Source organism: Cheilinus undulatus, linkage group 16 (genome assembly GCF_018320785.1).
Source record: "Cheilinus undulatus linkage group 16, ASM1832078v1, whole genome shotgun sequence".
In the NCBI taxonomy this organism is placed as follows: Eukaryota; Metazoa; Chordata; class Actinopteri; order Labriformes; family Labridae; genus Cheilinus; species Cheilinus undulatus.
In genome coordinates this window covers 13,883,662-14,027,840 of record NC_054880.1, presented here as the reverse complement: position 1 = coordinate 14,027,840, position 144,179 = coordinate 13,883,662, and the positions used below count along the sequence as shown (strand labels likewise).

The 144,179-nt window shown below is 40.5% G+C and overlaps 3 protein-coding genes across 5 annotated transcripts in view; all 3 read left to right on the top strand.

Moving 5' to 3' along the window:
* tmem170b (transmembrane protein 170B) overlaps positions 1 to 4,838 on the top strand; it is a 24,205-nt gene extending 19,367 nt beyond the window's left edge. The window contains exon 4 of one of the 2 annotated variants that reach the window (XR_005993078.1): positions 4,376 to 4,838. The gene's annotated coding sequence lies outside the window, so the exon portion shown is untranslated. Of the gene's footprint in view, positions 1,802 to 4,375 lie in introns of those variants that run through there. The other variant, XM_041809041.1, reaches the window with a different exon arrangement.
* Positions 4,839 to 39,817: 34,979 nt separating this feature from the next.
* hivep1 (HIVEP zinc finger 1) lies at positions 39,818 to 121,970 on the top strand. Of its 2 annotated transcripts, none has more exons than XM_041809982.1 (9): positions 39,818 to 40,202; positions 42,046 to 42,165; positions 108,921 to 108,974; positions 111,853 to 117,635; positions 117,745 to 117,878; positions 118,007 to 118,182; positions 118,924 to 119,025; positions 119,748 to 120,280; positions 120,555 to 121,970. In XM_041809982.1, the coding sequence occupies exons 2-9, from the start codon at positions 42,126 to 42,128 to the stop codon at positions 121,674 to 121,676; spliced, it is 7,944 nt and encodes a 2,647-aa protein (XP_041665916.1). In that variant the 5' UTR covers positions 39,818 to 40,202; positions 42,046 to 42,125; the 3' UTR covers positions 121,677 to 121,970. The 2 variants fall into 2 exon arrangements, with proteins under 2 accessions (XP_041665916.1, XP_041665917.1); XM_041809983.1 differs by lacking the exon at positions 39,818 to 40,202 and adding an exon at positions 40,753 to 40,971.
* A 3,955-nt stretch (positions 121,971 to 125,925) lies between these two features.
* On the top strand, positions 125,926 to 128,922 carry edn1 (endothelin 1). The gene is made up of 5 exons (XM_041809507.1): positions 125,926 to 126,094; positions 126,349 to 126,499; positions 126,896 to 127,024; positions 127,264 to 127,368; positions 128,002 to 128,922. The coding sequence occupies exons 1-5, from the start codon at positions 126,034 to 126,036 to the stop codon at positions 128,132 to 128,134; spliced, it is 579 nt and encodes a 192-aa protein (XP_041665441.1). The 5' UTR covers positions 125,926 to 126,033; the 3' UTR covers positions 128,135 to 128,922.
* The last annotated feature ends 15,257 nt before the right edge of the window (positions 128,923 to 144,179 follow it).

Genomic DNA, 144,179 nt, shown 5'->3' with positions numbered 1-144,179 from the left:
AGAAAACACAGGCAGGCACCCATATACAGAGGCTACAGTCCTGAACTCAGTGGCCACAGGATTGATTCCTGATTTGGCGCTGTTTGGTGTATGTCTTCCCCCAACTCTCTCCCCCCATATTACCTGTCTCTCTTCAGCTGTCCTATTTAAGTAAAGGTAAAAAAGCCCCAAAATAATCTTAAGAAAATAAATGAAAGAACTTCTGTGAAAATGAGTGCTTCCTAGAGTCCGTGGAATGGGATACAAGCAGTTTTAGAAGAGACCAGAAAAAAACTCCAAGGCACTCTTTTTAGATAATTAAAATTCCTTTATTTTCATTGCATGGTAATGTAGACCTTACAAACAGACTCTGACACATCTCGGCATTAAGCCTTCTTCAGGAAGTCCAAAAAAAAAACATGAAGGAGTGTCACAAACATGTCCTGTTGAAGGCTTGATGTTGTGTGTTTTTGTGTCAATGTCTCAGTAAATGTGTCGATGTGTTTGCATTTATCATGCACATATCAGCTTGTGGTTGTACGTGATAACAACCAGTCCACCTTTGGAGCCCGTAAAGTGTAGGCATGATCAACCATGGGAACAGCAAAGGACCTCTGGGGCTTGAACAGAAAGGCCTGTTCTCCTTTGGGGCCCTGATAGTGACACCTTTAATCACAAGGTTAGATTCTGGCCAGAGGACCTCAAACCATGCTTGTGTGCATAAAAAGGTGCAATGACCTTTAAAAGTCTATTCTCAAAGTAACTGGTAACCAGTAAAGATCAGCAAGAAAAGGGGTGACGTGCTCAAAACTGATAAAACAACTTGAAAGCCTTGAAGCTGCATTTTGAAGCTACATCTCATTTTTCTATGAGATGTAGTTTGTGAATTTTTCCCATACTGTTTCCAGAGTACAGAATGTCAGAATAATGGAGTCTGGGCTGAACAAAACAATATTTCTCCTGTTTTTAAAACATTATTTCAATGCAATCCAATGCAATTATTTTGATTTTGCTACCTTTAGGCAGAACCACCCTCTGTCAACCCATCCTCCTTTCCTTTGTGTTTCACCAAGCTAACGTCCTCCTGGTTGATTTTTTTTTTTTTTTTACTGTACAGACACAAAAGTAGCATTAGTCTTCTCAGCTAACCCTCCACCTTAAAGCAAACAAGCTAATTTACTAGAGTATTTAAATGAGACAGAAAAAGGCCTTGTTGAGCTCTGAGTTGTAGGTTTGAATCAGGTCTGTTAGCATGAGATCAAGATCAGGGTCTTCAGGGTTTAAGAAAGATATTTCGGTATTGACAAGGGTTGTTTTGCTGCTTGAGAGTCAGCTCTGACGTTTTTTTCTGCAAGTCTTGGTGCAGATTATCAGTGTCAATGTTGGAATCCAGCCTTCCTGTGCCCATTCTTGTATTACTAACATTGTCAGCACTGACAAACCCCCCACATGGAAAGCCACCGAGACGGACAGTGTTGCTGCTCATATAGCCATTTTTACGATGGCTCCCTCTTTTTTTTTTTTTTTCTTTTATTAACCCATGTTCCTTAAGTTGCATATTGCACTGAGATTTCTCTGCCTTGTTTTAGCATAGCGTGCGATCAAAATACTCTGACTCAATCCAGGATACAGAAGCCTGTGATAAAGATAAAGTAAAGAATGTGCTTGAAGCTACTGTATTAACTCAAAATGATAAAGAATACAGTGCCTATAAAAAGTACTCACCCCCCCAGATGTTTTACCCTTTTATTGATTTTATAACTCAACCATGGTCAATATGATTTGGCTTTTTGAAAGAACAAATACAAAAATCTCTTTCATGTAAAAGCAAAAATAGATTTCTACAAAGTAGTGGTAATTAAATAAAAATGTGTAATGTAAAGGTGACTGCATAAATATTCACCCTTTTCAGGTCAATGTTAAGTAGATGCACCTTTGGCTGCAATCACAGAGCTGTCTGTGTGGATTGCTTTCAATCAAGCTTACACATCTGGACACAAATTGCTCAAGGTCTGGCACGTTGCATGAACATGAACAGCTCTTTTCATGGCAGCTACAAATTCTCTATTGGATTTAGGTCTGGGCTTTGACTCGGCCACTCCAGAACATTCACCTTTTCTTTAAACCATTTCTGTGTAGCTTTCGCTGTATGCTTCAGGTCGTTGTCCTGCTGGAAGTCTTCTCCCAAGCCATAGTTCCCTTGCAGACTGAATAAGTTAGTCCTCCAAAATTGTCCTACATTTTGATGCATTCATTTTACCCTCGACCTTTACAAACCTTCCAGGGCTGGCTGCTGAGAAGCATCCCCACAGCATGATGCTGCCACCACTGTGCTTCACAGTGGGGATGCTGTGTTTGTGGTGATGTGCGGTGTTTGGTGTCCGGCAAACATAGCGTCTTGTCTGATGGCCAAAAAGCACCGTTTTGGCCACATCAGAGAAAAGAACTTTCTTCCACTTGACCATGGAGTCTCCAACATGCCTTTTGGAAAACTCTAGTTAAGATTTAATGAGTTTTCTTCAACAGTAACCTTGTCTTTGTCACTCTCCCATAAAGCTTTGACTGGTGAAGAACACGGGCCAAAGTATGCAGAGTCTCTCCCATCTCAGCTGCTGAAGCTTGTGACTCCAGAGTAGTCATAGGTGTCTTGTGGGCCTCTCTCACTCGTCTCCTTCTTCCACGGTCACTCAATTTGTGAGGACGGACTGATCGAGGCAGATTAACACACGTGCCATATTCCTTCCTTTTCTTGATGATAGATTTAACTGAACTCCAGGGGATGTTCAGTGCCTTGGAAATTTTTTTTGTATCCATCCCCTGACTTATACTTTTCAGTAGCCATTTCTCTGAGTTGCTTGGAGTGTTCTTTTGTCTTCATAGTGTAATGGTAGCCAGGAAAACTGATTAGCCAATGACTGAGCCTTCCAGACACTTGTGTCTTTATACTGCTTGTGCCACATAGCTGGACCTCTATTGAATTAGGTCAGTCACTTTAAAGGGGGCTAATGTTTATGCAGTCACTTATTTTACATCACATATTGAATTTAATTGGCATTACTTTGTAGAAATCTTTTTTTGCTTTAATGTTAGAGATTTTGTGTGTGTGTGTGTGTGGGTGTGTGTGTGTGTGTGGGGAGGCAAAATTATATTGACCATGGTTGATTTATGAAATCAATTAAAGGGTAAAACATCCAAGGGGTGAATTCTTTTTATAGGCACTGCAGATAGATATACTGTTTTTTATTTAAGTTTATGCTCTTTACCAGGCTCATAAATCCTCCTAAAATTCTAATTCACTTTCATGTGCACAGCTCTAACGCAGGGTGAGAAGAGTATGCCAAAGTAATGCTCAATTCCTAGCTTTATTTAATCATCTCTGTCTTGTTTTATTGATATCACAGCCGCGGTTTATTAGTTTGATTCAGAAACACTTGCACTTTTTTGCTCGGGTATCAAAAAGCCCCCAAACTTCCCTGACATGAATCAGACAACAAAAAAGAAACAGGTGTTTGTTTTTAATTCTGTGTGCTGTGTGGATTTAGTGGGTCTAAAGGTAAACGCTGTGTATTTGTGAGAGTTACGTAACTGACACAACTCACCTTCTATACCAGCTTAGCACACAAGAGGGCGATATTGCACAGAGAAGAAGTTGCAGCCTGTTTGGAAGATGATTGTGGATTTTAAAAATAGTGAAACAGAGTGTGTATTGAGTGTTTTGATACTGAAATTGAGGAAAAGAAAGGTTTTCTAGACTAGATTACCCCTCTGATTTAAGTGTAAAATTCGAGATAATTGATGTAAAATCCAGTTTTATGTCAACTGAACGCTGAATCGTCCATTCTGCCCGTTTGAATGTTTTAGCTCAGTTTCAGGGACCAAATGTGAGCTGCTACTGATGACTCACCTGCTGTCATAGCAATGAAATTTTTGTGAAGCTGTTTGTGGGGCAGTTTCTGCATGTTCGTACGTGTGCGTGTTGTTGTAACCATGTGTGTAGAGATTAATTTATTTTGTCATTAAATAGGGGGTTGTTAACATTCTTTATCGGACCCCTGAAGCGTCTGAAAGGTCGAGGACTTAACTGAAAGTAGTCCACTGAACGATGTCTTACATAATGTGATGAAAACCTTTAATTTGAGGTGTTCGAAATGACTTTTCTGCCAGAACAGGACTGAAGATGTTAGCTGAGTGCACTTATTGTACATCCAGAGCTGTAAATAGCCATAGTGTACAAATTCTCTGCCAGAAAAAGAGCGTGTATCATGATAAAAGTGTCACAAACAGCTGATACGGACAAACAAACCACCAGAGAGTGTTTCTGTTTTCACACAGTCGGAGTATTCACACCCAGTGCCATGACCGCTCATGATGAATATTGTTTTTTTTTCCGCTCCAGGCATCTGTGATTCAACCGCCGTCTTAAGTGGCTGATGACCGTGGCTGTTTGTACTGAAGGAGACACCCAGCAACTAATAATCCCCTCTAGACTTTAAAAACACCATCATTCTGCAGCTCAGTAATCCCCTCTCTTTCATACGCTCATGCGTAAAACTGCCCCCTCAGTCCTCTGTCGTCCAAAATGCCACATACCCCACCACCACCACCCCACGGACACATACTGTGTACCCGCTGTGACTGCGTGAGCGGTGCAGCTCAGAAAACATGTGAATGGACAATATGGACAATCCAACAGGAAACAATGTTATACAAAAACCCAAAGTGGCACTTGTAGATAATGTACAATATGTTCTTTTTTAATTTTGTACCAGCCAAACTGCTGATATTTATAACTATTGCCTATTTATGTACAAAACATTCTCCTGTACATACTCAACAGTCGGTTGAAATAAAAATCTTTTGCAGTATAAACACTCAGGATTTGTGCTTCCTTCTTTGTGGCTTTATAGGTTTTAGATGTCCTGATGTCCTGAAGATCCCTGTTTTATTAACAGCCAACTCTTCTTTGTCTCCTCCGTCTAGGTAAACATTACTCCAGGACATACTCCACTCCACTTCAGCCTCTTCTGTTGCAGTGAGATGCTTTCTGATTTTTAAAAGCAAGGGTTACAACGTGGCTCATGACCTTGACCTTTGACCTCCAAAATCGTATCATTCCATCCTCGAGTCAAAGTGGGTGTCTGTGCAAAGGTTGAAGAAAACCCCTCAGTGTGATCTTGAGATCCTGGGTTCACAAGCATGGGAGGAGTGTAAAGCCCAATCACTGTGACCTTTGACCTCTAAAATCTAATCAGTTCAAAGTTTTCTTAAGATGAATTATTCACAAGTTTGGTCTGGACAGATGGACAGACAACCCAAAAACATCACCTAAGCTATCGCCACATCGAAGCAGAAGCAGCAAACATCAGGCACAAATTGCTTAAATTAAAGGCGCAGTATTTAGCTTAGTAGCATTTAGCAGAACTAACTTGATAAAAATGAAGCATAATGTTGATAAGTAGCCCCGTCTAAATTAGTGTTTAACCAACTGCCTATATAAAACCTTTGAATGAACTAAAAATAAGCCTTTTATTCATGCACTGCCCACTAATTCTGCCATCTTTGATTTTTGCATCTTACAGGTGTCAGTTTTAAATTCCACTGGTGAGCATTGCAGTCTACAGTCTGACTGATCAATTCTGCACATGGAACCTTTATGTGAAACTGCAACTATTGCTTGGTGGTTACGTGCCTCAGCTAAGCTTCCAAATGCCAGGCAGTAAAAGTACTGTGGTGGGTCAGAAAGAAGGACCGGTAGTTTCTGTGGTACAAGTGTTATGAGCAAGGACTGACCATGAGCCCTATGACCTTCACTCAATAGCATCAGGCCTCTGCTACCGTTGGCGTACACACAAAAATCAACCAACAGATAAAGCAATTATTACTTTCATAATGAAATATATAAAGCTGTGGTTTAACCAAGCGGTTTGGTTTAGTTCAGTTGGATTTGTTTAACTTTCAGACCGTGGTAATTTTTCTCTTCAGAGGATCGCCCTCTTGGCTTTGTTCTTCTAAACTTTTTAATGAGTCAAAATCAACGGCTGGATTTTAGTTGTAAATAGAAATCTAATTAGTATCAGTGACTTTGTTTTGCCCTCTGTGAATGCAGTCACACACAGCCTCAAGCTGGCACCACAAAGCCAACTTTTCTGAATGCATCGTTATTCACCGTGGCTCTGCGTCTATTGTCCTCGGGGTCGGAGTCGTCATCTCCAGTCAAGGCTCGTCTCCTGGTGGCACTGGGTCGGATCATCAGAGAGGAGGCCTCGTCGTTTGTACAGACCTGCTGGCACAAATATCAGACAGTCAGGCACTCTGCTATTGCTGTACGTGCTCTCTGCAGGAACTTTTTTTAAAGAAGCTAAAGTTCTGTTTTGTCTGCCCAAGGGCGAGAGGAAGTTGGTTGTTTTCATTTGGTGGTATGATACCCAAAAAAAACTTCCAGTACGTGATGCCTCATGGCTATAATGATGGGGCAGGACCTTTTTAAACATTTAGAGAATGTGACTGAACAAAACACAATTCAGTCTGACACAATTGTTTATTCTCATATCTGATTTGACATTTTATGATGTGCTTTCCTCCCTGGCCTAAAAAGATCTGACTGCTGGCATTTTTTTCAAGGTTTTCTTTCCAGACCTCAGCAGAGGTCGTTGTCTTTGCTGTCTGTGTTTGTAATGCTGAGACTCAGGAGGTAAGGGGGTTATGAATAACTGAGAAAGAATTTAATCAACCTTGTGAATTTTAAAGGACAAAGGTCCTGAGCTGTTATCACCTTGTTTTTTGTTATTTTATTCTGTAATGGTCTCCTCTGGTTTCCACTCATCAGCAGCTCTGTGGATGCTGGTTTCATAACCTAGAAGAGGCTGAACAGAGCTGATAAGAGGTCAGTTGCTGCTAAGAGGGCAGGAAGTGTTTCATAAGAGGCTAGGGAATGTGGCTTTTGGTATTTACAAGTGTTTGGTAAACTGGAATAATGAATTACTCTGCTGACAGCTGAGACAATAATGTTTATGCTCTTTAATGACCTAAAATCACTCTGAATCACTGCAGTCTGCCAACGATTGGACCATAAAGCTAATTTTAAATTTTGCAACTCTTGTAGAGATTTGGGAAGCACAGCCAGAATGGCAGGCTTTGAAGCCATGTAATTTGCCATTTAATTTGACAAAAATCATTTCAATGCTTGTCTGAGTCCAAAATAAACTCAAATGCACTCTCTGTTAACAACACATTAATCTACACTACAGTAAAGAAATAAGCTTGCTAAGTTAGCTTGGCTAATTTACCTGTAGCAAAATCCTCACCTGTTTGTTTACATATGATGTTCCTCCCTGGCTTAGCTACTTAGCTAATAGCATTGAAGGTGTGTAACACACAGAACAAACTTGGTATTAAAAAAAAAAAAAAAAATAGAGGACATTATGTAGTTGAATTAGTTAGCATGTCCAAAATCACATAATTGGGTACTGAATACTAAATATTTTGAAAACATAAGTGGAAAGTATGTTTACACTGAGAGGTACACTCAAAACCAGCCAAGAACTGAGTGTAGAACAAACACTTCACACCCTTAATGAATGCCGCGATGTAGTGGATATTGTACTATTAGCATGCTAGCGCAAGCTAACGCTAGCATACACTAGCTAGCCAACATGTGTTTAGCAATGGCAGAACATATCAATCACGAAAAAGGCATATAAGGCCAAATAAGTTGATTTTATTAGATCAAATAATGCTAACATAAAATACAAGTAACACAGTAAGTTAAAATAGTTGTTAAATTCTGATTTGAATTTCCTAATGTCTTTTTACAACTTGTTTAAAAAGAAATAGCAGAAGAAAACAGACACAGTTAAACAAAAGTAACTTCCTGTCAGTGCAAAATGGCAGTGCATTGCCAGAGTGTTTTAGCATAGACGTTATATACGTAGATGCCTCATCGACTGTGTTTGCCTGCTGCCACTATATGTCAACGTGTCCGCCATATTGCCAGGGGCAAGATCGTTCCATAAACAAATGCAAGTATATCAGGGATGAAGGGTTTTGTTATTGTTTGAAATGTTAGTCCACACGATCTTGTCAGCCCCACGCAGCACAGGAGTGAGGCTTCTTGCCCCATAGACATAATATACGTAGACCCAGCATTGGCCATTGGGCCGCATGTCAACGCTGCTGCCATTTTGCCAGAGGCATTCCTGGGCAAGATGCCCCACTCCTGTGCTGCGAGCTGTTCCCAGTTAGCAGCATTCAAAGAGCCCAGAACCATGGCCAGAGGAACTACAGAGCTTAATGGGTAACACCTGCATACATCTGTTGAAGTTAGAGCTTACACTGATTTAAAACAATAGTATATAGATGAACACTAGCCTTGTAAAGGTTGTAGTCTGCTAGTTGGATTGCCAGACAGTTAACTAGCTTGAATGACCAGGTGACTGGTTGAGGCATGTAGGAGCCCCCATGATCTCCCCAGTGGCAACTCTTATTTAAAAACAAAGAAACAGTGATGCTAGACCTACAGTTGTTAAAGCTACAAATAATAATCCCACATGTAAAACCATTTGAAATTGATGTTAAATTGGAGATGTCATTTTACTAATTGGCTAGCCAAATCGCAAACTAGCTTGCTGTGAAACTTTACATTGTAAAAATGCTATTGAATTCCTAAAAATCTCAGCATGTTAGTCTTCATTGGAAGAATGTGATGCCATTTGTCTGTTAGGGCAATGTCTCCCCCTCTTCTCTCCCTCGCTGGTCCACCCTCACAGTAGTAACGTTGTTCCATGGCCAAGTCCATTTGTGGAAGTACACAGACAGATACGATAGATGGCAGTATGCATGTAGATGGTTTTGAAAATCTGCCAAGAAGAAGACAGAAGAAGAGGCAACCTACTCCTGGATCTACCATGCAGCTCAGAGGAGGAAATGGGCCCATGCTGTGTTACTCTGATGACATTTAGAATTGGCTTTACAGATCTGGTGAGTACCCTGCACTTGAGCACAGTTGTGTTCCCATCTCATATGGATCGTGCTTGAGTACACGAGTCATGTCTGAGACCACCTCTCTTTGTGGACTTGGGTTTTGCTTGTGTTCACACTGATTGAACTAACTGGTCTTTGAGATCAAGTGTACTCAGATCCAGGTCCAAGTCTCTGATATAAATCCTTCTCTTGTGTGTATACTATCTAAGCTAAGTTGTGCAAAACTTCCTCAGTTCTTTGAAATTTGTACAGTTTGACTGTTTACATCTTGTCTCAGCGACTTTGCATATCTAAACATTCAGTCATAAAGCAAAGCCTCCTGACCTCTCAAAGCTGTCCCTCTACGCTATCACCAAGCCGCTCGCTGCTATTGTCTCATTGATTCCTCCTCAGGAAATACTCAGGAGTTGAGCCGGAATGTAGACTACGCGACCGCATGCTTGCTTTGAAAAAAACACCCCTTCAACAATGACTGGAAGCAGGCCGAGTCTTTTGACCTGGCAGATCACTTCACACTATTGACCTTGCCTTTGTATGGGCTGACAGGACTCCAGTGGCTCATAATGTACAGTATATAAAGCTCAGACAACACACAAACACTTCATGAAGACAGACTCCATAGGAGCAGTGTCTGTTGTCTGAGCAAAGCTCTGATGTCTGTCTGCATTTCCTCCTTGACCGTAACATCCTAAACGTGGGACATTTTCTCCAACAGCGACCACACAATGAAATCTGACTGAGGATGGAGCGTGTTTATGGTGAAAGAATGCTGAAAATGTCCTTAAAGCCTTGGAGTTGACGTCTTTTATTTGTAGATCAGATATGATGTCAGAGGCAATGTTTTCCCTAAATACCTCAAAGAATCAAGATAACAAGAGAGCTTTACTCCACATTTTTATGCTCAGTTTGAACTTCAGCAGATCATTTTTTGGTCACACTTAAGTATTTCAGATCATCAAAAAAATTTTAACATTAAACAAAGATAACTCAAGTTAATACAAAATCCAGTTTTTTAAATGATTTCATTGATAAAGGGAAAAAGCTAAAGCCATTATCCACAAATGGGGAAAACTTGGAAAAGTAGTGAACCTTCCCAGGAGTGGACAGCCAAAATAACTACAAGAGCAGATCAACAACTCATCCAGGAGGTCATCAAAGAGCCCAGTACGACATCTAAAGACCTGCAGGCCTCACTTAACTCAGTTAAAATCAGAGTTCATGACTCAACCATGAGAAAGAGACTGGGGAGAAAATGGTATCCATGGGAGAGTTCCAAGGCCAGAACCACTGCTGACCAAACATTTACTTGGGTTATTTTTGTCTAATATGATTTTTTTTTTTTTTTTTGATGATTTGAAACATTTAAGTGTGACAAATATGCAAAAAAAGAGAGAGAGAGAGAAATTGGCACTGTAGTTGTGATAATGAGCAGTTGAACAGGTGTACCTAATAAAGTGGCCAGTGTATTTGGCTTTGGTATTCCCCTACTTTTCAGCCTCTTGTTCAAGTTTTCACTCTTCTTCCTTCCCCCTCTCTTCTTTGTCCTTTGATATGAATAATCATGATGAAAAATAGCTCGTCCCTTTACCTCTATTGTTCTGCAGATTTTTGCTCGACACTCCCCTGCTTCTCCTCTCTGCTGAGAACAATGTGAGACTCCTGCTGGGTGTGTTGGTGATTACGTTCTGGCGAGGGACTATTGTCTCAACGAACAGTGGTCGCGTGTGAGGGACAAGGTGACAAACAGCGGCACACAATCCTGACTCTGTGGCTCTGTCTCCAGCAGTAGACAAGAATGACTTACAACTCTCAGAGGTACCAGGAATCCCTGAAAGTGAAATGTTTGACCTTCTAAAGTTTGAAATTATTCTTCAGTAAATTTATGATCTTTAAGTCTCTTATATCCAACCAATTAATATATATTTGGCCATTTTTAGTTGTGTGTTTCCATCGATCAGTCTGGTTTGGTTCAGTATACCTATCCTCTGTCTCGTACGGATCATCTTGTTTGTATTTTCACAGTTGATTTCTATCCAAAAACAATCTAAAACCGTGCATGTAAACTACTTTTCTGATCTTTTGACAGTGGAAATGCTAATATTTGAACCTAGCAGTGAGACAAACTAAACGAGATTATTTTGAAACACAGCTGTAGTGAATAACAACCCATCATGTTCTGACATGTTTCAGATGAAAACATCTTAATTATTCATAGCTGCATGTTTCTTGGGATGTTTATGTCTTTCTGTTGATGTACAGCTTTGGTTAATCCTGAAATATGGAGAAATATACTAAAAGCATTTCAGTTTAATGAAGACATTTATCATTTCTCTGTAGTTCCTGTTTGAGAACAATTTCTGATATCTTTTTTATGACAAATCTTTCCAAAAAAGACTTCAAACACATTTCCTGAAGCCCCAAACGTTCTACTCTGTATGATCAGTTATATTAGAAATACAACATGCTTAATTACACTGTGCATGACTTTGAGGCATGTAAGGCTGAAGTAAGGTGTAAATGTGGTGAGTAAGCCAGCTGAGGGCAGCATTGGGTAGAAAGAGGATAGACACAACACAGGTCATGTTCTGGATGTCCCTGCATTTAACCAGGAGCATGGGCTGTTTTCTTTTGATTTTTTTTATTGTTTAACCTTTCTGAAATTGTTATATTGCTTCCATGTAGAGTAAGAATTAGATTCTACAAATCAAATAAATGGGGATAAGAAAGGTTATAAATCCATTTAGATTCAGCAATAGTAGACGCCCACTACCCAAACCTTCTCTATCAATATCTCAGAAGGCCATGATGAATATATCACATTAATCCTGATTAATTTAGGTCCACAATAAATGCATGATTTTTTAAATTGATTAATTGCAGTCTTAGGTTAAGCCACTGCAGCATTGCTCTACTAAGACTGTTGCATTAATAGCAATGCAATTAAGGTCCACAATTAATCATTTTTATTTGCATTAATAAGATGCAGCGTTTCCTTGCAGCTACAGTGGTGTATAAAAACTCCACCACTGCTCCTCTTTGTCTCATTTCTCTCAAAAAAACCTCACAGACAACACAGAGACACAATAATAGTTTAAATGTAAAACAGTATAATTTAAAAATGTGCCCTAAAGGATGTGATAAATTGCCTTTAAAAAGCCACTAGATTGCCCCACAGGATAAAACAGGACTGGTTTTGGGGGATCGGCGTTCTTTAAAACCTGCACACAGGTTGTTGTTCTCCTTTAAAGCCACAAGGGTGCAGCATCAGCCACTTTACTGTGTGTCTGCAGGTCGTGCAGCTCTGCCTGCATCCTGCTGGGATCCCCACAGTGATTCATCCTACGAGCCATTGGGACTGACGACAGTCACAAAGCCCATCACTCATTCAGCTGGTCAATATCCTATCCAGGCTGAGATGATCCTTTTAAATCGAGGCATTAGCCTTTTATTCACCTGTGGCACAGAGGGAGTGACGGCCTGTGGCTCTCAGTGCCAAGGCTCGAAACAGAGGAGTAATTGGAAAAATAAATGATAATCCTTGTAGGATGCTAGGGTTTATTCTACGTTATTCATCCAGAGTGACAGTTACACACATCACACATTCAAGGCTACATCAGCACTGAAACAGCTCAAAGTAACATGTTTAAAACCAGACAGAACAGATGACTGACAGGTAATTATTCATCCATCTGTCCATCTCTTATCATTTTCATACCTGCTGCTTTTCCTGTGCAGGGCCTCAGGGGGTCTGCAGTACTTCAGAGCTCCCATTCAGCGAGCTGTTGGGTCTGTTTTTGACAGGAAACCATTCCATGTGTGAGACTTAGAATCAGAAAATCTCCTGGCATGCATAGGTTTGGATTATAGGTGTTCAAAATAGAAGTTACTCCTGCAGTTTCACTGATAAGAGTCTTGGAGTTTTTTGTTTTTTTTTACAGTTATTAATCGTATGAAATTTCAGGCTTCAAGTGTCTGGCATTTTTCGGTTGGTCCTCCAAGTAAGTCAGAGATCAAAATTATCAGTATGAGATAAAAAAAAAAAGTCAGAGGAAAAAATTGTCTGCTTTAAAGGATCCACATTAGTTGCTACTAGGGCAGCAACCACTCTTCCAGGGCTCTTCCCATAAAATGATAATGCATGAGTTGTGATTGAAAAGACAACCAAGTTAACCATCATACTTTCATACCTAATGCCATGTAGATCAAGGCTAGTAGCCATCTGCTGTTAGATCCATTTGAGGTTCAATGAAGGAATGACTTATTGTCTTTTTAATCTCACACTTTAGAACCACTATAACGACATGTAGCATAAGTTAGAAGCCCTATTGTAAGTCGTAGCTATTCAGTTGCTGTAAAAGCACCTAAACGAGACATCCGTGCTATGGATTTCCTTGTGCTATGTTTATCATATAACATGATTTAGAAGGGATGTGTGATATTATCGGCCTGGTATTGGTATCGGCAGATATAAAATTTTCTGCTGATATTTACATCCCATGTTTTGCCTGTGTATTTCAGCATATATCGACTGTAAATTTTGTCCGTATATACTAATAAATAAGTGGAGTTTTAGGCTGAACCGATAGACCTATGTCAGTTAAGGGATTTTTCTTTATTTACCCTTATTCTTTAAACTTTAAAGTGTTTTTAAGGACTAAAGTTTGGTTCCTTGGTCACCCTAAAACCTTAAAGTGTGTCCAAAAGGACTGAAATTTCTTGTCAAAAAGCATATTTAAATATCAGTATCAATATTGGCTAAAATGAATCTGTAAATATTGGCAAAAATCCGATATTGTGCATCCCTATAATGTAGTAAACTATCATCTACCTACTAGCGAGCTAGCTAGCTAGCTTCTATGCTAACCCGTTGTGTTTTGTAATGCTCAGACAGGTCTGTGTGTTCGTTGCTGAGGTGCTTGGTGATCTTGTGTGCTGTTATGACTGTTTGTTAGCACCTTTAGCATGCAGGTTCAGTAAGTCCATTGGTTTAGTGTAGGATCTGTGGGTAAAGTAGCTGTATGAGAGACATATTGTATTGCATCTTATTGTATCATGTAGTTTATAATCTATCATATTGTCTTGATCGTGTCGTATCTTTTTGTATCGTATCGTATTTGTAATAGTCAATCAATGAAACAACCTTAGTACCACCACATATTTTTGACTCCGAATACTGAGCATAGCGTTAGTTCAATTAAGCGCTGCCATATTATTAAAATCAGCTGATCTCACGCAGGCCTTTATCAGATGGCAGCCAGCTGATTCGCTATAAGCTGATATTTTCAAATCGCTCTCATGCTGTCATATTTAAACTGTTTTGGCCTGGCCATGCTTTGCTGCTCTCTGCAAGCCACTTTTTGCAACCCTCCTCCTCCCCAGCTCCTCCTTTATTTTGCTTCTGATTTATCAATGCCTCTCTGTTGTCGTCGATGCCTGATCTGCTCTGGTGTTTTTTACTGATTCTCTCCTTGCCTCAGGCTTTCCTTGTCACAGGAAAGGCCAGAATGTGCACCGTTCCTGCTAACGCCAGGGGAGGGGGATCCCAGAACAGCCACACCGACAAATACAAATCGCGGTAATAAGTGCAAATCAATAACTGGTCCTGACTGAAATCTGTTATCAGTCTCATGGACGACAAATAATCTGTATTGTATGTCGACCCTATCAGTTATCCCCTAGCCTGTATGAGCTCAATCCCCACTACTGGGCAGTATTTAAGGTTATCCAACAACAACAAATTATTATATTGAATTGAATTTGATTCTAAATATGACATTTTTGAAAAAGTAGTAAGTGAGTGTGAAGCAAAGTTCTTTTGGGAGCTGGTTTTTTGTTCAGATTGATGTGAAACATCCTGGAAAACAAGCTGCAGACTTTATCTTTCGTCCCTTCCTGTTGGTATTTTTTCTCTTCCCTTTCAGAAGGACAAAGTGATGCGCCGTAGTGATATGAATCTCCATCAGATGTGATGTGTCTGAGTGTGATGATAAGAGCGAGCATGTCTCTCAGCTCAGATAGCATCACGCTGCACACTCTGAGTGTGTCGGATGGTTTTCAAACACAACACTAAAGGATTTCCACCTTCTTCCACTCCAGCGCTCCGTTATGTAACGTCCTCTCCTCAGTCTCTGCTGCACCGTGTCGGCTGCTTTCTTGATCCAAATGAGTTGTGCTATAAACAAGCCTCGTCCTCATCAATAATGGATCCCCCACCGTAAAAACGTTTGTCGCCCCTGCTCTTCAGGAGCGCTCGTCTAACCTGACATCCTTACAGAACAGTTATGTAACAACAGGAGGGGCAGGTTCACTAACTTTTCAAGGGGAGGAGGAGGTCAAGGCTTTTACACAGGAGTGGCACAAATGAAGAGTCACAATCTGCCCTGTTTCTCTGCATTAATAGAATATACATCATATCCTATATTGATGATTTTGCGTGTTGAATGAATGCTAAATGAAGACTTTTAATGCTTCCTCAAATGAAACCAACTGACAGCTGCTCGTTAAGTCAACAAACAGAAACAACAGCCTGCAGCTCTCAAATAATGGAGAGGATTAGAAAAAAAGGATGCAAACAGCTATAACTAATCTGAAATAGTTGTAATTTGCTTCTGTAATAGTGTGTTTGCATTTCTTTGAGTTTATTTCAGACGTCTTTGTGGTTGCTTTGCATCCATCGTTAGCAAAGTCTTAATTCACGAGCTGTCACTTCTGCTGTAAAGTGAATGATCAGGTGTGATGTTACCCCGAGGTAGCTATGGTTGCTGACTGATATCCAGTGGTTTCTCGTCAGTGTAATAAATGTAGCTCAGGCCAGCTGCTCCACTTTCATTGCCTTTTTGCTCCATACAGTTCATGTATTTTTGTGATAATAGTTCTCCTTGTATGTGTTCTGTGGAACAGGTCATCTGGATGATGTCTCCTTGTCATCAACGATGTTAATGGTCTGCAGTCTCTGGCGACCCGTTACTGATTGTATAAATTAGCTTAAATGTTGTCGTTGTGTGGACAAATCCAGGTCTGCTAGACTCTGCTGGTGTAGCTTGACAAGCATGGCTTAATCCCGGGTTGTTGTTAGCGTCTTTGCTAACATTAGCAAAGAGGTGCTTTGCCCAAAGGTAGTACTTAAGACTTGTTGTGCTTTGGTGTAAAGACAGTCCATCACTGCAGTATGTGCCCACAATTTTGGTTTTAACTCGTCTTCTTTGGGGCTTAACTGCATGGGGAGCCCATGGAGGTCAGCAGAAACATGGTCCATAGTTAAACTCTCTTTTCATTAAATGGTAGGAGATGTAGTTTTTGAAAGTGTAAGCAATGTGGGCTTGCCAATTGATATAAAAGACTAAAAGTCAGCACTCAGATAAGTCCTTAAGAGTTGTTTTACTGCTGGGATTGGCAGTGTAGGCCACACTGCATGTGTCTCTGGTTATGATTCCTTAGTTTGAGCCTGGTTGTTCATTATAAATCCATTATGTTAACATGCCAACTGTAGTGTATATCCTTCCCTAGTTTTGGGCCTGTGCCACCTCTTCCCCCTCTTTGTTTGCCTTTGGGCAGCACATTTCTGAGCTTTAAATCCTCTAACAGGAAGGAGGTGTTCTTAGGATGGAGGGGACAATGGTGGACCCCTATCAGCCGTCCTCCAGACCGGCCTGTCCAGCCCCGAGTCTTCCTGTGGAGCCCGGGTCTCTGACATTTTGATGGAGCACACAGGGGTCTGTGATGGAAACAAGCCCTCGCTGAGGCGCCCCTGCTGATTTGGGCTTCGTCTGCCGTCCTGTGACTTTGATTAAACGATGGAAGGAGACAGGAGGACTTTTACCCCACCAGTACACCCAGTCTGCTGGCTGTGACGCTGACCTTTAAACCAGTGTTGGTTTGTGGGTAAATGCTGATTAGTGCGATTGTACTGGGCTGGAATGTGACAGTGATGAGTTGGCAGGTGTTAGCGGAGCCTGCAGGTGTCTGAGCACCGGATGAGAGAGATTGAGCAGGTGTAGAATTATGTAATAAACATAATACCGGCTTTGTGATGACCGCAGTCTCTTAAAATAGTCAATGCACCAAACCTGATCAGGTATCAGCACAGAAAGAGCGAAAGTAGAAGGAGTGCTTTTTACTATTTGGAAAATGCCATCAAGGGAAATTACAACCACAGTTACAAAAAGTTGGGACTGTTGTGTAAAATGTCAATTAAAACAGAATGCAATGATTTGCAAATCTCATAAACCCATATTTTATTCACAATAGAATAAAAACAACATATCAAGTGATAAAATTGAGACATTTTACCATTTCATGAAACATAAAAGCTCATGTTGAATTTCATGGCAGGACCAAATCTCAGAAAGTCAGGACAGGGCCATGTTTACCATTGTGTAAATGTCTTAAAAGTGAAGAGACCAGCTGCTTCAATTGTGAAGCCATGCTGTTGTGATGGATGGGGTATGTGGTTGGGCATTGTCTTGCTGAAATATGCAGCACATTCCCTGAATTAAATGTCTGGATGGGAGCATATGATGTTCTAAAACTACATCTTCATGGTATGGGGTTGCATTAGTGCCTATTGCATACACCACATAGTAATACAACCCCATCTGAGATGCAGGCTTTTGAACTGTGTGCTGATAACAGGCTGGTTGGTCCCTCTCCTCTTTAGCTGGCAGGACAAGGCATCCATGGTTTCTTGGGAAAAAAAAAACAAATTTGAGCCACCTGACCACAGAACAGTTTTCCATTTGCCTCGGCCCATTTTAAATGAGCTTAAGCCCCAAAAAGACTGTAGCATTTCTGCATCGTGTTCACACATGGCTTCTTCTTTGCACGATACAGCTTTCACTTGCATTTGTGGATGGCATGGAGTTGACAGATGGACAATAATTTCTGGAAGTGTCTCTGTGTCCATGCAGTGATTTCCAGTACAGAATTATGCCTGTTTTTCATGCAGTGCCGCTTAAGGGCCCAAAGTTCATTAGCATTGATCAATCTTGTCCCTTGAGTGCAGAGATTTCTCCAGATTCTCTTAATCTTTTGATGATATTATGGACTGTAGATGGTGGGATATTCAAAGTCAACTTTATGCAATGAACATTTTTATGAAATGGTTCCACAATTTTTTAGACACAGATTGATGAATATCTGCCAATCTTTACATCTGAGAGACTCTGCCTCTCTAAAATGCTCCTTTAATACCCAGTCATGTTACTGATCTGTTGCCAGTTAAACCTCATTTGTTGTGAAATGCTGCTCCAGCTGTTTTAATCAGTACTATTTTCTAGCCTTTTGCTGCCCTGTCCCAACTTTATTGAGATGCATTGCTGCCATCAAATTCAAAGTTTGTAATTTTAATGAAATGTCAAAATGTCTGTTTCAGCATCTGATATGTTATTTATGTTCTATTGAGAATAAAATATGGGTTAGACAGTCATTACAATGTTGCAGAGTGTCCCAACATTTTGGGAATTTTGATTATATCTTCATATATCCTTAAATTTGGATGTTAACAATACAATTAATTGGCAAAATGGGACTTTAAAGAGGAAAATAACTATAATATACATACATTTGTGTAAAAGGTGCGTTTATAAATTATCTGGTCTAGCCTCCGGACCCACCACTGTTAATTTTATCAGCTAAAAATGTATTTTGACCTTTTTCAAGGAAAATGACAAGCTAAAAAAAGAACTTTGATTGTTAAATTCTGATTTAAAGAGACAAATTGTAAAAAAAAAAAAAAAAAAAAAAAAATCCCTTACAGTAAACCCACCTGTTGTACAGTAAATTCAGCATTTTAACATTGGGTGTCTATGTGACTTCTACTTCTTCAGCCATCTTCAAGTGGACTCTCAAGGAACTGCAGGTGTAAGTCAGAAAAGCTGCAGTCTTACTACAAAATTTTTGAGTGCATGTGGGAAAAAGGCTTCTGCGTCTGCCATCAATTAAATTTTAATTTGATTAAGAGAGTTAGAGGCTCAACAGAAAACTGAAAACCTTTCTCATAATTTATTTAGGGACTTAAAATCAATGGCCTGGGGTTTTCTAATCATTAAATCAAGAGGATTTTTTGCATAGATCGAATGCAAATTGTTTCCTTTTGCATAAAGTTGCATGCATTTTACCTGGTTCTACTTTGTTTTATCAACCAGCCTTAAATATAAAAAGATCTGCTCAAACTGAACAACAGTCAAGACAAGCAGACATATTTGAACAATGACAGCTGAAATATAGAACCGTGCATTCAGTGGACTCTTTAGGAGGTCTAAAATGTGCATCTTTGAGTGGATCTTCTGAAACTAAAATCACTTGGCTCTGTAGATGCTCAGTGACTCAAACTGCCAAAAGTGGTTTATTTAACCTCTATGCTGGCCCAGGACAGCCTGCTTTTAATGCTCGGAGCATCAAAGTGCATAAAGAAAAATACTAAGCTTTGTGATTTTCAGATTTTTTTATTTGCAATCCCAAACATGCATTAAAGGAAATTTTGATGGATTTTAAGGACACAATAATCCAGCAGGAGGCTGATGAACCATGTCTTATTGTTTTCAGCATCATTCTTGGGAAAAATACCATTAGCCTGGGTGAAAAAGATGCACTCATGCATTCTCTGTACAGTTGGGAAAAGTCTAAACTAATAACATTTCTTTTCCTCTTCTTCTTCTTGGAAACAGGCGATGGGTGGGTGGGCAGATTGTGGGGTAAAAATAAAGAGTAAAGCGAATGAGTCATCGTTCCCTCAATCCCAGTCTAGATATAAATACTTCCACATAGACACTCATACGTGCGCTCCATTCTCCACGCGTGGCTGACATTACATAAGCGGGAGCGTGGGAGGTGTGATGCGAGCCATGTATAATTCATCAATGTGGGACTCAGCTGAGGGGTAGCTCTTATACCCATGTGAGACCCCGGATGTTTTTGGGTTGAATTTGATGCACGACTCTGCGTGGACGAACCTGGGAGTCAGACTCTAGTGGTCGGTTGGCGAGTTGTTGACAGACGGCCTAAAGGCTTCGCAGAGCCGTTATAAAATATGACAGAGAGCGAGGAGAAAGATCAGACTGTGAAGGGGGCAGAGGAGGAAACACGAGAACCAAAAAGAAACAAGAGTCAGAGAAAAACTCACCTCAAACAGTTCAACTTTAGAAAATGTGACCTTAAAAAGGTCATTTTTTATTTATAGCTACCCCAAGAAGAAAACTAGGAATGGATTATTATTTACATCACTGGTGAACCTATATGAGTGAGATGTTTCAGGACATTGAAATACACCAAATGGACAAAAGTATGTGGCGACACCTGTTGATTATTGAATTCAGATGTCTGAATTAGACCTGTAGAAATGAAACCAAGCACATAGCCATGCAGTCTCATTTGTAAACATTTGTGGTACAACATGGGTTGTTCTGATGAGCTCAGTGATGCATGGCACCTTTGCAATAAGACGGTTCATGCTGGATATTAAACAGTCAACTGTAAGCAATACTATTAGAAAGTTGAAGCATTTAGGAACAACAGCAACTCAGCCATACCTAAGCTAATGGTGTTTATTGAGCTGATTTTTGTCATCAGGTTCATGTCAGACTAATTTTTTACTGTAAAAATATTTCTATAATTCCATGTAATCTATCAGTCATGCAGCAAATAATGAGAGTAATCAATTATATATTTAACTATATATAAGAAAATCCATCCCTCATGAAAACCACTTACGTTGATCTGTCCAATTCTTCGTTAAAAGGGCAACTGGACTTGCTAGAGGTTCTTAAGTTGATTTGATTACCTAATTCAGTGATACTCAACGCGTGGCTGTTGAGCCACATGTGCTCTTTTATGTCTCAATTTGAAATATTATTCCCACAGAAAACCTTAGAAAAGGGAAACTTTGACCTCAAGTCAAACTAATCAGTTTGCCTAAGCTGGCTTTAACTGTCAACCTTTATTTTTTGTCTGTATCTTTCCATTGCCCTTATTTGTAATTTTTTGACAATTTTAATCCATTTTCACTGCTCTAAGCCTGCTTTTGACACTAGTTTTGCCACTTTAATCCCATATTTACCACTTTTTACCAGTTGTTTGCCTCTTTTTGCTATTTGCATTACTTGCCACTTTCTGCCCATTTAAATTGCCTAAATGCCAGTCTTTTCCCCAGTTTTGCCACTCTTTGCTGCTTTTTGCCCTTTCTTCCTACCTTTTGCCCATTAAGTCACTTTTACTTTTTTTTTTTTCTTTGCCATGTTTTTGCTGTTTTTGACCATTTTTTGCCACCTGTAACTCATTTTTGGTAACTTTTGCTACTTGCTGCCCTTTACTTGCCACTCTTCCTTCCAATTTTTCACTTTTTAGGGCCAGTTTTTGCCATTTTATGCCTACTTTACCTCTTTTCACTCATTTTTGATGCTTTTTAACTTTTTTTTTGCCAACTTGAATTTATTTTTAATGCCACTTGAACCCATTTTTGCCACTTTTCCTCACTTACAGTATGGCTCTCACAAAGGCATTTTTCAACAGTTTGGCTCTTTGGTTGAGCAGGGTTGAGTAATGCTGACCTAATTGATGCACTGAATGAGCTGGTCAGGCTTGAAGACCAACCACCTCCTCCTTTATAGAAATCACAGCCAAATTTATGAAAATGTTCAAACACTCAAATGTATTTTGATGGAAATGTTGCAGTTTGGACCCTAAACACACAAAGATACCTCTTATTCTACTCCATTTTTCCTAAGACAGCATAGAATTTCTCAGGGAATTTTCTCATTATCTTGGGGAAACAAGCCATACAAAGAAAATAGGATAAATAAGAAGAAATCTCTTATTATGTATTAGAATTATGTTTAGATAAAGATTTAAACATGAAAACATTTTCAAGCATTCCAATTTATTTTTTGCAGGATTTTCTTTTAATTGTCACAAAAAGTCCACAGTAAACTCCTACCATCATCTTGTAATTAATCGTTTTTAATTGATCAAACATTTAAATACATTGTCATACTGTGCATGCAGTGAGGAGTGTGCTCTTGTTTTGTCCACAGGGGGCAGCAGAGAGCTGAAAACAGCACCAGCAGGGATTCTCCACTGCAGTTTGCTGTTTTTTCTATCTTTACTCGTCTGTCTATCACAGAGGAAAGAAAACACATGGAAGCTGGAGTGTCTGCCAAGAGTCGTATCAAGAGAGCAGTAAAGATTTGGGAAAGCCCTGCATGTGATTCTGATTACAGTTTATGGAGTTAATCCACCTTAAAACCAGTGTTTCTGCTCACACTGCTACAGCGGACTGATTTATCCCCACAAAGGACTATAGAAGGAGTCAGATACATTCAAACAGCGGTGTCCAAACTACTGCCTGAGGCAAAATTGGCCAGTGGTTCATCTTTAATCGGTCCGCAGTAAATTCTAAAAAAAAAAAAAAAAAGAAAAAAATACGGTCTGCATTAGGAGATGAAGCTTGTAGTTGATAGAGGTAGGGGGGGACCCTTGCATCAATCGAGGGTACTTTTGATTGTATTCCTTAGTTTTGGTTTAGTTTCTACTTAGGGTGCACTTAAGAGGGCATTTTGTCCAATTTTCTCTATTAAGAGGGTATTTAGTCATTTTTTCTTTGTGTAGGGGCACTCAGGATGGCACTTTGTCAAAATTTCTCCATTTAGGGGGCACTTCAGATGACATATTGTTAAATTTTGTCTATTTAGAGGGCACTTTGTCAAACTTTTCCTTTACAGGACACTTCAGAGGGCACTTTGTTAAATGTTCTCTATTTAAAAGCCACTTGGTCAAATTATGTTAATTTAGAGGGCATTTTGATTGGCACTTTGTCAAATTCTCTCTATTTGAGGTGCACATAAACAGCACTTTTATCAAATGTTGTCTCGGCAGAGAGCACCAAAGAGGCAATTTTTAATTTGTCCACTGAGAGGGCGCTGAAGTGCACACATTATCATGTTTATCTACCATAAAGGTAGGAGGGCACTTTTGCATCAGTCTTCCAAACATCAGAGCACCAAGGGGGCGACCGTGCACCCCATCTAAGTCCACCAGTGATCTGTTCTGATGTGGACTGTACCAACCTGTCAGATCTTTGGTGTTTTAGGGGTTAAGTTTAATTTTTTCCTTGGTTAGCTAAAGGCACACTGCCTCAAAGCTGCATTTTTACCGGCCAGCATCTTTCTGTGAACGTCTTGACTCACAGGTATATTTTGGCTTCACTTTTGTGCAGCTAAAGAAAATGATGACATGTTGTCCATACTAACATACAGCCAATACTTGAAACCAATAATTCTATTGAACTTTACTAGAACAATCCTTACATTTGGGTCTGGGTGGATCAGTAGCTGTTTAAAATAATCCAAGGAAAAAATGTTCCTAAAAGGAGAAAAATTACACCAACATTAGAGAAGGATTAAAGGGCAAATCTCTATTGTTTAAATGACTACCAAGCCAGTGAGACTAAATGTATTTCAAAGCTCTTACTCTGGGGTAAAAATGCAAACGGGTTCTTTAATAGGTCAATATATTGAATACTGGAGGTTTCCCTAGCACACTGACCTCTGGGTCTCTGCTTCAGGCACTGCACCACAATGACCGTCCCCGGGGCCACAGAGGGTTATTAAGTGCAGTGTGTAACCCATAAATCAGCTGATGTATGAGTTAGCAGGGGACTTACATCCTGCTCTCCTCTCCTCTTCGACTAAAGCAGCATTTTTCCAAAGTAGCCCTGAGAGTTTCTTTGTTTCCTGCCCTCCTTATTTTCCATGAAGGACCTAAAAGTAGAAACAGTAAAGCTGACATGACTCTTTCCCAAAGTTTTTTTTTTTTCCAAACTTCTTCCTGCGAATGTTTTCCAGCCACTCAGAGTGCAAACAAGTGGAAAGAGCAGATCTACCATGAAGAGCTTGACTTGAAGGCGGAAACAGCCAGTGTGTGAAACATGTGAATGCACAGTCGCACTAGTTATCATAGACGCTTTAACAACAGTGTCCAACTCTAGCGGTTTTTAAAAAGCCAATCACTTTTAAAAAAGATGACCACAGGCTGGTTTGCTAAAGGTTTTTCACTTACACTTCTGTATTCCTAGAAGTAATGTGCAATTTCTAAGAAAGGGAAAGAAATAGCGTTCTGATGAGTCTCCAGTGTTACAGGGTTACACCTCTGAGCCTGAGGAAATCCATGACTCATGAATGATTAGAGTTGTCAGGTAATTCTCTCACTCTTTATTTTAATTGTTTTGTGCCTTTAACCACTAAAAAAACACTGAGACATAATAAGAAAAGGCAACATCAACATAAATCCTTCAGGATTAAACCTCACAAAAGAATCTGGCAGTCAGTAAAAGTTGTACATATCAGCTACAACCTGCAGTGCCAGCTTAGCAGATTCAGATTGCAAAAATCCCTTTCACAGTTGCAGGTTTGTTTATATAGGTCATAAATATCTCAAAAATAAACTAACTTAGATGACAAATTTTCATTCGGCTCTTCTGGTCGTACTTTGTTTCTCCAATTCATCTTCAGAAAATTAAGGAAAGGTGGTAAAACACCAGCGTTTAGTAAGGTTGGGAACTCTGGTTGGGGAGTGATGCAGGCTGCAGGCATCCATCAGCAGCTATCCTTGATCATAAATGACCTGAATTTCCATTCAGCTCTTCTGGTCAGAGTTGGTTTCTCTAATTTATCTTCAGAAAGTTGAAGAAGGTTGGTAAAACTCTGTTCATTAAGGAAGGGAATCCGAAATCAGCAGGATAGATGCTAATTAGCATACTTAACAAGCTAATGTACGGTTGTATGATGATGCATTCAAGTTGACTGGGAAATTTTAGTGTTTAAAGAATGGGTATAAATATGTCAATATATCAATTTAAAAAACCTAGTAATTCAAAAATATATTTATTTATTAATATTTTAATCATTGAGGAACTTTTGGAAGGAGGTTGCAGCATTATTATTAATTTAAATGTAATTTATTCAGCCTATTTATTTTATTATAATTTAATTTTAAAAAAAAATTTATTTGCTTCAATAACGTACGAAAATGTCCCGAACCATGACTTCAAAACCGAGGTACGTACCTAACCAAAATTTTTCTGTACCATTACACCCCTAGCTGTAAGTCCTACTCATGACAACAGAAGCTCTTGTGGACATGGGCTCACAGTTTCCCCACCAACACCACCAGGTAACTCAGGATCTCCCCTGCTAACCAGTCTCCACTGACGTTTCTCCCTCCTCTCTTTCTCTCTGCTGAGGCTCCATCTGTAGAAGTTGTTCCTTTTTGAAGCTTACTCTTAAATCCACAGCAAACAGGACATCATTGTGAGTCAAAAGCCCTTGTTTTAGTGTTGTTTGAGCTCAGTAACTTGCTGTTTCCTCAACAAAGTTTGCATTGTAAAATAGTCAAACACAGTGACTTTTTTGCCTTTTTTGTTTTTTCCCCATTTTTATCGGAAAATTGCCAAATTTCACAGAGAAAGTGTAGCCGTCTACTATGCTGTGTAGCCTAGCTTCTAAAGGCACAATACACACTGAAATCACTGGAGGCGAATGTCACTGCTCTTGCCAAGTATCTTAAACTACTCAGCTTCAAAAATACCGAAATATCCCTTTTAATGCTTGCTGCTTTGCTGTTTCCTTACCCCATATAGAAGCACTGTTTGCCAACTGAAAGATCAGCCCTTACTACTGAGCTGAGCCAAATAAATCAGTTCTCAAAAAAGCAGAAATGCCCATCATTAAGCGAGGCTGAAAAGACAAATAAAGCCATGCTTTTGGATTACGAGTGGAATGCTGCAGATCACATGAGGGGATGGGATGGTCTTTCCAGCACTCTAGACAACCAATCCAATCTGGATGAAGTCATCTCAGACCACAGCCATCTGCAGCTGAGCTATTGGATATCAAATTGTTTTTAGTGCATCAACAGGAAGTATCAGGTATTACCACAGTGCCCAAATGCCTAAAGGTTTAAATCCTTGTTAACGCACTGTCTGAACAGTGTCACCATCCCCTCCCATCTATTCATGGTGGATTCACCTGAATATTTTCTGCTGCATGCTCCTCATATCTAAATCATTTACTTGGGTTTTTGTTTTTTAGAGCCAGCCTTAAGTGGAACTTAAGAACCTCAGGTTTTTAACCCCTGCCTTCATCTTGGATTTTAAGCTCTGCCACACTAAACAAAACTGATTACAGCTCCTCTCTGTAATATGTCCCCTCTGCTCCACCCTGAAATGGAATTATTTTATTTCTGCTCCTTCCTTTTCTCTAAAAGTGATGAACTTAGTGTTATATAAGTAGACACTCCAAGCGTTTTCCCTCATTAGCACAGCCTGGCCTTCTCAACTGCAGGGATTTTTCCCTCTGTGGCAGCATCGCTGGAAATATTGACACAACAGCCGGCTTTTCCCAAAAACACTCAGCTTCTTCAGGCTCCTGGATCTCGGTCTGGACTCTCTCAGCCCACATCCTAGTCATCGATGCTGTAGAGATGTCGTCACAGCTCCAGCAGCGGTGTCACAGCCCGGTCTGCAGGTTTGTTCCTGCAGCTGGATGGAAACTCTGCAGGACTGGACTGTATTAAAGGCACTGGCACAACGTCTTTGGCAATGACTCAAAGAAGGGCAACTAAATCCTAGAAGAAGAAGAAGAAGAAGGATGTTGGCCGCACTTTAGAGAGTGGCTTAAAAACTTTTTTTCCTCTGGACATTATGCAGGTCACATGGGAGCAGTGAACGAAGTGGAATTTATTTTTCCTAAAAGCTCATTTTGCAGGGCATGGAGAGCTGGATGGAACCACTGGGACAGAAAGGGGGCACAGAAACGAGGTTTACCTCAACTGTACTTTTCCGAGAAGCACTGTGTTTAAAGCTGGCATCCTGCAAAGTGATTTTTCCACCATGGGATTACAGTAGGGCGTAAAATCTTTTCACTTAATGACATCTTTCCACTTCTGCTCCACTGATTAAACATCAAATCCACATGCTCTCCCGTGCTCAAAGTCAGCTCTAAAAGAAGCTTTAGCTTGAATCCAACTTAATAAAACAAGATTAACATGAACTAATATCTCAAAATGAAATAGGTCCACACTTCATCATTCTGCAGGGTTGGTGTAATCTTGCTCAGCGCTGCTGTTTGTCTCGAGGTGAATCAAAGTCAGATGATTGTCTTGCCATCATGTATTCAGTGCACAGCGCTGCAAAGATATGATGGATGACATGGGAACGCTGTCAAATGTTCATCCTCTAAGGGGCAACACACAAACTACACACAGCCCGCCCTTCACTGCCTTTATTGATTATGAAGTATCTCTGGATCTGTGCCCGGCTGTATAATAAAAGACAGTTTAAGATCCTGGGGACGTCCATAAAACCTTTAAGGTTTAATTTCTAAGTGCTGGTGCATCGGATCACTAATTTTTCATTTAACCCTGCAAAAAGCAATCCTTCTAACTCCTAGTAGCTCTCTAGCCTAAGATGAGTCTTGACAGTCACTTTCTGAGACAGTCCGACAACATGCCATGCAAGAAAAACTTCTTTCCCATTGCTTCAGACGAGCACAGTCAGCAGACGAGCGAGGCTAACGCAGTACGGAAGCTAACATGGGAGCAGATGCTAGCTTACTGGCACTTCATGCCCGCTAACATCTCCAAAGTTACGGACAAAAAGCTGAGCCCACAATAAGAACTTTCAAAAATGCATCGTGAAGAACTCAACAGCTATGAAAAACAGATATCTGAAGCCGAGGCGAGAATCGGCGGATACTGCAGATCATGTGAGTGGCAAGCTAGCAGCACTGGAGAAGAGGGTGTGCGATCTGAGCGAGCGCTCTGACCTGGAAAATAGAGGCTGATGAAAAATATCTGTTATCGGACTCCGGAGGGTGCTGTGGGACATGGCCCCACGCAGTTCTTTGAGACCTGGCTCCTTAAAATCCTCAACACTGAAACAAAGTCTGGCTGAATCAAGTTGGAGAGAGCAAACCACTCACTGGTTCCTGAATCCCCATCCACTCAGACACCACAGTCAGTGCTGGTGAGGTTTTATAGCTACCAAGATAAACAGCATTCAGTGAACGCCTTGCAGGAGATGGGAAGAAAAAACAAGCACTCAAGCATGGAAACACCACTGAGATGATCTGTCAGGACTTTACTGCTTCTGTTCTTCACAAGAGAAAGGAATTCAATAGAGTGAAAACAGCTCCATACCTTTACCCCTCCTCCCACGAACGTCACAGTTGGCACAATGCAGTCAGACAGGTAACGTTCTCCTGGCATCTGCCAAATCCAGACTGGTCCATCTGAGAAGTGTGATTCATCACTAAATTGAACACTGGTTACTTTTACGCTCCATGCACCTTAGCGGTCTGTGATTTGACGTGGTCTTTTGCTTCGTGGCTGAATTGCTGTTGTTCCTAAACACTTCCACTTTTTAATACTATAACTTAAGACAGCCTTACACCTAACGACTTTTCCTCCGATTTCAAAGTCGCAGACAAAATTCCAAAGTTGGAGTAAAATCATGGGAGTTTTGCTAAAGTCGCAGCTCGCTCCTGTTGTCTCAGTTGTTAGGTGTAAGGTGGTCATAAGACTCGATTTTAGCAGTTTTAAGGTGGTCTTTTTCAGTCTTGGCACTAAGATAATATCAAACGTGTTTGATTTTGTTGTAAGTCTTAAATCTGGTCATATGCAATTTGTGTTTCTCAGTGACGTGACCGTCGTCCACGACCAATTGGAGCTGGTGTTGTGTGTAAGCACATTAATTCACCTCATTCTTCGAAATATGGACATGAGGATAGATCAATCTAAAGCTTCTAAATGTCCGCTCAGAACTCAAGAGATTGAAAAACTTTTCAATTTCTTCCAGGCTGACATGCTTTTATGGTATATCACCACTGGGATTTTCAAAATAAAAGCCTGATCAGTTTGTTTCTCTGGTGAGACGACTCTCGGTTTCATACGGTACTTTTATTCTGAAGTGTTTCCGGGATAGTTCCCCGGTTGTTGCAGTAACATGCAAAGTTGCTTCCATGCTTAGCTTTCCTTTCATGTCTACTTGATGTGAATGATTTAAAAACATTGGGTTATTAGAGATATTAACTAAAATGCTATCTCCATGTCCTTCTACATCTTGTCCTCTGCTCAAAAATTGTTGTTGTGCATTTCCACCAGATGCATGATGGGAAAAAATCTCAAAAAAAATTGCATTCCAGTTAGTGACCACCAGTCTTTGCAAAATCTCAGTCTGGGACTAAAAACTCAACAGTTTACCAACAAATTGTCTTTAGATGTCAGAAAGTCTCAGATGTCAGTCTTTTTAGAGTCTTTTAAGAGTTTCAGCAAAGTCCTCTGGTGTAAGGCCGGTGTTAGTTGACTGGAATATCCAGCAGGGATGGAATTTAACACAAAGTCTTATTGCAAAGGTAGCATCCATCACATTACCACGTTTGATGTCACTGAGCACATTTTGTACCCCAAATGTTTGCAAATGAAGACTGCATGGTTAGGTGCTAAATTTTTTGCACCTGTGGACACAGATCTGATTGAACACCTGAATGCAATAATTGATAGGTGTGGCCATGTAGTGTTGCAGTCCAGGATCGAGGCCCAGAAGGAAAACTCTGCAAAAAGAGCTCAACCTATTTCTGTGACTATTCAGAGTGCTGCTTTTACTCTTGGTAAAATTGTGATTTTGCACCTTTTTCTCTCCAGTTAAAAACTGTTTATCACACTGCATCGTATGATTCAACCCCTTAAGGGTTTGCTTGATATGAAGTGACTTTCATCACATTATAGAAAAGCATGGAAAGACTTACAGACCTTCTTTGCTTTCTCTAGAGATGGGTAAAAGGGAAATAACCCTCGTGGCCATAAAATAAAGCAGCTAAATTGATCGTCCTCCTGACAGATATAGCAGCAGGGAAGGCCTGGAGCTCCTATTTCTGCCTCGTGGACCTGCGGCTGGTTCGATGGACTTTCAGATGGCGTGTGAATGGTGCTTTGAGATGGCGTGGAGAGCTGAGAGAGCACTCATCGCTGCGCCCTTCAACACAAAGAGACAGCTCTCATGCGGGGATGCCGGTTGTTGTTATTGTACTGCTCAGAGGCAGGAGAGCCTCCCTGACCTTGAAATCGACGAGCGAAGCTGATTGCTCACACAAAGTAATGAAACCTGACTCACAGTACACTGTACCTGTGTAACACCATTTCTGATGAATAATGCTTTGATAGACAGCCATAAATCCTGGATTGATGAGTGAAATATGGTGAATATTTCATCTGTTTATCAAATAACACCACTGTGGACCATCACTGCAGTTATATTTCTCTCCTGATGGATGTAAATATAAACAACATCTCTGAGGAGCAACAAAGAAAACCACCAGCCAGTGAGGTCAGGATGCTGCAGAGGGCCCTGCTGCTTAAAAAGGGTGCATGTTCATGTGTTATATGTGCCTTTATGTGTAGGGGTAGGAGGGAGGAGTCTTCTTGTTGCCATGGAAACAGCCTCAGTTATGTAATATGATATATCATATGGTGCCTGTAAACAAAGCATCCAGTGATGTGTACATGCTACCTTTAATCACTACATTGCAGAACATAAGGATGCAGACATTTTTAAATAAAGCATCCTGCAGCTTTTCTTCATAAACACTTGTTGCATTATTGATAAAAATGCTCCTCATTCACTGAGACAAACAATCCTGACATTACAGCCTCTTAACTCCCCTCTTAGAGCCGTACAGTAGCTCAGATTGAGATGCTGAGTTATGGTTTGTTAGGGAAGCGTGCAGCTGTTTGCTTCCTGATCCTGTAAAAGTGTTTAAATAGAAATCTGCTCCCTGTGATATGTGTATAAGGTAGAGCTTATCTCCACAGGACACCTTGGGTGCCAGAAGCATTGTGTTGTATTTATATAGGGTGTTTATGGTCAGTTCCTCACATATCTGCAGAAATAGGAAGTGTGCAGAGAGAAAGAAAGCAAAGGGATGAAAGGACGCCACCCTATAAACACTTCAGCAGCATCAATCTTTATCCAAACCCTCCGCTGTGTGCCAACAGAAATAGGACACTCCGACATTCCCTCATGAATACTGTCTTTCTTTGCAAGGTCGCATTGAGTAAATATCTATTTTTGATACAAAGGGAAACAAAGTTAGAAAAACAGCACAAGAACCCCCGTGAAGATCGGTTAGAGAAGGACACGGAGCAGAGGCTTCATGAGAGAGGCCATTGTTCAGGAGGACAGTTCTGCAGGGCAGCTGTGCTTATTTTCTGTAACTGCTCTGTGTTATTAATAGAGACGCTTACCATTCATAACACCACTGTGGGGGCAGTTTAGGAAGTCCCCTTCTTTAATATGAGTGTGATCATAACAGGGCGCTGACTAAGAGCTAACTGACACTGCAAAGTCTGGGAATGTCAAGAAATCCAGACAGAATGGCCTCAATGCCCGAGGAAAATCCACCGTTTGAGCTCTTCCCAGAAAGAACTGACCGTATGTTAAAATGTGGTTCTAGTGAGGGATTTATATGGGGGTCTGTCCAAGACCTCTTTCTCAAAACACAATAGTCATATGAACATATTAGAAAAGAAGTATTTGATGATTTTTGTTAGTTTCCTCACTTTAGCAGTGAAAGGATGATGATTCTAATGGTATTAATCCAAAATCCTTTTGCAGAAAGATTTTAACAAGGCGACTGTGGCTCAACAGGTGAAGTTGGTCGTCACATGTCGATGTGTCCTGTGGTAAGACACTTAACCCCACTTTGCTCCCACCGTGGTGGCGTGGTGTGTGAATGGGATCAGCTAATCCTCAATTCTTCATAGCAACCTCTGCCATTAGTGAGTGAAAGCGTGTGAATGGGTTGGTGTGATCTGCGCTTTGCGTAGTCAGATGACTAGAAAATCACTATACAAGCTCAAGTCCACTTACTATTTTCATTTCATACAAAAAACAAGTAATTAGTAAGACTGTACGCATTACAGCATTGATCGCCATGTGATGAAGGTCTATAATTGGGGTCTGGCAGCAGACCATAGACCTCAGGCGCCTCCGCCACAGTAAGACGCTGCCTCTGACATAATTTTACAATGTTTCAGAATTTTTTTCTTTTTAAATGCAACTTTATGCATAAACAAAGTCTGGCAGTTACATCCATGAAGTAACCACATTGCAATCATTTCAGACTAAATATCATTTCATAAATAAAACAGAGAGAAAAGGTCAGAGGCCTAATCCAGGTTTAGATAATATGTAGCTTTACCTACATTAGCAACGTAGTGGAACAATCGAACTTCCTAAGGTGCAAAAAATGACATTACATTCTTGAGATACTGCGTTGACAAGGAAGGTCTAGACGGACAGACAGACAGAGGTGTGGACAAAAGGACAATCCAAAACCCTTGTGCCTTCAGTCCTGGCTTAGGGGCACAAAAATGTACTTTTGATTACCCATCAGCAACCGTAAATTTGGGTTTATTAAAATGCTCCAAAATACCCTCAAACAGGGTAGTAAAAGTCAAACCTCAAGAGAGGCAACAGAGGAGACATAACTCTTCATCCAAACAAGACCTGAGCAGAACTAATTTTATAAATCAGGTGTACTCAAACCTAACTACCCAGCTGTAGCCAGAGGAAAGCTCTGATGCCCCCAAAATGCTGGGAAATGTTCAGGATCTGTTCAAATATAAAACCATGGTTTAAGTTTTAAGTTTGAATACTAGCAGCACTTTTGTGAAAGGTCTCAGGACTTTTAGTACAAGCGTGCGACAAGACTGAGAACAAAATATTACAACTGTCAATTCTTCATGAAACAAAGGTGAGGATTAAACTTCACATCAGGGGTTTAAGAAAATGTGGTGGTTGATGTGCAGGTTTTAAAGAGAGCTGGTGTAAGACAGAAACTTTGAGACTCCTACCCGTCGCACTGGGAGATTCAGGAGAAAACCCTCACCTGATCAAACACAGTTTCCCTGAACTCACAACAAGACAAGGTAGACCTGTCAGACACTGGCTTTATCTATAGTAGAGATTGTGTGTACTGGGATCCAGCTCTGCATGCTGGTGGATTAGTAATGGCCTTAGTGGTTGAATTTTTCTGCTTTAAAGGGGCATTTCAGTTATTTCTCAAAAAGTAAACTAATAAATAAAAATCCTGGTAAAATTTATGTGTTAGAAATGATTCAAGTCCATTACCTTTGTATTATTTCTCAATAAGCTCAATGATTCCTGAGTTAGACCGGATCAGTTCATGTTCTCACTACAAATGAACAACACCAGAGTGTGAATGGAAGCGGACCGAGACCCACCTCATATTCATGTCATTTAGTACACTTAAATATCCACTTTTCTCTTCCTCTTTTCTCCTTTTCTTCCTCGTCATTTGGATCATATGACCAAGTGAATGTGAAAGCGAACCAAGCAACAAGAAAGTGCAACAATGCTGCAATTTCAGATCCAGTTAAACTGAACCCAGTCCCCTGGACTATCTTAATTATTTCCTCCACTATTAGACATTTGTATAGAGCCCACTTATTATGTGCCAAGTATAGTATCACATTGTGACCATATAGAGGGCACTAAACATGGTAAATTGTCAAATGTTCTTTATTGGCATTCATAAGGGTACCTTTGCTGCATTCTTTCCATCTTCTCTCAATCAGGACGAGCAAATGACCTCCTTGCCCCCCCACCAGTCCACCAGTGGTTGAATAGCTCTTAAACTGCATCATGGTAGGTCACATTCAGTTCATTTTGCTGTAACTCAGACCACCTCCACATACAGCTGTTTCAGCACAATACTGCTCACTCTATACAATAAAATCAGAACACTTTAGATCACACATCCTGTCCTGTTCCTACACGTTCTACAGCATTTTTGTGCAGACATCTCTTCAAACCCTCCAAATCTACTGGCTCTACTCTGCATTTCTTTTGGCCCATAAATAAAAACATGGATGCTGTCCAGCTCTATCCAGGAAAAACTCAGATTTAATTGGCCTGCATTTACTTTGGCTGAGAATGACAGCAGAAGGTTTATTAATTAATAAACAATTGTTATACTCTTGGCATTGCATTAGCCCAATCCAAACAAGCTGTCTTCTCAGGAAAAATGTGGTTATGTAAAAAAGGTTTTCACGACACAAACAGGCTTCCTCCCTCCTTCTCGCCTGTTTCATCGAGCACTGAAAACCAAAAACATCTGAATTTTCATGTGGGAGGACAGACAGCCATGAAAATACAAGAGAAATGTGTCATTCTCACAGAAATAAGAAGACTGTCACAACATTTGAACATTTTCAGTGATGCTAATTGTCAGAAAGCCTAAAGAATCAAACTCTTCACTGGCATGCAGTCATCAACACCCATTCATTCAAAATAAATCCTCAGCTAAAACATCAGTAATCTCATCGCCGGCTGTAAAAAAACAACCCTTCTCTCCTGTTCTCCCAGAGAAAAATGTTCCCACTATTCAAATGTGCCATTTTTAAGTTGTTGCAGTTGAAACAGGTGAGTCATAAAGCTGGGCTGAGCCAGGAGTCCCACTCTGCTGTCTGCAGGAAGCCTGTGATATGAAGGTGGGTGGCTGTCACACAATCACTTATTAATGGCGAGATTCGCCTCACTGCAGCAAACTTTCTCTGGGTGACAGTTTGTGCAGCAGCTGCAGCTACTTTGCGTGACAAACTGAGAAAGTGTTCATGCTGCAGTTTAGTTCACTTATCTAGGTCACATCTTACTCTGTATGTCAATCTAAATGATCTTTCTCAATTAAAAACAAAATCAGTCTGTGAGCAGATTTCACCACTAAGCTTCACACATGAACACACTCTGATCACGCAGTCCTTCGGTCAATATGTGACTTTACAAGGAAGCTGTTGCCGGGTGAAAACATTTGATTTTTTCACGCATTTCTCTCAGAGCTATTCTTGGCTTGGAGGCAAAAATAGCATGACCTTTTTCAAACAGTGATGTGTCATAGCTGGACCACCCAAAACTTTAAGGATGACAGACACAGGATAAAAATAACAACAGCAGGTCTCGATGTTACACACAGCAGTGCACCCAGATAATCTAAAGAGATAGAGGTAAGATAATATAGCGCTATGATCTGTTGAAGTTAATAATCCTGTTACATAAACATGTCTGAGCGGGCTGTAAAAACAGAAAAGGCAAAAGTTTTCTCTGTTTCTGCCATGTTTAGTGGAAGAAAGGTAGAGAGAAGTTTCCCTTAATGCCGCTGTGTTTTCTTCATCACTGTGAAATCTTATTGATACTGTGGAAAATGTGAGTAAAGCTGCCTGGGGAAACACATGTGTAATAGTGAGAGTGAGTTTAAAGGTCATCTGAAATGTGTCTAAAACCACCTAGTGTGATATTTACACTCCTGAGATACATCTGTGAGTTAAAAACAGTGTCCTCCTTTATGAAGTTTACAGATTTATATGCATCTGAGTGGACTGCCCACAGACAGGACTGGGCCCCTGAAAGACTCAGAGAATGAGTCACACCTAAACCTGATTAATGTTTATCAATGCATTGCCTAATCTGTCCATATGCGCTCTCCTATATTCACTAATACATGTCTGCCTATTGAGGCAAATGTACAGAAGAGGATTAGGGCTACTGAAAAAAATTTGAGATGCAACTTTTTTTTTTTTTACTTGTGAGAAAAAGTCAGAATTCTGACTCTAATCTGAGAATTCAGACTTTTTCTCACATGTAAAAAGAAATTGCTTCTCAAAATATTTTTTTTCAGTGGCCCTAATCCTCTTCTGAAAACATGCATATTGCTTGGCAGGGTTTTTCTGTGTTTTAATGCCTCTTTGCTGGAGATAGGCATATGTACACATGTATGGACAACCCTGAATCCAATGAAGTTGGAGCACTATGTAAGTTCAGGTCAAGTATGGGAGCATATGCCGGTTCAGTGCTTCGTCAGCCTTGGTCCTGTACTGCCCTGGCCTCCTGATGGCCATCATCCAGGCCCAGGCCCAGTCTCTCATGTATCCTTTTAGCTGCCCCCACCATGACGTATGCAGTTGCCCCCGGTGACCAGACCAGCCCAACGGGACCTTGGCGCCCAGTAGTCGGTGAGCAGGATCAGGCCCAGAAAAGCGTGCCAGGTGCCTGTAAAAGTGTAGCTGGCGTTTCCGTATCGGGCATCTTCACTCTCCACAAGACACACAGTCTTGCCAATGGTATGCAAAGATGTGCCAAAGAGAAGTTTTCACAAAGGAGGCCATAAAAACAGAATGCAATGATTTTCAAATCTCATAAACTCATATTTTATTCACAATAGAAAACAAACAACACATCAGATGTTGAAAAGTAGGCATTTTACCATTTGATGAAAATATTAGGTCATTTTGAATTTGATGACAGCATCACATCTCAAAATAGCAATGAGTGTTACTAATGAGAAACAGCTGGACAAGCATTTTGCAACCAAATAAGTTATGTGGCAGCCGGTCAGTAACATGATTGGGTATAAAAGGAGCATTATAAAAAGGCAGAGCCTCTCGGAGTGAAGATGGTTGGAGGTTCACCAATCTGTGAAGGTTTAGTTAAGGTCATCTTAGTCTGCAGTGCTGTTCTGGCATTTTGACATCAGATTCGAAACACTTGTTTTTTTATATTTCAAAAGGGGGGAATTTCCATTCTGAAACATTTTATTTGCTCAACATTCCTGGAATATGCAGCTATTATGTAAGTCAGTGAGTGCTGGACTCCACCCTATCCCCCCTTACGGACTGCCCTGATTCTAAAAGAAAGCAGAAATACCACCATCCAGAAATACTGCGCAGCAGCTTCTAAGAAGTACCTATGATTCAGGATAGCACATCTCATAACTGGGTTATAACTGATGCATATTTGTGGAATTCTCTCCATATTTATGATCCCTCTTGCAAAGCTCCAATCGGAAAGATCATGCCTGGTCTAGGCGATCACTAAGGGCGGGGCTTAGTTGTTCCAGAAGCTGGTAGCAATGGCTGCCACTGGTGTAACGTCTTGCTTGGACGTAGCTATAGTGTAGTGTCAGTTTTATTAGAACTGGACTTTTTTATGAAAAAAAGAGTAAAAAAGATCACTGAAAGCGTCATCCAATGAAGAGAGTTCATCCAGTCAGCTGCCAAGATTTTTTAAAAGTCCTGCCCTTCCCAAACACGTTGTATGGGAGGTTTCCCAGATGAATGTGGAATACAGTACATCTCATGCCATGTTTACTCTGTGAAAAATTCTATCTGGTGCGTCATTATCTGTTTGTTTATTGTCTGAACATTAACTTAAAGTTAATCTACATTGATTCCAGCTCACCCTATGGACAAATCAGCACATATTTTTTTCCTTTTTCTGTTTTTGTTTGTAGTTAAATGTGTAGGGAAAAGAAAAAAACTCATCCTACATTCCAGTTAATGTATCACTCATCGTGATACTGAATGTAAACAAAGTTTGTTTCTGCAGGGTGTTCGTCACCTCATCTGACATCTACCAAAAAGCATTTTTACTGTCATTATAAATCAACTATAGGAGTAATCAATCTCCTCTCTGATAGTTTCTCTTATGACTTTGTGTCCTAAAGAGGCATTAGTCTGATTTCAGTCTGTTTCATAACCAGCTAGACACTCCTCACAGCAGCTTTAAGCAAGCACACATCTTAAGTAGTAAAGTGCCTAAAACTGAACTACTATTTAATCGGTCTAAAGATGCTAAAGTACTTTGCTTTGAAGAAATATACTCAGCCTCTCACTCTTTCTGTTGAACAGACAGGGAGGTGAAATGTAAACAAACCTGCTCTGCGAACTGAAGCTGACTGGGTCAAGGACAGATCATGTAATCTCAGCAGTGATACTACAGAGCAATGTAACACTTTTTAGCTTTAGACATGGGTTATCTAAGTTTAAAAAATGCACAAAAAATCATTACGCTTTTCCAACCGTGCTGGTTAGTTAGCTTTGCCAACTGGCCTGCTACCATTAGCTCATAGGCTACACTTCACATTTGTTACAGTGCCAGCCTCCAGTGTAGAAAAAACAAGTTGATGTGAAAGTGCAAAAGTACTGCGACTTTGCATGGGCTAATGCTTTCTACAGTCTATGGTTTGCTTGTTGCTAGCATGCTAGTTTGGGAAGTTATAAACTGATATTTACTTGATTTAAAGTCACTTCCTAATGGCATGTGTCAGCTAGTAATTTCTAGACCAGTTCAGTCAGGACCACTTAGGCAAGAAACGCATGATTTGCAGTTACATTTGCAGTTATTGATTTGCACTTTTTGTCATTATTTATGTTTGGCAGTGTGGTTGTTCTGGGATCCTCCTTCTACAAGCAGGGACAGCACACGCCCCTGCTCTTCCTATGCCACTAAGGAAACCCTGAGGCAGAGAGAGGAGCAGCAAAACCCAAATGGCATTGATTAAGTCAATGGCAGAATGACGGAGGAGCTGGGGCGGAGGAAGGTTGCAAGAGCAGCTTGCGAGGGAGCAGCAGAGCGGAGCCAGGCTAGAGCAGTTTAAATGTGGCAGTGTGAGAGGGATTAGCCAATAACGTGCTTAGAGCGAATCAGCCGATGAGGGCTTGCATGAGATCAGGTGATCTCAATAAACTAATGTTATATGGTTGATTCATGTGGAGAGATAAGCAATGACAGGCTGGTATCATCAAGTTTTTTTGCTCTCTGTCTTCTTGTTGAATATATTTTTTTGCTAAATAACTACTTCTCTTAATGTTCTAAAAGAGGGCTTCTCAATACTTTCCCTTAAGTACTTTCGTCCTATTTTAAGGGTGCTACTTCAGCTCAACTGCATTCATTAAAATTATACTTTCTACTATGTGATGTCCTAAGCAGACAGACTGTACATCCTTATGCTTTATTTCTGTTTTAAAACCTTAAAACCAATCAATTTATATTTTTCCCTTGATTTAGACTATTATGAGTGATATGACTGATGAGAAAAAAAAAAGATTGTAGAATCAGGCTACAACACAACAGAACTGAAAAGCGAAGGGGGTCTGAATACTTGAATGCACCGAATGTCCACTGAAGGCTTCCGTAGATATGTCCGGGTAAGGAAATCTGGATCATCTCTGTGAAATTCATAAACCATCCACTCTATTTCAGCAATGTTAATGTGTTGTATACTGAAAAATAATGTTCTAAAAATATATGAGCTACAGTAGGCTATTGCCTTGTAAACAATCACTTTATATAATGAGCATTTCTACCGTACTAATTTGAATGCAGCAGTGGTGAAGTCAGTTTTTGAACGCTAACTTTAACTTGTAGGCTACAGTCTCCACTCTACTCTGAATCTCTACTCTAGTATTATTCCCTCTGGTAGGCCTACGTCCTCCACCATTGGTTATTTGGGTGGTTGTTAGGCGCCAGAGGAGGCCACGGTTCATCCACTGTTTTCATCCTAAGATGACGGCGGTCCTGGTGCAGAGAGACCCACTGTTGAGTCCCTGCTGCGGGTTTGTGCAGGGAAAGCCCGGTCGGTAGTGGTGGAGGGGCACAACGTGACCTGACAACAAGGAACCTCCGGGAAAACCGTCAGTCCTAAACTATGTGCACAAGAGAGGGAGGGAGGGGCCCGTTTGAGGGGGGTGTACGACAAACGACACTCTCCACTGCTTGTCATCTATCGTCAAAACAAAGCCATAGGAAAATATATAAGGGCAAGGGTGTAGTTTAATGAAGGCAAAGGGAGACTAAATGATAAAAATTAGAGGATGGGTCAGGAATGGAGCGTGCTTAAGCTCGCTGTGGTCCGTCGGGAGCCCCCCTGTGCCCAGAGAGGACACCCAATGGCTGGGAGGCGGAGACGGGACCCCCGTTGACGTCAGTGGGCCTGTCTGTTTCCTGCAATAGAAAGTGAGAGAGAAGGTGAAGGGAGAAAACACAGAGCTGTACCCCCCTCCTCTGTACACTAAAAGGTGCGTTACAACCCCGCACCTGAAAGTATTAATAAATCCAAATTGGGTGCGTTTGATTTGTTTTTCTGCGTATTTTTCAAGCTAAAAACGGAGCCGGAGCGTGCTTCTGTCACTGTGATATAGGTCGCTGTCGGTAGCTGCTGCCTGAGAGGGTCGGACATGCTTCTCCCACTGCCCGCCTTGTGTGTTAGCCTGCTGTAAACTTTTACAGCCCCTTTTTTTCTCCACGTTTTGAGCATTTGGACCCCAACAGGAACCCTTCTCTTCCTCTGGAAAGGCAACTTGACGTCCTCTGCGTCGCTCTTTGTTGCTTTTTTTGTGCCTCGCAGGTAAGCATTAGCCTCGTCCACCTCACTGTGTTCATGTGTTCACTTGCATCGCTTATGTTGGGATTAATTTGCATGTGTGTGACGGTCGTATTGGATAAGAAGGGGAAGTGTCCCAGTCGAGCTGTGTTGCAGAGACAGTGAGGGGTTTTCCCTGGCTCCTCCCTCTCTTACAGGGCGTTCACGTGTTGCAACAGGCTCAAAAAAATGCGCTATTCCCACGCATTGTTTTGCTGACTTCACTGCATGCCGTTAATCCCAATTATTCCCTGAATGTGGTATTTAATTCAAGATTGCGCCTGTTAAATTTGGCGCCCTTGCAACGTGGATAGGAAAACAACCCCTGCAGCATCACTCCCTATGCTAAATTTCTCATGTTTAACTTATTAATTAGCTGTCTCACGCACTCTCAGGCGCTTTGAATGCGTGATTTGCGTGAACAATGCGCAGCTGCTGCCTTCCTTTTACATAATGCCTGTGGTGGATCCTCAGGTGTGACTTGAATCATCTCTCATTAGTCACCTGCAAGTGCACACCAGCCTGTCAGGGTTAGCGCAGCGCGTTACGGCGCACATTTTGGCTCCATTATAAAGCATGTATGTTTTTTTTCCTCCTCGGGTCAGTATCAGGGTGTTTCCTCAGACACGCACATATCAGGCAGACAGGCTGGCAGACGGACATACAAAACACGCCAGAGGAAATGTGCACGTCTTCCTCCTCTGCGCCGTCGAACCTGCAGCGAAACAAGCCTGTGCATCACTGAAGGAGCTAGGTGAGGTTTTATTCTCGCATCAAACCCAACCTGGATGTGCTTTTCTATTATTATTATCATCATGCAATGCGAGCATACCGAAATGCACCGTGAGATGATGTCATTGCTCTAGCGCCACATGTACCAACTGTATGGAGGGGAGAGAATATCATCATCCAGTTGTAGTAAGTGTTATGTAATATTGGTGAGGGGGGAAACAAAGGCTGATTCCTCAAGGACTGCTGCTGCTCTCTGCACCGTGCACAGAGGTAGAGGTGTTGTAGGGGCAAGGTGGAGATGATGCAAGGGCAAGAAAGCTTTATAAATAAGACTTAATGACATTTTTAGTCATGATTTTGTGCTTTTTTCCACCATGCAGGGGTGAGTTTCTGTTTTGTGTTTGCTTGTGCTGCTCTGTGGGTTTGACATCTCACTAACATTTAACTTCAACACCCACATTTTCTTCTCACAAAGCAACATTTGCATGTCAAGGTTGTGCTCTTTTGTTTTATACAAAGGGCATCAGGGCGCAAATGTTTCCCCTTGTGGAGGTGTGTTTTACGACTTTCTGCAGTGACTTAAGTTCAGCAGGGAGATTTCTCTGATAGTAACCTTTATGTGGCCGCCCAGCTGCCCTGAGCGTTCATCACCGGCTCACACAGGACCTTATTGTTTGCATCGTTCGTCATCTGTGCTGACATTCGTCAAAGTGCTCCCTGTATCAGCCTCTGACATGTCAATCAGGCGTCTCCCATAATCAGACGGATCCTCCACCTCTCTGTCCTTTGTTCCAGATCAGAGTGGCAGATAGCAGCTGCTGCAGAGGTTATATTGATACAAGAGGGAACATATTCACACCTTCTCTCCTCCCTCTGACAGCAGGCAGCACCCCGAGCTGAGACCAAGCCGCACTGCACATTATTACAGAGGAGATAGGAGCCGGCTGAGGCACCTGTTTGAGGAATAAACTCAATCAGTGACTCGGTGCTCGACTCTCACACAGCTGCAGAGTGAGAGTCCATGCTCTGCAAGGCTGGTGTATTGATCCGTTTGACTCCATGTTCACACTCACAACATGAATGTGTTTTTTTGTAGATGCACCGAGACTGTGGCTCAGGAGGCGACTCTAGATCCCAATTTCCCCAAGATGCACCTGTGAACTGAGGGCGGAAAAGATGCCGCGTACGAAGCAGAACAACCCGAAGAATCTCAAAGGTGAGTCCACCCTCTAAATTTATGTCCTGCATCTCTTGGATCTGTGAGCTCAAGCTCCAAAGGAGCTGCTCAGTTGTTTCTTCCAGCCACAAGGTAATAGGATCACTTCATAGTGTTGATCTCAGGTGTGTTTGTTAGGCTAAACAGCAACATTGTTTCCTTCCTGTGTCTCTTTTTAAAGAGAGGGTTTCTTCTGTCTCAGCCACACTGCACTGATTTTACCCTCTACCTTTACAAGCCTTCCAGGGCTGGCAGCTGAAAAGCATCCTCACAGCATGATGCTGCCACCACTTCTGGTGATGTTCAGTGTTTGGTGTCTGATGGCCAAAAAGCAACATTTTTGTCTCATCAGACAAAAGAGCTTTCTTCAGCTTGACGATGGAGTCTCTCACATGCCTTCTGGTAAGCCCTAGTGGAGATTGATGGAGTTTTCTTCAACATTGGCTTTCTCTTTGCCACTCTCCAATAAAGTTTTGACTGGTGAAGAACCTGGGGAACAGTTGTATGTAGACTGAATGTGTCCTGCATTGCTTGGATTTGTTGAGGCAAGCTCAAGAGGAGCTGCTCAGTTGTTTTTTCCAACCACAAGGTAATTAGATCCCTTCATATTGTTGATATAAGGTGTGTTTGTTAGGCTTAACCAGCAACATTGTTTCCTTCCTGTGCCCCTTTCTTGAGAGAGGATTTCTTCTGTCTCAATCACACTGATAGATCTGGCCTTGATTTTATATCCTTTGTGATGGCATTGTGCTCAGAAACTATAAAATACTTTATTGAATTTTGTTGAAACAAGAAGCAAATGGTGCGGTACACCTAAGAGTGAGCCTTGTTTTTACAGCACACATCCTTCTGCCGCTCAGTGGAAACACATGTTTATTTTTATTAAGAAACATTTACTTTTATTATTTCAGGATAGTTGCAGAGAGACAAAAATATTGAAAGGAAAAAGATGAGTTGACAGCAAGAAATTGTCTAAGGCCGAGTCAGACTCAGGGCCACTGTTGCCTCTGTACACATAGATGTGTGCTTTAGCAATTTAGCCAAATTTGCACCCAAAATCTTATAAAGTAACTAAACCCCAGAGATTTAGCTGAGGTGCATCTTCCCTGGAGTTAAAAATGCCTATAAAAGATCATGGACACAACTGATCAGTGTAATTTGGCTTTTTTTTGGCACTTTGGCACAAAAACCCTCTTTAATGTCAAAGTCAAAACAGGTTTAAAGTAATGTCAATTAAACAAAAATGTAGTGTAAAATAAGTGACTGCATAACCCCCCCCCCCCCAAAGTTAGTATTTAGATTTAGTAGATGCACCTTTGCCTGCAATCATAGCACTTAGTCTGTGTGGATCGGTCTCGATCAGGCTTGCACATCTGAACACTGCAGTTGTACTCCATTCTTCTTTGAAAAACTGCTCAAGCCCTGTCAGGTTGTGCAGGCATTGGGTGTGAACAATCCTTGTCAAGTCCAGCCTCAGATTCTCTATTGAATGAAAGTAGGGGCTTTGACTCTTTACACTATTTCTGTGTAGCTTTTGCTGTATGCTGTGGGTTATTGTGTTGCTTAAAAATATGTCTTCTTCCAAGCTGTAGTTCTCTTGCAGACTGAATAAGATTGTCCTCAATTGTTTTCCTCTATTTTTCCACATTAATTTTACCCTCTACCTTTACAAGCCTTCCAGGGCCAGCTGCTGAGAGGCATCCCCACAGCATGATGCTTTGCAGTGGGGATGGTGTGTTTGCTGTGATGTGCAGTGTTTGGTGTCCATCAAACATTGCATTTTGTCTAATGGCCATAAAGCACCATTTTTGTCTCATCAGACCAAAAAAACTGTCTTCCATTTGACCATGAAGTCTCCCACATGCCTTTTGGTGAACTCTAGTCGAGTTTTCTTCAACAGTGGCTTTCTCTTTGCCACTCTCCCATAACTCTTTGACTAGTGAAGCACCTGGGCAACAGTTGTTGTATTCAGATTCTCTTCCATTTCAGCTGCTGAAGCTTGTAACTCCTTCAGAGTAGTCATAGGTGTCTCAGTGGTATCTCTTACTAGTCTCCTTTTTGCATGGTCACCCAGTTTGTAGGTTTCTAGGCAGATTCACACATGTGCCATATTCCTTCCCTTTCTTTTCTTTTTTTTTTTTTTAAAGATTTATTTTTGGCCTTTTTGCCTTTATTTGATAGGACAGTGGATAGAGTCGGAAACAGGGGAGAAAGCAGGGAGAGACATGTAGTGCCACGGGCCGGACACGAACCCGGGCCGCCTGCGCACATGGCATGCGCCTTAACCACTCGACTACCGGCGCGCCATTCCTTCCCTTTCTTGATGATGGATTTAACTGAACTCTAGGGGATGTTCATTGCCTTGAAATGTGTTTTTATCTATCCCCTGACTCATCCTTTTTTAATATGCTTTTCTCTGAGTTGCTCGGGGTGTTCTTTTGTCTTCATGGTGTAATGGTAGCCCCGATACTGATTAACCAGTGACTGAACCTTCCAGGTACAGATGTCTTTATGCTACAGTAATTTGAGACACATTCACTGCACTCAGGTGATCCCATTTCACTACTATTGAGACTACTAGCACCAATTGGCTGGACCTCTGTTGGATTAGGTCTGTCACTTTAAATATTTGTAATTGAGTAATTGAGTGTCTGCCTGGATTGTCATGCAGGTGTATCTATGATGGCATAAGCTTCACCTGTAGCCTGCATGTACTTGACATATAGACTCTGTATGAGTGCTCAGCTCTGCTGGTGGTGATATCAGGGAGGTTTTTGGATGTAGATTTGTCATGGAAATGACAAAACTTGCAGTTCTGGTTTTTATCCAACAGCAAAGAACTGGCAGCATTATGTGCTTTAGATCATGTGACCACCAATGTCACTATTGCACATGTGCACATCTCCATCACGGTGAATACAGTCCTCAATTCAAGACAAGAAGTGAATAACAGGTGGGTAAAGCTGAGTTGCATGTCTCTACTTGTCATCTTTTGCTGTTGTTTTGATTGAGAGTCCCTGAATTAGGTTTAATGTAGTAAATGATAATATTACAAAAGATTATTATCAAAATTATTTCTATTATATGATTAAAACAACTTCAAAATATGTACAGGATGACAGCTGAGCTTGTGGCAGTGTTGCTGGTAACTGTGTTTGCATTACATACATTTTCCTAATGCTTCTTTCAGCAAATTTTGTAGCATATCTGTAGACCTCATGTGTCTGTTTCATGGTCTTTGTTGTAATGAAATGAATTCTGGCTCCTCTTTGTCTCTGTATGTGTTAACATACAACACGTCTGTGGATGCATTGTTTGTTTTTGATCTTTAATCAGCTCCAAGCCTGTTGTTTCCATCACATCTGATTGAATGAGTATGGTACATAATATTTATGCAAATAGTGATTTGTGTATATGAATGTGTCGGCATGATTGAGAAAAGTGGGACTTTTAAGGAAAACATGAATTTTACATAAACATGACAGTGCGTTAAATAACATTTAATAAAATGAGGCTGAGGCAGCATATTGAGGCTGCAGCATCTCCCCACAAAGCACCAATTGGCTTGTAGGATTTCGTGTTATGTCGAGAATTGACAGATTTACGTGTCAACAGACGTTTGCAGTTCACAGATCTCTGATTCTGCAGCGTTACATGCTGGGTGTGAAACTGTGCATCACTGCAGTCCATTCTTCATGTGTGTAAGCAGCTAGTCCCTCTGTTTATTTATCATAGAAACACTTCCTGTGCTCTTTTTTTCCCTCATTGAGCTTACTTGGCCAAACAACATAAATAATTAAGTTTGAGAACAGTACATTTCATTGCCCAACAGAGGACCATAGAAGCGGCAGCCAAATGATACTTGGTTCTATTTTTAATGGTGACTGTTCCCTTGTTTCTCACCATGCAGACAACAGGCCACAGCTGCTGCATTGTGGGAGATTTTTATTTGCTTGTGGGTAAAATTTCTCAACCCGGAACAATTTAATGGACAGTCTTTGATTATTATAAAAGTTCCTTTTTCAGGGCTGGATGTAGAGAGATGTGGAATTTGTTCATAAATGTTTAAAAATGTTGACAAATTTAAAGGCCAGATTCTCTGCAGTCATATGCTTCACATCGATAATAGGTAAAGTGTTTACTTTGTTTACTGCCAAGTCAACACCTTGAAATATACTTACATGAAAAATCGATATTTTGCTGTTATACAACACTCAGTCTGACAGATTATCTTTATTGGTGTTCTTTGTCTTTTTGTTTGTGATTTGCATCTCTTTTGTGACTGATTTATGCCTTATGTCTTGGTTTGTTAGTTAACATGCTTTTAAAAAATAACTTGTCACATTATGAGATTTTGTGCCATTTAAAACGTATTTCAGTACTGTGTGACATACTGAGAGAAATAAAGCGTTACATGCTGATGTAGTAATAAAATGAATTATCTGCAGTCCATACATGGTGTTTTATTTATGATGGGATGCTCAGTGCGCTCCCCATTCCTTGTGTTTAGGAGTGGAGTGGTGCTTCCAGCATGTACTAGAGACAGACCATGGTGCATGCTGTAGAAACACAAGCATTATTAGCTCTGAGTGTGTGTGTGTGTGTGTGTGTGTGTGTGTGTAGTTGTCTCAGTAGTTTTAATTTTGTGCACTCACATACATTTTTGCACTTAAATAGTTATTGTTTCATTTTTTTGTATCTCTTTGTGGTTTTGTATTCTTCTTAGTGTTTTGTTACTTTTTGTTGGTTGATTCCATGCTGTATTTGATCTTTATCACTTTGATGATTGCTCTTAGAGGTCATATTGTTTCTCTTTGTTGTCATTTTGTTTCTTTATTGTGATTTTGTTTCTTTGTTGTCATTTTGTTATATTATTTGTCTTTTATTTCTCTTTGTTGTTGCCATCTTGTTTCTCTTTGCTGTCATCTTGTTTCTCTTTGATGTCATTTTGTTTCTCTTTGTTGTCATCTTGTTTCTCGTTATTGTCATCTTGTTTCTCTGATGTCATCTTGTTTCTCTTTGTAGTCCTCTTGTTCCTCTTTAAAGTCATTTTGTTTCTCTTTGTTGTCATATTGTTTCTTTGTTGTCATTTGTTTCTTTGTTATTGTTTTTTTTCTCTTTGTCATCTTGTTTCTCTTTGCATCATCTTGTTTCTCTTTGATGTCATTTTGTTTTTCTCTGTTGTCATTTTGTTTCTTTGTTGTCATCTTGTTTCTCTGTGATGTCATCTTGTTTCTCTTTGATGTCATTTTGTTTTTCTTTGTTGTCATCTTGTTTCTCTTTGTTGTCATCTTGTTTCTCTTTGATGATATTTTGTTTCTCTTTGTTGTCATTTTGTTTCTCTTTGTTGTCATTGGTTTCTTTGTTGTCATTTTTTCTCTTTGTTGTCATCATTTTTTCTCTTTGGTGTCATCTTGTTTCTCTTTGTCATTTTGTTTCTCTTTGTTGTCATTTTGTTTCTCTTTGATGTCATCTTGTTTCTATTTGTCATTTTTTTCTCTTTGGCGTCATTTTGTTTCTCTTTGTGGTCAATTTTTTCTCTTTGTTGTTTTGTCATTTTGTTGTTATTTTTTTTACCTATCTAGGCTTACTTTGTGTCTTTTTTAGGTCATTTCCATGTCCTGGTTCATGTGTTGAACCTCAGTGTGGTTGTTTGTTCCTCTCTGGTTGTGTTTGATGTAAAACACTGACTATCTTTGATATTATTTGATTGTGTCTCTTTATAGTCATTTTATTTCTCTGTGAAGTTTTAATGTTTAATTTTCTTCTAGTAGTTGTGTGTGTCTTTGCTGTTTTGGTTATTCAAGTTGTTCATCTCTTGCTTGTGAATGCACTATCTGAAGAATACTTTAAATGTAGTGATCTGACTTTGGAGGTCAAAGGTCACTGTCATTGGGTCACAACTGTACCTTAAGTCATGAGTCTCTTTGTTGTTGTTCTTGTCTATGTGTTTTTCCATCACATTTTCTGAAGTCTAAATGTTCACCTTTAATTAATTATGATTTCTTTCTTCAGAAACTCTCGTATCATAAACAGAAATGGTTTCACTTCTTCTCTAATGGCAGCTCAGTGTCTTCAAGGTTTGAACTTGATGTAACTAGCTGTATCCGGTTCTGGTGAAATTTCTCAGCATGTTTGGTGGGAAGTACCCGGCTCACTTCCTCATCATCTGATGACTTGTTGAGACATTGAGTTAGGCTTCTTGTTTTCTGTCTGACCCAGTTCATCACCTCTCCTCCCAGGCTGGCTCTCAAGGCTTTCCCTTCATGACACAGGAAAGGATAATTGCATGGCAAGCTATCACATGCTTAAAAAAAAAACTCTGCTGTGGAGGACGTGTCTATTCCAGGGAAGTAGAGAAAGAAAAAAGTGCCTGAAACTGCCCTGAAGCAATCACATTATGATGCTTAAAAAGAGACTGTGCTTGAAGCTAAATGAGCCTTTAACACATTATTCCTTTGCTTAATAACACTGCTGTAATTTATCTCTGCATGGATTCAGAGCTGATGTTTTATTCACTATTGAGAGATTTAAAGATCTGCTCTTCATACTGAAAACTTGACATGCTGGCCGTCAGAAATCTTAAGGTGTTTATCAGATGAATTTGAGGTGTTTCTGCTGGTAAATCTGGGCTATGGAGGAGGGTACAAGTCCAAGCCTGCTGCCATTAAATCAACAATCTGAGCTGAAGACAAAACTTTATAAGTGCCAAGAAAAGATTTTTATCATCAGTTGTTCTTGGAGTGAGTTTTTATGACCTCTCAAGGACAAGCTTGCATTTATTATAGCCTTGTTCCGCCCAAAAAAGCTGTGTGACTGTTATTGAACTTAACCATGTAACAGCAGTTATAATCGAATAATGTCCTATAAAACAACCCAGCAATAAATCTTCACTTTAAGAGGCTTGTAATGATCGGTTTCTGTCTGCATAGTGAAATAAATCTTTATTGATTGAATAAAAGTAAAACAAAGTAGAACCAGTTTTTATGACTTAACCAAGTCCAGAGTTATAGTTCAGGCCATGGGCTGGGCTTCTTTTTGTATTTGATAGCAGTTCTGCATCTTCAATCACAGGATATTAGAAACATCTCTAGTTGTGTTTTCATGGCTCGGTTATATTTTATGTGTCATATTTAACAGCATCTCTAAATTTAAGTTTGACTGCAGGAATAATGAAAGCCGTTATTTATAAAGTAATATTCAAAATTCTAGTTAAAACATGCTTTACAAGGGCAGCAAAATAAAAAAGGCAGCGCATAAAATCATAAGCAAGGGCAATGATTTTAAAGGAGCAAACATGTTTTGCAAGTTTGACAGGATGCAGACACTGTCATAGTACATACTGAGATGAAAATGAAGTACCTGCTACCAAAACTGAGTAGTGTAGCCAGGTAAAGCTGGTACCAGATATGTATGACTCTGTAGTGATGAAGGTCAGGGCTGCTAGAGTCTTTCTCAGATTATGTGCACATGTAAAATATTTTTTTAAAAATGGATACAACTTAAGATAGAAATAATATATAAACACATGTAAGCTAAAATATTTATACTAATGGGAACTTTAAGAGTGCGTTCTTGCTCAAAGTCCTGCTCTCTACACTCTAAGGATGTTGATGAATGGCTTAAATAGGGCCATTTAAAAAGAAAGCCCCTTTTCTTGCACCTTCACCATACACACTCAACGGCTATCTCTTATCTATAATGTAAATGCTTCTCTTTATTAATGCTGGGACCTCTACTTGAAATTTTAGCCTGCCACAGCCAGCTTCTACCCTGCATTTAGCAGGTGGCAGGTGCTCATTTCATCCCATGACTGGAAACATTAATTTTGCTATGAGAAATTGTAATAATTAGAAGTTATGCCTCGCAGAAACACCTGAGACCAGAAAACTGAGTGTAAATCTGCAGAAATGACCAAAATAGAACAGATTAAAGGAGGATGTGTGATCATGAACCTGTACTTATTTGTCAGTTTATGGATAAATGTCGTTATGTCAGTCACTCTACAAACATACTGGAACTGTGAATGGGCAGCTAAACAAGCTGCTTCTATAGTAAGACAATCAACGCGACACCAGACAGCTAACATCAGGTAGCCCTGGGCCACACACCTCTATCGCTGACTTCTTCTATTATAACCTACATCATAACATGGACAATAATGAACCTCAGGATGAACCCCCCACTGTAAACACTGATGTAGTCTAGGTGATGTCACTCACTGTTTTTTGTTGAGGTGTTATGAAGCCAGATGAAGGGCAGTCTCCATATTGGCCAACATCCAGTCAGTGGACCAGCAGGCAAAGACGTGGAACAGGGGCAGACAGATTTTTTTTGTGCAACACATCATCTAGTTTGTTAATGAGCTAGCATTAGGAATGGGCAGTAACACCGTAAAACTTTGTCCCTGGGAATTAACAACTAGCCACAGTATTGTTTTAATTACCGTCATGAAGACTGTGCTGTGTATTAAGTGCATGTTTATAAAAAAGCCTTAAGAATATCTGTCTGTATCCACCAGCATCAACACTGCCTGTGTGTTAAGATGCTTTAAAAGTGATGAATGAAATCCTGGTAATGATTTTAATGCCAATTTGGCAAACCACGAATGTACACATGTAGTTAAACCTGCGCGAATGTTCTCATGCATGGCGTGCCAAAGCAGGGCGCTTGCATCACCTGAGGGGCTTCTCTAAAATCAAACTGTTAAACATTCACCGCTGGCTTTATTGTGATCCACAGCAATGTGATCTTAAAACAAGTTAATTCTTCTTTCTGTGTGTAGATCAGTGATGAGAGATGATGTAGTTTAGGTTTTTAATAACCACAGCTGCTGCCGTGGCAAAGTCAAGCACAATGAAACCATTCTAAGTTTTTAAAAACACTTAAACTTATCTTACCATTTTTTATGTGAAATGTAGATGAAGTTAATGGGTGCTATTTGGTTATTTTAGGCTCTAAAGATTCTGTAACTTGTTATAAGCTTCCCACAAAGTGAACTTGCAGAAGGATGGGGCTTAAATAATTATTAAGGCCAGCCACACACTGCACAATTTTTAAATCTGAAATGATTTTAAAACTGTGTGAGACCACAGATATGAGGACAATTTCAAAGAATTTTCATCTTTGATCCTCTGAACGCACACACTAGATGACTCAGCCAGACTGTCAGATCACTGAAGACCACACACCTGCCGACCTGCCACTCACCTCGGTGATCACGTGACTTCAGAAAAAAGAACACGGATGTCTGTCAATACTGTCTTGCTGTCCCTCCACAACAGGCTGTGGTGGCATGCGTTACAGGTGCAGCAAAAATCATAAAACATGGGAAAGACTCCGGATGAAATCCTGGCTGGAATTAAGTTAAAGTTGTGTTTATGGCTGTGAGCGGTTAAAGTACGTATGATCCGGCTGTCCTAGCTAGCATATTCCCTTTAACTAAAATATCACAAAACAAACAGCCAAACTCCTTATAAAGCCTTAAAACTTAAAAACAGATGAAATGTAAAAAATACAACCCACATACAGTTGTTACCAATGAAAATCATCTTTACTGAGACAAAGAAAAATCTGTTTATGGCACCAGACAGTAAAGTAACTAGAATCACTGCCTTGCAGTCTTCTGCTTCTGTTAGGTAGACAGTTGGCAGACAGATTAAAGTTGTGGTAAAGAAGAAGTGCTGGTTAGTTTCTGATTATTAAAGAATATTCCTGAAAAAGTTCTTGATGACCCAGACGGATGGATGGATGGACAGACCAGTTGAAAACCAAAAAACATAATTCCTCCGGCCTCGGCTGTTGCTGGAGTGGAGGCATAAAAATTGACATTTTTATATGGGACCAAATGGGAATTCCTTGGATTTTGGAGCCTGCCTCGAGTGGACAGTGGAAGAACTGCAGCTTTTCTCACTTCCTCACTTGCTATATTTTTTTAACTTTGGATGTTGCCCTGTGATTTTACCACAGGATGTGTGATAAGACAATTGTGAGAGCCGTTTCCCTGAAAATACACGCCCACTAAATCTGTAGATAAAGCTTGTGAACAAGCACAAAAGTATGGCATATTTTGATTAGCATTTAGGTTAGAATGCAAACAAATTTTTTTTTTTTTTTTTTTGACAAATCTTTTGAGCTACTTTGGCAAAATAGTCTTGAATCTATTTCAGAAGTGATATGATACGATAGCTATCTGTATGTGTATTGTCCCTGCAGGGAAATTCTCCTCGTCTCTAGAGCTGCACACATGTAACTGCCTCTGCAGTAGTACTAGCACATCAAAACAATAAAAACAAACAGACGATCTCTGATTCACCATAAGCCACGAATAGTAAACACAGTTGTGGTGTGATTTATACTATTTTATGCAGCATAGTGCATGATTTATTTACTGATCCTTTTTTCCCTTTGAGACTTACAGAAAGAAAAAAAGCTGCTCACAGGTGCTCAATGAATCATATACCCTGAAGGGACAGCTGAGAGATTCATTCATGAAACTCGGCAGATGAACAAAATCAAGGTTACCTCAGTGCAATGTAGGAGCTATCAAAGGTTTCCCTCTGTTAAACCCCGTTATTTCACAAGTCCTTTTGTTTAAGCAGCAAATACTCTGATTTGTAACCCCGCCTGGGGCTTGTGAATGTAAATGTACTTGTGTGTGTGTTTTCGTCAGGAATGATCCTATGACGCAGTTTGTGGGCAACAATGCAGGAAGTTAGGAGCTCGTGTCCCCCGTCCGTGCAGTCTTTGTTTACTTTAGTCAAACAGCTGGTCTCTTAGCAGCTCAGGAGGGAGACGCAGTGGTTTCCCCTTCAGACAGACACAAACTCTCTCTGAGGACAAATACACAACAAACTCACTGCAGCCAGGCAATCTGAATCATCACGTTAGCGTTCTTTAATGTGTTCAAATGGAAAAATCTAAATTAATCGAGTTACAGAGATGTGATTTGTTTCAGAGTAAACCTGGGGATGAAAATCATCGACCACCCACCTGGATAAATTTGGGATACTACTAAGTTGTGCACTCTTTTTCCACTTCACTCTAGCCTGGAGAAATGACTATTCACAGCTTCAAGTTTCTGACAGCACCACTTAATACTGTATCATATCTTTTTGGAAAGTTTTATTTTAAAAAAATCAATTGATTTGGGCAGGATTTAAGCAACTTAATTAACAATCCTGGAAAAATTCATTCAACTCATCATATTTTCAGGCCTGCGAAGAGTGAATAACACTTTCTAATACTTTAATATTTTATCTATGAAGGTATAAAAGTAAATTTAGGTAAAGTGCCAAGACGCTCTGGCTGCAGACTGAGCTCTGCGGTCTGTGAGACGACAGCGAAAGTTAGAGTTTAACTGACCAGCAAACTGAATTACAAAACTTATAGTAAAGCTCTGAAAACAGTCTGTTTATGGGAAAAAACACTGCAAAGCAGCTAATGTAGCTAAGGCTAAAGCTAACTAAACTATGTTAGCTACATAGGTAATGTAGCTGAAGACTGTACACCTTTACAATTTTGCAGATCTCCTTATTCCATATTTGATTCATTAAATATGTATGTAGCTAAAAGAGGTGCTGTAAAAATATTCACATCTGGATTGCAGACGCTAATTTCTGTGATTCTGACTTAAATCAAAATAAAAAAAGATATTTTAAAATGTACTTTGTCACAGCCTAAGTGCATTTTCAACACAAAGCACACTGCTGCTGCTCCTACGCTGCACTATTAGCATTAGCAGCGCTAGCTCTCAGTGTAAGCAATGTTTAAATGATTGTGTCTGATTCTGCCTGCTTCATCTTTGGACCTGTGAGTTACTCCGCCTCTCATGTTTTGCCAGAAAAAAAGTTTTAAGACTCATGGTGGATTCTACAATCCCAGGAAGGAGAAAACCTGACCCAACGTGTTTGCTTAGTATTCTAAACTAATGTAGCTTTTTCAGCAACAATTCATGTCTTAGTTTACATCATACAGACACGTTCACTCGGAGTAAAACTAATCAGAACAACAGCGAACAACTGCTTACCAGTACAGACGATAAAAACAACAGGACCTATCATCTTTTTCATGTCAAAGACCGGTGTTATGGTTTAATGGGTGACCACATTAACTGGTTACACAATAAAATGCATCTGGGTTAATAATAGATATCGAAAACGCCCACTTTGTTTATTCTTTTTTCTATTAAACTCATATCTTCTGAACATAAAGTAGACATAACAGAATACGTTCAGTGTTTTAACAGTGTTGTAACTATGACAACGCCACATTCAGCTGAACAGTCACCAGTTAACATGGTCACTAGTTAAACCATAACACCTGTGTCCCTACAGAATTCTGAACAGTGAAGGCTTTAGGTTTATGATCCTTTTTTTTCTTGCTGCTGAGTTTCTGATAAATATGTTTCCTGCTTAAGCCCACGCATTATATTTCTAATTATTTTGCAGTCTAAGCAAAAATCAGTTTTCTTTCTTATTTTAATTAGCTAGAAAAAAAGTCTACAAATATGCTTAAAAAAAGCATTATTTTGAGCACATTTTGTTTAGCTTTTTAATAAAAAATAAGTTCTGAATCAAATCGTGACCCCCAGAATCCTGAGATACAAATTGTGAGGTACTGAAAGTTTGACATCTCTAGTGGCTAATGTAGCTAAAGCTAACAAAGCTACATTAGCAATGCTAGTTTATGCTACTTCTGTTAAAGCTAACTTCGCTACATTACCTACATAGCTATGTAGGACATAAACGACATGATGCGAGTGAGCTTGACAGGTAGCCGTTGTTGTCCTCTGTAAGTGGAGCCAGTGAGTATGTCAAACTCTTGCCGAAGTCAGTCAGGGGAAGAGCAAAAAGCTTTTGCGCATTTTTGTGCCGTTTAAATAAAAAAATGATCAAACTGCAGCTGTAGCCACATCTGTGATAATCTCTTCACTTTACTGTTTACAGGCTTTCAGGTAAACTAAACCACGCCTTTAGCTACCACCTGGTTCCTCTCCAAAGATGCTGATTGGTTCTTACTTAAAGCTTTGCTAGATGGATCTGCTTTATGACAGACATGGAAATTGGCTAGTCCATTGGTTTGCATGGTTGGGAGGTTTGTTAATGTAAGACTAAATTGAAATGTGATCCTCAGCATAAACACCAATTTAATAAACACTCTAACCTTTAAAATGTGTGCACTCATCTGCATGCACTGTTTTCCTCTTCATTCAGTGTTACTCTCTCCCTTCAGTTTACCTGTGTTTATAGATCTGACTCTGCATTCCTCGTGTCTTATAAAAAAGCACCAGAGCCCGACAGGTCTGGATCCCCGCGAAAAACACACTGCGTGATAAATCGAGAACAACAGCAGTGAAACAGAGGCTTCATTTAACAAGGTGGAAAATGTTTACCCTATAAAACCGGAGCAGGGAGATGGAGATGGAGTTTCCCATCCCTCCAACATGCCTCACGGTGCTGACAATGATGTTTAAACACAGAAATAGTTTGTGTATTTTATTACATTAGCCTGAAGCCTTATTAATGTTTATAAGAGTAATTTAAAAGGGTTTTACTGTGCTTATTAAAGCAGGTGCTGAACTGTCTACACGAGCCAGAATGATCAGACTTCTGTTTGAAAGTGTGTTTTTTTTTCTCCCTCTGCCTCGGCCATTTGCATCAAATAGTTTTCTGTTAATGATCCACAAGCCTCTGACCTCAGCGATCACTGTGGTTAAATGTCCACGGTCAGAATAAGCTGCAGCACTGACAGAGCTTGTGTGTGTTTCTTTAGAGCTTTTAAAAATATTTTCGTGGCTCTTGTTCTGCAGAGATCTGAGCTCATTTTAGCCACAGAGTGAAGGTCAGGGAGGTTTGTGATGCCTCTTCTGTCCCTGGCCTTGTCTTTAACCTGCACCGACGATCATTCCTGAATCCTTTTAATCCCACTGTCAGACCAGGGTCAGGGTCTTCTGTGTACCACTACATTTTTTTTTTTTTTTTTTGTGTGTAGTAGAAAACAGGATGTGAATAATGAGCACTATTTTATCCATTTTCTTCAAGTCAGAGGGACATTTAAACTGTTTTTTGGATGTTTGGGTCAGTGTCTGTAATCTGCATACTATTACATATCCAGATAGTCTGCAATGCATATGGGGCAGCTAAGAACAACCAGTAAGCTCATGTTTACGCTTCAGATTTCTAGCCATATGGTACAAGGTTGAGAGTCTGTCGTCTCTCAGCTGGAAGGTTGGGGTAAATTACGTGTCGGTAGTCCTGGAAAAAAATCAGTTTAAGTAAAGCCTCACAGAGAATCTGGCATGGCTGTAGATTTTTGATCATCCTACATTTTTTTCTGCGAACGTATCTTTTTATGGATGTTTTTTTTTTTTTTTAAATTGAGAACATCTGAATATTTTTGAATAGAGTAATCCGTTGTGCCTTTACTACTTTACCTATTAGTGTGCATGGTGTGCTGAAATTTCCCTTGATTTTTTGGTACTTTTTATTTAAAATGGCATGGTACCAAAATTCCCTGGCGTTTTGTACCACTTGTTGCACTGGTGAAAGTGACTGGTAGCGTTAAGCAGGCTGGGAGAATTAAAACGTTTTTACGTGGATCTCCAGAAGATGGCAGTGTGAGCACGGTAGGAAGACAGTGTCAGTGGTGAAGTAGACAGATGTCAGATTAATACAGCGTGAGCCTCAGCCATGAGAGGAAGCATGTCCACTACTAACGATTCAATCATCACAGCACACACTTAAACATCAACACACACACCTATCCTAGGAGTACAAAACACAGCTAGTAAGAAGATGATGAGTTAAATTAAATTATTGAGCTAAATTATGCTACACAGTAAATGTAGCATTAGCAAATCTGTAGCATGCCGCTGTTATGCCCAACGTAGCTACTTTAGCTCTAGCTGCGTTAGCTAATGTTAGAAAGCATGACCAGTGGCTCACTTTACTTTCGTTTGCTTTAGCTAAACATACATAAAGCAGACATAACAAAACAAACATAGCTACATTGACATCGTAGTGTTAACTACGTAGCTATAATAGCTAATGTGAGCCACTGTTTGCTTATCTACTTTTAAAACAGAACATAAGTTACCCCAGAGTTAGCCCTCTGACCTCTTTCTCTGTTTTATTTATGAAATGTAGCTTAGTCTGTGATGTTTGCAATGTTGTTGTTTAATGAATGTAACTGACAGACTTTGTTTATGGATAAATTGAATTGAAAAAAATTCTAAAATGGGAACTACGTTGTACTGGGAAATTACATCACTTCCATTCTGACAGAGGTGGCGTTGCACAGTACTGGTCTGCAAGATCTGCGGTCTGCCAGACCCCTCTCCAAATTAACATAATACTACCAATTCCTTCAGCAGAATATTTTCCACTTTTGAGAAATTTACCAGCAACAGTGGTTGTTTAATAATAATAAGAACAGTAACTTTATTTGTGTAGCACCTTTAAAAATGGAGATTTATGAAGTGCTTTGACAATAAGCAGAATCACAATTAAGACAAAGCATCATAACACAAGCAAAGAACACAACAGGAAATCCCCAACAATAGAAGAACCCATGAAAACATCATAATCATCCTGGTTGACACATTATAAAGCCCAAAAACATGTCAAGTTAAAAAGACAGAAAACCTAGGTATGCAAAATTCCAGAGTAAAAGTAAAGACCAAGAATAACAACCCAGAATAACCTAGACCAATCCAGGCAACACAGGAACCCAGCTACAAAAAAAAGACCTAAGGACCAGAAATATAATAGTATCCAAATTATAAAGAAGAGAAAAAAAAGGTATATAAATTTAAAAAAAGTGTCAAAAATGATTAAAATCATAATAATGATAATAATGAGGTAGACTAGAAACAACAGCAAAAAGAGGTAAAAACGATGAAAGTGGAGAGAGTGGGTAAAGTGAAGATAAACAGTAGCAATCAGAATCAAACCAGGAATAAAATACAAGCAGAGAAGAGCAGACATAGAAGCTTTGAGGTAAAATTTGAGGAAGAAGAAGAGGATTTAAGAGAGAAGAGTGACAAAAAGAAGAAAGACGACATCACATAAGAGCAAGTCTATAAAAATGAGTTTAATGCAGCTGATTAAAAAGATGTCCCTGATTCTGCATGCCTTATCTCCTCGGGCAGGTCCTTCCAAAGTCAAGGCACCCTGATGGAGAAGTCCCTGCCTCAACTTTGGAGTGACCAGGAGGCCCCCGCCTGAGGATCCAAGGCTGCAGCCTGGCTCGTAGGGAGTTAAAATTTCTGTAAAGTAGCTTGGAGCCAGGCCCTTAAGTGCTTTAAAAGTGATTATTAAAATCTTAAATCAATTCTAAAACTTACAGGGAACTAGTGTAAGGACGCTATAATGGGGGTGATGTGATGCCGTCTGTTAAAACTAGTAAGAAGCCTAGCCTACTGCTGTGTTCTGAACTGTAGGCGAGAGAGGGATTTTCTAGTGATACCGGAGGGAAGAGAGTTACAGTAATCAAAGGTAAGTGCATGGATGACTTTTTGAGGTCTGACTGGGTGAGCATTTTTTTATTTAGTTTAATAATGAAGGATGATCCCATGCTATTTCATCAAATAGCTACAACAACAGACTTTGTAATAAACTAAATGAGTGACTGTTGACTGCCAAATTACCGTGACATATTAAATGTAAAAAACCCGAAGATTCCCCATATTTCCTCAGCCGAAACTTCAATCTTAATTATTTTCCACCACTGTCTAATTGGCTTCATTTCCGGCCATAAGATTATCAGCTTTGCTTGTTAGCATCAGTGTCTTCCATGGAAACACTCGCTGGCGAAAACAGCCACACAGGGAGTAGAAACTTACACCCTTGTTTACATAAAGATGTCCAAAATTAATTTTAACCCTTGTAGAAAAAATGTAAATATTCTAACAGCTGCATGACAGCTCAGATATCTGATATAATGTTTGAGGAATTTAACTTAGAGCTGGATGTGCTAAGTTTTTATGATTTCTGCTTATATAAAAGCGATGGAGGTGCACAGAAAGAGTTAATGTCCTGGCTCTGCTGAATGGATTTTTACATGTTGTGTCATGCTCAGGCAGCCAAACCAGTGTTTCCGTACAGTCCCTTCAAATTACAGTGTGCGAACGCTGCGAGATTCACACAAAGGGAACTTCTCTCCCAGAGGCGGGAATAAAAGTGGTTTTAGCAACAGTAACTACAACAAGGCAGGCTGAAACTAGTTCAGGGATGTCTGTTTAACTTGGTAACCTCAGAGCAGCTTTCACTTTGACACAGAGGCCGGGCTGGGACAGGGAGGGAGGAATTTTAATGGCCTTACAGTGTTTTTGTGTGAATGAAATTGAATATGTGCTCATTTTGCCATCCTGCTATGTGGGTTAATGTCTATTCCTGGTTTCATATGAAGGAAAAAGAGCCTCTGCTTTGGTCCTTTAAAGCCGAGCGCTGCTTCTAATGGAAGAAACATGAACCCAGTGTGTAAAATATATTTAGAAAGATGGAAAATGTGATGAGAGCGGTCTCGTGCCCTTCTCCATTTTGTGTGAACTCTTAATTGCGAGGTGTATCTCACAAATTGAGTGTTTTTCATCACCTCGGGCCGTCTGCTAAGTGGAGGGCGGTCACTCGATGACGAATCTGCCCTCGGGGGCAACTTCACCGTGGAGGAGCCGCCCCAACACCTGCCAACATCTGGTTCTGAGGAGACACACTCATTTGTGAGGATTTCAGCTGGCAGACTGTTAGTGTAATTATTATTTCATCTTTTTTACAAATTGGTTATTAATCACACAGCAGGCCAAACACTGACACCTCTACTGTCACTGAAAAAGAAAATATGATTAAGTAGCTATACTGAGCACTTCTTTATTTTACTTGGCCTAAAATCCCTTGCTAAAGAGAAAACCTCAACTTCTTACTCTACTAAACCCTGTCAGTTTAACAGCTGGTGATGAAAAATCACTCAAATACCAGAAACTTTTTAAGTTTTATTCACAGTATTGAAACTTTGGATGTGTGGCTTCCAACATTTGCAGCTTCTCTTGCTTTACTTTGTTGGTGTCCTTGTACTTCATCAGTAAGTAGAGAAACAATGAGCAAATTAACTGATAACTACTAGTGTACTATCAAAAACATAAATTAATCTCCACTCAGTACCCCATAATGAAAAACTGAAAACAGAATTTTAGAAATTTTTTCAGATGAACTGAAAAGAAAAAACTGAATTGTCACATTGACACAGGTTTTCAGGCCCATTACTCTGTTTTTATTTGAAGCACATTTGACAGCGAATAGCGCCTTGACTCTCTGAATATGACACAACAAGCTTTGCACACCTGGATTGGGGGATTTTCTGCCATTGATTTTGGAAATCTTCTTGAGCTCAGTCAGGTTGAATGGGTACCGCTGATGAACATTGGACTGAGGTGAGGCTTCCATCTAGCCACTCTACCATAAAGCCCAGATCAGTGGAGGGCTGCAGTGATAGTTGTCCTCCTGGAACTTTGTCCCATCTCCACAAAGGAGTACTCTTGGGGACCTTCAGTGCAGACTTTTTATGTAGCCTTCCCCAGATCAATCAACAATCCTGTCTCTGAGCTCTGCAGGTACTTCCTTTTACCTCATGGCTTGGTTTTTGCTCTGATATTCATTGTCAGCTGTGAGGCCTGTCTTTCCAGATCATTTCCAATCAATGTAGTTTACCACAGATGGACTCCAGTTAAGGTGTAGCAACATCTCAACAACGATTTGCAAAAGTTTCTAAAAGTCTGTTTTCATTTTGTCATTATGGGGGTACTGAGTGTAGATTAATGAGAGTGATTTTTTTTCAACTGTAGCATCAGGATAAAACATAAGAAAATTGTAAAGGAGAAGGTAGTCTGAATTCACTTTGTCCAGAGCAAAAGTTGTGGCTCTTGAGTTCACTCTGACTCTAGATAGTGACATTACTTTAATTAATTCTTCCTCCTCTGAAGTCTTACTGCAGCTTCTCTTCCTCCCACCTCCCCTCTCTGTGTTTACCGCTGCAGACTCTCAGTTTGAATGTCAGTCAAACTGCCTGTTTATCAGTTGCTGGTGACTAATTCAGGAGCTAACAGCAGCCGCATACGTGTGCAGGAAAGGTTGTTGTGTTCTGTACTGTGTGTAACCCATACATGAAGTCGTTCATCTTCTCATCTTGTGCTGCAGCGTCTCTTTGTGGAGGCAGAGACGTATTTTTTTGTGTGATCAAGGAGTCTTTCATTAACAGTTGGATCCCTTTTTTTTTTTCTTTTTCCTCACCACCCACTCGTCCATTTACGTCTGACCCCCTGCAGTCCTGTGACCTGGCTGTTTTCAGCCTCATGTGTCGTCCTGGCCCTCATCTTGTGCCTGCTGCCCAATCAGTCAAATTATTGGGCTTAAACTTTTCAAAGTAAAGTGTTGGTGAAGGCCTCAGGCCTGCTGAGCTAAATTGGAGCTAACGAACAGTGACCTCTGTGTGCATACACAAACACTTTTCCTCCCCTCCACAGGTGTGTTTGGCCGTCCAGAGAGCCACTTCCTGGAAACTTTGTTGAGATGCATTGATGTTGGCAACTCGGAAAGGTGAGCAGGACTTGATGAGGGGAAAAAGCAGGGCGGGGGCCGGCAGGATTTGCCTCTGCTGGCGTCAGCACAGAGACCCAGAATAGTGGAAGAAATTCTCTCTGCGGTGGTGCAACAGGACCAACGTTAAGACTGGATGTCACATTATTCGTAGGTGTGCTCATGACACATTTAGGGGGGCGGAGAGCTGCTCCTATACTCACTGAGGATGTATGTCATCTGCAGAGAAATACCCCCAACAAAACCTGCCTCTGTTAGACGGAGGCTGCTCATTCCCAGCGGGTCGTTTTTATGATTGCAGGGAAAATGTGACTTGAGTTTAGCTGCCAGAGTTACACGTTAAGAAATCAACGGCTTTGGAAAATCGTCCCCAATCAAAAAAGAAAGGAGACAGACGGAAACCCTTAAAAGGGTTGTTTTGTGGGGGCGCCTTTCGTGTATGTGTGCAGCTGCCTGTGTGTGCGTATGCAGAGCTGGCATTGCTTAATGGTTTGCACACGCAAAGCCCGATGTAGGGGTTGCCAGGGAAACAGAGCAGCATGAGTCTCGGTCTGCAGGTGCTGTTGGTTGTGTCCGACTACTGGAAGCTCCTATGAGGGCGGAGGGAGGGGAGGAGAAGGGGGAGAGAGGGGTAAATAAGAAGAAGGGTGGAAAAGCCTCCTGAGGGGAAAAAAGCTCTCTGGTTAAAGAAGAGGGGGAACAGATTCACAGGAGAAAGTACAAACAAGGCAAGTTTGCTCTTATGATGCAGTTTTTGTTTATCGTATGGTAGTTTAACATGTGGCACATGAATATGTTTAATTCATGAATATGTTGTTAAAAAATCTGAATGTTAACCCATTTAAACCCAAGGTTGCCAAAAAAGAAAAAAAAGTCCCCCAAAACTGGAGTATTGTTAGAAAACAACCTCCCAAAACCTGAGGGTTTTTGAGAAACTGCACAGAATTTTAATGTTTATTGTTTTTTAATTTCTTTGCCTCTGTAGCAGAAAGAAACATGATAGAAAGTCTTGAAAGCTTAAGTTTAGCTTGGACAGTAAGTCAGTGCATTTCTTCTAAAGTTCATCTACATTTTAAAATCATCAACAAACAGCACACAAGGAAACAAATAAAAACAATTGAATTTCTCTTCCTATGTAGCAGACAGAAATATGAAATTGAAATGATTAAAAAACTTAAAAGTTGGAGCTAAGAAGTTAAAGTTGTTATCCAGTCTGTTATATTTAGCTTAGATTTTTGTAAAAATATGTTTAAGTTTTTGGTCAGACACTGAATTTGAGTTGTCTAGATGTTGCCCTTAAACAAACTGTGATGCCACTCACATTTGCACTCTTATGAACATAAACCATAATCTCTAAAATATTGGGCCCTCTGAATCACTTCTTACCTTAAAAGAAAAAAAAAAACATCCATCAACCTTCAGTGTGAAGGCTAAAGGGAATAAAACCATTTTTTATATCCTATCTGCTTACCACAATTTTATTTTAGTCAAAATGTTGCAGCAAGTTTACCCTAACTGCAAAGACATTGCATCAGGTCTTAAAAGTAAAAGCACGCCAGCGCCTCATCCTGTCCTAAAGGTATCGACATGCTAATGTTACATCTGGTCTAAATTGGTTTTAATTGAATGCCATCAGATCGACGCAAAGAGGCAGCAGCTCAACTCAGACACTGAACAGCAAAGTTAGTCTTATAATACATCATACATCTGTATTTGCATATTTTCCTCTTATTTTCAAGACAGTCTGGCTGCAGACCACAGATCTCAGATGCCATCCCCTTGCAGACAACTATGCTGAGATGCCGTGTCTCTCAGAGCATAAAATACACGCTAAAACTTTCAAAATAAAATTTTATTAGACTTCCAGTTAGGGTTAAAGCTAGGGGAAGAGTTATGGAAGGGGTTTGGGAACAAAAAGTTTAAAGTCAAAAAACCCAACCTGCAAAACCTGATAAATAAATATTTAATAGAGCTGAGTAAACAGTCTGCTTACAGGAAAAAAGCTTATCCTCTCTGAAAATATGCTAACATAGCTGAGGATAAAGCTAACAAAGGTTTAGATGTTAGATGTGTAGATGTTAGACCTTTAGGTGTATAGCTAATGAAGCTACATAGATAACGTAATAAATTTGAGGCTAACAAAGCAACATGAGGTATTTAGATAATGTAGCTACATAGCTAATGTAGTCAAATCTATAGCTAAAATAGCTAATTTCAAAGCTAACAAAACCCCTTTAGGTGTGTACATAATGTAGCTAAATAGCTAATGTAGTCAAATCTATAGCTAAAATAGCTAATTTCAAAGCTAACAAAACCCCTTTAGGTGTGTACATAATGTAGCTACATAGCTATTGTAGCTAAAATTAAAGGTAACAAAGCTGTCCTAGGTGTGTAGATAATGTAGCAACATAGCTAACATAGTTAAATTTAGAGCAAACAAAACCACATGAGGTATGTAGATAATGTAGCTACAAAGCTATGGGGCTAATTTAAAAGCTAACAAAGCCCCATTAGGTATGAAGATAATATAGCTAAATAGCTAATGTAGCTAAATTTAGTGATAACAAAAGTACCTTAGGTATGTAGATAATCTAGCAACAAAGCTAAAGTAGCTACTTTAGGTATGTAGATAATGTATCTACTCAGCTAGCAAAGCTAAATTTAAAGCTAACAAAGCTATTTTAAAGGTACAGTGTGTAAAATTGGGAATGTCAACATCTAACAGTCATTTCTGTAGTGTGATGCTCATTTCTTTGGTGATAACTGTGGGAACCAGTGAAGTTTAAAAATCAATACATGCTTAACTGTTATTTGGTTCCTTCTATGGTGCCATAGAAACAGGCAAAATGCAAAAATCCAAGATGGCAGCGTTCTTGGAGGGGACCCTATGTATGAATAAAAGGCTTATTCTGAGTTAATTTAAAACATAAATTTAAAAAATGTGTTATCAGATGTCAACACTAATTTAGATCAATCTACTTATAAATGTTATGTTTCATTTTAACCAAGCTTGTTTTGCTAAATGCTAATAGGCTAAATATTACACACTGCACCTTTAAGTATATAGATAATGTAGATACATAGCTAATGTAGCTAAATCTAAAACTAACAAAACTATATTATTTGTGTAGGTAACGTAGCTTCACAGCTAAAATAACAACATTTAAGCTAACAAAGCTACATTAAGTATGTTGATTATGTAGCTACATAGCTAAATTTAAAGCTAACAAATCTATGTTAGGTATGTAGATAATGTAGCTTCATAGCTAATGTAGCTAAATGTAAATTTTAAAAAGCTACGCTAGGTATGTAGATAATGTAGCTTCTATGATGAATGAGCAACAGTCCAGACTAAAAAAACCTAAGTCACCCTCACACATAGGGCCGACCTAACCACAAGGCGCTAAGTTCCTCAGCTGGTGGGAACAAGACCTGTGCTGTAAAACAATGCTGTGAGTTGTCAGACATCAAGAAAAGTATTATTGAAGCTCAAGTTCATTAGCCACAGTTTCGGTTTCATGGAGGAATTTCACATAATGAGGGAGAAGGCAGCTAAAAGTGCGCTTCCTGATTTTGCACTGGGAGCAGGTCTCAAAGAACTTTTGACCAGGAAGACCACCTCTAATGGATTTCCTCCCTCATTATGTGAAATTCATCTATGAAACAAAAACAGTGGTTCCCTGTTTATTGAATACACCTTATGGAGTTTTAAACAGTCATCAATTTAAAACGACGAGTAAGTAACAGAGATTGGCAGAGCTAAGCAGTGCGTCTCTCCTCCTCATGTTTTGTTATTGCTTTGATTGAGAGCCCCCTGGTGGTGAAACCATGTTTAATCCTGATTTCTTTGTTGATTTCCTTTTATTTACCATCATATTTTTCATAGTAGTTGTTGCTAAGTGAACCTCAACATGTACCAACCAATCTCTAAGAGTGCTGTTCTCATCCTCGCTGTTCCATCATGACCTCTCCACCCAACCAGCCCGTCATCCTTCATCCATCCTGCCTCCTCTTGGTCCGGTCAAATCATGCATTGATTCATAAGGCTGTTTAAAGAGCTGCTGACTTCTCCTGTGTATATTTATAAATACAGTTACTGCACTGACAAAATAGATTTTAATTAATTCAATATAAGCATTTTAATTCTCCTCTATGCATCTGGGACTTGCTAAAAATGTATAAATTAATATTAAGCCTCATTTCTTCAGCCTTCAGAAGACCTTGACCTGAAGTCTTCCGGTACTGCCGCAGCGACCAGATGTTTAGGATGAGGAGGAGGGCAGGTGGGCAGGTGGATGAGGAGGAAGAGGTTAGCTGTGCAGTTTCCTTAAGGTCAGGCGTGGGCTGTATTTATCAACACTGACACTTTCTGCGTGGGACGCCTGCCATCATCACAGCAGCCAATCAGAGCACAGATGTGAGTCACATGCACCAGGCAGGGGGATGACTAACAAACTATGAACCTCATGGGAATGGAAGTTGTTTGATTCACTTGCAGGCTACAAAACTGAAGCAACAACACTTTTAAACCCCTGTCAGAGGACGTGTCACTTTGCTGTCTTTAAAACTCCACTCGACAATTCTCTTCTCCATTAGACATTAACTCATCATTTCAACACATTATTTTTGTTGTTGTTGTTGATATCCTCCTTCCTAAACACTCTAAGATCTGTGAGAGCAATTTGAAGTGATTAGAGAAAATTGCAGTAAGTGTTATTTTGTGTTCAGCGAAGCATTTTCTCCTCTGTTTGTTGATGTAGCTCTGCTGAGACAATAGTTTCACATGGTGCTGATGCTGAAACATCTTGTTTTCTTTGCTGAAACTGAGTTCTCTTGTGTCTTGTGGACATTTTTTTTGTTTTGACCAAAATTTCCAAATGTTTTCCTCTGTCTTTCCTGCATAATGTTCAACTTCAGGTTTAAAGAATCACAACAAAGCACAAGACCCCACAACTGCATTTTAAGTTTAGTCTTTGTTACAGAGATGAGGCGAGACTAAAATGTTGGTGCAGGACTATTCATTCAATATTTATGACATTTCAGCCCTGTGTGCATAATCTGTTTTTCTAAACTGAAGCAGAGGTGTGAGAGAAGGAGGGATGTGTGTCTTTGTGTGTTTTGTTCAGAGCAGCGAGACAGACAGTGCGAATTGTAAATAGGCTGAATATGTAGCTGTATTCCAGGGGTAGTATTTGCATCAGATTAAACCAAAATATGGTAGGCCTACCTTCTGCTGGAAAAACTCCATTCACTCAGTGGCTGCTGCTGGTAGTAGCATGCAGATGAGCATGCATATAAAGTGGCCCACACTTTGTAAACGCCCAGTATGTAAACAGTAATTCAGTCAGGACCACTTTGTCAAGAAACACACGATTTGCAGCTATAAATATTTCTTTATGAGCAGTTATTAATCTGCACTTATTGCTATTATTTATGTTTAGTGGTGTGACTGTTCTGGAATTCCCCTGCCCTTCCACGTGCCTATATGGAAAGCATTTAGCAGGAACAACACACATTCCTGCTTTTCCTATGCCAATAAGGAAAGCCTGAGGCAGGGAGTAAAGCAGCAACGCCCAGAGCAGAGCAGGCATCAGTGACAACAGAATGACACTGACAGAGTCAGAAGCAGAATGAAGGAGGAGCTGGGGTGGAGGAGGGTTGTAAGCACAGCTTGCAGAGAGAGCTGCAGAGAGCAGTTTAAATGAGGTAGCATGAGAGTGATTAGCCAATATGTGTTTAGAACGAATCAGCTGGTCGTCAGCTAATGAGTGCTTGCAGCTGATCACAATTATATGGCGGACTCCGTGGCCTGCCTGAGCTAAAGCTGTATCAGTGAGGGCATGCTTATTATATATTATTTTCAATGACTTTTGAATTTCGTATCAAGTTACTTACCACAAAATTACAGAAACAAACAGAATTTCCCTCTGACTTTTGAACGCAGATAATTGAAGCTGTCTTCATGTCTGTTTTATATTATGGGGATGTAAATTACAGACACATTCTTGCCTCTATTTTAAAATCCTTTATCATTTTGCCCACAGATTTATCTGCCTCTTGTCATTGCCTCCTGTGCTACAAAGTTGTGGCCTTTGTTGACAGTGAGATGTGAGAAACACTGGCTACTATTTAAGCCCTCACTGGAAATCTGTCCTCCTACATGACCTCTTTATCAGCTGGGCAGATAGTCATTACAAGACTTGATGAAGTAATTGGCCGATGCTCAAGGTGCCAAGAGTTAATACTGAAATTGGAAAATCATCCTTCAACTTTTATGCTGCACATAGTTGGAACACTTAATACTCTAAAACCTAACACAATTGTAAGTATGGGTGAATTTAAAAACATGATTATAAACTATGCACTCTTGTGCGGTTTATGACTGCAGTCTGCTTATTTCATGATGCTCATGACAAATTGATTTTTTTTCTTCGTTTTTTTAAAGGGAACATTTTACCCTTTTAAGTCAAGTTTATATTGGTCTCAGAGGTCCCCAAAACATGCCTGTGAAGTTTGTTGCTGAAAAAGCACTTCAGTATTGGATTTTTGCATGTCTAAAAACCTCTCTGTTTCAGCCCTGCTCAGATTGAGCCGTTTCTGTATCTGTGTCCCCTCTCAGGAAATGGATGTAGCACTCCTGATGTTACAATGTTACATACACTTCTATCCAAACTTAAGAACCTGACTTGAACTGTCAATCTCCCAGACCAAAGTCAGCAGGGTAACCCACCGAGCTATCCAGCATCTCTGGCAGTGAAGAGGAAGATCAGGAGACGAGGGTGGAACTTTCTTCCAAGCGAGGAGGGCCAACTGGACCTGGGGGCGGTGCTAACTCCCCACATGACATCATGAGGAGAAAATCTGAGAACAACTTGTTTCAGCACACATTTTTGAAAGGTGGAGAAAAAGAGGGTGGAAGGGAATGGATTTCTCTGGTACTTGAGGGGATTGTGGACAGGCCAGGGGAACATGTTTTTGTTAGAAAAACCTGGAAAAGTGATTTTGCATAGGTCCCCTTTAAATTGTACTCCTGATGTCGTTGAAAATGACGGCATACCCTGAATGATTTTTCAAGACAAACTAAAGGTTGAATAAAATAGGCAGCAATTTAAAAGCTTGGTAGCAGACTTAACCAGGATACATAAACTAACCCTGTGATGAGTTCAAGGACGGCCTGTTTAAAGGACTACTAGGCAAAGTTTATAAAAAGGAATCATGATGTGTTCAAATGTCACATGAAGGGAAAAAAGGTTTTGATGAGAAAGGTAAATAAGTTCAGTTTGTGCTTGTTTTAAAATGTTGCGCTAGATACACTGTTTCATAAGTCTATGGTATGAGATGAAGTCATGGACGAAAGTATTGGCCCCCCTGGAATTTTTCCAGAAAATACACCATTTCTCCCAGAAATTGTTGCAATTACAAATGTTTTTGGTACACACATGTTTTTATTGCCTTTATGTGTATTGGTACAACACAAAAAAGCAGAAAAAAAGACAAAATTGACACAATTTCACACAAAACTCAAAAAATGGGCCAGACAAAATTATTGGCACCCTTTTAAAATTGTGGGTAAATCATTTTATTTCAAGCATGTGATGCTCATTTAAACTCACCTGTGGCAGTAACAGGTGCTGGCAATCTAGAAATCACACCTGAAGCCAGTTAGAATGTATAAAAGTTGACTCAGACTTTGTGTTGTGTGCCTGTGTGTTACACCAAGCGTGGAGAAGAGAAAGAAGAGCCCAGAATTGTCTGAGGACTTGGGAAGCAAAATTGTGGAAAAATATGAACAATCTCAAGGTTTCAAGACCATCTCCAGAGATCCTGAAATTCCTTTGTCCACTGTGCGTAATATTATCAAGAAGTTTCCAACCATGGAACTGTGGCTAATCTCCCTGGACGTGGACGGAAGAGAAAAATTGACAGAAGAATGCAACGCAGGATAGTGGGAATGGTGGATAAACATCCTCAGTCAACTCCCACACATATTCAGGCTGTCCTGCAGACTCAGGGTGCACAAGTGTCAGCTCGGACCATACGTGGTCATCTGAATGAGATGAAGTGCTATGGCAGGAGACCGAGGAGAACCCCACTGCTGACAAAGAGACATAAAAAAGCCAGACAGGAGTTTGCAAAAATGTACCTGAGTAAACCTCAATCCTTCTGGGAGAACATTTTGTGGACAGATGAGACTAAGGTAGAGCTTTTGGGAAAAGAACGTCATCCTACTGTTTACAGAAAACAAAATGAGGCCTACAAAGACAAGAACACAGTACCTACAGTCAAACATGGAGGAGGTTCAAAGATGCTTTGGGGTTGTTTTGCTGCCTCTGGCACTGGGTGCCTTGACTGTGTGCAAGGAATCATGAAATCTGAAGACTATCAAAAATTTTGGGTCGCAATGTAGGGCCTAGTGTCAGAAAGCTTGGTCTGCGTCAGAGGTCATGGGTGTTCCAGCAGGACAATGACCCGAAACAAACCTCAAAAAACACCAAGAAATGGATAGAGACAAAGCGCTGGAGAGTTCTGAAGCGGCCAGCAATGAGTCCAGATCCAAATTCCATTGAACACCTATGAACAGATCTTAAAATTGCTGTTGCAAGAAGGCACCCTTCACATCTGAGAAATCTGGAGCAGTTTGCAAAAGAAGAGTGGTCCAAAATTCCAGTTGAGAGGTGTAAGAAGCTTGTTGATGGTTATAGGAAGCAACTGGTTTCAGTTATTTTTTCCAAGGGTGTGCAACCAAATATTAAGTTAAGGATGCCAATAATTTTGTCTGGCCCATTTTTTGAGTTTTGTGTAAAATTATGTCAATTTAGTCTTTTTTCTTCTGATTTTTTGTGTTGTTCCAATGCACATAAAGGAAATTAATATGTGTGTACCAAAAACATTTGTAATTGCATCAATTTCTGGGAGAAATGGTGTATTTTCTGGAAAAATTCCAGGGGTGCCAATACTTTCGTCCATGACTGTATGTCTTACATCGATCGAGGCAGCAGCCCATATTCTGTCTCTGGGAAGTTTAGAATCTTTGAAAAGATCTTGAAGGATGATTGGACGAATGTTCTGTCTGTCTCATTAATTACAAGCCAATCAGAGTGACGCAGTAGGCACGTGCAGCTCTGGAGAGTGAGCTTGAAAGAGATGGAAAACCTTTTGACCAAAACATATTGGCAAAAATACTCCAGGTCAAACACTCAAGGTTATCATCAACATCAGTGTCTGACCTCATAAATGCTTAACAAATTGAATGGGCAAAAATTTCCCTTTTATATTCCAACATGACTGTGCCCCAGTGCACAGAGCAAGGACTACAAAGACATGGTTTGATGACTTAAGTGTGGAAGGACTTGACTGGCCCACACTAAGCCCTGACCTCAACCCCATCAAGCACCTTTGGGATGAACTGGAAGGGAGATTGTGTGCCAGGCCTTCTCATCCACCATCAGTACCTGACCTCATAAATGCTCTAGAGAATGAATGGGCACAAATTCCTGCAGAAATACTCCAAATCCTGTGGACAGGCTTCCAAGAAGAGTGGAAGCTGTTAAAAAGGGGGGCAGCTCAGTAAATGTATTTAAATACAATGTCCTTACAGTCCCTGTTGGTGTGATGGTCTGGTGTCTGAATACTTTGGTCCATATAGTGTATTCAAGACAAAGTACTGTATATTCATTTATGGAATGAAGGAAAAAGCCATATATACAATGGAAGAATGATACTTAACTGTATCTGAAGGAAACTTTACTTAGCCACAGTAACATTTCCATTTAAATAGTACCTCTTGTTTCAAATCACAGGTACATAACCATAATTTCTCAGTCAAAAGGTCGTCTGTATGATGGATCGTTTTTCTGACCTGTCTTCCAGCTGTCACTGCAGCCTCCATCAGCTGACAGCCCCCTGACCTCGCTCTATATATACAGCTACATGGGTCTGTGTACAGTACCATCTTTATGTCTGCGTGTTCGTCTTTAAGTATTGACCTGACCCCTCTGACCTGGCTCACCCTCCCTGATGACTCACACAAGGTTTGGAGGTTTTCAATCATCACCATCGACCAGCTGGAGCTCACTGGATCTGGGCAGAAAAGGACCCTCCCCACCCTCCTCCTCCTCTTCCTCCCCCTCATCCCTCCTCCCCCTGACACTGACAGACACTTGAGGGCAAACTCTTCCTCCCACTCCTCTGCATCCTCGCCACAGTCGATACCACACAAACACAGACAGAACAGCATGTTTCCTGCTGATGGCAACAAACAGAAGCAAGCAGCGAGGAAACAATCAAAACAAAGAACAAGATTATGAATGAATACAAATAAGATGGGCTGTTATACGTGAAAGGTCCTCTGGTTCTCATTTAACGCCCACAGTCAGAGTGTTTCACTCTGACAGCTGAATGAACCTAAATGCTGAGGGAACATTTACATAAAAGACTGTGTGACCAAATAGTCATTAGCTCTTTTTACATGTGGTGCACTCAAGAAAATATCACAAAATTTTCTGGGTGACTTGCACGTGTGAAGACAAATTTGTAACCTTGGCTTTACTCTGTTTCCTTGCCAGCATCCTCAAAAGTTTGCTTAAAAAGATGGGTATTGGGGAGCAGGTGGCCTAGTGGTTAAGGGCACTCCCCATGTGCAGGGTGCATGTGCATGTGCGGCCTGGGTTCGGGTCCAGCCTGGGGCCCTTTACCGCATGTCCCTCCCCCACTCTTGACCCTGTTTCCAACTCTATCCACTGTCCTCCTCTATCTAATAAAGGCACAAAAATGCCTCAAAATAAAAATCTTTTAAAAAAAATGAAAAAAAAAGATGGGGATCAGAATTAAGGATCTGTGACCAGTGCAATAAGGACCATAGTCATGGCATATGAGGCACCTGCTCTACCAGCTGAGCTAAACCAGCACCTCTGCATCATCATATTAATGTCCTTTTCAGGGTTACAGTCCCTTCCACAAGTTCATGCTACTGGGGGTCAGTTCTCCCAGGCCTCCACCCTTGCCTGCTGCCCGGTCTCCATTGCACCCAACCCTCATGCCTATCCCTGCAGGTGGTGGGCCCACAGGATGGCAGCTACATGTTGGCTTTTCAGATGGAGTCCGACTGGGCCCTATGGAGTGAAGCATGGCCAACGGATGCTCAAAGTCGTGCTACCCCCAGGTCTGGCTCCATGGAGGCGCTCCGGTGTCCCAGACGAGGTGACTCCAGACTGTGGGGTTAGACTGAACTGAAATGCTCTTTGTCTGGACCCTCCCCCGGGAACAAATTTGCTTTGGGAGACCCTACCAGGGCCTAATGCGCCTGACAACATAGCTCCCGAGTTCACTGGGACACACAAACCCATCAACAACGATAAGGTGGAGATTCTCGGAGAATGGACCATGAGATTGACAGTTGGTGCAGCATCAGCAGTTTTGCAGGTGCTGTACGGTTGTGGTGAAGAGGGAGCTGAGCCGTAAGGAAAAGCTTTTGATGTACCATTCAAAAGCTTTGCCTCACCTATAGCCATGAACCCTGGGTAATGACCAAAAGAATGAGATCACGGGATCAAGCAGTCAAAATGAAATTCATCAGGAAGGTATATGGGCTCAGCCTAAGAGATGGGGTGAGGAGCTCGGATTTCAAAGTAGAGTTGCTGCTCCTTCACATTGAAAAGAGCTAGTTGAATCGGCTGAGGCATCTGATCAGGATTCCGCCAGTGCACCTTCCTGTGGAGGTCTTCCAGTCATGTCCAACCATGTCTTTATAGTCCTTGCTTTGTGCACTGAGGCACAGCCATATTGGAATAGAGAAGGGCCTTTCCCACACTGTTGCCACAAAGTTTGAAGCATAGCATTGTCCTAATAAAGGCTTTTTAACTGTTTTGTAAAGACAAGTGTCTTGATTTCCCTGTTATTATTTATGATGTTGGTGTGAGGAGTGCTGTATTGCAGTATTTTTTGATTAAAATGCCAACATTAGGTACCACAGATTTGATAACTTTAATATGTGAGTTAGGATGACAATATTCTGTCCCACCCCCTACCAGCTAATAGTAACGTTAGCCATCTATTTTGCCTGGAATTGAGTTAAATATAGCTATATCAGATATGTTATAGTCTTGGGCTCTTGGCTGTTTTTTTTACTACCCATTATTTCTTGACCTTAAATGTTCCAATGCTGAGCTTTACATCAGAGGAAAAGTGTAGATCTTGACATTTCACTGCAGAAATTTCATAAATTGTATCTTTAGCTACATCATAATTTTGTTTTAGATTTCATGATGAGATGTGATATAGTTATAGCTGTAATGATGGTGAAAGTGGGTTGTATTTATTCTGTGTGGTATTAAAAAGTTCCCTGTGAGTTTGGTGTAACTTTTTCAACACTGCAGTAGCTTTGATTATCTAACAAAGCCTTTAGGGAGGGAAACTCATGCTCTCCCCCCTCTGTGGGGTCAGGCGCTCTTTACAGCCTTCCTACAAGTTATTACATCGAGTCGGCTCTTGCTGGGTCAGCTGACTGCAGAAACGGCGTCTTTTTCAGACGTCCTGCAGAAGCAGCAGCAGCTCGTGGACAAAGATAAATGGCTCTGAAAAAAGCCTGACGAAGAAAAGGGGTGAAAAGAAAATGAGGAAGGGGCAAAGAAGCAGCAAAGAATGAGAGAAGAGGATGGCAGAGAGCCAGAGTTAAAGGTGTGAAAGAGAGCGTGAATGAGACGGAGAATGATGTTAAAAGAGCGAAGGGAACAAATGTAAAGAGGGTTAATAGTGAAGCTGTGAAAATATGTGCGAGGAGGAGGAGGAAGGGGTGCCTGCCTGCTGGCGAATCTTCATCCTCTTGCGTAACACGGGCCGACTCTTCCTTTAGCTGCTGTTGCCATGGGGAGAGATGTTGGGAGGGGGTTTCTGAGCTCCTGATGGGAGAGACTCGGGGGAATTCTGAGCTGCGACTTCCCTCCTCTAACGAGGCAGAGCAGCAGGAGGAAGGTGGATTTATAATCCTCCGGTTGTATTTTTAGACCTCGCATTCTGGATGGTTTCTGTTAGAGAACTACGCACGACTGCTGGCCGCCCCCGAACCCAAACCAAGCCTGCTGCTGCCATGAGAGCGTGTGTGGGAACCTGCAGGGTGTTGACGTGTGACTCAGTCTCAGGTTCAGGTGTGCCTTGTAAAAAGATATTCAGGTTGTTTTTTATAACCAGGATCTTGTTTTCCATGTGAATAGCATGACTAACAGTGAGTCTCTGCTGTGAGTGCATGTGTCTCTGCTGTCAAAACTTTGTGTGTCTGTTAGTGGGAGTCAGTATGTTTACATGCAGTTAACAAAAGACATTGTGTTTGTTAGACTAAAACTGGACTAACATAATCTGAGCATTCTCCACAGTTTCTACATCAAACCCAGAAGTTGAACTGCTTAAATGCGAAGCAAACAGGAGTCGTGTTGTCATCTGCCTTCGGATATCACCATAAGCTGGAGGGATAACATTCACATCAGCACCAAAAGTAAAAGCTGGGAGTGTTCAGAAAATGCAAAGGGCATTAGTGGTGTTCATGCTTTCACTGTTCCACATACATGCTAACTTGTTAGCAATATTAAAAGGAAGCTCCACAGTAAATTACAGTACTATGCCAAACTTTAAGGCATGTTTGGGCCAAAAATTGAGCCCAAACTAAGGCATGTAATGGTGAGTAAGTTCACCTGATGGCACCATCGGGTAGGAGGGAGGATTGACACAACCCCAGTAGTGCTCTAGATGTCTTTGCAGATTACCAGGGGCATGGGAAGATAATCAGTTCAAGAAATAAGAAAGTCCACTCCGTTATGGCATAGTAAGGGGCGGATGTGGCACGTAAGCACTGCCTAAGGCTGGCCGCACACTAGACGATTTTTTAATCTGAAAAGATTTTAAATCCGTGGGAGACCACAGACTTTAGGACAATTTCCAAAGATTTTTCATCTTTAACCCTCTGAATGCACACACTAGTTGACTCAGCCAGATGGTCAGATCACTGGAGACCACACACCTGCCGACCTGCCTACGACCTCGCGTGATCACGTGACTTCAGAAAAAAACACCATGGATGTCTGTCGATACCGTCTTGTTGTCTCTCCACAACAGAATGTCCTGGCGTGTGTTACAGGAGCAGCAACAATCATAAAACAAGGGAAAGACTCAGGACAAAATCCTGGCTGGAATTAAGGTACCGTTGTGTTTGTGGTTGTGAGCGGTGAAAGTACATATGATTCATCCAGTGACACTACCTGGGGTGCTCACTCTCATTGGTTGTTGTGGGTACTCCGTCAGCGGCACTACGACCTAGAATCGTAAATATCAAACGTTTGATATTTGTGTTCAAATTTAGGGAGCAACAGTAAAAAGTTTTCAGAAAAATAAAAACTCAAGTAAAGTGCAGATACCTGAAAAATCTACTTGAGTACAATAATGAAGTATTTGTACTTCCTTACTTCCCTTTGTTACTGTGCATGCCTGTTAAGCCAGAATCAGTGTTACAGCGGGCTCTACCGATCAAAGAAGTTTATGAGACACACTAGGATTATGGGTGGTGTAGTTCTTTTACTTAAGATCGTGAACAAACCACGTTTTTCCTTAAAAAGAGGTTTATAACATGAGCTGGTGACTTTTACAGTAGCTTTTAAATTATTTGATAAAAAGACCATTAAATTTGGTCGTAGCAATGGAAATTTGCAGCTGAAACCTGACTTCACCTCTCACTTAGCTGTGATACTTCAGGAATGTGGGTAGTGTAGTCCCTTTACCCAAAATCAAACATAGAATATGTTGGTAAATACTAGCAGAGTACAATGATTTGCAAATCATATAAACTAAAACATTTTAGCCTTTCATGAAAATATCTGCTCATTTTGATTTTTATGGCTGTTACACATTTTACAGAAGTAGGGAAAGGGCCATGTTTACTGTTGTGTAGCAACAAGGAGAGGAATTTTTCCCATTCTTACGATGTTACATTGTCAGCAGAAACTTTTGTCCAAAGCGATTCACATTGGAGAGTCAGTACAACACAAGCAAAGATTTAAACAAGAAGAAACAATATCTGTAAGTGCCACAAAGCGCTCACTGTTGAAGGCAATGCACAGGTGTATGCAAGCTTTTTTTTATTTTATTTTAAATGAAAATCAGCAATGAAACAACAAGTAATAAACATGAAACCTGTCATCATCACCATCAATTAAACTGTCTTCACCAACAATGACCAAAATACCAGGTACTGGGTCAGTTCAGAGCGGGACAGTGCAGGCCAACGGTAGATGGGAGACTCAATCCACCACTGGGGACAACAGCGGAGAATAGTCTAGCTAAGTGCATAGTTCTCTCTAAAGCAGTGGTTCTCAACCTTGGGGTCAGGACCCCCTTGGGGGTTGCGAGACACTGAGAGGGGGTCTCCAAATGCCCAATAAAAAATAAGAATATTTTTGAAAATTACACTGTTGCCACTTTACACCAATTTTGCCAAATTTTAACCCCTTTTCATCATTTTTTCCCTCAAATTTTAACACATTTATGCCATTTAACACCTGTTTTTGTCAATTTTAACTTTTTTAACATTTTTTTCTGCCAGTTTTTTGCCACTTATAAACGTATTCTTGCTGCTTTTCTTTGCTAGTTTAACAATTTTTTTACAATACCTGCCTATTTTTTCCTTTCTCAGTGAACCCTTTTTTGCCAGTTTATATCAATTTTTCATCCCATTTCACCAATTTTCCCCCCATTTTTGCCAATTTAATGCCATTTCAGCCACTTCTCTCATACCAGTATTTAAGCCCATTTTTGTCACATTAACCCATTTTTACCCTTTTTCAGTTATTGTGGCCGTTTTTATTTAATTTTTGCGTCTTCTAACCCATTTCTGCTACTTTTAAAATCTCACCCCCTTTTCCATCTTTTTTTGCCATTATTAACCCATTTTTATCAATTTTAAACCCATTTTAGTTATTTTTTTAACAAAAGGGATTTACGTTTTTAAGAACTATTAAGACTACTACAAGACTATTTACTACACAAATGATTAAAAATTGATGTTTTTTGACAATAGTGGTCATTTTATCAGGATAAATATAAAATATGGATATCACACCTTAACTTTATAATGGACCATGATTTTGCTGACCTCCATGGGCCTCCAGGTTGGCTGGACCCCAGAAAGCTCTCTCATTTATCCTCCCTTATGGGAAGCCTTGTCTGCACATGACTGTTCTTGAACGTGCATGGCTGTGTTCAACTACCCCCAGGTACAGTGGGGCTCCCCGGTCTCTGGCACCTTTATTTTGGGGGTCACGGGCTGCAAAGGTTAAAAACCCCTGCTCTAAAGTGCTGGGTCTTTAGGTTTCTCTTGAAAGTAGAAAGGGACAGATTGAATGGAGTTTGGTCATTCATTCCACCATCCAGGGAAATTTACATTTTACACAGCGCCCCAGCTTTTTTGGAATTGGGGTTGTTGGGGTTAAATGAGGCATACAACATAGAAACTTGTATTAGCTTATGCATCATGTGGTGTCAGATGTGCCTATTATGACATTAGATGAATTAACAGAGGATGTATGTGGTGAGAAAGTACCAGCAGGAGCAGACAGAGAGGCTAAAAATAAGAGCCGTCTCTCACCTCTGTGTTGGTGTTATGGAGGTGGTGTTGTGTTCTGGTCCTGTTTAACCGTCTGCTTCCTTCACGCTCCTTCGGTAGCTTAAATGTTAGTGTCTATGTTAGCCGCTGCATGCGCCACAGTTGTCCCCATCGCTGCTTCACTCACATCCACACACAGGATCAATGCACAACATGGACAGAGGAGTATTTATAGCCTGTGTGGGGGCGTGGGAGGTTGTGCACCACAAGTGGGTTAGCAGCTAATCTGATGTTGACAGTGTGTATGTGAACAGAGGAGTTAGAGACCAGCGCTGTTTTTAGATGCTCCATCCTGCTTTGTTTTGCTTTTTTCTATTCAAAAGAGAGCGCTCTGCTGCTTCGCTTAGCACTTAGGCAGGCAGGGCTTTCCCTGAATTAGAGCTGGGATTTAAAAAAAAAAAAAACAGAAGACAAGGAGGGAGGAGAAGTGAGGAGAGGAGGAGGAGGAGGAGAGGGGGGGAGGAACACAAAGGCAGGCAGGCGGGGTGGAGGAAGCAGCGTGGTTGCTTCACTGACACAGTGGAGGAAGCAGACAGAAGTGAGAAGTGAAAGCTCTCGGCTCAGAAACACAGCTGTGAGAGAGCGAGAGGACAGACAGACAGACGGCAGACAGACGCTCGGCTCGCTGCTCTGCGTTGGCAATATTTTCTTTTCAATTTCTTTGTGGGAGACAGGAGAGAAGCTGAGGAATGTCTGCGGTTATTGGTCGGGGAAGTGTCTGTCTGGGTCGGGAATGTCAGGTGTTCCCCCGTGAGGGAGTCTGACTCCGGGAGGGGAAAATCAGCCGGCAGCAACTCTCTGAGAGAAGTGTCGACTTTGCTCTGGTGCACTTCTTCCTCCTAACAGGTACGGTGCAGCGCTGTGAGAGCTCGTCTTTGTGCTTCTCAGATTGTCTTTTATTCCTTGCTGCAGGCTTTTGTTTCATAGTTGGCTCAGTTTTATTCTTTTTCCTTCTTTCTCTTCGAATCTCTTATGGCATTACATCATCTCATTTCTCCTGAACGTTGCTTAAGTTTGAGATTGTTCCCATGCCTACAACTTTGTGAAAGAATCTCAGTCCTGCTGTAATGGTCAAAAATGACTGAAAATGAATAGATTGTGCCAAAATGTCTCCATCATCTGGTTTAAATTGAATTATTGATGGTGAATATGTCATAAAAAGTGTGAAATCCCAGAATTAAAGAGCTTAAGTGGAAGTCTTCAGACTCTTTCTTTGATTGAAAGTCAGGATTTTTGTGTTTTAATGAACCAGTAAAATGGAAACTGGTAGTTTTCTGCAACAGGTGTTGAGCAAAAGCGGCAAATCCTCACATTTGAGCTAAAACACACCATGCAGTATTTGTTTGAGTATGACCTCCAATTCATTAAATATGTTTTCCTCGTCAATTAGGCAGCGACTGCTGTGAGTTCTGCTTATTTAACAGTCAAAAAAATTAGTTTGTAATCGACACGACTTGAAAAACTATTGAAACCTGATCATTCCTTCACTGCCCGTCCAATCATCTTTCAATAACGTGAAACTTTTCTCAGTCACGTGGTTAACCTCTCCTGCAGCTCTCTAACCCCCCCACAGTACAAACTGGCGCTCTTCTGCAGCGACGTGTTGCTCCTCCTCATCGTGGCAGTGACAGCAGCAGCTGACGTCCAACATGAGCAGTAGGACGGGATAAGCCTGTGGACTGCAGCCGGGGATGAGCTGTGCTGCTGTTATGCAACAAGCTCGCTCCACAGATAGAGCAGAGCTGAACTTACGCACTTCTTCTCCATCCACACACCGTGAGATCATCGGACTCCCCTCCCCTTCCCCTCCCCCTCAGGCTGGGTGAGCCTGGTGTAAAAACAGAGGAACTTGTAAAAAAGTAGAAACTCTCAGAGGTCAGCACTGCAGCCTGCTCTCCTCACTGTCTGCACGTCTCTGCAGACATCCTTTGTTTAATTGCTTTTCCTTCTTCTTTTCTGCTGTAATTTCATTACCATCCTTAAAAGCATCATCTGATTAAGTCGCTCGGAAACATCCACCTCAGCTGCGGCTGCGGTTAATCCGCCGCGGGTGTTTCCGGATTCCCTATTGGACATTTTTATTTACTCACTAAGGGCTTCTCTGTTCTTCTTGTTTTATGCTCATTAGCCAATAAAAAAATAGTGAATGCCAAAAATGTGGCAAAGCAAAAGTGTGCAAAAGTTCAAAAGTGCAACATAAAAGTAAATGAAAATTAGAAAAACAAAGAACTGAAGTAGTTTCACCTTAAAATGAAGAGACAAAAGTTCAGTGGTTATTGCCACCATATTTAACTTGATTTTAGAGGGTTGGCTGAATCTTTTTCAATAAATTAATTTTTGTATGGTCCTTATCTGCAACAAAGATATTTTCAGATGGCAAAAAATGCAGAGTGACTTGCCAGATTAATTGCGAATAGAATCCAGAGCATAAATAGTAGTCAAATCTAAAGAGCCGAGGCGACCTGATGGGATTAAAATCCTTCATTAACCAGGGAAGTCAATGCATTTTGACTCACAATGTGTCTTCAACAGGACATATCATATTTTCAGATAGTTTTCAAATATTTTTGCCACATTTTTAAAGAAGTCTGTCTGAATATGGAGGTTATTACTCCCGGCTTAAGTGGAAAAGTTAACAATTGGTTGAAAAAACAAAAATCTAGCAAAAAATGGCCAACAGCACCTTCGAACTCAGTCCAAAAAACCGGCATCATTGTTGTCAATGAACAAACCCACACTGGCGACGGCCATACATGCGTGGATGCGCTCTGCCAGGGTTTAGGTGGAGTGTTGCCCTGAGAGAAAGGCTGTTTTGTCCATCTCGGCTGCTGTTGTAGCAATTCTGTTTGAGAGCACAGTAAAAGAATTTTAGCGCCATCTTTTGTTTGAGGTGTAGAATAAGTGGGAGGCCTCATCTGCTGGTGAAATACGGCTGCTCTCATCATCTTTGCTTACCCGAGGAGGCGAGAGCAGTGCAGGCTTCCGCTGGCCATGCAGTGGCTGGAGGGGAGTTTGACTGATGACACGCTGCTGTCGGCCGACAAATAAGGCGATGATGTGTTTTAAACTTAATGCTTTCCCATATCAGTGTCATATTTTAATCATATTTTGCTGCCTTCAGGCCGAAACCTTGTATCTCCATTTTTTATGGTGTTAATTTTTCTTAAATAAATCAGCCCTATTGGTCACCCTTTACATCTGTCAGTAGGTTTTAACAAATTTTAAAGCAATCAAAGAGTCAAAAAGATGCTTTGACCATTCAGTGTAAAACTCTCTGAAAAGTACCCTTTTTAATTCCCTAAAGAGTGGGAAATTTGGAGATAGGAGGTTTTGGCCTGATGGCAGTGATTTGATTTCTGAGGTTTGGCTGTTGCCTTTTTTATTACCTTCTGTTGTCGTGCTCTCTTCTTCTGAAAAGATTTAATTGCATGACTGGAAATTGGGTGTCACCAACTGTTAATATTGAGCAATAATTCTCCAGTATTCACATAACAGTGGTGGATGGTAGCAGGCTTTTATTTAATTTCATTTTTAACATTTTCAGCTAAACTTGGGGAAATTTGTTACATCTGAGTTCATCGGGGGAAGCTACGATTTTCTCAATACTAGATTTATTGAAATAGATATATCTATGGGCTTTTATGCCTTTATTCAGACAGGGCCGTGGATAGAGTGAAAGACTGGGGGAGAGAAAATATGTAGGAAAGGAGCCAAAGTCTGGGGTTGAACCCAGACTGCCTGCTACTCTGAACTACAGCCTCTGTACATGGGGCATATGGACGTAACCAGACTGTTATAGTAGATTTATACACTATAATATGGTACTAAATCAACCAAAACCTATTCTACAGCAACAGAAATGTCTCCTAATGTTACATAGTTTTAGTTTTTAGTGGCAAAGAAAACTCTTGCATAGTGTTTTATTGCACAAAAATATCAGCAATGTTTCAATAATTGCCAACCAAAGTGTGTAATTTAGACAGTGTACCTTTGGTACACTGATGTCAGCTATCTTTACAATAAAACGCTAACATTTATCATTAAGAGTTCCAGTGTGAGACTTTGCTGCTTTTGCTCATCTTGTGTTCAAGTAATTTGACTTCATTTGTACTGGTGGGGAAACAAACAGCAGTTTTAAGAGGTTTATTTGGGAAATGATGAGCTTTCTCATGTTTTTAGGCTGTTTTGGCCAAACAATGAATTTTTTTGAGCCCTTATTGGGTCTGGAACGGTCATGTTTGTGTCAGACTGTCTGTTTACCATATGAGCAAAGACGTTTGTTTTTCTAAAACACTGACATGTTGGTTACTGTCTTCAAACTCTGACGTGATAGAGATGGAGGAGAGGGGAGTGGGCAGCAGAGGAGAAAAAACGGGGGTTTGAAGGTTGGTGACGATGATGATGGAGGCAGAAAAAGGGAGGAAGATGACAAAGACGAGGTGGGGAAATCGAGGAATGGGAAAACAAGGAGAGGAGGAACACACAAAAAAAGACAGGGAACGCCATGTTGCTTGTGCTCAGTGCGGTTATGTAACGTTACCTCCTGCCTACTGCTGATGGCAGAGGAAAGCACAGAGAAACAGCAGTGAATGGCATGCAGGTGGGTGGCAACAACAACATCAGAGGAAGAGGAGCGGCAGTAACCATTAGAACCACAACCAGAGTCAAAAATAGCTTTTACCCCAAAATTCAACCTGTTACAGAAGATAACCAAAGATAACCAAGAATAATCTTAGAAATAACAAATAAATCTGCAAATGTTCACATAGTTGAGTCGTCTTTTTAAGCAAAGTGGCACTAAATGTGACAATTCAAGCATAAGAATTGAGGAATTTGCAGGAAAATCCTTTTTTTCCTCCAGTCGTTAAATCCCTCCAAAGGTAACCTCCTGGCACAGAAGCTAACGCTTCACTGGTTGACGCACAAGCTGGTGAGTGGAGTGGCCGCTGCTGAGACATGTCCCTGTGTGTTTACATGTGATACCAGTCATGTATATGGTAGTGTGTGAATGTGCTAAATGAGCTATAAAAGCAGATGGTTGTCTGGCAGCTTCCTCCACACACAGAGAGGAGCAGAGAGAGACGCTCAGAGCAGCTGCAGGAGAGCGCTGTGGGAGTCTGAGGAGCTGGACAGAAATCCCTGAGGGCCGGATCGCTGCATACTGTAACAACATACTGTAAACACCATGTAACATCACATCACATCTCTAACTGTAGCAACACAGCGTCATAAAACACTACACTGTTGTATAATAACAATCATTACATACTAGAACATTCACTCACTACATTAACATGCAGTTAGAAAAAGTCTAATTATTGTGTTAGTCCGACTACTACTGGATTATTAAAACACTTGTAAACATGCTAGTCTGACTGAATTTCTCAGACTAACCCACCTTGATGAAATGTTTGGAGATTGATTTACTCTTGCATATATACTTATCAATTAGACCCAAACTACCATCTACCATGGTGGAGGTGGACATACTCCTGTCAAATGTGTTCTTCTGCAGTGTATGAGTACTGTGATGATGACACTAGTCCAGTTCAATTACCAAATTTTTTGAGTGTTTCTGTGGGAATTTGTGCCCATTCACTCTGTCCAGCTTTTATGAGGTCAGACGCTGATGTTGGATGAGAAGGACTAGTCCACAATAGTCCTTGCATTGTGCACCGGGGCGAAGTCATATTGGAAAAGAAAAGGACCTTCCCTAAACTGCTGCCACAAAGTTTGAAGCATAGCATTGTTCAAAATATCTTGAGCCGCGTTTCCATCGGGGGTCTGCTTTGATTCACTTCGGTTTGGTATGGTTTGGTACACTAAACCCCCAAATAGTTTGCGTTTCCTCAGACACCCGTGCTCTCACGTGGTGGGTGGGGCTGTAAAAGCATACATGTGAAGTCACAGACAGCGCGAGTCTGCTGTTCCAGCCGCAGAGTTATAGAAAGGATGAGTGACAGAAATCAGTCGGGAATAAGCAGTAAACAGCTTTATTTCAGCTGAAAGTGCTTTAAAAAAAAAAAAAAAAACATTTAAATGATGTTAACCGCTGTCAGTACAGATCCTCAGCTGATGGAATACGTGTACAGAGACAGTTTGACTCATAACGTTACATTAATATGTGAGTATATCTAGTCTAGAACAGTTTATACGACAAGCTGAGTCGCGCGCTGACGTGACGTCAGTGCAGCCCCTATTGTTGTGTGTAGCTCCACCCTCTTGGTATGGTTAGGTAAGATTGGCATCCCTTCGGAAGGGTGCTGAAAAGTGGGATGTACGGGTTGGTTTTTTGGGACCCTTTCCAATTTTTCTCTATGGAAACGCAAAAAAAATGCGTGCCGTACCACACTGAACTGAGCTGGACCGCTTGGTGGAAACGACCTATTGGTGTGCTGAAGCATTAAAATTGGCCTTCACTTGAGGTAAGGGGCCTAGTCAAACTGTGAAAAACAGCCCCATACCATTATCCCTCCTCCACCAAGCTTCACATTTGGCACAAAACAATCAGGCAGGTGACATTCTCACAAGATCTGCCAAATCCAGACCCACCCATAGGACTTTTTCTGTTTCAGTCCATAGCAAGTTCCTTTTTACATGGTTGAGTTCATGTCACAATCTTTGATATACCCGGGGATTCTTATTTTCTTTCAAAATAAAAGCAGGCCATGTAAACATAAAGTCAGTCAGTTTAAGGCAGTATTACATTAAAAATAGTGGAATTTTAAAATGCATAAAAGATCACTGATTTAACCATAGATATTCTGAGATTAATCACAATTCAAAATTTTTCATAGACAGCATATCATTATATTATTTACCCATCATATTGAAACCATCCAGGATTGATTTTATGCTGCTATTGTGTCGCATATTTTCAACAAACAACACTTCACATCACGCTCAGCCTCCATTAACATCTCAGCCCCTCTGCTGGGGGTGAACAGGGGGAGGCAGATGGAGATGTGGGTGATGGTTGAGCAATGGGCCATGTTTTTAGTCAGGAAGAGGAGGAGGAGGAGGAGAATAGGTTAGGCACAGCCAAGTCAGAGAATCTGATCCTCAGTGGGATCCCCATGCTGTTTGGTAACGTGATCAATGACCTTGCGTACTGCTTGGATCCTGATTTCCTGTACAGGCTCTTGGCCTTTTGTTACACCTGCTGCCTCCCTCTGTACTCATTCTCATAAGCCGCGGATCTAATTAAGGGTTGTCCCTTTTTCTAGAAGCCCTGCAGGATTTAATGGTCTCTCCTCACTAGCGAGGGTGTCCCTGTGATTAGAGACGGAGACGCAAGAGCAGCAACTGCCAACTGGAAGACACTTCCAGAGTTTACAGGAGCTGTGCTAGTTTCCTCACGTCTAACAGCGTCTCTGAGATACAAGTCTGTCTCTGATGGTGATTGTTGTGTGCAGGCTCATCCTTAAAAGTCAAAACACTCAGGGTTGTAATCCCATACAAGCAACTGGAATTTAAACTATCAGAGAAATGCACTCAAGTATCAAAAGGATTGTTCTGCCCGACTAGCTAATCTTTAAACATTTTATTCAGACAACTGCAAATATAATGACTGTAGAATCATTAGATGTTTGACAGTAGAGGAAAAAAAGGTGCTGATGTATTGAAATCAGAGATTTGAGTTGTGTTTGTGGTTTTGAGTTAAAAGTCAGCCTAAATCTGTTTTTATGGTTGAAATCCACAGAATTGGTACACCAATCTTCTAAAGAACCTGAATGGATGTGAAAACTAGTATAAAAAATGCTTATTTAAAAAAAAATATATATACCACATTTATGAAATAGACACATTGCAAACATTACATTTCATATAGATAACAGAAAACCAATGTCTAATCTGGATTAAATTACGTATAGACCTGTATCAGATGTAGTTGTGCAAATGATGGCTCACTTTAGCTTCATTAGCTTGAGCTAAAGCTAACATGGCCTCCCATTATAGCTATGTAGTTTAGATAGTACAAAAAAGATGTAGGCCAATGTAGCTATGATAGCTTTAGCTAAATCTAATGAAGCTTTAGATCTAGCTCAATAGCTACATAGCTGTGTTATCTACATAGCTACCATAGCTTCATTAAATTTAGCCTTAGCTATGATAGCTGTGTCAGAGTGTTTTCATTAAGGACAAGCTTTTTCCTGTATTGTTCACACTGCTGTGTTAGAGCTAAAGCTAACATTGCCTCTCAAGCTGCATGGATAGGTACGACAAAAGATTTAGGCAAGTGTAGCAAAGATGGCTTAACGAGGCTAAAGCAAGCCACTGTTCACATAACCACTTCTAAAACGGGTCTAGCCTTAGCAAACAAGCATATTCTAACATAGCTTACCTAGCTTCATTTGCTTTAGCTTTAGATATGTACATTACCTACGGAGCTTAGAGACCAAAAATAGCTATGTTAGCTTTAGATTTAGCTTAATAGCTACAAAGCTACATTATCTATCTAGCTATCACAGCTTCATCAGCTTTTGCCTCAGCTATGTTGGCTGCAATTTTTGCTGTAAGCAGACTGTTTACTCCGCTGTATCAGAGGTAAAGCTTACATTGCCTCCCTAGCTACACAGTTTAGATATTACAAAAGATGTGGGCCAATGTAGCAATGATAGCTTTAGCTAAAGCTGACAAAGCCAAAACCACCGTTCACCTAACTTCTTAAAATATGGGTCTAGCTAAACTAACAAGCATAAACTCACATAGCTAACATAGCTCCATTTGCTTCAGCTTTAGATATGTTACATAAATACATTACCTATCTAGCTTGCAGACCTTACATAGCTCCGTTAGCTTTCGATTTAGCTCGATAGCTACATAGCTCCGTTACATATGTAGGTATCAAAGCTTTGTTAGCTTTAGCCTTGGCTTTGTTTGCTGCTTTAGAGTGTTTTCATGGAGGACAAGCTTTTTTTCCCATAAGCAGACTGTGTACTCAGCTGAGTTAAAAATTTGAATCCAGTTTTGCAGTTCAGGTTTTTGACTTTTAACTTTTTTGTGGCCCAACCCTTACCCTAACCCTATACCACAATTTTTATGTGATTTTATTGAGAAAGTTTTAGCATGTGCTTCTGTTCAACCAAACTGTCTTTGTTTTAACTAGCAAGTAGAGGGCACTCTCTGCTGTTATCTTGTTTGACGTTGTCATCATTGTTTATAAGTAGTTTTACAACCTCAAAAGCAGATACTTACATTTTAAAGTAACATTATGAAATTGGATACTTTTCCTTTTATTTTCAGAGAATTTAAATGAAAAAAATCCTATTCATAAATTCACTTCCATCTTATGCCTAAGTAACAAAAGAAAAAAAAAAGAATTAAGTTTTTTTGTTACAGTTGACTTTTTGGTCTTTGGCTTAATCTGTGTAAAAAGCAGGATAGGAGCCACAAGTTGTACTTAAACCCCTGCTGCCCTCCTGAAAGACCAGACTGCATCCCTAGATGCCTCACATTGAAGCTATTTTTCAAAAATAAATAAATACATTTTTTAAAAATCTGTTCTTTCAGGAGAAAAACAACCACCCCCAGATGTGGCCCATGCATGGTACTGTAAGCATTAAAATGCTGAGAAAAATCTAAGAGCAAAGAGTATCCACAGTTTTTTGAATACATTAATAATCTCCAGCTCTGGCATCATTATTAATATTTGTGGCCCCCCTTCTGTGTGGTTTTGGATCCGTTTCAGTTTGCCATTCTGAGTCTGAAGGGGTCAGCGTGGGCGTCTGCTGTATGCAGAGAAATCTTTTGGCAACAAAAGCAGCCCAATTCATGATTTTTTTAGCGCTTGAATGACTGCAGGGATTCAGATTCAGTGTGGATTATGTGTGTGTTTGCAGACATCTTTAACCTAATGGACATACACCAGCAGCACTCACAGAGGGCTGGGTATTAGAGGTTACTAGCTGGATTACTTCATTCAGGCTCTGTTGCATTATCACCAGCTCAGCTGTCATTAGCTCCGATGTTCCCACAGGGATGAGACGGTTTGTGCTGCATTGCTCTCACACACATGAGCCAGTGTTTGCTTAAACTGGCCCTCTTTATGTCATATTTAAGAACAGTAGAGATCCTGAGCTAAGCCGCCTCCGTGAGTCAGTGCTTATTTTTGGTCCAACCAGCCAGCACCGACTTCACGCTGCTGCTTTGGTCGGTCTAATTACAGAGCATGGTGTTGATGCTGGAGTTTGGAGTATTCATCTCCTGTATGTTTTATAATGACGCTGCAAAAAGTGCTTGGTCATGCTGTTTGTCGTCCCAAGCATGAAAAATATTTTTCTGATTTTCTGAACCCCTTCTGTGACCAAACTGTAAAACCCAAAGAATTCCCCTGGGTGACTGAAACAAAACAAAGCAGAGGGAGCTTCCTCTTTGCATCAAAGCAAAGTACAGTATGAATCCAGCCAGCGTCACTCAGTGAGATGTCATTTAACGCCCGGCTGCTCGTGTTTATGTAACGCAGCAGGCCGAGCGCTCGTCTGCTGTCAGCCTGTCTGCCCTGAGCGGGGTGAATCCCCTCCTTTAAATATCGACCCTGCTCCTTTTAAAGCTCTCACACAAACAAACGGTGGCCTGCAGGTTATATCTGACTGTAACCCTGCAGCTTCAGTCAGTGCATTTACATGCTCTTAAGTCATGTGAAGGTTATAGCTTGTTTATTAATTAGACTACAGTTCTTGTCCTAGTACAGGGAGTACTGAATGCTTTGCAGAAATATCATGATATCCAAACATAATTGCAACTTCTGCATACTCTTTTGTGCTTGTTGAGTTCCGGGTTATTGTGTCTAAAGGGCATGCACAGAACCTTTAGGCCAGTTTGAGTCTGACCACGGTGCATTTACAGCTATATTTAATGTTGATTCTCATGTTTCAGCAGTTTTCAGGGCCACTTCCACTCTCTTTGTTTTGCGCCCACACAGCCTTGATGTATTTTTTTGTGAGTTAAAATGAAAACAAAGTAGCTGCTGGGTTTCTCCACGGGTTCCCTCAGCTGTGACAAAGAGCAACACTGTTATGTTGTTTTTAAGGCTCTACAAGTAAGGCATTAGTTGTATGAGGCTTTTATTGAATCAGTTTGAACTTTATTTCTGGAAGTTTCCTCTCCTAACAAAAGCCTGAAGTGAGTGTGTAATGAGTGAACACAGGGATGTATGAGAATGCGTTTGTGACATTTCAGCTACTTTGATGGGGCGTTAAAGGTTCAGTTTGCAACTTCTGGTTATTTTTATGTAATTATTTGATTATTCTAACTATTATTTTCGTTTTTTATTACCCATATGCCCACAAAGAAATCTATGGATTCCTTACTTTATCCACACTTAGGTCTGGGTTTGCTCCAGATCTAGAAATTCAACAGGTGCAATGAGGAAACTTGTATGAGCATGTGTATTTTTCTGATGTTTTCAAAATCTAAAACAAGCTGATGGATATTTTTGGTTAAACACCCCCTGTCATGGGGCACCGGATAGCCTATACAGACACTATATTTTTAATGTCCAACAGTCCTGCACCAACATTTGAATCTAGTTTTTAGTCTCTGTGACTAAAACTAAAATTACTTTTTGTCAGAGTTGTCAGCAAGAAGCTATTATTGCCTTATTTTCAACATGGATAAAGGGAAGTCGATTAATATGTTTTTAATATTTTAATTTGTTCTAGTCAGCAAAACTAACACCTTATGAAGACCCATTTACACTTGCACAAAACTCTTGAAAATTTCCTGAATTTACCTGGATGAGCTGCATGTGTGAATGCAAACAGCTGATTTTTCACTCTGACTTTAACCTGAAATATCCCTGCCAGTCTTCAGGTGTTTTCCACAACCCTTCACTGACTGACAGGCTAGCAGGAAAAGTGACATGTTTGAACAAGCAAGTTAGTGAAGTTTTCAGAAAGTTTCAGGGTTGCATGTGCAAAAGCTTTACTACAGAATTAACAGGGGAATTTCTGTTTAAACTGTTTTTTTAGCTAGCCTTAGTCGTCTTTGTAGTCAACAAAATTAACACTTTATGAAGCCACTTTCACACTTGTGCAAAACTCCTGATAATTTCCATAATTCACCAAGATTAGCTGCATGTGTGGATGAGAACAAGTGAGTTTTTCACACTGACTTTACCCTGAAATTTCTCTCAGTCTGATTGTAAAGCCTTTCTGCACATGCAACCCTCAAATTTTCTGGCCAATTTCCTGACTTGCTTGTTCACACATGTCCCTCAAAGCAGGGAGTTTTCCTGCAGGTTGTCTGCCAGTCAACGGAGTGGGGGAGGGGACAATACTAGAAGGCTAGCAGGGAAATTTCAGGGTAAAGTTTGGGTGGAAAAACCTTAGACTTGAGCTCACCGGGGTAAAGTCAGGGCATTTTTAAGAGTTTTGTTCATGTGTGAATGGAACTTTTCCACCCCACTAATGAGTGCCAGACAAACTGCTGAAAAACTTCCTGCTGTGAGGATTTAGTGTGAACTAACTAATGTGAAAATGTCAGGTTAGGCTGTCTGTGAATTAATTTTAGGGTTGCATGTGAGAAAAGGGCTTCTGTCAGCGCCTGCCCAATGATTGGCTCTACCCCCCTGTGACCTTGAACAGGACAAGCTCTATAGATCTATAGATGGAAAGTCAAGTAGTTTTAGAAAGATGGCAATTAAAGAACAGGTCAATGAGAGCAAAACTTAAAAAAAAAACTAATGAAACTATAAGGGCAAGTAGCTCTTTAAGGAGCCTTGGTCTTATGAAAGTGCCATATTAATCAAACTGACACCACATGTGTGTTATGGTGCAGCCTGGTTGTTACACAGGAAGAGAGAGAGGAGCTGGAGGTAAAAAGATTAGATCTTCTCTGGTAAACACCTCCTGACCTGGTGAGTGAGCTGTTGGGCAATCACAAGTTGGCAGGGCACGTTAAATTCCTTCCCCTCCCGACACAAACACACAGAGAGAAGGAGGGAGGGAGGGAGGAGGGAGAAGGATCCCCTGGAGGGTGCCAAAGCCGGTTTAAGTGACGTCACTTGGCCGACTCTGTTAGGGCAGGCCCTCCTACCCTCCCTCCTCCTCCTCCCCCCTCTGCGTCTCACTTCCTGGGCCTTACAGGAATTCCCCTTCTCGTCACATTATTCATAGGAAACCGCTGGCTACGCCCCGCACCGCTGCACAGCCACAGCTGATAGGGCGGAAATGCACACTTGTGACTGCTGGTGTTGACACAGGAGTATGAGTGCACTTGTTGTTCTTTCTCCTTCTGCCTTTTGTTCGTGGACAAAAGGAGCTCACGAGTGTTTGCTGCTTGAAACATCAGCCGAGTCCTGGGTAAGAAGTGAACATTTTGTCCTGTAGACTATTGTGAAACACTTAGAACAAGTTCTCACGGAGATATGGGGCATTAGTTGGAGTTGTGGAGTGTTTGAACTGTGCTGAGTGGAGCTGTAGTGTGTCAAAGAGAGATCGAGGTCAGACTGGGAGTGCAGCTGCAGGTCTGTGTTGTGTTTTTCTTTTACTTAAAGAACCTGAGCAACGACTCCGCTTTCATCAAAGTGAACACGACAGCTCCTATCTAAGTGAAAGACTCTGACAGGAAGCAGTCAGTGTGCCATCACTCAGCCATGGCGCCACAGCAACCAACAACAAGTGGGCAGAGGGACAGTCAAGCCTGAGGGATTCAGAGTCCTTTAGAAAGTCTGTTACTTCTTCTTTCACTGTTGTTTGGTCCAGATCTTTAAACTGAGCGTACTTCTGCTTTCAGTTTTGATCTTTTATGGCCCTGTGGGACACCGGGGTGCTCTGAGTACTCCTACATATGTAGGTCCTGCTTTATTGTGTGAGGAATTTAATTCTTATGACTGTTAGTTATAATTCTTAGTCTGCAGTGGGAAAACAACTTCAAAATTTGTGTTGGCTCTGTCGACATTTTATCTTTTGTATGCAGTAATATAACAAGACCCTGTTTTCTTCTTAAATAGGTTGTTTGTATTACCCACTTTTACACTACAAGAACATAGCTGGACTTTTATGCTCCTGTTAACCCTGGCTGGCATTTTCAATGTCAAAAACACAGTATCTTGGGAAGAACACCCAAAATTAGTTTGAAGAGGAACAAATGTACAAGTTTTAGCCCTAAAAACACACTTTTATGTGTAAGGAATGATTATGAATGAAGAAAAAGACCTCCACTGTTGCCGGTCTGTAACAGCTGATACATATTTTTATATATTTTACTGTGTTTGCTGCGAAAATACTCTGAATGTGGCAAACTGTTTCGTACTAGCAGTGTAGATGAGCCTTTGACTCTGTCACTCCTTTAAAATCACACCGAATCCATCCATCCTGACAGATCTTAATACAGCACACGCTCATTCATCATAGTGCTGTGCCAAGTTGGAAAGATGTAGAACAATTTACAAACTTACAGTACAAACTGTTGCCTTTATCTGCTATATACTATGGTTAATATCCTCATAATACAAAGGCAAATCACAGTGTGTAAAGGGAGGGAGGGAAAGGGAGAGTGTGGAGGGGAATCAGAAAATGCTGATCAGAATCATCAATCACCCGTTTAAATGACTTAGACTGATCCGAATTTTTTTTTTAAAAATGGACTTAAGTTTCAGTGTCAGTTTGTTAATATAATAAGCAAAGCATGAGCAAAATTTTCATTAAATTGTCATTAAAGTGTGTTTGTAGAGGGTATGCATCTGAAGTCACAAGCAGTGCGAGTCTCTGCCGTTCCAGCCATTGAGCTACAGAAAGTTTGTCCTGGTGATAATGTAAGCAGCAAAAAGCTTTATTCCTGCTGAAAAGTGCCGCCTTTTTGATAATAATATCTCATTGATGTTCCCTGTGGTCAGTACAGATCATCAGCTGAGTTTGTAGAAATGCTTGGAGCTGTAATGATACATCGATAAAGCCACAAGATGAAGCTGGGCTATCGCAGTAAATGAATAAAAAAACAGTTAGTGATGAATATAAGCTAAACCCAACTATATTCTTCTTCCCACCTTCAAGGAAAATTAAGACTTTACATTTCATCAGATCAACCATATGGTGAAATAATATTATCTAGTAAGTAACTAAGCATCTTATGACAATGGATTATGTTAGGTAACTGTAGATATAGTCCCATGATGTCCGATTAACAAGGCTGGTTTGAATAAAATACCTAAGAACTTTCTAGTTCATGGATATTTATCACAAATTAAATAAAGTAACCTTTGTACATTAAAATGATTTCTATTTGTTTAAATACTGAAGTTATTAATTTAACAAACATAATCGATGCTGTGACAGTTTATACAACATTAGGGATGAGTATCGAAAACCAGTACCAACATATTACTGGTACCAACACATGCGATTCCTACTGTACTAAATCACAAGACAAACTTTGATGCTTCATTTCGGTACTCCATCAATTCAATAAAGGTACTAAATACATAATGTGAAAGAGTTAGACCTGATTCCTTCACTTATTTCTGAATCAGATACAATATAGAGATGGCTTTTAATTACAGCAGACTTTTAAAACACCTTTTTTTATTCTGAAAATTATATTATTGATTCAGGCACCATTTTGGCTACGGCACCTTTTAAAAATTGTTGATGTAGTACCAGAATCGGTATAAACCCAACTAATACCCAGCCCTGGTAATGAGAAAAAGATATACAACAAACAAACCTGAAGGTATGTTTTTAAATACACCTCAAATTTGTACAGATTTCACCACCAGAGTGATTTTACAGGTAAGCCAAAGTACAAAGAAGTCACTGAAATATGGAGAAACAGATGATCTAAAGCTTTGTATTAACAAAACTTCAACAATAATTCAGTTTCACGTCCATAACTGAACAGTATGGATCTCTGTTAAGTCCAAATATCCCCAATTTGAGGGGATAATTAGTCTTTCTGACATTTTTATCTGTTCCCATAGAGCAGGCTTGACAGCAAACATAAAAGTGATCATCATATATTAAACAAATAAAAGTGATATTTTTCTATTTTACCCAGGGATGTTTTTCAGCAGATCATATCAGCAGGTGTAGACATTTTTGCCAATATTTTCAGCCGGTATATCTGCCATACATACTGGAAGAATATATGAGTGAGTTGAAGGCAGAATCAATGCTCTCATCTTAGCTGAAGTTTCTCTCTCTCTCTCTTTTTTTTAATCATCAGTCCTCAGTTATACTTGGATATGTGTTTTGAGGACTAAAGTTTTCACTCTGAACTTAAGCTGTAATTCCTACACTTGAGAAGATTTTGTTTTAGTTCAAAAACTTTTTCGGGATTTTCTTAGTGAACCAAAATATATTTAAATTTATATATATCCAATATCGGGCATCCCTATGCAAGAGATGACAAATAATTAGCTCTAAGCAATATCATTTATCAATGGAGCTTTTTCAACCACATGAACTGCTCCTTGAACCTTCATCTGCTCCCCCGGCTGACTCACAGAGCTTATTTCATGTGTGCAGTATTTGTTTTCGCTCTGAGACGAGTGAAATGTGCTTCCTGCCATTTGGCGACGCGGCGTCCATCAGTCGCATGGCTCAGTTAGTTCTAAGTCACAGCCCTCTAACCTGGGGGGGGGGACTCAACACACAGACTAGATGCAGTTTGACTGATGAGTGTTCACACACCAATAGGAATCAGAGGTAGAGTTAAGTAGAGAGTCATTGTTCAAACAGACCAAATATTCTCAACTTAACTTGATGTTTAAAGCTTTACATATTTGTTGCAACGTTGTGATAAAAAAGTGCCTCTGACTCAAAGTCCTAAGCAGATATGCATCCATACATTGTATTTTACTCAATTTTTTTTATTTTTATTTTTATTTCTCTTACTGGTTCTTAATTTTAATTTTAATTTGAGATTTGGAATATCACACTGTGCAGCCTCTGACAGAGGGAGGATGAGGATGAGGATGAGTAGAGACAGAGCAGCTAAATAGAGCAACTCGTTTCTTCACCGACTTTTCTAATTTACTCGCCACCGTGTTCTTTAAATGCTATCGACCATTTCTAAAGACATTTAAAATGAATTTAGCCGACACAAACAGGTCCAAGAATGCAGCTGATGGTTGAACGTTTGCTCAAATGAGCTGCTGTGACTGTCATGCTGCAGCGCGCACATTTAAGCTGTAAAATAAACCATCAGCATCGGTGTTGTGAACGGTCCATTTATTAGCAATCACTGGGACGAGGTGTCATCTGTAGCAGGAATAATCTCGCCTAGAATCAGCCTGCGTAACTTAGGGTCTGCCTAAAGTGTCAGGATGAGAAGGCAGGGTCACCTGCAGCCTGACATGAGAAAGAAACACACGGACTTCGTCGTTAAACAGGGCTCACTTCTCTGGCCTCTGGTAATGATTCCAGACAGACTTTAATGCACGTTCATCATGGAAATGAGAAAATGTGCAATTTTTTATCAAATCCAAAAGCACAGAAGCACTTGCTTGACATGCACATGGTCCCTGGACTATCGCACATCCTTGCAATGTGACTATTTCCTTTTCCATGTTTTGCTGAATGTGTGCAAGATTCCCCTATCCTCTGCCTCAGCTAATTGAGCAGTACTTTCCATCTCCTCTCTTTGCAATAACTGCATTATAATTAACTATACTCATTATTTGCTCCAACTCAAAACTTAATATGCTTGGTTTCACCATGGTGAGGGGACTGGGAACTGGCTTAAAAATCACACTGCTAAGTACCAGTTGGGTGGAGTATTGCAGAGCAACTTGGACTTACCAATGTACAAGCATGGTGTAGGCCACTATGGCAGAGAATCGAACCAGGCTTTATGTGTTATAATGCAGTTGCAGTTTTTGTACCCACTTACCTGTGTAACTTGGTGGTGATTACATCTCAATAACTCACAACTTCCACACTTGCCCACCTTTTGCTCATTGTTTAGACGTGATATTACTTTGGGGTATCAACCTAAACATTCTTCAAATTCATAAACTCTAACTTGCAGAAAACTAACTTCAGAAATGCTAATGAGCTAGATGTGAAAGTGAGCATTCCTACTCAGTTTAGCAGTAGGAGTCTGATTATCAGAGGAAGAAAGTTGCCCTTAAAGCAAAGGCAAAACCACTACCTTTTAAGATCAAAGAGGTGCTCTGCAAATATTGGGTGACATCTACAAATATTTTTTCTTGTAAAATGTCCGCAGTAATTGGTATGGGAATATTTCCTCAGTGTCTCATCTCTACCCCGGAGTGATTTTTGTCCCAATTTATGTTTGGATCGTTTTAAAAAGGCTTGCGATGCTAAAAGCACAGTCACTCGAAGAAAAAAAGAGATTAATATTAGCCTTGGAAATTTACTTTAATAATTCTATTAATGATCTCAAAATTCCTCACACTGAAGCTGTAACTACTAAAGATTATAAAACTGACTGAATAAAATAAATAAATTGTACAACATCCAAAAGAAAACAAGCTCCGAGGCTTCCCACCTCTCCTGGTTTGTTGCCATGAAGAAAAGAAATCATTATTTAGTGTTTCTTGGCTCTGCCCCTCTGTATTGTGTTTGCAGTCTGGCTCTTTTTGTCTATTTTGGTGCATGCAGAAGGTTTTTTTTTCTTTTTTGTATTTCATTTGAGCGGGGGTAAATGTGTGCGTGGTCTGAAAAAGACACAAGAGGTAATATTCATCTCCCCGCCTGCACCATTAAACCCCCTACAAGCACACAAATGCACACTTTTCTACCCACCCAGTAGATTTCTCGTTATATCAATTTTTCACAAGGGTGCCCACGCAGTCCCAATAATCAGTGGCCTCCAGTCTGCTGCTTCTTCCACCTACAGTTTCCTGCGGGGGCAGCAGCAGTACTGTACAGAAACCGCACCAAACCACTGTCTTTGTCTGTGTATGTGTGCAGGAGGGAGAGTGTGATCAATATTTCATTGGTTGCCTCGGTGTTTGCAGCCTCGTCACGAATTATTGTAAGGACGGAGGGATAACTTTGACTCTAAATACATCTCCTAATTACTGTTATTAATATTGTAGAAAATGTGGCCAATAATTCAGACGTGTTAACCGTTGTGTTGTTCATTTTGTGTTTGTTGCAGGGTGTCTCTTCTTGCTTTAACAGTTATATATTATTTAAAAGAGCCTGCCCCAAAGCTCCAGATAATGCTGTATTTTTCACTCAAACCTGCCCATTATTCAGCACACAGTTTCACATAAACAGTCTCCCTTGATGGAGGGTAAACAGCCTGACTGCTGCCTCCCTCCCTCCACCTCCATGTTTAGCAGTCAGCAGCTGATCTGCAGCCTGCAGAGAGACGCTCCAGTGATTTGTCTTTAGTGCGGAGTGTTTTTTAAGATACAAACCCTTCTCTGTTGAGGGCTGGGGATTCTTTAAAAATGTTCATCACGTGGATATAGTACTTCTTTGTTGAAGTTTCTGCATATCGAATGGTAACCAAACTTCAAGATGAATTGATAATTAGAATTGTCTGTTACAGACCTTGAAAAAACAAATCACACTTTGCAGGAGTCTACAGCCTTTTTCACTTGTGCTCCTCTGAAAATTCCTGGAAAATTCAAGGACTCGCTGCCTGGCAGTCTCCATGAGTTGCTTGTTCACATATGCAACTAACAGCGGAAGACTAGCTCCCTACTGGATGTATTCAGTAGTGAATGGCTTTCTTGCAAGCTAAAAAGAGTTTGAAGAAGCAGCGTTTTCACAGATCATTTCACCATGTTTTCACATTTTTCTAGGAGGCTGCCTGGAAAAGGTTCAGGTAGTATCAGGATGAAAAATGATCTCAGCTATCAATGAAAGTTTTGTGTATGTTTTGTCGATGTGGAAAAAACAAACAAACAAACAAACAAAAAACACTAGGAAGCATTTCCCTAAAAAAAAAAAAAAAAAAAAAAAAAAAAAAAAAAAAAACAAAGCCCACTGCCCATTTTTAGTTAAAAGGTTTTGAGAAGACTAATTCTATTGCTAGAGTCTTTAGCCCCTTTCTCACTCACACTTCTATCCTGGAATTTCTTAACTGTCAGTGCATTTACACGCAGTAAATTTTATTGTGTTAAATACTTAAAGAGTCCATTTTAACACTGTTTCTGAATATATTTAGTTCCAGCCAGCATTGGTGTTGAATAAACTTTTTTCTTGTTGTTAACATTTAGCGTTATATTAATTCTAAATAAATAAAATATATAAGACTCCCGTACACTTTCTATTGTTATTAAACATAAAACTTTAATAACAATAAGCTCTGAGTTTAAGATTTGGAAAACACTGTCAGTAATGTTGATACTTTTTTTAGCCTTTCCTACTTGTATCTAAAGAAAGCTGAGCCCTCTGAAGACCCAAACAAAAAGTGAAACACTGCTGTCAAAAATTAACAATGATTAAAATGTTCATATTAATCGCTGAGACGATAGGCCTAGGCATGTTTTCCTTACCAAAAGGTCTCTGTATAAGCTTAGAGCGTTTCTGCATGAACAGAAAACCTAGTCCTATATGGTCCAATTAAGTCGTACATGCAAGTGTAAATCAATCTTCAGCCATTAACGTGCATTTTAAAGTTTTGTTTTACTTGGATTAACACAATGATTTGGGTTTTTCTTTTCATGTAAACGTACCGGGAGTTCAGTCTGGATGCAAGTGTGAGTACAAACCCATAAACATGTTCAACCTGACTTTATCTAGAATTTTCCTGTAGTTAAACGGCCGTGTAAAATCATGATAAACCAACGTGAGAAAGCAGCTAGTAATACTCAGGAACATTCACTGCAAGTGAGTAGGTGGGAGATGACATCCTTCACATTGAATGGAGATTTTCTGCTTTACATTCTAAACTGCCTACCTCAGTTTTCCACTTTGTGTTTTCTGTGTATACACAGTCTTATATATGTTGTTTTAATATTAACAGATATAGTCACCATTATGAAAGCCTCCTTCTCCTGTACATGCTACCCAGCCATTTTACAAGTTTTGTTTTCATATTTTGGGGGTTATAATTGTTCATTATAGCTATCAGAATATCTCAATATGTTTAAGTTTGAATTGAATGGGTTATTGCTGTTCTATTCATCAATATCCTATTGTTGTCTCCACTACAAGAACATTTCATTTTTTTCCACACACCTGAGTCTGTACCTCTACATTCCTCTCCTCTGTCTCCATCTTTTATCTTTGTCATTCTCCCTATCTCCGTCATTCTGTTGAGATTAGATTTGATAGAGCGACTCACTCCAGCTCCCAGTCTGACTAACACAAGAAAGGCGAAGGAGAGGAGAGTCACTTTGTGCTCCCTCCTTCAGGCCAGCTGATGATGATGATGGACTGCAGGGTAATGGGACACTTGGTATGTTGGGGGGATTCCTCTGCTCTGCATCATCGTCTGTTCACGGCTACTACGCTGCTTTTCCCGTAATGCTCGCCCTCTTTGTGAGTCTCGGCTCTGCTTTCAGACCACTTCATCTCCCCTGGGGCCATCGGGAGTTTCTTTGTTCGGGTGTGTCCGTGAAGATAAAGAATGTGTCAGATGCTGACAGTAGCCCTTATGGTCGCTTATTGTGCGGGTCAGCTGCTGAGGGTTGCAGAAACGCTGCGTCTCCTCCACAGGCTGCAGGGAGAGAGCTGAGATTAGATCACCAGATTTCGCTGTAGAGATACAGGGGATTCTGCAAAGATCATGCATCTGCATGCTGTTGTTGTAGCTGAAACTGGAGGAGAGGTCTATTTGTTAATAGTTGTGGTCATATATGGCTGCTTAGATTTTTTGTCAGTGAGTGATACTGGTATAAATTTAGAAACCAAGAAGAGGAAATAGTGCTCTCATAGCTGTCAATGTAGGTCAGCAAAACTCAACCGATCCTTAACTTTTTTTCTGAGTCTTGTGTTTTGTCTTTAAAATGTGACAAATAAAAAAAGCAAAATGTGTGAATAAGGATTCTAAATCTCATTTTGTTAAATTTCCTATCGTAAAAGACAGAAGACAGCAGGTTGTCTTAGAAGGGGCTTAATCATGCTTTTTTTGTAAACTTTTGTTGCTGTGGAAATAACTTTACAATACCTAATCATTAAAGTTTTTGCAGATAACTATCCACCGATTATATAACCGCTAAATTAAAAAAAAAAAATTCTTCTTAAAAGTAGTTTTCAGTTCTCAAAACAGCTTCCTGTTCTGTTATTTATTTCTGAAAATGTACGTGTTTGTGACGGTGTTTTAAAGTTATTTTTGTTGTTGATCAGTCTGCCAAAGGCTTTGCCAGTAAATGTTTGTTTGGACAAGAAAATATCATTAAGTTACAAGAATTCAGATCTGATATGACTTCCTCAGATTGATTTTTTTCAGTCTAAGCATTAGTTGTTAGACCAAAGAGAGTTTTTGGATTAAAAAAAAAAATCCAGAAATAAGAAATACTGCAGATAAACTTAAATCAGATTTACTAACAGACTACCCACCTGGTCCCCTTTAGCGTTTCATTCAATTACAGCTGCAAATACTAAAGTTGTGAAGACAGATGACAGCATACGATTATTGGTCAGGGTTACACTTTAAGTGTTGCTGGTTGAATAGTTAGGGCAAGATTTTGATGTGTGGTCTGACATGGGTCTAATGTAAAAGACAAAGAAAATATGTGTTTAGTTTGGCTATAAGTGATCTGTAGGTTTGAGTGTGAATGTTTGTTTCTCATTATGTGTCCTTTGATTGGCTGGTGGCCTGTCTAAGGTGTAACCAGCCTTTTGCCAAATGACAACAGGAATCGACTCATGCAGCCCTGCAACCCCACCTGAGATAAGCAGAACAGATAGATGGGTGGATGGATGGATGGAATCTGCTCCAGCAGCCATGAGATGAGGAGAACAGATAACGGATGGATGTGAATAAAAACACTGCTTTATAACATCCATTAACCTGCTGGTCTATATCAAGTCATAAATCTGAAAAAACACTGTCCAGAAGTCCCCTACAGTATGACTTGTTTATCCAACAACAGTCTGAAACACAATGATTTTCTGTTCCCATCCACAAAGGACAAACAGCAGCAGTAAACCCTTTTTATTTGAGAGTGGGAGCGAAGGAATTAACTCTATCTTAGCTTGAAAAACTACTTTCAACAATTGATTTATCCACTTTAGTTTTCCATCTGCCCGTCGTGTCTGTTTTGTTTACTGAAAAATGTCCTTGTTAGTCATTGTTCGAAGAATGCATCAGCCAGTGTGAGGGTGTGTTTGATGTGAGTGTGTGTGCTAGCATGCAGTCGGGCGTGTACAGCAGGCTGGTGGAGGTGCTCGAGTTACATAATCTCCATCTCCCTCCCGCACAGTGACAGGGAAGAAGGGGGCAGCTGCCGACTCCCATCTAGTCATCTTCAGCCTGCTGAGGCATTTCTCCTCTCCTCGTCTCCGCTTTCATCCTAAACACAGTGTTTCACTGTGCCATCCACATCCAGCTGGCACTGCACCCAAACTTCAACCTACTGACGTCTGAACATCAAACCCAATCCTCCTGTCTTCACATTTCAGTCTGTAACAACAACCAGATCCATCGCTACATAGTGAAAGCTCTCACCTATCTAACAGGGAAATGAGTTCAATCTTTGACACTTACAATGCTATTTGTCCAAACACATTAAATCCAGTGAGGTAAACCAACTCCTTGTTTACTGATTTGTATCATCGTCCCTGTTAGACACCCATCTGCCCACATGCTGTCCTCCACTGGCATTGTCCAGGCATGTTGCTGTTATACTGATGCACTGTCGTGCACACTGAAGACACCTCAACCCTCACAGATGCTGTTTTAGTAAAACAACTCATCTTTCCCCCCTTGGACTTATATCTTTTATACTAGCAGGAAAAGCAAGAGCCAAGCCGTTGGGGCCATCTGAGCGCCGTACATATGGACTCCATGAAAAAGCTGCCATGATGCTGTTTGATGGCCGTCCATTTGGCATGTTGAGGCCCAGCAGGGCTGGCTGTCGAGCAAAATATGGACGTGTCTCAAGCTGGCAGGAGGCTGTTTGGGAGGGTGTGTGGTGCCTGGTGGGTGTTTGTTAGCACACAAGCAGGGGATGCTCTCAGGGGGAATCCAGGAAATGTAAGATTGGATAGGGAATACTGTATAGGCTTTAATCAAATGAAAGACCTTTTATGACCTTTACATGGAGAGATTTATCCAATTTCACTGCGAACAGAAATACATTGACATGGGTTTATGGGTTCATGTCTTAATGGGTGCACACAGTATGAGTGGTTTATTTACTATAAAGTCTGTTTTGGTTTAAGGATACAAGTTATGCAATATTTGGGTTGTGGCTGATATGACTGTAAGCCAGTGCAATGTAGCTGTTTGTTAGGAGGCTCAAGGCCCAAGTCAGCTCCACCTTTTTCTGCCTTTCGGCTGATCTAAAGTTTGAGACAGCATTTTTTTATATAGCAACCGCTTCAGACTGGCTTCAGAAACCCCCGAATGTGACCAAATGCCTGACATCGTTCAGGCTTTGTTCAGTGTTTTCTAAGGTGTATTATTCCAACAGCAGAGGCTGATGATATGTTGGCTGCTTTGTAGCATTTCTGATTTTATAATGGACTTTACTGATTGGATTCCCATTGTTTCCAGTTACAACATGTTGGGCATTTTCTGTAGATACATCACAATGAGTACTTGTGACCAGCACCAAGTGTTTTTGATCTTGAATCCATATTCCAATCCATTGTTGTGTAAATGTTTTGGATTATCCAAAAAAAAAAATGTAGGCAAACATAGCGTTTAGTGTGACATAGGCACTGCACAGTATGGCTGTGTTTTGAACTAGAAAATGGAAATCAAGTTGTAGACTTAAAATGTAGACTGTTAAGAAACTACTTAAAGGGATATTTCAACATTTTGGCAAATTTGCCCATTGCCATAATTCCTATAGTCTTAGTAATAGGTTCGGTTCCTTTAGTTGTCGGTGCAAGCTATTTTTAGATCGGTGCTGCCGAGTTTGGACCTGCTGTGCCAACTCAGTGTAAGCAGACGGTATTCCGGCTTTCCCTCATCAAACTCATCAAATACACAATCCAACAACTCCAAAATGCTCTCGTGGACAAGTTGTGACCTGCACATTCACCACGCTATGAAATAATAACATAAAATTATGTAACATTACGACACATGAAGCAAATACTCTGAACTATTTCTTGAGTAAACCACTGGGCGGAGTGACACAGTGCAGCAGCCATGTCTGGAATGTAGTTCCGGCTTTGCATTTAGCTTTAAAACATCTCCATCTCGTAATGTTCCATGATTATTTCACAGCGTGATGAATGTACAGGTCACAACTTGTCCACGAGAGCGTTTTGGAGTTGTTGGATTGTGTATTTGATGAGTTTCATGAGGAAAAGCCGGAATACCGTCTGCTTACATTGAGTTAGCACAGCAGCTCCGAACTCGGCAGCGCCGATCTAAAAATAGCTTGCACCGACAACTGAAGGTAACGAACCTATTACTACGACTATAGGAATTATGGCAAAAGGCGAATTTGCCAAAATGTTGACGTATTCTTTTAACCAAAGTGAAGAGTACATTGAGCACGATGTAAGTCTGCAACGAGGACATAGACTGCTGGAGCTAGCTGCTAACTTTAGCCACACTGTAGTCTCACATCATATAGCCACTGATACAATAACCCTGTGATGGTTTTGAATGGGTGTATAGCCGAATAGGGAAATTGCAACCAGGGAACATCCTTAGTTATTTTATTGATTCATGTGATGTCTTGTGTACTATGTGATGTCATGATATGTGTGTCATTTTATCATATCAATGGTGAAAAAAGCATACTTTAGGTTTTTTTTTTTTTTGTTGCTAAGGGGCACATCAGCTGAGAAAAAAAAAAAAAATCCATATTGTGCATTTGACCAAAATGTGATACCTTTGACTGAGGGTAAAACAACAACACTTAGTAGCATGAACTCATAACACTGGCTTTAGCTGCTGCAGGACAGTTATCTTCCTCATCTGCTCAGATAAGCAATAAAGAGCTCATCACATCTTTGTAGCATGTCTCATTTAAAAAATATGTCCAATGTTAAAATCAAAAAAATATTATAAAAAAAAAAGTCATATGTTCAAATGCAACATCAGGCAAAAAAAAAAAACAGCTTTTGACTAAAAACTTGACTGAATACACTTTTGAGGATGATACATCTTTTTTTTTTATTCAATAAAAAAAGAGATACAAGAAATTAAATCTGAAACTTTTTAACTCAAACCATCAAGTTATAACACTTCTGGTAAAACTGTATTGTTGTTTTGTTTTCTCAAAAAGACAACAGAAAAGTATTGATAGAAGAACTGATGAGGACTTTGATCGATCAGGGGAACTTATAAGGGAATCAGTATCAATAAAAATAAAAATTCCCATCCTTATTTGTTGGCTGTTTTTAACTCTTATTAAATATGTGTGGTTTGTGTGAGAGAGTCGGTAGTAATTTATTTAAAAGGCAAGACTTGACCAAACTAGAAAAGCACTCTGAGAACGCAGACCTCCGCCATTAGCCCTATCTCCCAATATTACAGAATCCTTTAAAAAATTCCTGGATCCAGACGATGATCCAGATTAGTCCCAAAATCTAATCAGTTCTTACCTATGCCATTTGTGACATTTCCTGAAAATTTCATCAAAATCTGTCCATAATTTTTTGAGTTATGTTGCTAACAAACAAACTAACAAACAAACAAACAAACAAACCCTGCTGATCACATAACCTCCTTGGCGGAGGTAAAAATCTAGAGAAATACACTAAATACAAATATCATGACTATCCAAATGGTGGATGAAGTTGCAAAATTAATTTTGGTTTTAAAGCACAGTACTGTGCATAATTTTTAGACATGTTTGGCCCAAAAATTTGAGATGAGGAAAAGCGTAGATGTGGCAAGTAAGGTGTGCAGGTAGATTGATACAATCCATCCGGGTTGAAAAGGCCTGGACTAAAGAAATTCTGTGAACTCGACCTTGGCTGCTGAGCTACAGACTTTTGTCCACATGTGTGGAGCTGAACTCTGGCCGCACTCCCCCCTCTCTCCAGCCCTGGGTTGTTGCACATCAGGCCCAGTGATGAATCTTTAGCGCCCTACGGGCCTAATGCTTATGCACATGACTGTATATCCCAATTGATATCAAGCAAAACTTTAAAAAATCAAAATAATGATTTTAGAAGCTTCTGAAAGAATGAGGAAATCCTGTATTTTGAATTTCAAGTGTCATACAGAGGTTTAGATTCACACTTCAAAATTGCATTTCAAGAGGCTTTCAAGGTTATTAGCAGCAAGGTTATTGCTTCTAACTACAACTTCATCTTGACTGATAATTATTAATCAGGACCCTAATAGACTTGAGATGGGCTTCCCCTCATGGTGTAAACCCCCAAGGATTCAACTGATGGCTCATAAATTCACATCAGGTGGGCGCTGGGATTCAAAAGTGCACGTTTCCTGTATGGTGACATCACTTTAGCCTCTCAGGGCTCAAATAATCACATTTCCCACTGATCCTCAACCGTGCGGAGAGAGGAGTGGGCTGGAACAGGCACCAATGAGGGGAGGGTAGCATTAAAGATTCGTGGTTGTCATGACAGCAACCAGTGAGGAGAGGAGACTTGCTCCCTCGCCCACTAACTCCTGCCTAATTGTCATGCATCCACCCACTTGGGGCCCCTCCCAACCTGATCCTCGCCTATCCTTGGATATCACGTTGCATAGATCAAAGATGATGAGTCGGCCACCTTGAGATGAGGGTGAACCTAGATCTGAATGTAACTGTCATCCTGTTTGTCAGATCCAGGGCCAGAGTTTTTAGAAGGTATACAGAAAGACAAGATAGCTTTATGAACAGTATAGGCTGTCATACTTAACAGCTGTAGATCAATGTATTTTGTGATTTGAGTAAGAGGCAATATCTCTGTCACATGTTTAAATAACATCAGCAGAGTGCACTGACTCATATTCTTCTAAATTATTAAAGACAGCCCGATACTTCACATCCTTTTTGCTTACCATAAAGCCTGCTCAAGATTACAAAGCCCCTTAGGCAGGCAGTTCAGTGTGCTTTGCTGATTCTGGGTAATTTTTCATGTCAGTTAGTGGTTGGATGGAGCTTTAACTCTGGCAAAAGGCATTTACAGTATGACTTGTCTTACAGTAAAATATTATTCTGCCGGAGTTTGCTGCAAATTATATAATTTTTGCCCATTTTGTTTAAGACCGCACTTGTAAATAGTTTAGCTGTGTTTACTACCCTGAAACTGTGTTTTCCCTCCCTCCCTGCCCTCAAATTTTTGCGGTCATGTTCCATTATGTGTTCTGGTTTCCATCCTTGGTGACTTTTGTGTACACTCCTTTTATTGTTTTCTCGCGGTTACACAGATTCCTGGTGAAATATGCAGCCATCACCCGGACCACCTCAACAACCCCAGCAGCTGTAATGAGGGAAATATGAACAAGCTTCTAATCATTCCCTGCTGTTTCAATAACTTGAGCATTGAGGATGGAATATTTCTTTTTCTCTGTGCTCTTTTTTTTTTGCCTTGTCCTTTTCCACTCATTTGAGCTGGCGTTTCCTCCTCTTTTCCGTGCTTTGGAGCTTTACTCCATCACGGGTGTCGTTCAGCATGAGGGGTCTTGTTTGTGGCTTGTTATGTAAGAGGTGCAATCTGATCTATGGAGGCTTACACTACCATACAGAACCACTAATAAGATTTTTGTTGGGCAGTAATCACTTATGCCTTGGTTTTCCAGTGCGGTCTAATACAAGACACATGTAGCAGGCTGTGCAGACAATAAAGCATATGCTAGGAAATATCTACCTCTGAGTCTTCTCACCACAAAAACAAGCACTTAATATGTCAAATTGGTGCATGATAACATAACGTTTTACTTGAGGAAGCTGCAAAGTTGAGCCATGGTAACCATGAGGGAAGCTTCGGCATCCTCTGCTGTTGGAGAAATACCATGGCAGTGCCAGGGAAACACAGCCTACCTTCTTCTGTTGTAGGAGGGTGAGGGCGTTCACATGCTCATATTTATGTAAATAGACCAGACTCACTCGCACACCTCTCACTTCTCTCTGTCTACCTTTCTGTCAGAGACTTGCACACAAACAAACATCGTGCCCGCTCCTCATGAGCCTCAGTTGCTGCGTTTCTGCTGGCAGGGTGCCTTTGTTTTGCTTCACGGCAGCACAGGGGTGGGGACGCATTATGTAATCTGTGGCGTGTGCCGGGGATATACACAGAAACAGAAAAAGAGAGACGGAGAGAGAAAGAGAGATGGAGAAGGGTGTGCCCACAGTAACACATACACACATATGATGACATAATCTACTGACCTCTTCTGAGGCCCGCCCGCATCCACCCCCTCCTCCAGTTATTCCCGGTATCACACTGTGATTTTGGGAACCGCAGAAGAACATCCTCTTTCACCCTCCATTAACTTTTGTGCAATCTAGGACAAAATTGTAACCGCTGGTCTCCTCAAGGATTCTTATTGCACTTAAATGTCATGTTTAGGGCATAGAAGCCTCAGAGAGGTTATTTTTCTATCTACTTCAATATTTAACAGATGTGGCTAAATACTTTTGTCCATATAGTGTATATGCAGTTTTCAAATCCTGAGATGCTGTTTACTACTACCAGAAGAAACAGATCACCTAAGTTTACAGTAAACAAACTGTGCTGCAGCAAACTTGGCAAGATATGTCAGAACATTTCACATAAAAAAAACCAAGAGAACAACAAGAGCGAAATCCATAAAAGTAGCTGATGGTGTAGCAGATTTTCTCGAGGCCACAAGAAAAAACAAACAGAAAATCTACAGTTTGCACCTTATATACACATTTTAAACAAAAAATGTGGATCAACTTTTATTCAGAGTGTTTACTTCTCTGTCTCGACTATTCCTCTGTGTATAACACATTAACACCACATTGAGCCAGCGTATGCAATTAATATTGATTACAGTAACGCACAATGAATACTTCATCACCTCCCACGCATCCTTATGGTTTCATAAAGTAACAGGTTCTTCACCTGAGGGATTGTGGGTGATGATTGTGACGTATAAGACCGGAGTGGAATTAATTTGTCCTCCCTGAGGGGTGTAAACACTATTTGAATATGCAAATTGTTCTGTGGGTTGGTTTTCACCCTGTGATAATGAGAATGAATCCACCATATTGACTTGTTTGCAAACTTTAACCTGTATATACATAAATTCCCATGCTGTTATGTCCTAAAGTGTGTGTGCTTGTATATGTGTGTTACTGTGTGCACTCAGGCTTGCCCCCTCCGTGATTAAAGTAGTTTCCATAATGGAATAGTGTGCTCTCTCTCAGCTATGGAAGAATATCTGTTTTTCATTTGAAAGACCTTCATCCTGCTGCAGCCGTGTGGGAAGCATCCCCAGTATCATTAGTTATATTCTGCACTGGCTTCACTGTGGAGCAAGAGTCCGTGTGCCTCTGTGCAGCACTGCTCTCCGTGCTGAAAATGCTTTCTGTTCTTGTCTTACAGATAAAATCGAAGAGGCACAGAAAGAGCTTAAAGACCCAAAAGGCTCACAGAAAGGTAAGAAATGTTTTATCAAGGCTTGAATAGCAGAAATACTTTGATATATTTTTCATAAGTAATGGTCGAAGGCTTGGTTGTTTTCTTATCTACCACCTGGCAATTTGAAAAGAATAAAATAGATGGTTTAACTTGACTTTGGCTTTCATCTGAAGGCATGAAATAAATGAAAATCTCTTGTGTTGAAGTGAAAAACATTTTTGGCCAGTGATGCAATGAACAGCAATCATTGCGGAATTGTTTAATTTGCATTTTTCAGTATTCAAGAGTGATTTGCTATGATTCATTTATTGATTTATCTTGTCCTTTAAGAAAATAAATATGTAAACATGAGTGGAGTTAATAACCGTTATTAACTTGTTGCTGCAGGGGTAGATCCAGCTGCAGATTAATCTTTGGATTGCTCTGCCTTGGTAAAACCATCTGCAGTTTAAAAGACTTAACTTTTTATTTGCTAAGTAAGCACTTGTATTTTTCTATATTAGTGTTTTAGATTAGTTTGTCATGGTTGTAATTTGAGCTAGATTTGATTTTTAAAAAACACTTTTCACATCTTTGTGATTTTTAATTTCAACGTTTATCTTTATCTCTCATACTTTCTATTGCAGAGAAGCCATAGTAATGTCACTGTTACGCTTAAGAGGAAATTTTCCCCTGTCAGCCTGGTTATTATGCAACTACACTCAATCATGAGGCCAGTTCTATGGATCTGTAGCAGCTTTATTGTCTTTGTTTAACCTGAGCTTACTCATCACTTTAGCATTGTCATTTTAAAAACACCCAGCTTAGTTGTAGGACATGCAAGCTGTGATCAAATCCTCCACTGTACCTGAAGCTGGGTGTGGATGCTAAATAGAATGAGTACGCTCTAAAATATCTCAATCTCTCTCTCACAGTACAACAGCTACTGACGTAGTGTCATGCTGGCCAGTCAAAGGTTAATCCCTCTGAGAACAGCCCTTTAAGTCTTTCACTAGCCCTTTCACACTTCATCATCATACCAGGATCTTTACATTAAAAATCAAATCAGCAAAATAATTAAAGAAGGAAAATATCAACAAGCATTGCAGCTATTCATCTGCTGATAAGTGTGTTTTTGTTTTCAACCTAGAAATTACTTTTGCAGCTTTTTTAACAAAAAAGTTTCGGCAAAGACTAAATAGGGACAAATGTTGTTTATACAACTGAAAAGCTTCAGTGAAGTCATGGAATCTCTTTGGCATACTTGTTCAAGTCGTGGGTAGAAGAACTAATCCTTTTCCATGTCTTTCCATGGCAGTTTACACAAATATGTTTCTTAATTAGGAAGTCATTTAGAGTGAGTTATAAAAACACACAAGATTGGCTTTCATTGGGTTATATTGCTTGTGTGTCACAATAAATGTTCATTGGTTGCATGTTTCTGTGTTGAATGGATTACCTTATATAAAGACGAGGCGTTCCTCAATCTAATTACCCTTGAGTCCTTGAAGGAACCGTGACCTCATCTTGGGAAATACCTACATAAGCCAGGAAACTGTGACAGGGCATTGGTAACCTTATGCAACATGTCCTTAAAAACATTTGGCTAAATTTACTATAGCAGAGCTAACTCAACAAATATGGGACAGTATGATATGGGTGTGCCCTTTTGAAACAGTTTTGCTTCAGGAATGGAATGCAGTTTCTTTTCATTGACTTGTGTGTTACATCTCTGTTCGGCTAAACCTTTTATGCTGATAAACAAAAGAGAGGGGAAAATGATCATTACATTATGTAACGAAGCGTAGGCCACTGTGGTATTAGTCACACAGAGAATAAATAACAGAGAGGATGACGTATCTGAATTATAGGACCCATCCCCATCCAGTTTCAGCCAAAAAAGTTAATAAAATTAATTTAATTCACAGCCAAGGTGTTTGAGGATTTCATGTGTTAAAGTTATGTCTTATCTTCAAATAGCTATTAAGAGTAAAATTTAATATTTTATGACACCCATGCATGATTTATATTGATTACATAATTTTATTACTCTCCAATCTACCTTTTGAAATGATACAAGCATTCATCATCATTAAGTTACTGGCTTCAAAAATGATTGTGTGCTTCTATTACAAGGTAATTCAAACAGGATCATTAGATTTGATTCAATCTGAAAGCAGATTTCAGCAGTGTAATACCATAATGGTCTAAACATTTGTTCACAGCTCAATGGAATGGAATGAATATTTAACATAACACAGGCTTTACACTAAGTTGAATCAAAATGAAGACTGTTTTTTAAAGAAGTATTTGTTGGGGGCTTTTTATGCCTTTATTCATAGAGAAGGACAGTGGAGTCTGAAACAGGGGTGAGAGAGTCGGGGAGAGACATGTAGGAAAGTAGCAACAGGCCGGGTTTAAACCTGGGCCACTCGTGTACATTGGGCGCGCCTCAATCACTAGACCACCCTAATACTGTCTTTTTAAGAGTACTTTACAGTGATTTGTGTGATTCAGTGGCTTGTTTATATTCGTAAATAAGTCCTTTGTCTTGAGTTACTGTTGACTTAAACCGGGAATGAAAACTTAACTCAATATCACTTACCTTGATGGTAGGAGAAAAACTCACTTGTCAAAAGAATAGATGAATAAATGTTGGTATCAGTATATATTTCCGTCTAAATAATCAAAGGTTAAATATTCTGATCCCTTAAATAAATAACTAATTCAACAGAGATATCTGTACCCTTTAATTTTTTATTTCCCCATGCCATTTGAGAACCTTTAATAATTAATCCTAAAGCTTAAATTTTAAAGGCATTTCCAGATTTGACCTCTGAGCTCACACAATATTTGGGAAAATGTTTTGCGACATCATCATCTTTACCAAGTTTGTTTGTTTTGTCTGTTTCCACAGGGACATCTGCAAGTGAACGAAGAAATGCAGATAACATAAAAGGCCTGAAGCGGAAAAAGGTTGTTGCAGAGAATCGGCTCGATAAAATTCCAAAATCACCAGTAAAGAAGCCCCTGCAGCTTAAAACTTCCGAAGCTGCACCCCACAGAGCACCATCCAGGGAAACGACGCCTTCACGCTGCTCCTCTTCTAACAGTCCATCGAACAATCCTTCATTATCACCCAGTGGGAAAGGAAGTCCACAATATGCCCAACCACTTACAGCATCCCCGGCCAAGGGGCCATCCTCTACTGACATTGAAAGGATAAAGCAGGAAGAAACATCTCAGAGACTACCATCACTTGAATCCTCTGATGGTGGGGAGGGCTCTTTGATTACTGCTACAGAGGGTCAGCCTAAAGACAGCAGGAGCTCCAGCTTGGAAGGAGGTCCTTACCACAGCAGTGCTTCACTTGATGTTCTGCTTAAGGCCATGGAGCCTGACTTTAGTACTCTGGCTGAGAGGAAAAACTCCTTGCATGCCATTGGGAAACCAGCCTCCACTCTTAATGCTCAACCTAGTGATGAGTTGACAACAATACCAGCTGTCAATGTTGGTCTACGGACCCAACCTCCTCATATGCAGACTTATTATATTGACAAACAGGGCAACTTTATTGGCATTGCAGCACCACTACAAGGAAATGTACAGACATCCTCACAGGGTACCCCAATGCAGTCCTCTCAGCTTGCTACACCACATTTTATGCCTGTTGCATCAAACTCTGAAAAACCTAGCTTGCACATGAGCTTTAATACTGGACCATCCACTATAACTCATGCACCTGTCCCTTCAGGCTCCAATGCTTTGCCACAAAGCCAACCCCCAGTTGTGCACACATGCCAGTCCCTCTCAGCAAGTGTTCCAAGCACCATTCAGGTCCCAGTTACACCTGGCAGCAACCAAGTTCAGATGACCACTGTGATGAACTTTGGTTCTGAACAGGTTTACAAAGACCAAAAGCCTAAGAAGCCGGGAAAGTATGTTTGTGAATACTGCAGCCGGCCATGTGCAAAACCAAGTGTACTCCTCAAACATATTAGGTCTCACACAGGAGAGAGACCTTTTCCATGTGTTACTTGTGGCTTTTCTTTCAAAACTAAGAGCAACCTGTATAAGCACAAGAAATCACATGCACATGCTATAAAGCTGGGTCTTATTGCACGATCTGAATCTGGAGGTGGGTCACTATCTCAAGAGTCTGATAAAGCCCTTGGTACACATTCAGAGGCAGAAGAGAGTGGGGACAGTGATGAGGAAAGTAGCACTGCAGATTTGGACCCTGACTCATCACAGAGCAGCATGGCAGCTTTATCTGAAAATAGTTTACAGAGTGCAGGTACAGCCCAAGCAAGCCAAAGGGAGGCTGACTCATTGGCTCTGTTGGAGTCAAACAAACTCGCCCCTGGTCAGAGGGCTCATGAGCCTAAAGTGACGGCTGCGCTACCAAAAGTTGTTGTATACCCAGTTAATGTTTCTCCTATGAGGGCAGATAGTCCAAGAGTTACAGGTGCAGCGCCTGAGCAAGCTGCCGCACAACGTCAAAGAGAGTTCCAGACTGCCAACCTGAGATCAAACATCACGGTCCTGTCATCTCTGAAAGAGGTAGATGGTACAAATACCTCCCTAGATACTGTGAGTGAAGATGAAGACCTACAATGCAAGTCTCCGATGTTAGGTGGGCATGCTCAGCTTCAAAGGCAACAAGCAACAGACTTTTCTCAACAGCAACAGATAAAGTGTCTACTAAGTCCACGCAGTTTGGGAAGCACAGATTCTGGATACTTTTCACGTTCTGAAAGTGCTGACCAAGCAATGAGCCCACCCAGTCCATTTGTTAAGATAACTCCACCGGTAGATATTGACATTGCCAAGAATAATCTCCCCAATGTTGCTCCTGTGGTTGGCACAGTAATGCATGTGGTGGCTGAGCAAAAGCCAAGGGCCTCAGAGGGGCAGATGCGTCCACCATTAGAAGCCAAAGCACTGTCTTTGGAAGAACGGATTTCTAAGTTGATATCTGATAACGAGGCAGTGGTTGATAATAAGCAGCTGGACAGTGTTAAGCCAAGGAGGACTTCTCTGTCAAGGAGAGGCAGCATAGACTCCCCCAAATCCTACATATTCAAAGACTCCTTTCAGTTTGATCTGAAACCAATTGGAAGAAGGTCAAGTTCAAGCTCAGACATCCCTAAGTCCCCATTCACTCCTACAGATAAATCAAAGCCAGTATTTCTCCTCTCTGTACCTTCCCAATACCCACCAATGGATTGTTTGCCAATTACAAGGAGTAACTCAATGCCTACTACACCAGGACACTCTGCTCTTCCTGTCAATGTTCCACCCCTTCCTCACCCATTGCGAATTTGTCAGTCATTCGATGAAAAAATTAGTTCACTGAATGATGATGTTTTTTCATCAGCCCCATCAACCCCAAATCCAGCAATACATTCTCGTACCTTAGTCAGACAAGCAGCGGTGGAGGACTCCTCTACAAGTGAGGGTCATAGCCTACATACAGTGCGCTCTATGGATGAGGGCTATCAAGGCCCAAGTATTTCCTCAGAACTGATGCAAAGAAGTAGATCTTTTGAGCACAACCAGGACAGAAACAAAAAGCCTCAACAGAATAAAGGTACAATGTATGAGTGTGAAACATGTCGTAACCGGTACAGAAAATTGGAGAACTTTGAAACTCATAAGAAATTCTATTGCTCTGAACTTCATGGTCCAAAAAACAAGCCAGTCAATGTAAAAGAGACTGATCAAGATGTCTTTCAAGTTAACATAATGCAGCCCATAGTCTGTAGATCAACTACTGGCTCGGGTATACTTGATCAACAGACATCTTTTAGAAAGAGAAGGATAATGAAAAGTGTTGGAGATGAGGATGATCAGTCTCCTACTGACACCATTCCACCTTGTTCTGTAAGTTTTGAACTACCATCTGCTGCTGCAAGTCAAACTTTTTCTCATAATATAATAGTGGACATTCAGCCTAAAAACAACCAGTCAAAGCTACCTCAGATTCAACTTGTAGCAAGAGGTCTCAATACTGCTGATTCCAGATTGTCACCAATTCGAGAGACCCAAATAAGCGCCTCTACCAAGGGAGACCTGCAAAGGCAAGGCAGTGGTACTTCAGTCATTAGACACACCAATTCTCTTAGCAGACCCAATTCATTTGAGACAGAGTCGATTGACAGGGCCTCTCCTGTTGACAGCATGGAGAAAGATCCCCTAAACAAGCTCAAAACAGATGCAAAAGCAAATGTCACATCTGATAGCCACCATGAAAAAATAGCCAAACCCAAGAGTGTTGACTATGAAAAACACCAAAAAGAACAGAGCGGTGATGGTGCAGCAGCAGCTGTTGGTGAAAACTCAACCCCTGTCCATCATTCACGTCTGGTTCGGCAAAATAATATTCAGGTTCCTGAGATTCTGGTCACGGAGGAACCAGATAGAGAACATGAAACGCATACCATTGAGCCATCAGATAAGCCGACAGATCAGTTCAGTTGGCCTCAGAGAAGTGAAAGCTTGTCAAAGTTACCAGCTGAGAAACTTCCACCTAAAAAGAAAAGGATTCGTCTGGCTCAAATGGACCATTCCTCAGGTGAATCTAGTTTTGAGTCCAGCCTCTCAAGAAGCCTGAGCAGAGACAGTAGTCTTTCTCGTTGTTCCAGTGTCTCAGCCTCTTTTGACAGAGAAGAACCATATAGATCAGAGAGTCCTTCTAGAGGGGAGTATGTCAGCAATGTTCAAGAGTCTCAAGGTTTACCAACAGTCTTCAACACTCTCGGAGTGCCAGGAATTATGAGGCGGGCTGCATCGGAACAAATTACTTGTACTCAACCATCCATTGAAATTTCATGTGACTATCGTAGCAAGTCCTTTGACTGTGGCAATGTATCTCCCAGCAGATCTCTGTCACCTGTTGGTCAACCAAAAATTGGGCAAACCCAAGCTCCGCAGGTACCACTTATTGAAAGGAGGCGAGGGCCTTTAGTTCGCCAAATGTCTTTAAAGATAGGCCCAGAAAGTCATCAGCCTGTTCGGAAGACTGTCATTCCTTTAGATAAACCTGCCATTTCAAATGTTAGCTCTCTGACTCAGAATAGAGGCCATCAGATTCACATTGCTAATAGGCAGACCATGGCTCAGCCTTTTATTCTACATACTGGAGAGCTGCCTCTGCAAAAGAACGAGCAAATTGTGCAAAGCATTCATTTGGGTAGCCCAACTCAGCCGCCTCAAGTCCATGGCCTTCCACACCCTTGGCATCAAACCTCAAGGGTACAAATATGCCAAAAGGGACCACAACCACAGAGCCAGATCTTAGTTTGTCGCCAGAATGTCCAAAACAAACCAGCTGACTCTGAAGAAAAGCAAAGTTTTGTGCCCAAATACCAACTAACATCTCCTGCTCTGAGAGCAAGCCAAACATTTTCATTTGCCAACACTCAAGCAACTCAGATTGCCCTACCAGTTTTGACAATACCTATAGCTAATCCTGTTTTGAATATTTCTAAGTCTTCAGATGTGATGAAAAATGTTTATGTTGCTCAACCAAATCAACAGGCCTCTGAGATAAAGACACAGACTGTTGTTTTATCGGGTGAACAGCAAAGGGACCTTTTTGATCAGACCCAAGCGGGTGCTATACCGTTGCCTCAAATTCTTATAACTCATGAGCAGATGCATTCTGCTCCCTCTGTGTCAAACAAAAACAGCCTTCTATCCTCTCACAATGTAGGTAGTGATACTCAAGCCCTACCTACAGCAAAGGATAGGATTCAAACAGTTAGCACCCCTGTCCATTCAGGAGAGCGTGCTCCTTCTCTTGGGTCTTTACATTGTGCACAGAAACTGGCATCAGTAACACTATGCCCACAGCAGGAGCCCACAGCCTCAAGTAAACGAATGTTGTCACCTGCAAACAGCTTGGACATCTACATGGAAAAGCACCAGAAACGGGCTAAGGATGAGCATGGTGTGGCCTGCTTAACAGATGGGAGGTCAGTCAATTATCTTAACACCAAGATGTCAGAGGTTACCCGACAGAGGAAGCTAACACTTGTCAGGCAGGTTTGCACAACTGAGCCTGTGGACAGTCCCATCGAAACTGAGGCCCCTCCTCTGCCACAAGTTAAAACAGATGGAGAGAAAGAGTCGGAGGCTACTGATGAAGTTAAGCCAATGTCACCTGACAGTACTGGACTGGAAAAGAACACTAGTACTGTTATTCATGAGGAAGAAGGACCTGCCGCAAAATCTACATCATGCAACCAGGTCAGCTCCTTGCCAGCCAGCGCTTCTCTGAAGCCTCAAGAAAAAGTTGATGAACAGAAATGGTCTCCTGCCAAATCTCCTATTCGACCTTCCAGTTTCCATGGTGGGCAAGTGAAACTGACCACTTCTGTGTCTGTGGTTAACACAAAGGACAGTCATCGTCTTTCTTTCCCTAGCCTGAAAACTGCCACCACTTTTACCTGGTGTTTCTTAATGAAGAGGAAACCTCTCCACGTCCCTCAGACTGACCTGAAGACTTCAGCATATGCTGTCTGGACAGTCAGCCCCAACAACCCCAACCCACTTGGACTGCCCACCAAGGTGGTGATGTCTCTGTTTGACTCCAAGCAGAGCTCGAAGAAAATACACTACACTTCGGCCATAAGAACAAATGAGAAGTCTGATATCTTGTCTTACTCAGGCAAGCTGAAAGATGTCATGCTAAGGGTAAGCAGCACCATTGTTCAGTTTTAAATCCCTCAATGCTTAATTTTTTTTCTCAAGTCAACATATGCAATCATGTCTTTATTCACTTATCACTGATTTTTTTCTGCAGGTGCCAATAACCCAGAAGTCTATTTCAGCTGAAACCAGAAATAAAGTGCCACCTGAAACTCAGGCCAGCAATGAGTCAGACAAGGACTTGGCATTAAAAACAGAGCCAAGACGGGTCAAAATATTTGATGGCGGGTATGAGACAAAATTATGTTTTTAATGATGTCTAATTTACTTATGTCTTTTGACAGTTTTTTGAAAACCCTTTTGTTTTGGTTTTGTTACCTTCCTGTATGTCTCATGGCTGTTTTCCAATCCTACAGATATAAATCTAATGAGGAGTATGTTTATGTGCGTGGGCGTGGACGTGGTAAATACATCTGTGAGGAATGTGGGATCCGCTGCAAGAAGCCCAGCATGCTGCGCAAACATATTCGTACCCACTCCGATGTCCGTCCTTACCACTGTGTCCATTGTAACTTCTCCTTTAAGACAAAAGGTAAGGGTTTGTTAAATGATCATTTTCAGGGTTAAAATCTATAACTAGCCACTTCTCCTTTACTTGTTCACAAACGATAGAAAACATTTTATCAATGCAGTACTTTTCCATCAACTAAGGTTTAGATTTTTTTCTCATAAGGACGTATAAATCATCAACTGAAAAATACATACAAACTAAATACATCAAAAACTGTAAAACAGTTCTGTATTTTCATATACATGATAACCACACATTAATGGTCCATAGGACTTTCCAGTATCTATTATTTTCAAAATATGTGCTTGCCCTCCTATATGTGGAACCATATTACTGGATGTCAATACTGTATAGTCATAAACTTTGCATCTTGAAAAACGAAGTAAATATTATGAAAAAAATATACTGCTGCATTAGAAAGTTATTATTAAACCTGAGAAAAGAATGTACATTTTCAGACAGTACTCCAACTGGCACTTTACTTCTTCCTTCCTCAGGAGCTATGAAATTAAAGATGTTTTCACCATCTTCTAAACCAAGACAGTATGATTCACCATTCTTTATCGAACTCGCCTACCCACGCCACACTGCAGAACAGTACTTGGTGTCAGAGCAACCCACGTTCATTTAAAAATGTCTTTATCAGTTACTCACCCTTTACGTACAGCTTGCCCAAAGACTGCATTCTCTTACATAAACTCCTTCTGTGCTATTGTTCAAGCTCCACCCACCCGTAAAACCTTTTTGCTTCTGTTTTTGCAGGGAATCTGACCAAGCACATGAAATCCAAGGCCCACAGTAAGAAATGCCTGGAGATGGGGGTTCCTGAGGGTCTCATTGAGGATCAGGATGCAGAGGACTCAGGTTAGTGCTTCACTGATCAGCCTTAATTCAGGAGTGAATTATAGATAAGTCTGTGATCCAAAGCTGTATCTTAGCAAATTATAAAACAACTTCTCTTTAAATAAAGGGGTTCATTTATAGGACACTGAAATAAATGCAATAGTGACTTAACAAATATAGGTCTTTTAAAACCTATTTGTTTTTGTTTTGAACAAGATTGAAAATCTTTAAATAGTTCTGTTAATGGTATTAGATATAAAACACTGACTGTTCCTGCTTGTGCTCTATTGCTGTGCCGATCAATAGCTCTGCCATGGTCTAATTAGAAATTCTAAATGCAGCTTCTTCCTCTGTTAACTCAAAGCTGAGTGGGCGGCATGCACAGCGTTTAGAAAGAGGAAATTGCTGCGTCTAAATTTAGAGAAAAAAGAGAGAGAGAGAGGCTGAAAGCGTTCTATGGTCCCAGTCTCTAAGAGCATGTTTGTTTTACCACCTCTGCCTGTGATGGAGCTCAGGGGTGTATGGTAGTGTAGGCTGTGAAACTATGCTGCAGCAGCAAAGAACGTCACTGAATTGCATTCTTGGCAAAGAATTCTCCCGCTGTGTAATAACAGAGGATATTTAATGAATGAACGTTCAGTACTACCAAAGGGACAATCTAGTTTCATACCAGCACAGATGACTCATACATTCTGGGGGTTACCAGGAATAGACTTTCCTCTTACATTTTCTCTCTTCAACAGGAGACCGTAGTCAGGTGAGTAGTGCTGACCGTCAGGATTCAGATGGTGATGACTCTGATGGCCCTGACGATGAGGAGAATGATGACAACGAGGAGGAAGAAGAGGACAGCCAGGCAGAGTCTGGCCTGTCTACCAACCCTTCGGTTTCTGCCAGCCCGCAGCATATCCCTTGCAAAGAGGCTGAAGTCCCTCCTAGCACCCTCCTAGCCCAGATGTCAATCAGCTCAGTCTCCCCATCTCTCCCCCAGCCTCAAGCTCCTGAATCCCACGCATCAGACTCAGAGTCTGTCCCCATGATGAGCCCTGTGTCCCTGAGCAAGCAGATATCCATCTCTGGCTCTTGCTACAGCCAAATGCCCCTCCCTTACTCTCCTCCACCTGTTGCTGCCACATCGGACTCCTACACCTCAGACACAGAGTCAGTGCACATGATGAGCCCAGTGTCACCATGCAGGCAGATGTCCATCGACTATCCTGACTTTGAGGTTCCCCCTAGTCCCCCAGTGCCAGGCAAGGGCACCAAGCTAGGCCAGGTGAGACCCATGTATTCTCATTGTGTCGCTATTAACTCCTCCCTGCCTGCCTCCTTTCTTTCCTGTCCATACCCTTACATAGAACCCTGCATGCGAGGCACATCCACAAAGCTGCTGTGAATGCTTTACAAAAAGGTGAATGCATTTTGTTAATTCTAATTAGGCTTGGTGGATTGATCCAAAAGCTTTTCACCTTAAACTCCTAAAATCTGCAGGATAATCTTATAATTAAGACAAGAAATTAGACTAAGAAGTATTTTTTTTCTCTCAACAGGACACCTACTCTACCCCTTCTGCTGTGGTTACAAGTGAATCTGGTGTACCAGTGGACCGGGGAACTCAGACCTCTTCCTTTGCCTCTCAAGGTCCCATACTCTTTCCCCCACAGGGACTATCCCAAACACCAGGAGCACAGCCCCAGACCCACCTATTCAGTCACCTGCCCCTTCACTCCCAGCAGCCTTCTCGCTCCTCTTATAGCATGGTCCCTGTTGGGGGGATCCAGCTAGTGCCTGCTGGACTGGCAGCCTACTCTACCTTCGTACCAATACAGGCTGGTCCCGTCCAACTCACCATTCCAGCAGTGAGCGTCATTCACAGAAACACAAGCCCATTACCAGCTCCCAACACTCCACCTCAACCAGAAGGCTTGCAAACCCAGCCCCTTGTGGTCCAAGAACCTCTCAGTAGTGTTGTACCCTGCTTCCCCTTGGGGCAGGTTGCTGGTCTGCAGGCTCAAACAATACAGCCAGTAGGTCTGGAGACACTTAACCTTATGGGGCTTGCCAACACAGGCCTAGCATCCACCCAGCTGCTCCCTCAGCAAGGGCTAACCCTCAATGCCACCCTTGGGCTTCAAGTATTGGCAGCCAGTCCAACTTCCCAAAGCAGCACCGGCCCCCAGACTCATGTCCCAGGTCTGCAGATACTTAATATTGCCCTTCCTGCCATCATTCCTTCTCTCAGCCCTCTCTCCACCTTGAGTCCTCTCCCTGGGTCCTCTGAGAGGCAGGGAAGCCCAGAAGCTGCAGGAGCACAGCCATCTCAAAGTGAACAAGGGCTCGGTTCTTTGCAGAGCTGCATGCCTGCCTCGCCTCCTGCCCCACTGAAGGTCAGCAGCTCACCAGAACCAATCTCAGGCAGCAGGGCCAGCCCAGGAGCCAACACTGGAGAGCTCACACAGACTGCTGAGGAAGGAGAAAGAGATGAATTCTCACAGAAACATCCATCTCCAGCTCTTCAAGGTCGAGAGGATGCTGCTAAACAGTCACCAGTTGAAGCAGCTAGTGATCCTGCACATGCAAGATCACGGCCAGTGACCAGCTGGCAAAAAGCAAATGATGACTATAATGAGGCGTCCAGTGATGATGAAGACAGACTGGTCATTGCCACCTGAAAACACCATGTGGAAAGTTTTTCTTGTTCTCTTTTTGTAATCTTGTCACTTTGTAAGACTGAAAACACTTTTCAGGGGTTTGTTTCTTTGCAAATCACCTTTCAAAGCACAGATGCTGACATTCATATTGTATGTGCAATCATATGATGATTATGATGATGACCAATCATTTATTTTTACTTTTATTGTCAGCTCCAGATAATTTCTTCTTTTTTTTTGTACATGTTGTATAGACAATTGTGCCTTTATGGAGTTTCTTGTTTAGGAACCTGTAAATAATTCCTTACAAATTCAGTAGTTGCTTGTGTTTATTTCAAAAAACCGAAGTAAAAAGAGGCATAATGATGGAGGATATCAATTTTATTTTGAATTTGTCATTCGTAAATTTATGGAATATAAATGTTGTACTGGTATATGTACATTTCTATGGATTATGGGGCAATGTTTCTGTGTACAGATGTTGTGTTCAACTATTTATTATAATCCATCTAGTGCCCATTCTGATTCATAAGTCCATAGGTATGTGCATTATGGTAGCTTTACATTGCTGTATCAATATTCTTAACTGTATCAGTAAAAATTTGTTTACAAACATTAAAAAGGCTCACCGTCTTTTTCCTCTCTGTAACTGACTAGAAATTATGGATTCTAAGTTTCAGGGACAATGTAAGTACCCATGTTTAAAATATCAATTTAGCTGATTGGCAGTACGAGTTGTTTTTTAATAATTCTTTGGTGAAACACTTTCACAGTCCCAACATTTTCTTTCATCTACAAAGAAGTATTTGGTAGCCATTCTTAGACTTCTATGGTAAAGCAAATATCTGTGATGTTGACTTTTTTAAGTCAAAACATTTAAAAGCTACACCATGGGCACTAGTCAACTGTTGAGTTGAATTTTAAAATGATGTCTTAATATTTACTGACCAAAAGATAAACTTGGATTAAATACAAAAATGGAAATGATATATATTTGAATAAATACAGTGAGAAAGTCTAAATATCACTGTAAGCCAGCTAGCTCAGTCCAAAAGAAAAATCTAAAAAAAAAAAAAATCTATCAAGCTGCCACGGTTTTGGATTGCCAGTTGATTTTTTTCACATCACATATCTGCAAACCAGATATACTGATCGTCAACATGTGAACATTTACAGCCACTATCTGACACTTCCCTGAGTCAAAAGGACAGTCATGAGTGCACTGGCAAAATCTGCCTCCACGGGGCTATTCTGCTCTATTTTCTTTCTATGATGCTCAAGAGATGGTGGAATTACTGAAAACCTGATGTAAGAATTTTATGCTTCACACAGCAAGCCAATCCATCCTCCATCAGCTTGTTATAAGGAGTAACAAACTACAGCAAAGACAATAAAGAATCTAAACTATCTGTTGATATTTGCATCATCAAACTAGCAAAAAACACATAATTCTCTACCAAAAAAATGGTACGATAAAAAAATATATCTTATCATATTTTACACCTTCAGTGCAAGAGTTGTGAAAAATCTCTCAGATGAGCAGATGTAAAAATAGCAATCTGGCCTCAATGAAGGAAGTCTCTCTCTTATCTCAAGCGGCTTTTTAGTGATAACCTCTGTGTTCCTGCTCATTCAGAAGGTGACTCATCCATCTACAGTACAGACCCCTTCATCCACCTCCCTCCTCCCACGGGGGAGGATGAAACATGGGATGGGAATTATAGCAAAGCAAACAGAGACCCCTAGAGGTCATTATATGCCAGTGCTAAGAAAGCAAAAAGCTTGTTGAAGTGAAGAACCCACTGAAATCAATAACTCAAACATGATCAGAACAAATCTTACACAGTATTACATCACAACAGCTGCATGGTTTCACTGACTTCAGATGAATACAAATTAATATCCCTCTAATACTGCTCTCCTGCCAAATCTCTTATAAATGAAGAAAGGATGAATACACACCTGCCATTAGAAAAAGCTGTTCCCCTGGTGAGTGGAAAATCCACTGATTAGGGGCCTCAGAGCCACAGCAAGTCAGGATACTTAAGACTTTTCCACTTTGAGCATGTGTGTGCACATCAACACAGTCGCACTAATTAGGTTCATTTTCCACCACTGCCAACAGCAAAGTGTCTCAGAATCTGTGATTTAGGAAAATGAGGAACCTCACTGCTTCCAGGGTTAATTACAATTGATGGCAGGGGAAAAGCATTAGATTAACAGCCTGTTTTAACTTTGGACAACAACCCATTATTCCTAAAATATGAAGCCGGGGTTGCAACTGATACATTATGTGTTTTGCCAGGGAAATCAATGAATATCATACAAAATTCACCTTTTTAACTGTCAAAGTCACAGTATGAGTAGACACTAAACAGAAGATTATGTATCATGTTAATAATTCAAAACTATTTAATTGAATTATAATACTTGTGAAACTGTGGAAACTAGTTTTTATTCCCTTTGCAGCTAATGACAAAAGTACTGAAAATAATATTACTTTGTAACCTGGGCATCTCCCTTTAGAGGTCTTCCAGGCATTTCCAACTGAGAGAGGACCCCAGGGTGGACCTAGAACTCAATGGAGGAATTATATATCCCTGCTTTTAATGGTGCATGCTCTTATTCTTTTGCTGTTCTTTTGTTGTTATTGTAGTTACATGGTGATTTTGAGTATCATCACTTTTTATTCACTGTATATTATGCCTGTATAGCACTTTGTGATTGTTGTCTGTGAAAAGTGCTATATGAATAAATTTTACTTGCTTACTTACTTCTAGTCTGGGAATGTCTCGGGATCCCCCAGAAGGAACTAGAAAGTTTCCTTGGAGAGAGGAATATCTGGGAAAACTTGCTTGCTGCTACCATGACCTCGCCCTAGATGATAGAAAGAAAATGGGTGAACAGAATGGATGGATGGTTAGCCTGTATATATTATATTCTGACTGACATATAGAAGCAACCAGGCACACTCACACCTAGTGAGAGTTTCTCTATAAGGCTGTTTCACATGATCTTATCTTTGCTCTCTACTGACTCTGAAAGCTGTCAGTAGCTGTAACCTTCATTTTCATAGATTCATCATGTATGTGATTCCTCAAACTCAATCTGTCTTTATTAAAAAAAAAAAAATATATATATATATATATATATATATATATGTTTTTGCTCCATCATCTTGGTCTGAGCAACAGGGCCATCCTAAGTTTGAGTATTGCTTTAGTTCAAGAGGTATTAAAGCTAGACTTAGGGCACATCTGACCAGTTTATGGACATGGTTTTTTCTAATGATAGCTAATGGCTAGTTGATTGATGTGGCTTCCTTTATATGTTCTGTTTTGTTGTTTTGTTTTCATGTGTATGTAGGTTACTACTTGGCCAGGACTCCCTTGTAAAAGATTTTTTTAATCTCAATGGGAGTACTCCTGGTTAAATAAGGGTTGAATAAATAAACAAAATTAATCCCCATTGAAAGCTTTAAGTACTATCCAGAAGTCTGCTGAAAATTTTTAAAGTGTAATCTTGCATGGTACATGCCAACTTATATTTGAAAAATCTACCTAAACTATACAATATATTCCTATAGGGAAAGAAGGTGTGCATTATGTTTGACTGTTTTGTCACCAACATAAATCCGTTTTGATCATTAATGACCTAAGTCCGCTCCAACTATATATGCAGCACTATTGCTCACATTGGTGTATGAACATAAGCTCATTAGTACCTGAGTTAACTTGCCTGACAAGTCTAAACTTAAATATTTAACAAGACAGACTGACAATCTTGTTGGAATAATCAAAAATGTATTTAACTCCTGCCTTTGCAATATCAAAATCAAGCAAAAAGTACAATGCATTCATTCCAGACTTTGAAATAAAACTGAGTTTGCAATACTCACAATAAGGACAGGAAAATTAACTCTGCAGCTTGACTGCCATCTGCTGTCTCATAGCTGCCACTACAGCTCATCCACAGAGTCCAACAGCAGTCTGACTCGGGTCGCATTCAATCACCCGGCGCCCACCCCCATCCTCTAACCTAAGGCATCTCAAAGTCCCCAACTTGGCCTGCACGGCGCCATATCAGAGTAGCATACTAACAAACATCATTGTCTGGGTACGAGCCAAGGACAGCACTGTACGGCACAGCAGGAGGAGGAGGGAAGAGGGAAGCTCCTGTATAAAGTCAAAGGGCTGCACATGTGGGACCACACTGACAGAGAGACTCAAAAGTGACGCCTCCACGCTGCTCCGTCTGTCTCAGAGGACAATCAGCGCAACACTTTGAGAGGGAGCGATACACTGGATCATTAATTTTTACGCTCCTGTAGGATTATTACTTTTCATGAGCAATACTTTGACTAAGAACAATCTGGAAAATGGATATTAACGTTTTGATTTCCGTGTTATCAGTGATATACGCCTGGATTTTGTGCACAGGTAAATTGCTTTTTTTTTTCTAAATAGCCAAATAAGCTTTTTAACCTGGCATCAGCACCTGAGTAGAAGTAGGGTTGATCATCTTAACTAAATTACTTATTTAACAAAATGTGATGCTTTCTCTGCAATTTAGCTGAGCAAACTTGCGGCACTCACGCTGACAGAACCATCATAGCTTTATGCATATTTCTGACTTATCACACGAGATAAACAGCTTTATATTCAGTGTTTTCATGACAATTATTTCATTGCAGTTCTATCAGCGCCTGCTGGAGAGATACCCACTACCTCCACCGCCACCCAGGGGCGCCATGTGCGGACCAAACGCTGCTCCTGCGCCAATTTCCTGGACAGAGAGTGCGTCTACTTCTGCCACCTGGACATAATATGGGTCAACACACCTGAGTAAGTCGCCAGTAGCCTGTTGCTTGCATTATTTGTAGACTAGTAGTGATAAATTTGTTGTCTCAAGCAAATGTTGTTTAATTTGAGACACAAACGTCAGGTAACTTACCTTTCTGGAAGGTAATCAACGACGAAATATATTTTAAAGTACTGCTAACAAGCCGTTACATTAAGCTAGCGATTTTTACGAAACAGAACGTTAACGTAAATTTACTTGAAGTTTAACTTCTAGAAAAATCTAGTTTGCCTCACCAGACAGCGATGAATTTTAAATTTTAAGGTGGCATAAGTTAACCTTTAAAAATTTTACAACATAAACAGTGTTCAAACGCAAAATGCTCGTATGATGACCGTTAATTACAGTTGCTTGATTCGCCTTGTGTCTGCTTCTTTCAGGCGCGTGGTCTCCTACGGACTGGGCAACGTTCCCAGGACGAAGCGCGCGCTCGTGGACTCCCGCTGCCAGTGTGTGAAAGAAAACGACACAACATGCAGAAACTTCTGCCGGCTGGAAAAACACCCCAGGTGTGTATTATAATAGATCTTTAAAAACAACTCGAGTACATGCAATAACAACATTATCGATCATATTTACTGTCAGTGGGACTGAAATTCGCCCTAGTCTGTCATTTTTGTGATTGTTTCCTTGACAGGTGAGAACAAGTGAAGCTTTTTTTAAATAGCCCTGAATGTGTCGAAACCGTGGGATGAATAATTGAAATGTGAATCCGCTCTTATGTTTGTCTTTGCGCCTTCGCTCACAGGTATGGGACATCGCCAGAAACGGTGATCCGCTCCGCCGAGGGCGATGGTTGCGCTGAGACGCAGTGCAAACACAAGCTGGCAGCCGACACGGGCAGGATTAAGAGGTAAGACAACCCGTAGGAGGCTGAATTCCTAAAGTCTATTTGCAAAATAAATGTACACGGCAATTATATCCCTCACGCAACGAGGAGGTCTTTTGTGGAGGACAATATCTCAGGGAGAATAATATTTTCCTGAGTTAAACTGGGCGAGTCTGAGATTGAAGAAGAAAAAAAAAACAAAAAAAAAACAAAGAAAAAACAGGCAGCACGTGTTTGAGAGGAAAGAATTTGGAGATTAACCCTCCAGCAAGGAATTCCCTGTAAATTATGATGACTGAGCACCATTATAAGTCCATTTAGGTGCAAGATAAGATTGTGTGGAATTTACCTGCATCACTTTCCTCCACTTATCTGTGAGAGTCATGCTGCTAATAGAGCTATCCTCTGCACACATGTACTATCATGCTTTCTACCAAAAGCCCTTTCTAAGTAAGAGGCGCCAAATGTCTGGCACATTAATTTAGACACAAAAACTTCTCCTCAAACCTCTCAGCAAAGTGCATGACATTTGACATGGTTAATGGTTTGAATATCAGTGAAGGACCGCTCAGAATCCACCCAGATAGAGTTCACCTTTTACATAACTTGTGAGTCTGAAGGTTCGGATGTCTGATCGCTTTCTGTTTTTGTGTACAGGATGAAAAATAAGAAAAGGGTGTCGCCTGCAGCATTGAAGGCCACCTTGAATACCCGCCTGCTGCTTGAGAAGTGGAGAGTGAGACGGCGCCACAGGGGGAGAGCATGGGAGGGCGAGAGTGTAGCCTCCTAAAAACCCTCTCCACCTTTGGGAGAAAGAGTTTTACAACCATGGGCCTTTCTCTACAGCCATCTGTGGAAGACAATAGAGAGCCCGCATTCAGCCTGCTGACAGTCTCCATGTTGGCCTCACGGCTGCTGTGTCAGGAAGCATCTGCACCTTGGCTTGGTTGCATTCAGGAGAACGAGGTCAAAGACAATCCAAAGAGTCCAGGTTAAAGGAGATAAGCTGAACGGAGGACTTGGCCGCTCCAGACTCAAGGACAGTGATTGATCCTGGAGGTGTCAGGGCCAGATGGTGTGATCCTTTGGGTGGACTGCATTTCAAACACTTGACTTTAAAAGAAGGATTCATTTAAATGCCATTGTTACAGATCATAAAAACCTCTGCTGTGTATGGGTGAAGGCAATCTCACCTATATTTTTAAATACAGTTAAACCTACATAGAAGGGATTATGTGCCTTATGACAGTTTTTTACTGACTGAAACTATCAACTGGATTTTACATAACAGGTCATCTCTTGTACATCAGGATGCAGGTCATTGTAGCTTTGCAGTACAGTTGCTGCTGGGAGTTTCCATGTGGATGTTATCATAGATTTATTTTCATTTAGAATAATTTAAATTTTTACCAAATATGTCATTTAAATTGTGGCTTCTATCTGATCTATTTATTTAAATTTTGTGTATTTGGATGGCCATATTGGTCTACCATACAGTATGATTGCCATTTCTGTGAAATGTTTTGTTGCTAGTGCCAAAATTTGGGCAGATTTGAATAAATCTATACACTTATTTAAACACCCAGTCAACATCTTTGTCTGTAATGTTTTAAAGACTTTACTGTGTTCAAAATGCATGCAGCAGAGAGAGCTATTATATACTCCAGGGTTGTCAAAATAGCAGATGATAAGCTCCAATAGGTTGTAATAGTATCAAAAACAGAAGTCGTAGGCACCCAATATTGGGTTATTTCTTGCAAACACATGCACAGTGCTTCTTGTGTTTTTTTTTTAAGTTGTTGTACTTTTTGTTCATATCAACGAGAGATTACACTGTTCTTATACACCTGGTATCCAGAAATAACTAAAAATATAATGTGAATAGTTTAGAAATCAGAGATAAGTCATTAAAAATACAAGAAAACTAATAAAAAACTCAGACAGAAAACTAATTTTATCCTCAGAATGTTGAGCTTCTCTAAGTGCAGGTGTAACAAAAACAGTCTAGGTTGGGTCTAACAGGGTTTTTAGGGTGTACAAAACAAAAAAAAGCAAAAGTGAAAGAAAAACTTGTTAAATACAGTGTGAGAGATGTCTGGATAAAAACAGTCAGCCTCAGACAGGATAACAAGAAAGTGTTGATGTGGAAGACAACGAGGCAAAGAGCAATAAATACCCAACCAGCCCTGCCCTTTCATCTAGTGCCAAACCAAAGTATACACGGCAATTTCTCCAGAGATTTAAGGTTTCTCTCAGCAGCTCTGATCTCAAACACACATGCAGTATGTTGTTTTTCTACAGCTGTGTAATGATCACTTTACTCAGAAGATTTTTACAAATGTCCCACCTTCCAGCCTGAGCTTTTCAAACATTGCTGGCATGTGACTCAGCTTTGATTCAGCAAAGTCTGAGTCACTGTTATGTCTTTTAGAATTGCTGTAAATACAGTTCATTGAGTTTGTTTACATGCACACAAATAACTTTTTAAATTCTACTTGATAAGGGCATGAGTAAAGTATGTGAGCAGAAGAAGAAACTTAAAAATTATGGTGAGCAGCAGCAAGAGCATTGGGAAGCAGCACTTTTAGAGCGAAGATAAAAATGAAGCTCAGCATTAGTTCATGCAGGACACGGAAGTCATACGCTCCAGCCGTGATCAGCTGATGGCCAGCTGATATCAATTATCACTCTAACAGCCAATCACAGCTCTTTCTCTCAACACAAAGGTCCATTTAAATGTGACATCCTTCTCACTAATCTCTGCTTGCATTAATGCTGATGAATCACACTACTTGCTGCCGCTGCTGCTGCTGGCAAAGCTTAACCTACTCCACCCCAGCCTCCTCCTTTACAGCATAAAGCTGTTGCACCCTCATATTCAGTTCATGCTACCATGGATTAATTGCTTTTGAACCAATCTTGATTTATTATGCCCATTTTCACAAATGTATCTATATTGGGGATTTCTAGAGATGCACTCCCTGGAAATTCAAAGCATGCTGCTTGACTAACCCTGGGAGCATCTTTCTTCTCTTTTCCCCCCATATAAAACTGTATGTCAATTTTGTAATAAAATGGTAAAATGTATGAGAGTGATCTTGACTGAACGAGTGACTGCTAAAAAATGAAGTTTGTGAATATAATTAATCTCCTAGATGAAATAAAAAGTAGAAATTGCAAAATACTTAAGAAAAAGTCCATGAAAATTGCTTAGGTGGGGTGAACTTTTGGAAATATACTTACTGTTAATAAGCATCATGTCTGCTGCATGTCCCCTGTACATCTGGTGCATCGGCTGTATACATCCTCAAAAATCAGTCATGCACGATTGCTGGAGGCAGAGAAGAAGCAGAGGAATTGTGACAATCAACAGCAGCGGATAAAACACCTGAAAGACCTAAACAAAGTCCACAATTCACCACATCTAAACAATGTATTATTGTCACTGAGCAGAGACAAACATGTCTGCTTAACTAGCTGGCTGCTGTTGTCTTAATCGACATTTAAACCAGTGGGAAAAAAGAAAATAGGGTCAGTGTTACAATTCAACAACTGTACATGCAAACTGGTGACTTTCAGTCAAGTATGTCTTATATTATCAGTTTGGTTTGTTATTAAACACATATATGCACATCTAGGATATTTGTAATTTATGATGAAAATCAAAGAGGCATTCATGAGGACTCCCTCTGTTTTAATCAGCCGCTGTGACGACCGCATCTATAATTGCAGTTGGCTGATAATCACTGGGTCCAGTATGTCCACATTCAGAGGAAAAATGTTAAGGAAAGGGGATGCAGGGGGTGTTTTCTGACTACCAGCCATCTGTCTCTGCCATTCGGACCATTATACCAACAGGAACTGCAATAACACTGTATTCAAAAACATGAACTTTAACGGTGACACCTCCTTTACAACTGTAACAGCATCCACTCTTCCCAGAAGGCTTTGCACAAGGTTTTTGTGTGTTTTGTGTGAATTTGTGCCCATTCATTATCTTGAGAATTTATGAGGTCAGGCACTTTTGTTGGGCGAAAAGGCCGGGCTTACAATCGCTGTTCCAGTTCATGCCAAAGGTGCTTCATTAGGTTGAGGCCAGGGCTCTATGAGGGCAAGTCAGGTTTATTCCACATCGAAGTCATCAAGCCATGTCTTTATAGTCCTTGCTTTGTGCATTGGGGCAGTCATGTCGGAATAGAAAAGGGCCTTCTCCAAACTGTTGCCACAAAGTTGGAAGCATAGCATTATTCCAACTGTATATGTGATATGCTGAAGCATTAAGATTGTCTTTAACTGGAGATAAGGGGTCTAGCCTAAACCCTGAAAATCATCCCCATTATCCCTCTGCCACCAAACTTCACCGTTGGCACAATGCAGTCAGACAGGTCACGATCACCAAGCATCCATTGGACTTCATGATGTGAGGCTTGCATGCAGCTGCTCAGCCATGGAAACATCAAGAGCACTGGCAACTTTTATACCTTAGCAGTTGCTGACTGCACTCTGTGATTTCATGTGTTCTTCTGCTTCATGACTGAGTTGCTGTTGTTCCTAAACACTTCTACTTTCTAATAATATCACTTACAGCTGACTGTGGAATATCCAGCCAGGATGAAATTTCACAAACCATCTTATTGCAAAGGTGGCGTCTATCACAGTACCAAGCTTGAAGTCACAGAGATCTTCAGATTAACCCATTTTGTATCACGAATGTTCGCAAATAGGTACTGCATGGCTAGGTTTTATACTCCTGTGGCAGCACGTCTGATTGAAACACCTGGATTCAATAACTAACTAACAGATGTGGCTGAATACTTTTGTCCATATAGTGTACAATTTAAAAGAACCCTCATGATGCTATTGACAGAACCATCCAACTTTGTTTTTCTGATATGCAGATCACTGAAATGCATGCAAACACGACAGAATATTAACATTTAATGTAAATGTACTAATGATTTATAGATGGCGTTTGCAAATTAGCTTTACTGCATTTAGTCCATGAGCTGTGCATCTGTTTTTCTCCTGAAATGAAATTCCTGGCACCTCCTCAGATATCCTAAGTTTCATCTTGGCACATTAAGCAGCCTCTTTTCATTCCAGTAAATCATTCATCAAGCTCCTTTAGAAACCGCCAAAAGAAAACCATCATATCACTAAAATGCCAACCCTGTACATGTGAACAAAAGGGCAATTTGAGAGTTTGAGGGTAGGTTTCAATGCAAGATACAGAATGTCCTTTATCGAGTAGTCTGTAATTAATCAGCTTGTGTAACTGTATTAACCCAAACCTGGATTTCATCAGTACGTGGAGGAGAGGAGACGTTTAGCCCTTGTAGAGCTAAAGTAAAAACCCAAGGAACAGCAAATGAATCAGGTTCAATAAAGATTTTCTTACAATTAAATTGTTTCACTGCAAAGCAAATCAATTTCTCCCAAAAGATCCCCCAATAAGCCTTGTCTAATCAACATTGTTCATATTGACTGGTGTTGAGAGTTCCTACCAAGTTATTTCTACCCTCACAATTACTTAGTCAACTCATGCACAGCAGAGATTTTAGCTCCGAAAATGTGTTGTATCAATCTGCCGCATTTGTCTACATTATCTCTTCAGTACTTAGGATGAATGTCACACAAATTGTTCTTGGGCTCAGTTCAAACATTGCTGTGCCTGAAATGCTCCCATCACTCATCAAACTGGCAGCAGAGAACAATCCAATACAAATTGGTTGAGAAGTCTCCTCTATCCAGCCCATTTAGCAAACAAATCCATGCTGGATTCTGAGCCCCGGGGTTACTGAGAGAGCCTGCTGTGTCCCCCTGCGTGCAGTCTTATCATAATAATACTGATGTCATATTTTCCTGATGGACCTACTTTCTGTTTGCAAAACAATTTAAAGGTTTGTCTGTGGCAGGAGACAGTGAGGACTGTGAGGACAATGGAGGGAAAGTTTAGATTACACGCAAGAATTGCATTCAGCTGGATTTAATCAAACGATGCAGGTATATGCTGCCAAACAAACCTCCGCTTATTAGAAGGAGATCTGCTGATACTGTGCTCTGTTGGGACTTTAGAGGAAATATTATCAAGAGTACAACAAAACAGCAGAATGTTCAATACACATAGTTATTTGTGCATTACATAACCAGTGAAAGTGAACTATAATAGCGGTGCTTTCCGGTTTAAAGTGGCTCCATTACGGCATTACTGCACATTTATTTCACTCTCAGGTTAATGAAGATGATGCATGATGTGATAGCAATGAAACATGTTTTACATGTTAGGAGAATAATTCAGATTCAACCACTACCTGGTAGTTATATGCCTCCACAAGGTGTACATTTGCAAGACTATGAAAATACAGAGATAGGTAAAGAAGAAAAGAGGGGTTGGTATCTGTGGTACAGAGATGACTCTGAGATTCAATGATTGCGACCTCTGACCTCATGACAGTTCATCCTTGAGTCACAGTGGACATTTGTGAAAAGTTTGAATAAAATACCTAAAGGAATTCTTGAGATGTTTACAAGCAAGGGATGAATATCAGGCCCAAGTTTTTAACTGATGATATGTATAAAGGGAAAAGGCCTTCCAAATCTACTTGGCCCTATGTGAAAAAGTAATAGCCCCCCCTTCACTTGACCAGTGAACCATGATGAGAGCCATTATCCACAAATTGAGAAAAATGGAACCGTGGTTAATCTTCCCAGGAGTTGCCAGTTATCAAAATTACTCCAAGAGGGCATCAAAAACTCATCCAGGAGGTCACAAAAGAACATTTAGAGACCTGCAGGCTACAGTCAGAGTTCATGACTCAACGAAAACATGTTGGTTGTAGTGTGTTGGTCTGGGGCTGCTTTACTGCTTCAAGACCAACTTCAGTAATTGATGGAATCATGAATTCTGCTCTCTACCAGAAAATCCTGAAGGAGAACGTCTGGCCATCAGTTTGTGACCTCAAGTTCAAGCATATTTGGGTTATGCAGCAGGACAATGTGAGAAACACACCAGCAAGTCCACCTCTGAATGGTTTAGAAAAATACAAAATGAATTTTTTGGAAAGTCCAGACTTAAATCTGATTGAGATGCTGTGGCATGACATTAAACAGGGTGTCCATGCTCAAAAGCTCTCTAATGTTGCTGAATTAAAACAACTCTGCAAAGAAGAGCGGGGCAAAATCCACATTTTGCAAAGTGCCTTGCATTTTGTTTCAAAAAGTTTGTTTTAAAATCTTAAAGTGGCTTGTGTAATCTAAAGAGGTATCAATTTGCAGGGAAAGGAAAGATTAAAACAAAAATTTCCCAGAACAGTTCCTATCCAGCATTATTAATGTACAACATTTCGATTGAAACCCATATTACTGTGGCTCTTCAATATACTGACTGCATGTCTTGTTATCAGATTGCCTTTATCAAAAAGACTGCTGCATGTTTGCTTCTGTGACTCGGCTATTTCAGGCTTATCTTCACAGCAATCCCCTGCCCTCTACACGTCATGAGGAAGCAGCAGCTTTATTGAGCTGTCAGTCCTGCAGCAGAATTGCTTAAAGGAGATGCCTCCTTGTACCTGCATACTGAAGAGGTTAACAGCATGCAAACAGGCCTGGGAGCCTACACAATGGCACTTACCCTCTAAAGTATGTAGCTCTACGAACGGAACTCCCCTGAGACATTAGCTTTTGGCATAACTCATTAGTCTATTGAATGGAGCCAGAGCTAACATAATACCCCATTACACAGCAAGGAATCTCCTCGACTCGACAGGAATTCTCCAGCTCAGGAGCGAAACAATAGAACTGTGTGCGAGTTACGTCTGGGCGGAGCCGACTGGCCCCAACTTCTGACGTTCAACCAACGCCCGACGCTACCTCCACATGCCCTGTTTTCTGACAAACAATTCCAGCTGTGCCAAAACATCTCACGAAACCCATAACCAGAGCATAACCAGAGGGGACTATTACTGTCACTGTTCGAATCAAAAGTTTAAGATTTGGCAAAGAAGTTCACCAGGAGTCAGTTGGATGACTAAGCACCACAGAGAGGCTGGTGGGTGGACACGTTACACTTAAAGTGTCTGCTTTGCAAGACAAAGTCTGAGTGCAACTTTTCCTCTGTGGTTGAATTTGATTTGTCATCACATCAAGGCGCACAAGGATGACACACTTTCCAGGGAGCTGATTATGGGATTCTGTGCAGGTATCTCTCAGCACTCAGTCTACCTGTAATCCCACTCACAGTCAGACCAAGCCAGCGGCTGTGTCCTCCAAACACTGAGAGCATTACAGGAACATCCTGAAGATATTTCAAAAATGCTTCACTGACAGGCATTAATGTGAGGATGAGTCCCGTCTGCAATTACGCTCCTGCTTTCTCGGGCTTCATTTCTCTTTACTGGAGTTTGAAATCAAAAAGAGTGAGGGACCCTGTCATCCATGGTGGTACGCACTTTTGGAGGGAATGTTCAGAATGCAAAGAATTATACACAAAGTTTCAGGAACCTGTCACCGTTTGACCCATGCTGTCGAAAAATTAGCACATGGATGATGAAAGGTACAAATGGCATAGATTCAAACAAGTTACATAAATTCCAGATGCCCACAGATAATAAATAATTCATGCACATTTATTTAGCACTTCAAGTAATTATTTGCATTTTGTTGACAAGGCTAACAACTGTTAATATAAAATATTCTAAACAGAAAAAAAATCTGTCTGTTGATCATTCATCAATGTCTGATGGAAAATGCCTGAGGGTGAGCTATCTAGAAGTACAGTTTAACCTCAGTGAAAGCTTTGAAACAACATCATTTACTTCAAAGACACATATTTCCTGTCAATTTAGTCACTCTAGCGGCATAGCTTCAGGGACGATGTCAGTCAGTCTACAACTGTGGTCCTGAAACATTTCAACAACTACTGGGTGGACTGGAGGCTGTCAGTTTGGGCTCAGAGTTAATTACACTAACAACTATAGGGATGGATTTTAAACATCTACCTTTGCTGCATTATGGAAAACATTTTGTCCGAGGTAGGAATCTCCTAATAGTTGGACTAGCCTGAAAATCCTCCAAAGGTAGACACCCCATAAGAGGCATCCAAATCAATCAACTGGTGCTCTCTTCTGATCATTAGCAGGTCCCTGTAAATGTGTTTTCAAAATATAAAATATTGGCAAAATATAGGGAAATCCTGGAGGACAATCTTAGTCAGCCTTCAAGAGAACTATGGCTTGGGAGAAGAGTTACTGTCCAGCAAGACAGTGACCTGAGGCATATGGCAAAAGCTACACATAAATGGTTTAAAGAAAAGGTGAATGTTCTGGAGTGTTTGAATTTGTAGCTGGACTTATAAAAGGTCCTTTCACACCAGATCCCTGTGCAGCCTGACACAGACTATGTGCTGTGATTGCAGTCAAAGGTGCATCTACTGATACGGACTTGAAGGGGGTGAATATTTATGCAGTCACCGATTTGACATTACATATTTTTATGTAATTGACATTACTTTGTAGAAATCTGTTTTCACTTTGACATCAAGAGGGTAATTTTTTGTTTAAAAATGGCAAATTATATTGACCATGGTTGGTTTATAAAATCAATAAAAGGGTAAAACATCCAAGGTGGTGAACACTTTTTATAGGCACTATACATGAACCACTGTGTGGTATGTTCTCATACTTAGTGAATTGTGGATCTAGAACAGTAGACATCAGTGGTACCAATCTTGATTGTTTATGAAGGTGCTCTGATTGGGCCTTAACTGAGCTCTTTCTAAAGGTCATTGTATTAGACCTAAAGTATATTAGACAACTGGTAGGCACTGGCCCAACTATACCAATCTCAGATTTCTGGTGCTTCAAACAATCTCACGTGAGCTAGCAGACTCTTCTGAATCCTACAGTTTTAGTGTGAATTAGCCTTTTCCAGCATGTCTTATCTGAAATAAGACAGTAAACTTGATATAGCTGCATACAACCTAAAGATGCCCTTGTGACAAGTTTAAGCACCCCAGGATTGCTGATAAACTATTGCAAGTATGCTACGGTGGCTGCATCTGCTAGCATCAGCATGCTAGCTTTGTCACTGTGCGCATGCTGTTGTTAGCATTTACCTCAAAGCACCCCTATGTCCTGGTTACAGTCTCGCAGAGCTGCTAGCAAGCCTGTTGACTCTCAGAATGATTTCCCTGAGGATTAATTTCACACAATAAAAGATAACTGTATCAAGGTTATCTCATTACTATAATAACATGTCAGTGATAGCAGTGCTCCTTTCTTCTTTAGGGTTTTGACCCACTGTTTTTAGTGCTACGCTTGTCAACATGAAGTGCTGATATGTAGGACCCAGTAAAAACACTGCACTGATCCGACACGGCAAACAGACAATCTGATTTGGCTTTCCAGAGATAATTTCAAAGAAAAACACATTAAGAAATGAGGGCAAACACTTAGAGCAGCATGCATGATAACACGTGTTATTAATAGAAACTCTGTTCCTTGGATCTGTGTTTGTTTACATTGCTAAGCAGGTGGAGATGAAGCTTTTATTCTGTCACTCTTTTTCTTACTCTGTCTCTCAACACATGATGAAAATCCACTCTGAAGGACCCAGAAGGTAAATGTTGAGAGACAATGATGGCTTCAACAAAGCAGTGAAGCCTTTTCCCTTAACTGTCTTTTGTGTGTATACAGCTAAAAAAAAAGGACATTTCATCAGAGATCAATGCCGTTTGTCAGTGAGCTTTAAATATTTAAGCTGTCCTTTAGTCTTTAGAACAAGAGGGTCTGAAACAACAAATTTTCCATTAGGCTTAAGACGGTTTCATAACTTTTACCAGTTTAAGCCACTTTAAATTCTCTGGGTTTTTGAGCAGTTATCAGCTAAAGCCTAAGAAACATGAAAAAATAAAAAGGAAAATTCCTCAGTTTGCCTGGGGTAAATTATTTTGAAAGATCTAACCTCATGGAGCACATCTAAGTACAGCTTTAGCTGTTTGAGTGCAGCACAACACAGCACAATCAAATGAGTAGGTAACACTTTCAATCATTGATTTTCAGCCATTCATTGTTGCTGTATGGGACAGAGAATTTCAAAGTGGAAGTCCCAGGGGTTGCTGGGAAGGTTATGGAAACTTGGAGGGAAGAAAGGGAGACAGAGAACAAAATAAGAAAAATATAGCAACAAAATGTCAATATATGTATATCAAATGTAAACTAAAATGTTTTAAATAATTGAATATTGAAATCTAGTGTTCTTTCTGTGCCCATCATTTAACATTAATGTGTTGATCACTATTAAGACAGAAAGTACAAAGACTGCTTGTTACAGAAGACAGTGAATGAAATTAAATACATCTAAGACTGTTGTTTGTAAAAATAAGAAAATATAATGTCACACTGACCAGGCTCCCAGTCCCTGTTGCAGAAAAACACCCCCACAACATGATACTGCCACCACCATGCTCCACTGCTGGGATGGTATTGGGAAGGTGATGAACAGTGCCTGGTTTCCTCCAGACATAACATTTAGAAATGAGGCCAAAAAGTTCAATCTTGGTTTCATCAGACCAGAGAATCTTGTTTCCCACTGTTTGAGAGTCCTTTGGGTGCTATTTTTTGCAAACTTCAATCAGACTTTCATGTGTTTTGTTTTGAGGAGAGGCTTCCAGCTAGCTGCCCTGCCATATAATAAAGCCAAGATCAGTGGAGGGCTGCTATGGTGTTTGTTCTTCTTGAACTTTGTCCCATCTCCACACAGGATCTCTGGAGCTCAGCAAGAGAGACCATCAAGTTCAGGGTCACCACTCTTACAAAGACTCTTCTCCCCTGATTGCACTGTTTGGCCGGACAACCAGCTCTTGGAAGACTGCATCCAGAGTGGATGCAGTCCATGACTGAGACTCCATCCATGTCTTCTAGATCCTATGGAAACCCTAAGGCTCACAGATAATCATTTTTGTTTTAATCTATATGTTTCTAAAATATTTTCTTTAAAATGCAAGCAAGCAAGCTATGAACCCTGTTTCGAGTCTTAATGCTTGGCTGGACTTGCCACTCAAACCTTGTCTATGTTTAAAGCATTCAGTGGCATAATTGTATCTTTTAAAGTGTTAAACAGTCCTTAACTGCGGCTTGCCAACAGATTCTTGTTTTGGCAGGTTTACCAAGTGATAAACTTCTGCTCACTGTGTCAAGTATTTTCATACACTCATCATCCTCTTTAACTCAGCCTTTTGTTTTATACAGTTGTGCCAAGGTAATTATTCATATTAGGGCCTCAATCATCAACTTAAAATATGGTATCAGTTTCAGCCAAAACAATAATACTTGACTCTGCCCACTGTTATTCAACACTGCACTACTATTCCCATTATCTCTGTAAATATTTCATAGCCCTATAAATTCTGCAGCATTTTCACACATTTTTATTTACAAGATCTCTTGACACAATCTCCTCAAGGCGTTTTTTTCCAAGGAGCGACAGACAATCTTTCACTGATCAGATTATATAACAGACTGACATTTTTGCTTGTAATTAATGTTGCATGAACAAGTCTGAACTGTCTCCAAGTGTTTGGTTACAGCAGGCTGCACAAAACCATCATGTAACTTAGTTATACCATCACAGGTTTGCTGTAACGTTTCAAAAAGAATCACCAAAAACAAATTAACAGGTCACTGTGGTTTTTGTAGTTCAGTGGAAGTTCAGAGATTTTATCCAATCCTGAGGCAGGAAATAAGCAAGTAACAACAATACGGGACGAGCTGCAGGATGATTTCTGTAAATACGGGAGCTCAAAGGAATTTAAAGACTGTTGGCATGTGTGTACTGGTACAACCCAGTCTGAAGTGCAGAGCAAGTAAACACGTCTGAGCAAAGACAGCTCATGGTAACACTAGGGCACCTAATGGTGAGCCAGTTTCCATTTGCAAACATTTGTGATACAAAATGGGTCATTCTGAAGATCTCAGTGATTTCAAGCATGGTACTGTGACAGATGGCACCTATGCAAAAGGATGGTTTGTGAAATTTCCTCCCTGCTTGATATTCCTCAGTTAACTGTAAGTGATATTATTAGAAAGTGGAAGTGTTTAGGAACAACAGCAACTCAGCCACGAAGCAGAGGAGTGGCCTCACATCACCAAGTCCAATCCCAAGCGTAGGATGAAGTGGTGTAAAGCAGTGGACACATGTTCTGCGGAGTGCCAAGAGAACATTTCCTGCCTGACTGCATTGTGTCAACTGGGAAGTTTGATGGAGGAGGGATAATGGTACAGGGTTGTGTTTCTTGGTTTTGGCTAGGCTCCTTATCTCCAGTGAAGGCCAGTCTTAAAGCCAAAGGTCTTTTGGACAATGATATGCTTCTAACGATGTGGCAACAGTTTGGGAAGACCCTTTTCTATTCAAGCATGACTGTGCCCCAGCACACAAAGCAAAGACTATAAAGACATGGCTTAATGGTGTGAAAGGTTTCAACCTCACTGAGCACCTTTGGGATGAACTGGAATGAAGATAGCGTGCAAGGCCTTCTTGAGCGATATCAGTGTCTGACCCCATAAATGCTCTACAGAATGAATGGGCAAAAATTCCTCAATCCAAAATGTTATGGAAAGCCTTCCAAAAACTGGGGGGCAACTCCGTATTTGAATACGGTGTAATTAAAGTGCTTGTTGATGAAATGAAAAGTCGCCAAATACTCTTGTCCAAATGTTTTGTTGCAGGGTGCACGGTGGTGCAGGGGTGTCATTACCTCAAAAGCAAGGTTCCTGGCTGCAATCCCTGTCAGACAGGGACTTCCTGTGTAGAGTTTGTGTTCTCCGTGGGTCGATTCTCTCTGGGTACTCCAGCTTCCTCCTACAGTCCAAAGACATGTTTGTTAAGCTGACTGGTGACTCAAAATTGCCTGTAGGTGTGAGTGTGACTGCTTATTTGCCTCTGTATGTCAGCCCAGTTGAACAATTAAGGTCAGGAAAACTGTCCCATGCTGTGTGGATACAATGGTTTTTGAAGAGGCAGTAGGCTTTTAGAAGTGCTTCTACAGCACTACTTACAGATGAATACTCCATTCTTGAGAATGGTTCCATTCACATCTCCAGTCGACGGGGCTTAAGTATATGAGTCATGCCCAAAACCACCTTTCCAAGAGAACTAGAGCACAGTACATGTGTCTGTGTTTAAACTGACCAACTAACTGGAGTTGGAGTGAAGTGTGCTCAGATCCAGGCCAGGTTTCTTTTGTGAAACATCTGTTAATCTCTTTGTTTGACACCTAACCGGGAGCAGCTGTTTCAGGCATTGAAATATACCTATATAGAAATAATCAGTCTTTGATGGATCATGTAAGACTTACAGTCTGGTTTGCTTTTGTGAGTCATAAAGAGTCATCAACATTAGTTTCATTCTGTTTCATAAGTAGGTACAATACCCTTACTGAAGCATAAATAAAAGTAGAGCAAACTAATGTTAAAAAACATGATGTTTAAAGATAGAAATCATATTAACATGAAAATACAACATTTTGAAACTTAGCATCCAAAATCTAAAGATGTACAGTGGCACAAAGTGGTGAATGCTCTTGAAAGACCTTACCCTAAGCCTTGACCCTAATCATGTAAAGTAAATCACTAAACTAAATAATAACAAACTCCTCAGGTGTAAATGATATCCACAGCCTGACTAATATCCTTGAAAATTATCTCCAAGGCCATGGGGTTAAACCCTTACCTCACTGATAAACTGAGAGATTACTGTAACGGTTAACACTCATTTAGACTCGTTATGAAAGTTTCTCTGTCCTTCTCTCTGTTCCACATTCCAGACACGTTTTCTCCAAGACTTTGTCCCATTTCCCAAAGCATCCGTCAGTCTGCACGGAGGCCCCGCATGTCCCCACTCAACACTGAATACCACACTCACAACACCGGTGGAAACATGGACAGAGCAGACGCTGCAGCTGCAGAGGAGGCCCATGGCCTGATTGATCCTCCTGTCGTCCCATCACGTGAGAGAGTGTAGATCACAGGGAGATGTGTGCATGCTATTGTGCTGTGAAAGACCTAAAAAAAGGCAAAGACAGACATATTAGTCCATTTCAAAGTTAGAGGGCACTAACTAAAGCCATAAAATAAATGCATTACACCACACATTTCAAGCTATGGATCCAAAATATCAAGTAAAAGAAATGTTTAAATAATTCGACAAGTATTCCCTGTGACATTTCAGGCCATAATCTGACTCAGATTGGAAAAATGAAAACTGTAGATGAAGTAATCCCTTTGTGAGTTTAAACATGCAATTCAATGCCTCATCACGCCTTGTTTCCCACCATGGTTGCCAGTTATTGGAGATATTGTTTGACAGGGATGAGTGACATTTTGTGTTCTGTAGTTTTCTTTAAACTATAACTGAGGAGAAAGTTGCACCTCATGACCCAAACTGTGTTTCTTTGTTCAAGAGTTTTTGTCAACTATGATTTGTTTTACTAACCATATTTGTTGTTGTTAAATGGTGAATCATAACTGGAGATGTACCTCTTGTCTATTATCTTGAGAAAACTACCACACAATTAAAATGATAATAAAGCTTTTTCTTCTTCTTCTTCAATTCCAAAAAAGTTGAGGCATCTTGAAACTGAGACATTTTACCATATCACAAAAAATATTAGCTCATTCTCAATTTGATATATGGACTTCCTTTAACAACCGTCTGTACCATCTGGAAGGTGAGGAGACCAGTTGCTGGAGTTTTGGGAGAGGGATGTTGTCCCATTCTTGTCTGATGTAGGATTCTAGCTGCTCAACAGTCCTTGGTTGTCTTTGCTAAATTTTTGGTTTTATGATGCGTCAATTGTTTTTTTATCGATAAAATAGACAGCAGGACAGTTCAGCACCCAGACTCTTCTACTGTGAAGCTATGCTGTTGTGATGGATGTGGTTGTGGTTTAGCATCGTCTTGCTGAAATATGCAAGGTCTCCCCTGAAAGAGATGTTCTCTGGATGAGAGCATCTGTTACTCTGAAAACTTTATGTACCTTTCAGTACTGATAGTGCCTTTCCAGATGTGTAGACTGCCCATACCATAGGCACTAATGCAACCCCAGACCATCAGTGATAAGAGCTGGATGGTCCCTCTCCATAGGTTCTGAAAAAATCTCAAATTTCAATCCATCTGACCACAAAACAGTTTTCCATTTTGCCACTGTCCATTTTAAAGGAGCTTTGGGACTCTGCCTCTCTAAAATGCTCCTTTTATACCCAGTCATGTTACTGACATGTTTCCAGTTAACATAATTAGTAGAAAAATTACATTTATTTTGTTAGACCCACTTACTTTGCCAGCCTTCTGAAGCCCTACTTTCTGAGGTGTTGCTGCCATGAAATTAAAAATGAGCTGATATTTTTCATGTAATGTTAGAATGTCTTAGGTTCAGCATCTGATATGTTGTTTTTGTTCTATTGGGAATAAAATCTGGGTTTGTGAGACTTGCAAATCACTGCACCCTGATTTTATTTACATTTTACATTGTGCCCCAACTTTTTTGGACCGAGTTGTACATATGCAGGACAGTGCAGGATTCTGTTTTTACTGGGCCTGTTTTATTAGCTGCCAATTTCTCATCTTAATCAAATACACTTTGATGTTAGTTTATCATAATAATAATAATCAGAGAGCAGAGGAGACAGATAGTAATGTCTCATCTTTCTTTATGCCCCGACCTGCAGACGTTTTTACAGTTCACCCCACTAAACATGTAACTTTCTGTTTGGGTGTTTCTCATGTTCAGATATTACACAGCACAAACTGAAACAAATGGGTCCTGTCAACTTCCATCATTA

Coding starts and splice junctions, on each gene's coding strand:
- hivep1 (XM_041809982.1), top strand. CDS start 42,126: ATGCCGCGTACGAAGCAGAACAACCCGAAGAATCTCAAAG. Junction 117,636..117,744: donor TGAAAGATGTCATGCTAAGG/GTAAGCAGCACC, acceptor TTTTTTCTGCAG/GTGCCAATAACCCAGAAGTC. Junction 117,879..118,006: donor GTCAAAATATTTGATGGCGG/GTATGAGACAAA, acceptor CCAATCCTACAG/ATATAAATCTAATGAGGAGT.
- edn1 (XM_041809507.1), top strand. CDS start 126,034: ATGGATATTAACGTTTTGATTTCCGTGTTATCAGTGATATACGCCTGG. Junction 126,095..126,348: donor CGCCTGGATTTTGTGCACAG/GTAAATTGCTTT, acceptor ATTTCATTGCAG/TTCTATCAGCGCCTGCTGGA. Junction 127,025..127,263: donor CGGCTGGAAAAACACCCCAG/GTGTGTATTATA, acceptor CTTCGCTCACAG/GTATGGGACATCGCCAGAAA.